This window comes from Haemorhous mexicanus, chromosome 3, assembly GCF_027477595.1.
Source record: "Haemorhous mexicanus isolate bHaeMex1 chromosome 3, bHaeMex1.pri, whole genome shotgun sequence".
Classification (NCBI taxonomy): domain Eukaryota; kingdom Metazoa; phylum Chordata; class Aves; order Passeriformes; family Fringillidae; genus Haemorhous; species Haemorhous mexicanus.
Window position 1 is genome coordinate 99453407 of NC_082343.1, and position 103449 is coordinate 99556855.

The 103449-nt window shown below is 36.9% G+C and overlaps 1 protein-coding gene across 1 annotated transcript; it reads right to left on the reverse strand.

Moving 5' to 3' along the window:
- Positions 1–19133: 19133 nt before the first annotated feature.
- On the reverse strand, positions 19134–102253 carry PXDN (peroxidasin). Its single transcript, XM_059842821.1, has 23 exons — positions 101936–102253; positions 75774–75845; positions 74060–74131; positions 67547–67618; positions 60155–60226; positions 59510–59581; positions 58869–59038; positions 57428–57545; positions 55176–55345; positions 53993–54265; positions 52588–52704; positions 51236–51394; positions 48107–48219; positions 46993–47149; positions 43446–43554; positions 42847–43004; positions 36909–38412; positions 35905–36039; positions 34578–34786; positions 26236–26356; positions 23641–23773; positions 22612–22725; positions 19134–22069 (listed from the first exon to the last, which is right to left on the reverse strand). The coding sequence occupies exons 1-23, from the start codon at positions 102148–102150 to the stop codon at positions 21947–21949; spliced, it is 4458 nt and encodes a 1485-aa protein (XP_059698804.1). The 5' UTR covers positions 102151–102253; the 3' UTR covers positions 19134–21946.
- Between the last annotated feature and the right edge of the window lie 1196 nt (positions 102254–103449).

A 103449-nucleotide genomic window follows, 5' to 3' on the forward strand; every position in this document is an offset into this window, starting at 1 on the left:
AATGGAGAAGAGAAGCAGGAAAGGCTGTGGTAGCTGTGGTATAGCACAACTTTGCAGGACAGGGCTAAAATTCATTAAACTGGAGAAGGCATGGGGAAAACTGGATGTTCAGTGCATTTTAGACAGCCATATGTCTTTTGTAAGTGGCTCTAAGACAACGTTTCTTTCTTAGGGGAAATTTTCTGTAAATAGGAGATTTCTGGCAGGTCTACTGTAGTGTTCTGACCCATGCCCAGAAATGAAGCCTTATTTCTTCTCTCTTGGCCAGATCATCTGATAAGCAGCCTTTAAGGGCCTTCACAGTAGAAGTAAAACAGGGTCAGCTTTAAAAAGAAAGCCCAGGGAAGGTCAGCTTTTGAGAATGTTTGAGGCATAGTTATTCACATAAGAGAAAGGGGCAAATTTGAACTGGAATTTTCCAGAGCTTTTTCAATTTCCCTGTATTTTCAAAAAGAGTGAGGATACCATTTCTTACAATGCCAAAGCCCAGCAAATGTAAGAAAAACACTTAGAAAAATATCCCAGTGTTAGGGACAGAGGATTTACTGGTTCAGCCATAGAACAATTTTACAATGAGCTTCCACTTTAAGAGGGCATTGTTTTAAAAACAGGGCAAGGATCTCTAAATTGCTGAGTGGTTTTAGAACCCTGAAATTTTGCAGGCCAAGCAGAGGACAGTTTCAAGTGCCTTGTATCTCAGCTCTAGCACCAAAACATCCAAAATCACTTGACGTGTAAATGATTAGATGCACTGAAAAAGTAAACAGGACAATATTCCACCAGAGCACTTCTTAAAAAATAGTTACTTTTTTCAGTGAAATGAGGCAGAAATAAATGTGAACCATGGGTCAAGTATTTTTAAATTTTTTTTTCATTGAAGTGTTTAATCAGACTTTCACTATTTAATTTAATCACCAAAGCTTGGGCCTAAAGCCCTTTGCTGAGGGAAATCCAAGTTTAGGACATAAATACAACATTCCTGCCTAATGCAGCTTTGATCTAATGAATAATAACATGGAATGATTCTTGTTCTATTACTCCCAGAATACAAATGAAATGGCCTTTGTGTTAACTTTCTCTGGTCTTCACTACATCTGTATGTCATGTATGTCTAAGAGAGTAAGAGAAAAGGAATTATAATTCTGTTGGCTTAAAGGCAATCTCTGCTTTTGGACACAGAGGTTTTAAAAAGGTTGAATTGACTTCCCCCCCTCCCCGCCCCCCCCCATTTTTATTTTAAGCTTCTTTTTTAAAAAGAATGAAGAAATGGAGAAAAAAATGAGCTAATGATATGGCAAGCGCCACTTGTTGCTCCTTGTGAGCTTGTCCAGAGTTCATAATGCACATTTCCTTCTGAGAGGAGATAAAGTTTTACATAAATATAGATAGCATGGTGTTGAGCTACTGGGACTGTGCAGGCTTAAGGCAGCCTCTAAAAATACTGTGTATGAATAGCTGAATGTCTTTCTAGTCCCCATGGTAACCAAAGGAACAATCAGTTTTTCTGAGGACAAGTGGAAAAGAAATGCTATGAGAAAAACAGACCCTTTCTGACTAGAGCAAGGAAAAGGCATGATCTCTGCAGCCTCCTAGAAATCATGTACACTGTCATTAGAACTTGCAGCCTGCAAACAAAGATCCAAGTATCACAAAGGGGATGGAAAATACAGAGTTGGCACAAGGCTCTGTGGTTTTATGATAGGGCTTGAGGTACAGAGGTAATTTTCAGCCTGTAATTATTATTTCTATGCTACTGCCAAGGCTTCCATAGACTAATCTCTCTTCTTTCAGGGTTTCTAATTGTGTATCGTCTGAACAAAGTCCCACAGCTCATTTTGCTTAGCATCAGTCATCTTTAGAGGTGCATCCAAGCCACTGCCAGGTATAAGTAGGATTGCCTCTACTGCAGGGCAAAAGTACTTATTAACACCAGCATAAGATATTTGCAGCATCCCCACCAGAACTCACTAAGCTGAGTTTCTTGTCACAGCATAATCTTATGTGAATTTTCATAGAGAAAAAATTTTCATAATGATGAATGTATGGGAGATCAGCTTGGTATACTGAAGACACATAATCTTGTTTTTGCTGTAGAGATCTCAGAGAGCAGGAAGGAAATGTTCCTGAGGAGCACAAGGGAAAGGAAGAGGATCTGGAGCGTGAATTCACAACAGAGAATTGGAGGAAGTAGCTGGGGAAGATGAACACCTGGCACAGTAATTGAAGTTCATAACATGATTTTGCATGTGAACATCAAACCTGCACCAAACATTTAAAACCAGGTATGTTTAATACACCTTGTAAAAACATTTATCTAAGCACCGAAACATATAAAAATGTCACTAGAATACAACTATATTAATAACTGTAACAGTGAACAGTTCATGGCCATAACTGATTCTAGTCATTGCCTAAATCACTAATTGAGCATCCCACAATGCTCAAACTGGCAAAATAGTGTTTTCTGTCAAATGATTGCTTAAAAGCATTTCCTTACATCTCACTCTAAAGCTTGAAGAGTTCTTTTGGGCTTCACACCAGAAAAATGACTGCTACTGAAAAAGACCCTTTATATTGTGTCTCTGATCTCAGAAACCCTGTCTCTAAGTGCAGATTTAGAAATCCTTCACCTCATCATTCTCAGCAGGCATTGTCTTTTGAACTCTCTCCCATTATTTGAAAAGATGGAAGAAAAATTTCAACACATTAAGTGTACACCATAGAGAAAAATGTATTTTTCATTCCTGCATGTCGCTTCCAGAATTTCAGCAGCAGATGTAACAGAGCTACCAGAGCTTCTGAGACCAGATTCAATATCCCTTCCTTCTTCCCTAGGTAAGGTACACTGTTTTCTTGGCAGTTTTTGAATGCTAGCAGCTCCTAGCTAGAAATACACGTACATGTGCTTTTTTTTGGAACACCATACAGTTAATTTGGAATTCTACCGTATGTGGAACGATCTGAACAGGGTTCCAGGACACATGGGGCCCACTGGATGTGATGCACAGACTGACCTGTCAGAGCTGAAGTGTACACTTGCATCCAAAACACGATCAGTGAACCATAAGCAGAATGCAGTTAATACAGCAGTCTCAATATACATCATGCATTACTGCCTGCCACTGTAGTAATTACCATTAGCAGCTAATAAAAGACAAATCATCCTCACGTGTCCCTGTAATCCCCAAATGCATACATGTCCATCTGGTAAAGAAATTTACTTTATGTTAATAGCATGTTTACCAAGTTACTTTCCAAATTATATTTTATTAAAAATTATATTTTTCATCTCTTATATCTCATAAGGCAGAAACTTTTACCATTATTGTTGTCTGTCTTCTCTTGATGCAGGGAACCTAAACCTCTAGTGCTTTTTTTGCTACATTTATTTACGTTCCATCACCCCTTCTCTCTCACTGGAGGGTACAAGTCTCAGAAAAGTGATGGTCATGGAAGAAGGATGTTACCAGCAGCAGGAAGAGGATGGATGCAAGATTCAGGTTGGACAAACCTTCAAGGCAAGAACATATGCACTCACCCTCTTATCTCCTTTCCCCTTTTCCAAGACACATCTCTCTCTTCAAACACCCCTAACATACAAGGTTAAAAAATCAGTGAAAGTGCCTAAGTCCACAGAGTCCTGGGGAAAAGAATAGTGGCATTTCAACCACATGAGTGCATCATTAATCAAGTAGTAAAAAAGTGCTGGGTTTACAGAGTTGTCCTTTTTCTCCAGTCACACTGGATTTTATCACTTCCAACAAACTGTGGGTAGAGCATGACAAAAGAAAGGAACAAGATCTTTGGATTATCAGAACTCACTGTCAGTCATTGTGAGAACTGCAAATATTAATAACATCCTGGGCTGGGCCTCTAATTCAGATATCCAAGTGCAGAACTGTTTTCTACTCCTGCATGTGCTGAGGGAGAGCCTTAAGGGAGTTGGACAAAGGCAGACTGAAGATCACTGCTCTTCCCTGCCACACATTTCATGGCCAAAAACTGGAGGGGAACTAACAAACGCTATAAATAAGGAAAAATAAATACAAAAAGAATAAAAGAGGTTACAGTAAAGCAGAAATTGGAAACAGACATAAGTCAAAAAACAAGCAACAGTCTATTTAGAGACAGGCTGGCATAAGTTCAAGCTATGGGACTTAAAATAATTTAAGGCAGTCACCTTTAAAAAGAAGTCGTAAAATTGCACTGCTTGTATCAACAATTTAAGCACTTCTACAGAGTAAAATCTCTGTTTTTCTTTCCCCTGTTTACTCTGTTTCATGCATCTTGCATTTCCCTCAGATCTTATTCCTCACAGATAAATTTTCCTCCTGCTCAGAAATGCATTGTTTGGAGTACTTAAGCCCAGGTTTCTTTAAATTATACTGATAAGCAATGGAATTTTTCTGTGTCTTTGACAAGGGGTGACATTTTTTTAAATAATACTAAGTTAATGCAACACAAAATTTTGCACAACTGTTTTTACTGTGTTATGTCTCAAGATAACAGCAAGGCAGTTAAAAGTATAAAAACCTCTGAAGAGATAAAAATGCTTTAACTTTGCCATCTATAAAGATGAACAACTAGGAAAAACTAATGTCAGAAAATGAGGTTACCATAAAACAGCCAGGAATAGTTACGGTGAACATTTTTTGTTAAATGGGGATGAAATATTGCTGAAAAGTATTTAAAAAAACCCCCAACTTTTTAAAATTCCCTGTCACAGAAAACATAAATGGTATTGGCTTTGTCCCAAGTAGAAACAAGCTAAAATATCCATGGGGTCATAAAGATTTCCCAGAAACTCCACAAAACTGTGAAGGGTGTCACAAGGAGGATTTTCCTGATGAAACCATGTATAAATAGCTTAAATAAAGTAAGTGAAGGAGTTAATTCTGGCAGAAGAGATCTGCTTTGAGTTATTGAGAAGTTGCTCACTCCTGATATGTCACTCTCAATTTAAATCAATGGATACTACAGCTCAAACCACCAGAGAAGAGTAAAACCTGAGACTGGTAACTTCTCATCTCATTCCCAGTCATAGACCTTGGGAATGTCCTCTGCCCCTTCTTGGCTCAGTATAGGACACTGTTTAACCCATCTGCCTCCCCCATTGCCTTCCTACCCCTTCTGCACACCAAGGAAAAGGTAGGTGTAGCTAGCTAGTTGAGAAAGATTTGTTCCAAGCTGTAACATTTCTCAAGTGAATGTCAGATGAATTTATAATTGTGAGAACTCTTGAAACATTTCCAGCCTTACACAACATGTTTGTTTTAGGGCTCCGGTAATGTCTGTAATGTGTGGGTCTGCTGAAATTTGGAACAGCTGCATTATTTTCCTCAGCCACCTGGAAGAAAGTAAAATATTGAAAAAAGTTGGTTTATAAGGACTCCCTGGTGTCTACAAGCTGGTCTGGTTAATAAAAGAGAAAATATTTCTGATTTTTTCGGCTGCAAAACAAATAGCAAACGTATCACTGCTGCTTTCTGTCAAGGACATTAAAATGTCAGGAGGTTTGCAGGGCTTAAAGTCAACACACAGTAGCTTACCTAGTGTCCTGATTTGGGGGTACATTAGGGTTTGTGAATGTACTTTTCAGATCTGTCCTGTAAACCTGAAACTGAAGAGAGGTCTCAAACCTGTGTGCAATTTAGTGTAAACCAGGAGGTTTTAGCAGAAGTTAGAAGAAATTCATAAGGTTGTTTTAAGTCCATAAATTATTTTACTGGGAAAAAGACACACTTGAAGTTTACACTTTTGAGAGCAAAAGATCTCTGAAAAAAGAAAACGTGGCCAAAGTCAAATGGCAGCCCAAAAATGGGCTTCTCCAGACTGAGCAATGTTCAGCTTGTTGCAAATGCCTTGGAAATTACCAGCAAACTCTTTCACATACACAAATATCACCAGATGCAACACTCACTGAAGTCCTCTCTTGCTTCCCCTCAATACAATGAAACCTGGCAAAATGCTTCCTAATCCCCATTCCCTCCTTTGAGAGATAGGGGCCTGTCTGTCTTTATGCTGGAAAGAGGAACTTGGTGTGCACAGCCTAGGAGCAGGCCCGGGATGCTGTCTGCCAGCAGTGACATTGTAGCTGGAGCACAGCCTCAGGCAGGGATCAGGAATACGAGAGGAGACCCTGCTGACCTGCAAGGCTCCATCTGCTGCTCTGCTCCTATATGGACTCATGGCCTCAGAGCTGGTGCCATCCACAACAAGACATTCCCAAGCTGGCTCAAGATGGAGCTTCTCTCATGCAGCCATTGGTTCTTAAAGACGGTGAATAAGAAATCTTCCTGTGTGCAGAGGCCATGGACTGTTACAGACCAATCCACAGAATCTGGATATTGACAGGAGAGACAGGCCTTTGAAGCAACTCTGCAGGGGTGCTTTAATATCCAGGATTTCTCAGATGGATTTACTTTTTAAAAAGTGTTTTAAAATGTCTTCACAGGCTGACCAGAGTTTTCCCTCATTCAGATACACAAGGTTTTGCCTGAATTATTTTCACAAATTTTCCTAGAATGTCACCAATGTTAGGTAAATGAGGTGTTTCTTAACTACTGCTGTGTATAGAGAGGACATAGTATATACAGCAAAAAACACTTGTCAGAGACAAGAGGTTTTGTCCCAGGTATACACATTTCAACAGCACATGTAAAGACCAGTTGTTTTACCAGACATCCTTCCCTGCTGGCCTAAGAAAAAGGTTTGGGTAGATAGTATTCTAAAAGAAAGAACTCTTTGGCTGGCTGTGTTTGCAGGCTTTACAGCCCTGAATGTACTTCTCCTTTACATGTTACAACTCAGCTGCAAGACTTATGCACTGGAATGTCCAAACTAGGTTTCAGATCTATAAATTTCATTGAAATTATTTTTTTCATTTCATTGGAGTTCTAAACTTTCAAAGGAAATAATCTGCATCTATTGCCAAGAGAACAAGTTTAACTGAAGCTGTCTTTTGTCTCTGCATTTCAGAGATTGAATGGCAATGATTAAAATATGATTTTGTAGCAAATATTTATGCATCACTAACAAAATTCCTGCATTGTTCTTGTGTGCTGGCCATTGTGTAAGACCAACTCTTTATACCACAGTCAGTTCGTCTCATCTTTGAAACATAAATTATGACATTTACATGGCAAAGTGCTGTGTAAAGGGATCAGTGTGAGAGAAGTTGGCACTTCTTGAAAAAAAAATAAACCAAATAAAATGTTAATTTTTCAAGCTTATCCTCTGCTAAGTGAGCTAGAATATAAGGACATCTACTTATAATACTAAGAAAATGAAATATGGAATACATTCCTCTCCTTTCACCCCCCCAAATCTAAATCTTCATTATCTAACAGTTTACAATGAGCTACATCTGCAAAACTGCATAGCTGCATTTGAAAATCCCAAAGGCCTAGTGCAATTCCTAACAGATGTATCATTGCTTTTATACAAAAGGGAATAATGTGGCCCACTAACCACCAGAAATACATCAAATTATATCTCTGGTGATGACTCTAGCGTCTGGTGATGATATCATGTGCCAGCTAGTTTTTTCAGCATCTTACACGGACCTAGAATTAGGCCTGTCTGTGAAGCTCAGCAGAGAGTTGCACTATAGTTCACTTCTTATTGGCTTTTCAGAAATGCTATGGAACATTTAATTGAAATGATAATGCATTTATGAAGTCTATTATTGAGTAAACCATTTGTTATCCTTACATCATGGATATAATCCAGATATCAGGTTTACAGGCAATGTCTTCTTGTGTTAGGCTCAAAATTGCTCTGCTGGGGTTTGATGACATGCTTGATTTTTCCAATCTGGAGGCAAAGTGGGGGTGACATGAGCGAACCTGGAGGAAAATCTAATGGGAGTAGAAGGATTAAGATCAATAGTTTAGGATACCAGGGGAGGGAAAAGAGCAAGCAACCGAGGTGACAATGCAGAAGAGAAGGCAAACTGAAAGGCACATCAGAGAAGTGACAGCAGGGCTGGACCCAAACAGGGCTTATCAGCTAAAGCAGAAATTACATGGACCTGTAGTCTTCAAGCCGCTCACATAATTGCCAGTTATCCCAGGCATTATCTAGTCCATTGGTTTTTAGAGATCTAAAAATTGCCACTCTTTGAAACTTATTGGCCTGTTTGCGCTAACTTTTTGGAAAATGTTAGTTGGAATGAGATGGAAATGTGTAGGTTCTTTCTAACTCATTTACAGGTATGAATCCAGGCATTGTTCCATTTACTGTCATACAGAACTTCACCAGCCCTTGGAGTCAGCTGCATGTCTGCACCACTGCCCTGGCCTGCAATCAGCTGTTCTTGCATGCAGCACAGCCTAGCCTTCAGATAAAGTTGTTCTCAAGTCTGTGAATTTTCTCGGTCTTCATTTCATGAACATTTAATATTAGGCACCACGCAGTTCTCAGCCTCTCAAGCATAATGAGCTACATCAGCAAAACTGCATTGCTCCTCTGATGCTTTATAAGCCATCAAATTAATGTCAAAGCACTAAAAAAATAAAAGTCTCAGTAAACTTTTACATAAAGTATTATCAAGTAGCTGAAAATTAGCACTAGCATGCCTTTTCCCATTTACATAAAGGAAAATGTCCCTTTGGGTTAGTGTAGGTTGCTCACTGTTAAGCATATTTTCTTTTATCATATAGCCCATTTTTAGTTTCTTAACTGCCATTGTGCATTATATTAAGTTTAATATCCAACATCACGTTTTTATCTGACCATAATTTAGTGGTATTTATCATAAAATAGCTATCTTCAGAGAGATTTCTACTCACTGGAGAAATACTGTATTGATTGAGTGTCTACCATTGTACACAGAAATTTCTGTCAACAGCATCTAGATAAGCTCAAAAAGTTCTTCCTGCTAGGAGTATATATGAATACAAATTTACTTTTTATGTTATGACATCAAGCAGTTAATGGTCATTCAGAAAATTTGCCACAGGGTAACAAGATCACTGGTGATTATCATATAAATCTTTTAGTAAAAACATCCATGCAAACTAGACAAGGAATGCAAAGAGTAATAGAGAGTAAGGATATATCTAAGAAATACTTTGCTTAATTCTACCTAAGCACAACTTTTTTAAAGGAAATCTCTAACTGAACTTCTTAGAATTAAAGCTGCTAATTCCTTTTGGAGGAAGGGAATGAAAATATAATTCATGCTATAAAGATATGCCTATCTTCAGTCAGAAGAATTTGAATTCAGCTGTGAAATTAGCCGATCTCTCATCCTTCATCAGGTACATTTATGAAAGGGACATCTTTACATCTTTATCAAGAATTCTTGATGAACAACTTGAAAGAAACAAACTTGTTATTAGGATGATTGAACATTGCATGGCTGCAGCAACTCTAGTGTTTTGAGAAAGCAGAAGCATGTCTTGTTTGATTTCCATGGGAAAATTTAAGGAAGGTAAATATGCCAACAGAATGTGAAGACAATGTTTTCCAGATGAATTGAGAATAAAGATTGTCTGAAAACATCAGACATTCTGATGAAAGATGGAATTTAGGACTCATCAAACATCTCAGAAAATTAAACTGATAAAAACTTAATTCTCTCTGCTAGCAGAGACAATATTTTTGTCAATGCATTGTTTGATGATGATTTCAAGTTCACTGGGGTTCAGTGAAGTTCTGGGATGTTCTATGATTGTTTTCAAATGATATTACCTGGCATTTTTCCTTCAGTTTAGTTTCACATGATCAATCTGATGTTCAAGTGATTTGAGGATTTATTTTTAAGGGCACAGGCTATCTGACAGGAATTAGATATGCACAAGTATGGTCTCGCTAATTCTTCACATGCCTAACTCCATCTTCATGAGAGGAGCAAAGGAAAAAGAGGGAACTCTAAATCTCCACTACAGAGCAACTGGTAGGAAGTGACAGGTACTACAAGGCCATTATCAGCCACTCCCAGACCTGGAAAACTTCTGTCATAACAAGATCATCTAAGACTCAGCTTCCCCCTCTGGTTAAAAGTTCAGTGGAGGTGTTGTACATGGTACATTTGTCTTCCTTTGATCGATCAAACTTCTATTCAAAATAAAGGTAAAGATCACTAAAATGAAAAATAAACAAAGAAAGGAAATAACACAAAAGAAGGAACAACAGTAAGATTTCTCCGAGACACAACAGGCCACCAGTGAGCTTCAGAGATTTTTAAAGACTTTAAGAGGCCTGCACTATTATGTCTTTCTTACAGATGGGAGCCTTAAATATTGAGAGCTTTAATTTATTGCCAGAGCATGCCAAATGCTGACCCAAGAACTAAACCATCCTGTTTCTTATCTTCAAGGCCATCCTGCCTTAAATTAATTGTTCCAAATATAGTCAAACAAGGTTAAGAAACGTTTTTTCCCTCTGTTTGCCTTGATCCAGAAGATATTTTATGATCAAGATGTGAAATAGCATCAATGTAGAATCCAATAAGTCTGGAGACAGGAAGGTGAGCAGGTCCATTAGCCAAGTGTCGTCTCCAATGTGTTTAAGAGCAAAACTTCCTCCTGAATTGTATTTAAATACTTAGTCTAACTCACAGCTTGACTGATAGAGTTGAAAACCATTTTCTTGGTTTTTTATTCTAGTTATTCTCCCAGTTACTGAAAAACAACTAATATATGGGTAACTAATATATAGATAAATATGTAAAAAATATTAATCTCAGATACAAGGAACAAGACTCCTAACCACTGGTTTTGGCTGGAGTAGAATTAATTTTCTTCTCAGTGGCTGGTATGGGGCTGTGTTCTGGATTTGTGTTGAACACAGGGTTGATAACACGGAGATGTTTTTGTTATTGCAGGGCTTGCACAGAGCCAAGGCCTTTTCTGCTTTCTGGGTTGCCATGCTGGTGAGGAGGCTGGAGAAGCATGGGAGGCTGGTAGGAGACACAGATGGGAGAGGTGACCCAGAGGACCACAGAGATATTCCAGACCATACAACATCACGCTTAGCACACAAAGTGGGGGGAGGAAGGAAGAAGAGGGAAGGTTTGTTTTCCCAAGTGATTGTTGTGTGTCATGGGGCCTTGGTCTCCTGAAGATGACTGAGCTTGGGAAGCACTGAATTAATTCCTTGTTTTGCTTTCCTTTCTCTGTTAAACTGTTTTAATCTTAACCTGTAAGTTTTCTAGCTTTTTTCCCTAGCTTTAACCCTTCTGACCCTCTCCACAAACTCATTGGTGGGAGGATAAGAGGCTGCTTGGGGTCATTTTGGTGAAACCATGACATCCTGTCATCTTAAAATCATTATCAAAGGAGCATACAATTAACACAGTAATTGCAACTCACCACTTAAAACCCCCACATTTTAAATAGTGCAGATAGTTCTTACATTGTGGTATTTCTTTCGCAAGGAATAGAACTTTCTAGATCATGATGAGTAAATCAGCATATAAGTAAAAGCACATATGATGCATTTAGATAATCTGCAAACCTTGAAAATTAACAATTTAATATATATTTATTTTTGTACATCCTGCACTCACTTTTGTGCAAATTTCACCATGGAGTGAACAAATTAATTCCCTCAGTTTACTTCAGGGATTATTCCACACTTTGAGGGATTGAATAGGGTAGCTCAATGCTCAATGGCCATTTTTCTCCTCCCAAAATTGCATTCTATTTAAACCACCTCAAAAAAACCCTTCCTTCCATTTTTCCAAACATTTCCTTCAAAATAATTGTGACTTGTTGCCATATTCAGACACTTCATGATGGTTGCTTGGCAAAAGGTCTGTTAACTCCCTTAGGAAACCAGTCCCCATTAGACCATAAATACTGGTTTTCTCTTACATCCATTCCCTTTGAAAGAACACTTTGGTGAGGACTTTGGGTCATTTGTTTAGGTACAGGGTCACCAGTGCCATGCAATAGAGAGTCATGAGGACTACAGAGGTAACTAGATAGGCATAAGAAATATATGCATCTTAGAAATAAATACATGTAATCACTATAGTCACAAAAACATTAACTCATATAAATATCAAATATTTCATAATTAAAAGAAAGTACGTGTAATAAAGGAATACCATTTTCAGTGGAGGTTTCCTTCCTGCCTCCAGCTGAAATTCATATATTCTATAGAGATATTTAACTAATTGGCTCTCAAGTTTACAAGACAAAAGGGAAGTATGGATTTTCTGCCTGACTGCCAGAGGTTTTATTCAGGGCCCAAGAGAGAAATGTGTTCATGCAAGTCATGATCCTGAACATGCTTCTTTGGTGTGCTGTGCCAAGACTGATGTAACAAGCCTTGGGAATCTTCACTGAAGACCCTAATGTGCTAACTGAGATCTGAGATAGCAGCCATCATCCTGACAGGCTGGCAGGCTGTCTAGAAGAATTCTCTAAATCTGCTGGAAGAGTCAAAGATATTCTCTAAAGAGTGAGGGTTTCCTGATATCTTGCCCAAACCACAAAAGCTAGTTTTTATGTGGATTCCAATTTCATTTGTAGCTTGCACTCACACGGATGGACCTGTGTAATAAAATCTACCTAGGAAAAAAAAATTAAATATTTTCTAGGATAACATCACCAAGGTTTTTATTGGTATCCTGTAAAAGGAATACATTTAGTGAAATCCTGTCCTTAAATTGTAGTCACATATTATCCCTGACAGTCTTATTAGGGAAGATTTCTAAGAAAATTGGTCATGAGTGTTCCTTGGGATACTTCTGTTTTCAGGAGCTGCAACTAATTCTCTGTTTATTCAGTTTATTTGCACTGGGAACTTGTGTTAACAAACAAAAATTAGTACAGAAGCCTGGGACATTACAGAGAATAGGATTTCTTCCTAATGAAAATATACTGTTCAGTGTTGTCATACTGAACTGTAGTAAGATGACATTACTGAAACTGATCTCCTGATCTTGTATCTTAGACACCAAATTCCTTCTCCTTCTTAACGCACAGAATCCAGAACTACAGGAGTATTATTTGATTTTCTGGGTGGAAATCTCGGCCCATGAAGTGTCAATGACATCACCACACTGACTTCGCAGAGAGAAGATTCCAGCCTGTCTTATCTCTTGTTAATTTTTATGAGATTTTACCATCAATGTTTTAATGTTAATTTAAAGATTTTTATGGGCTTTCAGAATGAAAAAAAGGCCACCTGTTTGGTTGAAGATAGAAAGACAAAACAGAAAAATAATGGTCCACTTAGGGAAGCAGTTTCTACAACACTTTTCCAAGATCATGCCTTATTAAGAGCTTTAATTTTAAGTACTTAAATTTTCTATAATCCTATAGGAAAATGAAGATTATTATTTTAAAACAGCTGAAATGAGCTCACAGTCACTGCCACCAGCTTTCTTCAGACCAGACTTAGTACTAGTATCTTGGTTGCTTTGCAAGAACCTGTGAAAGTAAAGCTATAACCTTTTCTGTGAAAGTCTGGGATTAACTTTCTTTTTCTTTCTAAGTTTATACTTAGTAATAAGCAGTCAACTACTTAAGATTTGGTTTACAAAATAAAGGTGTAATTGTTGTGGCATTTCCATTTTCTTCTATCCCTTTTATACTTATTATTAAAAGTAGTAATTAATTTAAAAATACCATGTAAGTAACTTTTCTATGCATAAATATTCTTATAGTCCAAATAATAAATATTTTTAAGGCAGCCATAGTTAAATACTGCTAGTGCAAATGCTTCTGCAAGACAGGTAAGATGTTTTGCAGAGTTTCTAGTGGAGAAGCAAAATCGTAACCAGTAGTTCAGTGCAGAACAGAGACACAATTCTCCTTTCTAACCACCTGAGAACAAGTGATGCCACAAAGCCCACCAGGCTTGTTCTTGCAGTGTTAGTCTCAACAGAGGCACTGAGGCTTGAATGAACTCAGGTCTTCATCTGTGTCTGGGTAATTTTCCACAGCTGAGGTGGTGTTGAGGCGCTAGGAAGTTCTCACATCTGCCAACCTTGCAAGCCAAGGCATTTTATTTTCCAGTGGTGCAAATCCAACACTGAAATATGCAAAATTCCTGACCACAGCTACAGCTTCATGTAGCCCAAACTCTTTAAACTTCTAATATAAACAGTTTCCCCAGCCATATTTTTCTGCTCTTTCATAAGTGTGGGCCATCCTTGTTTTAATCTAATTTAAATTAGAGACAGAACTAAGGGCTACAACACAGGAAACTGAAAGGGAGAGACAAGATTACCACTAGGAAAACACAATCTACACTGTATGTTAATACCTAGTGTAAATCCTGACTTTCTATCAAAGCCTCCCTCTAAGCTCTTGTACCTTTAAATAGTGCATCAAGAGTGAAGCAAACAGCAGCAGATGGGGGGGGGGGAAGCCAGAGACTATCACCAGCTTTTTTTATTTGTGAACATCTTCTCACCTGAGAAGGGAAGTAGCAGCTCAGCCTTCATTTGTTTTTCCTTCGCTTTCTTATTCTCTCAAGTGTGGTCAGTCACACTTGGCTAATTATTGCTACAAAGAATCTCCAAGCTGGATTCACTGTAACTGCATCAGAACATCTATACTCGATTACATAACTTGAAACCTTAAGTAAACAACTTTCCATAAAGAAAATTTTTAAAATTACTGATAAATCTGTCTGACTTTCTAGACTGTTTATCTGATAGTAAAATGCAAAATCAATCTTGGGGGAATAAAGAATGTGACTCCTACTAAAAAAATTCAGGCCTACAAAATAGCTAAAAGCAGCTCTAAGATCTGGTTTAACATGAATTCTTGGTGTCATGCAGTAAAGAAGAGTCATCTTACGCTGCAAATGGCACCCATCTAAGCCTTGTAGGTTTGAAATTGAAACAAAAAGAAGGCTGATCTAATTTAAAAGTGAAACTATGGGTTAGGATGAGCAGTTCAGTAGTAGAATACAAAACTATTGCAGACTGAATTTTTTTGGGAGAGCAATCCCTACTACACTTTAAATTATGGTCATGTGGAAGTAACATTTTAAAATTTTCTGCCAAGACTGGAAGCCTTTTAAAAACACTATTCAAATACAAGAGATAGTGTTTTAATGTGAAAAACTCTAGACAAATTGAGTTTACTAGAGAAAGCTACAATGACTTCTCAGGGCTTTAAAAAGTCTGTTGGTCTGTGGCAATAGGTAGGAGCTATGCCCCTTTTTATCACTCCCAATGTGAAAATCCTTGAACTCAAAAAACTAAGATGACGTTTTCTGATATATATCTGCAGATCAAATAAAAAATACTAGCTGCTTGTGAAATAGGATTTGGGGTAACAATAGCATTCCACCAAAAAAAAAAAAAAAAAAAAGAAGATAGGATGAAGGTTTTAAAATCTACATTAATGTTTGCCTGTAGCAGAAACAAGCTGTCCTTTTCTGACTGCAAGGCACCTACTGTTTGTTATTGCCTGAATTGATTGCTGATAAAAAAGAAATCCCAAATAATCCCCCAGAAGTATTTAAATACTCTCAGTATAAGAGAACAGCCCGGCAACATCCAAGGCTGAATGCAATCATGCCAAGGCATTTCAGATGGAAGAAAACATTTATTCCACTTCTACAATGTCTCCAGTCTGCTGCATTCCATTCAAGAAAGCTACTTCCACAAAGCCTAATTTAAAAAAAAAAAAATCCTTTTCTCTGACAGCATTTGAGTTTTTAAATAAAAATGTAGGTTGCAAAATAACTGATTCTTACCTAGAGATAATCATTGGTTAAAACAGCTGGAGGAATAGGAATAGCTTCAGCAACTGGAATAGCTTTCTATATATGAAATTTGTTACACTTACCTCTCAGGTGTAGCAAGAAGATGGCTTTCTACAAAAAGAGTGACCTAGGAAAGAGCAAGCCCTCAGCTTGATGTCTCCTAGCAGAGTTCCATGGAATTGTGAAATCTGTGTTATTGAAATCCACAACTAACAGTGCCAAATCTGTCACCCAAGCCCAGGAAAAGAACAGGAACAGCCTGATGTCCCTCTGGGAAATGTTTTTAACTGAATTACTCTGAATCTTTCTCTGAAGCATCTCATTCAGGCCTCTCTTGTCTTTGTTCACCAGCCAGGACTTGCCATTCTGGGTCAGGCTGATGCTATGCCCTAATAAACACCTTGACCTTCACTCCTGAGTTAACATTTAAGTTCTCAAGCTGTGAAAGCAGATAGCACAGAAAAAAAATAAATCTTCACTGCAAGAGAGGCAATGCACAAAGTCTAGGTAGGGGACTGAAATCCTGCCTTACTACCACTAGTAGCTGGTTCAATAAATGGTGAAATTGCTTCCCAGTGCCTCTGGACTCTCTATTGCAGCCTAGTTGCTTTGGTAAAATTAACCTGTGTGCTCCTATATTCCTAATGAATTTTTGCATTTGCCTGAAAAATTTCAGAGGCCTTGAACAGTTCTTATTTCCTTTTCTCTGGACAATTCCTGACTACTTCCACCCCCCCTCTCACCCCGGACACCTTTTTCATGGCTATCTCTATGAAAAGAGACATGAAGCATTTGACATTTCAGTCCTTGGAATGCCTGCACACGAGATTAACCACTTACAGCATCTCATAATGATATAAGGAAATAAGGAGATTTGTTTTGGCAACTCAGCAACAGTACATGACTTGTGGGAATGCAAAGTTGTATCACTGAGGGAGGCATCAAAAAACCATGAACATCTTTACCAAATGCAACAATGAAGTTAGTTCCCCTATTGCAGGAATTGCTGTTCTGTCTGTTCCATTTCTGAATCTAAACAGATATTCAATTCATAGCTTTTCAGCCAAACACAGCTAGCCAGATCTTCTTGTAACTTAGACATATCTGATCTGCACTCTGCTCCATCTGTTAGCAGGCTGTAATGCTTAAGCCCCATGAAAGGACCATTCATAACACTGCCAGCTGGACAGCAAATTCATTGGGCCCAAAAGAAAAGGAGAAGTTATGCTGGAGGTGGAGAGGTTTCCTTGCCATGTCATAGCAGGCTAAGTGAGAAAGAAAAGGAAAGTAATGGAACGATGTCATAAAGGCAGGACTCAAGGAAATGGCCTGAAGCTGTTAGTCTCAGCGAGGTTTAGGCTGGGTGTCAGGAAAAGGTTCTTCACCCAGGGGGTGTTTGGGCACTGGAGCAGGCTCCCCAGGGAAGTGATCACAGCACCAGAGCTCAAGAAGCATTTGGACAGTGCTCTCGGGCACATGGTGTGAATGTTGGAAATGCAGGGCCAGGAGCTGGACTCAGAGATCCTTGTGGGTGCCTTCCAACTCAGCTGATTCTGTGGTTCTCTGAACTAGGCAGCCAGAACAATTGCAAAACAAGAGTCTGGCATTCTTAATATGTCTGCTTTAAAATGTGCTGTTAAATGACAACACTGCCTTTTCATGACTCAGAACAATCTCCTGACATCATAATCCAAAGCTGGTCAGGACCGTATTAGTAATGAACAATTTATTAAGCATTTAGCATTTTGTTGGTTCACATTAGTTTTAAGGATAATGCTTCATTCTGCTGGGAGTCTGACCAACTTCCAGCATGAATGAGATATGTGCAAATGCTCATATTAGTGGGTTTTTTTATACAGTTTATTCACATATTGGATCCCATTTTTTCTTATACAAAAATTAGTCTCATGAATTCTGAAATATATTTTACTGAAACCCACGTTGTAGATGGGAGACCATTAGAGGACATTATGCAGTCTTTTCTTCTACTGGTAATTTTATAATTTTATTACATTGTGTGTGCATAACTTAAACTATTTTAACAATACAACAACAGAATCATGCAGATGTTTTGAGAAAATTAGTCAAATATATAAGCTTTTAGACTTTAATCTAGTTTTCAAACTAAAACCATGGAACAGTCCAACTTGTCTAATGATCTCTCTGCAAAGATTATTGATTTGGTACATACTATAGGCAAAAAGCATGAAGCTAGTTGAGGATTTGAAAGAAAATATGAGGAGAAATACTTTAGATCATATAATGATATAGGCTATGGCAGCAAAATCTTATTTTACAAAACAAAGTTAATGACAATGGGAGGTCACCCCCTCTAAAGACAACTTTAATCATACTGCAGCCAAATGATTCTTAGCTGTAATCAACTATAAAAAAAAACAAAGTAAAAAAAAATTACTTGATTTATTTCAAATGTAACAGAGTCTTCCTCAAAATAGATCAGTATCAGTTCAAGGGTCTTATTCTAAATGTCTACACTTTGTGGTTTGTTAGCAAACTTCTAGGCAATTAACAATGAGTGTGGGTGAGCAGCAGTATATTTCAGCAGCCTGCTGGAAAACACACAAATGAACTATTGCAGTTTTGCTTGTCTAGATTTGCCTTATGAAAAACTATAAACCAGATAAATTCTAGTGAAGTGCAATTAATTGCAACCTGAACACCATTCTAAACCCTGTCTCTTGGAGTCCTCCTTTAACTTCTCCCAGCCAACGTAAGGTAACTTACAATTATATTAATTTCAGTGATATTGTATCACAAAATTCTTCAAAGGAATTCCAAGTAAATCTGGCAAAAGAACTGACCTAGTGTCCTGGAGATCATAACACCTCACCAAAGGATGAGAGTAACTCATCATGTGTCCAGCAGTAATTCACGTCCCGGGATAAAAAGAATAAGTGAGGTAAAGAAGATCTCTTGCACAGAAGACTCATTTTGAGCTGAGATTGCATGAACCTGAATATCCATTGGTGAAATGATGTGAAAAAAGAATGAATGTAGAACCAAGTGCTAGGGAAGGCCAGTCATGACTGGGTCTACTTGGAGACACGAGGAACTGTAAGAAAAGGCTTAAATTTGCAGATGTTTGTATTTAACTGTTATGACATTCCCATTAAAAAAAAGTTCAGCACTAAGGTCTAAAAAATGCATTTTGCTAAGAAATAAGTGTATTTTTAAATATTCTTCCTAAGCCTGTGGTATCTTTTTCCAATCATCTAGAAGAAAACAGTGAAGAGACATTTTAATTCTATGTGTGGTAATATTAAATAAACTACTGAATCTACATGACTCATTAGTCCATTGCTTACTTCTCAGAGACAGTCTTGATTATGACAATCCTGCTCAAGATAAGTAATTTGAATCTTATCAAAGGCTACACATTGGAACTTCAGCAAATAATCTAAACAATACATATACAAGAAGAAATCTTGAAATTTACTTGGAAATGTGGCCCATTTTATTTTAACTGTAAAGCATTCATTATACAGTGCAAACAGTTCTTTGGTAAATTTACTGATTAAAATAACAACAACAACAACTTTGTTTCAGGTAACATTAAAAAAAGAAAATAAATATGTCAAATTTGCATCATATTACAGCAATATTCTCACAGTGGATACTGAGCAAATGGTCAGCTAGCCATTGGCCACTGTTTCAGAAATGTTAAAGTCAAGGCTGATTCTAAAGACACTGCAATAAAACTGAACTAGTACAATCCATGGCTGATTACATTTTACAATGTGGATAAAGACCTGTTTTTTCCTGGTTTATAAACAGACAGATGGTGGAAAATAACTCAAAATTAGACTTGTTACATTTGTTTAAGCATATCCAGACTCCTAAGCCCATTTTATATACCATATGAATAAACAGTGAACAACGAAGAAAACCTCCCACTTTGGAGGCTGGAGAAAAGGAACAGTCAGATATAAGGTACTATTTTATAAAGTATAAAATGGAAACTCTCTTCTCCTATAAGCAGAAATCTTGAGAGAATTTATTTTATATAAAATTGAAAAGAAAGAATGCAAGTAGTAACCAGCTGGATGTATTACTGCCCTATTTAACTGTTTGGACAGTTAAACTGGATTTGGTTTAGCAACCCTTCCTCTTTGAGGAATTTCTGCTATAGTCAATGAGAGCTCCATCTGAGCTGGAATTACAGGACGAGACATGTGGTTTGGACTCTCAAGAAAAGTCAACAAAACACAGAGTATCAAAGGAATACAGGAATGACAATCTTTAGGAACCATGTGATACTCAAACATGCTCGCCACACAATTTCTAGAAGTATTAACAAAGAATATTACATAAATCAAAACATTGCATATAAAATCAATTAAAATATTCTTAAAAATATAAATTGCAATTCCATGTGTACCACACACCTTTAACACAGCACTCACATGTACATATTGATTCTACCATAGTATGAAACAAAGTTTTTGTAGTAAGTTTAAAGTTACACCAAAGTTTGAATGTGTGTCATGGTAATATTTTATCAAATTAGAAATTATTAATGTTAGTAATCAGAGAAATTATGTGCCAAAATATGATAGTGGATTTCATATTGCTGTGTTAGGTTAGTTATTAGACAGGTATTTGTTCTACCATGCAATAATTAAGTACTCAGTCTGTTTGCATAATCTGAAATACTTAACATATGAAGGTTTAATTTTTGTGCAGATTTCCTTGATACCCCAATCACTGTCCCTTGAATTTCAACACTTAAACTCAGAAGTCAGTGAACCATGTAACCAGTTCTGGTTCTAGCGAGTCTTGGCTTTGGACTAAAGGACAGGGCAATAACCTCTAACAAATTAAGTATTCAGGGAAATAATCAATTCTGAATAAACAGAATAAAAACTGTAAAATGAGGTATGATAGTTGTCCTTCACTCAATCTAATTCCTGGTCAAAACCACAAAGTTTGCATCCTATAAATTACACAACTTTGAAATGCATAGACATTTACTTTATAATGTTAAACATTGAAATGGGAGATGAAGTCCACCGACGGACCATTTTTAACAGGAATGAGAAAAATATTGAGGTAAATATATATATTCATTAGATGAAACTGGGAAAAAAAATCAAACACCTTGTCAGAAAAAGTAGTCAATCCACAATTAATCATGTTGCTTGATTTTGATTTTTCCTTTTTTCAACAGTGCCACAATATAATCAGGAACATATGTCTATTGACAACAAGCACAATGAATCAGTAGGAATCATTGTATACAAATGGCATCTGACATCTTTTCACATTTTCAAAACAGGGCCATACAATTACATGAGCTGATCTGAGACAAAGAGAAGCATGCTTTCAAACTGACCTGGATGGTTATGTTACAAAATTTAAAATAAATGAAACAAAAAACCATAAAATGTCATCAAGCAATTATAAATGTTTTGACAAAAAGGATTCTGCTAATTTTTAAGATCAAATGCTACTCTGTCATGCAGGTTTCCCTAGAATGAGGAACACTGTCAATTATATCTATAATAGACATTCAGTTGCTTTTGCTTTCTTCCAATTACAGTTATTTAGATTTCCTTAATAATTCTAGCTTTTATTGCTCTGAAAATTTGGTTATTTTTGCTCCTTAAATCAAGGAAAGGATGCTGAAAGGTGTCAAGTAGCTTTCTCTGTTTCCTCGCTGGTCCAGGCCCAGCAGTGATAGTGTGATTTAACAGAATTTCCATGCATTGATGTTTGCAGAAACTGGCCTGGATATGGCATTGCTCAGGCACAGTGACCTCGTGTTTTCCTTTTCCTGGCATTTTACTAAATAACAGCAAAAAGTTAAGTATCAAGACAGACTGGTACTAGAAAGGGACACTAAACTTTTAATGTTGCTAAGTAAAGATAGGAAACTTAGATTAGAGTTTCTTAGATAGAAACTTAAATTTAGAGTAAATCCTAAACCCAGTCATTTTGGGTACCTAAAACTACCCGACAGTGTTCTTTTAAAGTAGCACCAGTTTGAGTTTGTCTAACCTGAGAAGTAAAACACACAATTAACTTTGACCTGTTTGCTATTTTCCCTTTTGTTAATTTTTGCATTGTGATTTACCTTCATGGGCAGAAAATAAAATGATACAATATGTTATACTGTTACAGCACCATTAGAATATTGTAAATCTTGATTTCTTGCTGTTGTTAGGACTGCAGTTACCTGTTTTTGCCATCAGCAGGCACTGATATGATTTGAGGAGTATGCACCCTAAATTTTTAAAAAGCAGACTTATGGCTTCTTTTCATTGCTATTTTGTAGTGAGCAGACTGGACAGCAATCTCCTTCACCCTTCACAGGTGCTGGGCAGTCAGCAGGCGGGCACGATTCCACAAAACAGGTAATCTGACCACCCTGTGCCAGGAGAAAAATGACAGAGCAAAAACATACTTAGCTACATGCTCCAAGCAAGAAATAAATTGTTCATGTTATTGCAGAAAATATTCTCATTCATTCTCTGTAAGAACCCGACTAATATGGTAACTCCACAGAGTCCGTTTCAGTATAAACTTTGACGGGGTACCAAGTACTAACACATTTTTCTACTATCTTTTCAAAAATTTCTCTCTGATAGAAGAAAATTACAAGCCAGCAATAAGTCAGATGAGCTTTCATTGATTTTTATGCATCTGGCTGGATTTTTTCCCTTTGCAGTTAAATTTACCCATATAACTATACATATATGAAAATAGAAGTATAATAGATAACATTTGGATTGAAAAACAATGTCCAGGGCAGGGATATCTGAATAACATAATTTTCTGCAAAAAAACAACCTGGGAACCATAAAAATAATTTGCAAGTATTACCCAGAAATTAGCAGGCATGAAACCAGAACTGCTGTTTTAGAATAAAAATTGTCATTTCTATCACTAAATTAATTTCCACATACTTACTTTGCATTCACACACAGTACAAGGGTCCCTTTTCCAGGTTTCATTGCTGGAATATAATTTACCCCCTTCATCAGTGCAATCAGAATTACTGAGGCGTGACTCAAGTTTTTTTATCTGAAAACATTTTAAAAAGTTAGCAACTGAATCAAAAAAGGTTTTTATTTGTGCAAAGTATTCTGTTTTTTCTCTTATAATACATGCTATATAATCTTGTTATTCTTGGGTTTTTCTTCTCACTACTTAGTTTTTATAATGCTAATAGACTAGAAACAGTTAAAACATATGAAGATAGTCTTTCAAAAGAAAGCTAACAGAAAATACATCTTTCATACCATTGAAATACTCAGCTAGAGCATGCAAAGAGAAAAAAAACTTTATGTTTCATCTACAGAAAGACAAATTTTAACTGTCAAATATGTTTTGGAAATGAAAGTGAATTTTTAATTTTTTTTTAAAGCACCTTAATTAAAAATGTTTACTTGAATTTTTAACTAACTTCTGTATGGTGTACATTTTAAAAATGGGATTCCTCTATGACTGAATAGAGCTTACTTGCAAGCATTGTAAAGCCTTCTCTAAGTGATCTAGATCTTAACTCTGTTTACAGTTGTAGTCTGGCAATTACTTCTTATGATTACTTCTTATGAAGTCTGCATTTTAATCATTGCTTTACACAAATTGTACACATTTCAAATGGTAAAAAAGATTTTACTAACACTAAAACCAAATTTTTAGAAGAAGATTAATTCTGTGTTCCTGTGTTTAGTATACAATGGTTACAAAAGGCTGCAGGTTCGAAAGTCAAGAGGGTCCAGCTGTAGAATATTTCAGTATGATTTCAAAAGAACACAGAAATAAAGAATACCACACCATCTTCTGTGTGGCTTTTGTTTGAGATACTATGTGTTGGTACTGTCTGCAGGGGATGTCTAAATATTAAAAAATGTAAGACAGATGTTAGGAAAACATTATTAATTAAATCTACAATCAGACATGACAGACTACAATAAGTTCATTATAGCATCTTACCTGATTTCTGAGGCTTGAAATAGTTTTTTGCATTTCCAAAACAAATTCTTTGAAGTCATTCACTGCAGGTACATTTCTATTTTCATTAGATGTGGATGTTGCATTACGAAAATATTTACTCTGTTTCACAGCACTGCAACAAATAAATGTAAAGTCAGGATATTCATCTAAATCCTTTTTATTTGGCTAGATATTTTAGGACACTTAACAAAAATGTAAAAGAGCAAGCAACAAATGTAGGAATATGAAACACAACAGCTGGTGCTGAAAACAGACTCAGGACAGGTGAGCTCCAGATTACTGTCAATATCACTACCAACAGGCAATTTCTTATACTTAGAAAAATTATGTATTTCATGCAGGGGTACACACAAAGTTGTCACCAGTGACACTATACAGCATCACCTTAAATTCACCCCTGAGCCTCCAATACGAAAGCAGGCTAAAGTAAAAGAGTCTTAAAAATTGTTCCCTCCAATATGAAATTCACATTTCACATCCTGAACCATAGATTCTTCCTCTACAGGCTTGTTGGCAAAACATGCATTTTAAGAAATATGACTTTAAAAAGGAGAAAGTTGCATTTCATAAATAAATGAGAAGTACTTCTTGGTATGAACATATTTTTAACTAACATTTGACATCAATACTGCTTATAGTACACAAAATCTAAAGTCTTTTGTCTGTGGTATTTTTCAGCTGATATAACAGATATATAACACTAGATTGTGTTAATCAATTCAATCTGTTTATGAGAAAGAGTAAGAAAAAGAACTGTCTGTAACTAACAATATATTATCTGGTACCACTTGAAGAAACAGGCATTCAAAAGTATGGAAAACACTATTTTTAAGTCACTTATTACATTAAGATCCTTGAATCCATTTACTTTTTTAAGAATTCTTGAATCCATTAATAATTACAGGCATTACTATTTGGTTAACATGTCATCTCCAGTGCTAAGGGATACCCAAAGAATGAACTGGCAAAGAAATTCTCATCTATCAGGGCTCAGGATTTATAATCTTTCTGCATAAATTAAAACAGCACTTCCTGGCAGGGGTTCAAGCTACTTAGTTTCCCATACTTTTTAATCTAAATTAGAGAAAAAGAACTCTAAACAGCATAACATGCCAAAGTTCAAGTAAACCAGCTGCTATTGTATAACAAAATATTTAATCTTCCCCACCTGTTCAAGTTATTGAAAATGAGAAGCTAAAAAAAGAAGGAAAAAACCCTTCTCACCACAAATGAAATTTAAATACCACACTGAGTATGAGAACTCATGGGAATGTTCAGTGACTGAGGTTGCTTTAGTTTTATTTATGCTACAAATGAAGTATTGTAAATCTACTATTTTGTAGTCCTAATTAGTAGTTGGAGTGAAACACAGTCAAACAAGCTGGTACTTAGATGTAAGGTTTATTTTTTCTTACTTTCATTTTGACTTAATTTAACCCCTAATACAACTTTAAAATTATGGGACTAGACATCCTTAAAAAGTGAATTGCTGTTTTGTAAATCTTTCTAGCAGTTCGCTTGCAAAGATGGACAAAACATCCTTCTTCAAGGATTATTTCAAAGGAACCTACCTTTTCATATTATCTATAGACCAGCTTATCCATAGCTGCTGTCTTCTCTTGTCTAAAATCCTAAACACCTAAAGGATCTTTTATTTTGGGACAGATTCCTCTCAATTAAGTGGAACATAATCATGGTGTTCCTTCAAGTACTATTACACCTCCAGAGTATTTGAAATTGCTGAAATTAATTTACCTCTTTATGTATCTGTCTAGATGCTTTCCTTGCCAGAGTGGGTAGACTCTGCTCGATCATCATCATCATCATCATCATCATCACTCCAATAGGAAGTTTTATTTGTTAAAAGAATGCTGAATAGAAAGAACTGTAATTCAGGTGTCCCAGATTTGTTCATCACGAAGGATCTTCACAAGAAATGGTCTGAGCAGAACTCATTTCATGTCACTAATTCCCATGAAAGGGCAGGGAACCTGTGCAGCTGATAATTTGTGACTGAAACTGTGATTTACTTCCTTGCTATATCTTGAGGATTAGGGAGTTATAAACAATATTATTAGCACTGCTGTTCTCCATTCCTGCTTGAAGTTTTTGGTACTAGAAGCAATCCTTATCATTATCACAAATTTTTATGCAACTGAAATCAACACTTGGTATCCTCCTATTTCTACAGGTATTTCTTAGTATCCTCCTATTCCTAGAAGCTCCCAATAGGAAATGAAATAATTTAGATTAATTTAGTTACTGCAGGCACTGTAGGAATGTGGCATTTCAAATCTCCAAATTACGCTTCATTAGTGATTTTTTTCCATGAAAACTGCAGGAAGAACAAAAGGACTATACTTATACTATTCACAAAGAGTTTTAGACAAATTTGAGCTTGAAAAAAAAATGGTTTATTGTTAGTAGATATGCAGAAGTGTCAGAATAAAATACATCAATCATAAACTTGAGAAAGCAGGAACTGGAAAAAAGTGGCTCCCAAAGAAATTGTTCCATTTCATTCCATTTTGAAAACAAATGGTTTTTTAAAATTATTTTAAAAAAAAGTCTCACCTTACTGATTTGGACATCTTCATTTTCTTCAGGGGCTTGTCCTCCTGAAAGCTGTAGTCAAGAGAACGTCTTCCCCGAAAGTGATACGAAAAGGCATTAAACTGTCCTCTGGTTCTACAGTCTGGAAACAGACCAGAAATTACACATAAACTACAGCATATTTCAGCAATTAATGTATGAATATGGTTTGGCAGTGTCTTCTGAATTGGTAAAGGCAAGTCATACATTCAGTCTGATCCCTCTGGAACTGGTAGATGGCAGATGAATAAATCTCAGTGATAGAATAATTTAAGCTAGTTAGATGCAGAGAATGTGAACCTTGATTACCCACAGACCGGCTTTTTAGTGTGAAAAAAAGGAGTAATATAATTATAACAAACCCATATATTGGGTTTAACTATTAACTATTTAACTATTTACACTTTATTAACACTATTATTTATTTATTAACACTTTAACTATTCTTCTCACTTCTGAAATTTTCACTCTCTTGGCTTTTAATTATTTTCTGGGCAAATAGGGCAGCTACATAGGAAGAAAAACAATGACAGAAAAACCACTCTGTGGGTACCTCATCTATCCCAGCAATTATTATTTGTTATTTTTGCCATCTGAAAGAGTATTTTCAATTTAATTCCAAATTTGCAGACAAGCTTTATAGGTTGATGAATCATATTTCCAAATCTGGGGAATCTGAATGTATCACCCTACCCTAAAACTCCTTCCACCACAGAGCAAAAATCTCAAGCCTGAAAATGAGCTATGACAGAAATCTTCTCCTAAGATCCAAAGAGAAGTCTTGGCAGGATGAAGAATGTCTTTCTTCCAGTTCTCTTTATTTAGCCTTTCAAACACAGTGAGTATTTGGAAAGATCCCATTGAAGAAAGAAAAGGAAAACAAAATAAAACTGCAACTGTGCTTGATAGAGGAGACAGTGAGAAAAAAGAAGTTTTCTCATTTCTGTTCACAGAAGCTTTAAAGCTAAAAGTAATAATGGGCCAAGCTGAGGCAGGAACAAACTACATGATCAACTGCTAGAAGCAGAATCTGCTAAAACCGAAGGGAAAGCCTAAATACAGGATGCCATAGGCATTTCTCAGCTAAGTCTGGTATCAGCAGAATTAGCCATGAAAGAAACTGAACATGGGAAGGAGCAATCTTCTGTAATGTTTCTCTTAATTTGCACCAAAACAAATTAAATCAGAAACTCAATGATATTTATAAAGTATTTTTCTGGGATTTAGACTGAATACCTGAAGTATTAACACAAGTTACTGCAGAAGTTTCAAGTCTATAAACAGTGCTGAAATGAGCAAGTCGAGAAACAAATGGAAGGTTGATCTGATTACAAAAAAATAGGTATCTTGGATTACTTTTAATTGTGTTGAACTTTTATGCATATTAAAATATTATCATTTCTCTGTTAGGAAAAACTTAAGTTTTTCTTAATGGCTTAATACCATTTAACACACAAAAAAAGATGATTACTGACTGAAATATAAAAAAAAAAAAATTAGATCAAAACCAATATCTACAAATTATTTTTGAACACAAGTTATCCACAATTCCCCTTCCCTGTGCTTTCCTTGCAGTTTGTCCCATTCTTTAATAAATGCATTACTTTCCTCCTGTAATAGCAGCACCACCAAAGAACCACACGCTATTTGCTGCCAACATATTGTTCATTTCTTCTTGTGTGTTCTGCTGTTTCCCACATAACCTCCTTGCTGTCCACTCAGAAAGTAAACTCGTTCAGATGGGAACAGACCCATGTGTCTGTAAGAGGCTCGGCATGAAGGCATTTTTGAACACCCTTAGACACTTCTATTTTTAGTATGGTGAGAAAAAGGATCGTACTGAAGGGTTCCTGAAGAAAGAACTAATTCTGGTCAGAGGAATTCTTTTGACAAAGCAACGTGCTGCTTAAAGTTTCCCTGAGTATCACAAAGTCTCTGGTTTCTCTTGGAAGCAATATGTAAAAGGTTTCTGCTATCCTCCTTTGTTTAGTAACTGCTACAGTCATCTTGCATAATACAGATTTTTGGGGGTTTTTTGTACAATAACACAATGGACCATTGTTTTTTTCCATTCTTAGGTTGCTTCTTAGAAACAAAGGTCTGAAATCTTGGGAAGGTTTTATCACCTTAGACTGGTAAATATGAGAACCATATGTTCTGTGACAGCTTTAAGCACACAGATCTGACTTTCTGAGTTTTTTAGAACTCAAATATGTCAACTTGCCAAATTACCAGCTCATGTTTTTGGTTTCTCTTTCAGGTACAATAGGGAGGAATGCCACGGCTGAGAGGTGCAGGACAAAATGCATCAGCTTTCAGACACCCTACATCAAGAAATTTCTTCTCTCTTCTTTTTTTTTTAACTTTTATTCTTAATGAAGACTATCTTAGAAGTAGCAGTAAATAAGAAAAAAATAAGCCTGAAATTCTGTTGTGTTTTTTTTTTTTTCCCTTGCTTAACTAATATGTCCCCAGATTAGCTATACCCATTCTATTTAATTTTCTGCAGAAAAAGTGAATGTTTAAAAGTGACCTAAGAATTCTTTTTCTCTGTGGACAGTTTTTTCTTCCAGATGGTAGCTAATGTTGCATTACAAGTGTCAAGCTGATCCATTTACAGAATCACACATAATCACAGAATAATTTATGTTGGAAAAGACCCCTGATACCTTCAGATCCAACCTTTGACCAAACACCCCCTTGTCAACTAGACCATGGCACTAAATACCATATCCAGTCATTTCTTGAATATTTCCAGGGTGGATGACCCTCCCACCACCTCCCTGGGCAGCCTGTTCTAATGTATAACAACCCTTTCCATAAAGAAATTGGCATTTCTATTTGTATGTGGAAGTCATGTCCACATCTTTAGAAAATCCTGTTTCCCACAAGGTTTTAAAAATGCAACTATTACGTAAATTGGATAATAAAAAAACTGATAGAGAATTATAGTGCAGTCTTAATCCTCTGTGAATCACTCCTCAAAATCTAGGCCATGGACAATTAACCTAACAGTAGATTAAAACAAAACAACTTGAAAGACTGAGGAAATGTGAAGGAAAGCACATATATCTATTTGATACTAGTTTGATTCTCCAAGATTTATTGTAGTTAATTAGGTTGCTTTTACTGTAAGCATTTGTATTAAGAACTTGTAGACATGCCAGTGGGACCAGTAAAAGGGTGGAGAAAGACTAAAAGTATCTGATATAAAATGATTTTTTTTTAAGTAGATGTTTTCACAAAGCAGCTACTTAAAAATTGCACAACATAGGAAAGCAACCTTTCACACAAAATGAAGCCCTAACTCAAAATAGCTGGTTCTGTTTTTGCCAAAATGGGCCACAACCCTTCACATTGCACACTATATCTTCATTTCTTCTGTTGAATAAGACTGTCTTACAGAAGATAAATTTAACACCACCAAAAATGTAATGTGGTGGTCTGAAATCCAATACTAATGTGCTCAGATCAGAACAGATCTATTTTGCAAAAAGATTAGTTAAACATCTGAAAAGGAAAATGTATAGAAGGTAGAAGATGAAGTAACAACTCAGATTGCCATCTGCCACCTGGCTAATATACTGGGAATTTTAAGAATAAAGATGTTTCCTGTCATTTATCTCAAAGCTCACAGACTGAGCTTCAAGGTCAGTCTACTACCAGAACTAGAAGGTTCAGATGTTGTTGGGAAAGCAAATGTCCAGTTTGGTAATATATAGCTAATGATAAGACTAAGGATATTTAAAAACCTATCATGCTTTCATGATTTAAATAGGTCTTGGATGGTCTTCAGATAGATAAAGGAGAAACATTAGGTTCTTGACACCAAACCAAAGGAAATCCAACCTCTCCAGTGGAAAAATTAAGTAGGACTAGTTAGGGGACTTTGAAGATCAAAACATGCAGCTTTTGGAATACAAATCAGTAAGAAAAAGTAATTTCAGACAGACTGAAAATCCATGGAAATTTTTAAAATAAAGACCCTAAGAACTGTCCTCCCCACTAGACTGTAAAGTCAACAGTGTCTCAGAAAGGCAGCAACAGTCCACAGAAAAGAAGGAAATCCTCCAGCTGCCTAGATTTGTAGAAATCACTGAGACACTCAATTAGGATGCTTTCCTACCCATGTTGATCTTAGAGTCAATGAACACTGACATAAGGCAAGATTGCAGCCTGACTGTCCTCCAGAGACATCTGTTTATTGCCAGCAGTGGAACTTTGACAGATCTGGCAACTCAGTCAGGAGTTTGAATTTAAACACAATGATTGAAGCCTATTGCTACCCTGTTGCTCTTCACAAGGGATGGCAACTACTGGCATGAAACTCCTGGTAGCAAAGACAAAGCAATGTCATAACTTAAATCTCCTTATCTTATGTTTATGAATGTAGAATTGTATTTAATGGATCACAGATACCTGAGAAAGATAAAATATTTTTGGTTTGGATGAAATACAAATAAAAATACTGATTCTCTGAGTAAAATTTGTAACCATACAAAAACACTGGGCAATATTAAAGACTTCCACTTAAAGATAAAAAGGATGATGTCCTTATAATTACAAACCCTGGAACTAAATTTTAGTAGCCTGGCATAGACTGAATTGTTACTAAGCTAACAGACACTGTCTTTAAATGTAAATTTAAATGTAAAAAGATAATTTGAACGTAGAAAGCAAAAATATATGACCTGACCAAAGCATATAAGTTTTGGGTAAAAACAAAACCTTTTCAGGCATAAATCATATCATTTTGGTATTTTGAGAGTTCTTAGTGAACAATATCCTCAGTCAAAAAAGAACTTCCAGTCTCACACAGAGATTTCTGTTAAAGTTTTAAAGTGTTATTTCCACTATAAAGCACAGAATTTAGTGCTTTGCCCAGTGCTGTTTAGTATTCTCATTGAAGATTAAAGGACATAAGGAGAAGTGCATAGTAAGATATTAATGTTGTCAGTAGAGAAGCAATAGACAGCATAATTGTTCCTCTGCTCTTAAAATACAAGAGTTCATAAATATAGGTCTCATCTACTGAAAGCATTCAGATTAAGAATGTGTCTAAACTCTTCTAATGAAATTCAGTAGGATTTAAACATTTGGTTATAATTTGTTTAAGGCTGCATTCCTGAATTAAAAAAAACAAAGAAAAAGAACAATATCTGACAGAGGAGATAGGCTGTTCACTAACTGAGAAATAGTTAAGAAAAATCTTTCCAAATCAGTTTACACTTATAAGGATGACTTGCATCTTATCTGAATCACTTCCTCCAGGGTCATTGTCCATTGTCCTCCTGGGTCCATGTGAAACCTCAAGGGTTTTGACATAAAACAAAAGGTTAAATAATTTTTTTACTTTGACTTACAAAAAAAAAAAAACACACAAACACAAAACAAAACCATAAAGTGTGAAACTTTTAAAGATTCACATTTGAGTAATCATGAAAGCATACACTGATTACTTTAAAAAAAAGAAAACAAATTCAAAATACACTTCTTGCACTAGAGAGCCTGAAATAAAGCACCAAAAGTTTCTTGTTCGGAAAATTTAAGGCTCGAGCGCTCTTTGCACAAATAAAGAGCAGCAGCAAATCCAGCAATTACTCATCATCTCTGACAAGACAAAGAAAGGTAGAAAGTGAAGGAAAACAGAAGAAATCTTGTGCACTTCAGTGGAACTCCGACTTTTGCCATAATAAACTACCAATTCTGTTGTATGATTTGTCAACTCAAATCTAAAGGTAATCTGTTCTTTTTGTTATTATAAAGAGGAATAATTCTTTGCTTTGTAAGAAGGAAATACTAGCTTGACTCAAAAAATCTACAAGGCAGATTGTTACAACTAAGACATTTTTCTATTCTTCATATGGAAAAGTATTTTGACTTTTAACAAAACAGGAAGGACAACAAAACCAGATGTGTTTTTAACCAGGCTGAAACAGCTGAACACATGGGTCACTTATGAAACATACATAAAGGGCAATGAGCAATATTCTGTCCTTGAAATTTAAACTTAGGATAATTTTAATTTTAAAATCATTAGAAGCATTTAATTCTGAGGAAGGGTTTAATTTTTTTTCCTTTAAATAATGAACAATAATAAATTTAAATAAACAAATCCCTTTAATACATTCAACTCAAAGTAAATGCTGTTCCTGAGTGGATGCCCCACCTCAGAGGAAGAGTGACTACAGAAGGAAAGAAATTTTTATATCAGTTACTTAAACTGAACCCCACAGAAAACGTCACCTGCAAGAAAACAGCCACACATACTTCACTTGCTCTTCATTAACCCCTGCAAGGCTTAAGGAGTTCAGAAAAAGGGGATACAAATGGAAATTTTTTATAAAACAGTACTTATTTACCCTTTCTTTGGCTTGACAGCTGTCTAACTGTGCTGCATCCAGTGGTATTCTCTGGTAGCAACTTTCTTGAATGAAAATGCAAACTGGGTTGCTGAACATGAGAATACTCTAAAGACTTTCCAAAGATAACATCTGTTCTAAAGGGCTCAGTGATAACATAACATTTAGAGAATCAACACATAATTTCTCAGAACAGCTTCATCTTTTTTACAAATCAATATAAAAAATGTATTTGTGAAACTCTCTGTCAAGCTTCGTGAACCATGGCAAAGTAAACTTATCCTGAATTGGAAGAATGTGCTTTATTTATGGTAAAGCATTTAAAGAATGAGAATTGATTTTCTCACAATGTTTCTGGCATATGTCAGGGAATTTTTGAAGAGATTCTGGAAGACTTTGTATTAAAATTACAATGTGTCAATAATGTCTAGCTTTTTAGAAACTATTAACATTAATTTGGGAATGGTAAACCTGGTAAACATTGTTTAAAAAAACCCAAGTAACCTACCAATAAAAAAAAAAAGCTGTAAAAATTAGGAGTAAGGCCTGAAAGGTATTGTATATGGGGAATACTGTACGAGATCTTATTGAAATATAAAGTATTTATTTCTGTTAGTTTCACACTGATAACTGACATTTTGAACAGTCTTCAAGGAAGAATTTTCTTAGAGAGTGCTTTTTTTTTTAAAACTTGTTTACTGGATAAGACAATACAGTAATCCATTTAAAAGCTAAGTTATGCAGTAACTTTGAATAGTAAATCTCTATCTACCTTTTTAATTATTAATGATATCTGAGTTTGTTCTCATGGTGCAGCCACATGACTATAAATCCTTCCTCAGTATTTATTGTATCTGTAGCAGACTGAAGAGACATCCTCTATCAGTTTAACTTTTACCTTCTGCATTAAATTCTGAGCTGTATCACAAAAGAACTATTTCATTGAGGACAATTATATCTTACCAAAAGAGTTAAATAGACACTAGTGGAAGATTGTGACTTCTTTCAAAAATTAAATCCACCAGTTCTTTATACGTGCATTTCTTTTAACAGAATATTGAATATTCTACTCAGCAGTAGTAAACTCAAGAGAATGAGCAGTAGAAAAGACGAAGAACACAGACCTGGGTACCTTCCATCAGCAAAACTACAAGGTATTAGTATTGAAATATATTAGGGAAATGATCAGATTCTAATCATATCAACCAATACTACCCTTATCCTCTGAAATAAGAGCAAGGCTTTTCATACTAGGAATTTGTTTGACAGCAATTTCTCAATAATAAGAGTTCCAGAGAAAAGTTCCCAAAATTCCTGGATATACTTTCGCAGCCTGGGCATGCCATTTGAATTTTGTCCAAAGAAAATGATAACATTGTCAAGGAGATCTCAAGAAAGAGAGGTCATTGTCCTCTGAAGCATTTTGTTGTTGATGCTACTGAAAATCACTCTGCATGATCCAGAAGATTCTCCTGGGAATGGATTCTAACTATGCAACAGTTGCAGAGAATTCTGATGTGATGATGGCTGAAGAGAGGCCACGCAGAAAATCTGTGAGATAGAAGCCAACATACAGGCCACCAAGCAGTGTCCTGTGCTCCATGCAGCTAAACAAGTCCTATTTTGGGAGAAAAAAAGCTTATTTTTCAGGAAAAAAAAATTACCCCACGCTCCTAACTTTTGAAGGAGGTGGCAATGAACAAGAATATTTATCCGCAAAAGAAAGAAAACAAGTAGCCAATTATCTACACCTTGAAAAGCTCAAATCGATGCTATTTTTATGAGGTGTTTATTTAATACAGAATATGGAATGATTTCCCACTTAACAGGGGCTAGGCTTCAGATTAGAATCTGTAATATCTTAAAAAAACCCCAAAAATAGTAAAATACCTTCTTACAATAAAGCAGACATTTAACAAACTGCACACACCTCACTGCCCCCAAATACACCTCTATACAGACCTTCACAGCAATCTTGCCACATCCTGAGGTCCAGTTTAGGAATATCTTCACAGCTACTATATCCATGTGGGAATTCAGCCACCTTAAAGACATCATGTTGTACCCTGGTTATGTTGTCACCATTGTCACACAAAACTCTGGCAAGAGATATCTGCTTGATCTGAGTGAGCTGAGCAGGCGTGAACACACCCGGGTTTTCATACCATAACCTGTAATCTCACAGAAAAGACAAGTCTGCTCGTGAAAAGAAACAAGTGGCAGTTTTTCAAAGATATTAAAATACTGTGCTCAGAATGAAATGCATTTTCTCATAAATCCTGTTCTCAACTTAACATTCTATCAAGGGACGGATTCAAATGCAAAAATCTTAGTTCCTGGTGTCACTTCAGCACTACCTGGTGTCATGCTCACACTCTGAAAGGGATGAAATCTTCAGAAAATTATTTGATTTCTCTTCTGTTCTCATTTTGATGTCTTGAGTATCTCTGGACACCTAAAATGGCACCAGACTCTGAAGTTAAGGGTTCTTTTAAGTAAGAAACTTAAATGACCGTAATTTCTTTCTTCAGGCAGCTTTCTTATGATCATGAAAAACTTTTGATGGAATTGCTGAGATTAGAAAATAGTTAATCTATTTCTAATTTACTATCAAGATAAGTGAGATGATTTAATTCACTAATGATTTTTTTTCTTTTAAACTATTTTAATTACTATATTGATTGAGGGACTTTCTCATGTTCAGTTAATTCATTATATTCAAGTAAACACTATGGTTTCAAATAGTTTGTTTTTCATACAAAAAGAGCTAAAAGCCTGTTATCAATAGCAAATATAAATAATACATTACTATAAAATGCAAGCTTTACATGGAAAAGAAAATTTCTTAAGTTACTGATTCTAACTGCCTACTGTTCAGATTGCTTGTAGTGTAGTATTCATAGGGGTTATATATAGAGAGTGATACTGTTCCAACCTATGCTTAACTAACAGCCACAATTTCTTTGCCAATAAAGTAACTCAATAAGAGAAGCATCATGCACTTTTTCAAAAAGGCAAGTGACTTGAAAACCTGGCAAAAGGAAACTCAATCTGTGCTGGCTGTCATGTTTTTGGGGGTCAGTATGACATTCACCACAAAAAGTAACAAAATTAATAAAGAACCATGGCTTCTAACAATGTTTTAAACATATATTCTTCATCTTTTCAGTTATATTTAAAATCATAAATGAACATAAAATGGAGATTGCTTTGGAAACATGATGTTGCAACTGTTACTAAGTATCCTTAAGTTAAAATTCATTTTGGTTTCCATGGTATTTTAATGTACCTGTCTCCATCCCGAATACGCCTGAACTGTGTGCTTAACAGACACATCAGAGTTGGCCCCAGTCGACTCCCTGGAACTAAGTCTTCCACCATTAGAGCAGGAAATAGGTCTATGTTCAGTGGAGAGCCATACAACCTATAAAACGAAAAAATACAAATACTGAATAACAAATATTTTATATTTACAAAATAATCAGTACTAAATCAGTAATAAAAGGTAATGGTGAATCTAGGAGATAGAAATAACTCACAGGAAAAAATGTAGCGATAGCACTACATCTTTTGTGAACAAGCTGAGAGTGTATACACAAGAAATCCTGCAATGCAGGTTGTATACATCAGGTGGGTCTGCATGTCTAGCCTGCAATTTTTTTTTTTTTTTCTCCTAGCAGCTTTCTTCTGATTTCTTAGAATTGTATCTTTTTAATAGTTTATCTTTCCTGTGCCCCTGTATACTTTTTTTATATTACTATAGCTGAGACTAATTCTCTGTCTTTAATTTTGAGCAAATAAGCTAGGGGTGGCAGGTAGATGTAGACCTAATTTCAAACACTGAATCTCTAGAGAAGAACTGATTACTGGTAGTGAAGGATGTTCACATGACAGTACAGTGGACAATACTGACATTTGTTTCACTGTACAGAATTAATGGAATTGAACATCTAAATACTTGCATGAAGTTGGCATTTAATATGACCTTACACTGAAATAGCATTCATTTTTAACAGCATTTACAAAACTAGGCATTTCAAATTAATAATTTCATGAGCACATGCAGTATACATTACTGCATATATACTGTATATATTCTCACTGTTCATAGAGATGCAGAAGTAGAAAAATTATCCAAATGTGGAAATTTTTAACATCTATTTTCTGGTACTGATGGAAGTTTCTTAAAAATCCCATTAAGTCTTAGCAAGTATCTTTTTCTAGATAAGACATTCAGATACGGTTTTTGCATGCACATTTAGATAATTGACTTTTTCTTCACCTCAGGCTCACCTGCTAAGTTTCTCCCTGATTTCAGGATTCTTAATTTCATTTTTCAGATCTTCAAAAGTCTGAGCTGAAGAAAGATTACAGTAAACTCTAAAATCATGGTAGGGAGGAATTCCATGATCTCTGCCTCTCTGAATATTCATAGCTGCCAGATCTAAAGCCACAGTACGTGCCATGGAGAAGAGTCTTTCAGTTAATTCTGTATTGAGTAATTGTGAGGGGACACGCATCTTACCAGCAACACCAAAAAATCCCCTTAGAAGTGGATCAATGCCTCCTTCATTTACAATCCGAAATGGAGAGAAGAATGCCTTGTGAAGAGGTAGATGGCCTTGTGGAATAGGTTCAAAGTTTTCATCCAGTCGATACAGAAAAGGATTAATGAGTGTGTGACCAAACCTAAAAGCGGCAGTTGCAAACTCATTAGTTATGCCAGAATTAACACTGGGATCATAACCCTTATATTCGCCAAGCATCTTCATGCCTACCTCTCCAAAGATCTTAGGGAGCCAGTGGCTAAATGTTATGTGTTGCATTTCTGCACCAACAATTTTGCGTGTTTCATGATATATTGTGTCACCATCCCAGTGAGGATTGAGTTTCAGTAGCTCTGTGGCAATTCTGTTGTGCTCTCTAAACCACAATGTGTGGATGCTGGTAAGACCCAACTGTTCGTTAGAGCGCTGATCGCCAGCTAAAAAGCAGGGTATTGGGCTCTCATTCTCATCTCTCATACATTCTGTTGGTGGGCCAGTGGCAAATGGAAGAAGGGGCTTGCCAGATCTCTGTACAATGCCCTGCCTCAGAAGACCCCTTTGACTCGCCAAGTCTCTGATTTCTAGTGCTTCGTGGTCTGAACTGCCGTACACATTGGATGCATCAATGTATGAAGTCAGCTGGTTGATCTGTTCTCGTGGGTACACAGAATTCATCAGGAGAGATGTCATGCCGCTTCCACAAACTGGGCTGGAGCGTACGAAAAACATGCAGCGTGCGCCATTTCTAACTCTGGGATCGTTTGGTGGTATCATGATAGAAAAGCATGGAGGATCATTGGTACAAACAGAACTGCAGTGCTGACCATCTGAAAACCTGGCCTCACTTAGCGCAGCCACGGTGAGGTCAAGGTCATGGTCAAGAAACTGACCCCACTGCATGAGCATGTGAGTGTACTGGTCGTCAGGAGTTACGGTTTCCGTGCCGATCAGAGTAGTTGAAACCAAGCGAGGCATTGGGAGAGCGTAGCCATTAGAGAGTCGTCTGGGCTCAATTCCCCGAGGCAAATTAAATCCATTTTCATAGACTGACTTTAACAGACGTTCAAAAGCTGTCAGAGAAGCGCCCCACATGGGATGCTGAAGGTTGTTGCATGTTCCATCGTGTGTCCTGTACTTCTGGTGGAAGCACATATCGGAGCAGTTGTTCACTCGCCGATGGGCTGTACAGCCTGAGAGATTGGCTATCAGATTCAAGTACTGTGGGGATACAAGGTCATTATAGTGATAACCTGAAAGAGAAAACAAAGAAAGAAAACTATCAGAGAATTCATAGACTCATGGTCCCCTCCAGATCAAGAATATATTTGAAATGCTATTTTATTTTTTATTTTATTTTACATTTCCCACCAGATTAAACATCCCTATTTTTAGATAAGGACAGCAATAATCATATATGTATATTTGAGCACAGGTCATTTGAACAACTTCACAACTACTATGTCAGGAGGAAAATCTCTAAAATGCCAATTCAAGTGCAACTTTTACAAAATGATCACAAGAGGAGCTCACTACTTATTTGGTAACTTAGGAAGGCAAAGATGTTTTCAGAAAGAAAAGCCTCATATTGAGACAAATAGAACATTTTTCTCATGTTACTAAAAGCATTTTAAAAAATGTCAGTTAACACTTAAATGGACTTCAAGACTTTAGCTTTTGAGGCTTGCTCATTCCCTGAACAATAATTTTTTTGTTTTGCTTTATTACAATTAAAGTTGCCAATTTTAGGAAAAAAAAGTCAATGAAAAAATAAAATACCACCAGCAATAGAGCCAAACGTGGAATGATTTCTAGGACAAACATTGTGGAGTAACTCATATCCACATTTCCCTGGATGAATTTCTATATGAAAGCAGTGTTTGTGTAGCATTTGGCAAAGATTCCCTCTGCAATCCACAGCATTCACCTCTGGGATTAAAACATACTTATCATTTTCCTGTATTTTTTTTCAGTTCATAGAAGAATAATACCTACAAAATATATACTGTAATTCCTTAGAGTTATGTTTTTAGAACCTCAAACTAAGCTTACGTACTGCATGATCTCTGTTGTGATATGATGGTGTGTGGAAGGACTGAAGACCATGAGGCCTCCCAGTACAGTGTTGGCTGACTGCAAATAATAGAAGAGTCAGCCTATGCCTTGTCCTTGCTGCCTATTAGGAATCATTGTAAAAGTGATTTTTACTTAGTTTGAACATTTGAATTTAATTTCAGGAGGAAAAATTCTGGCTACATCTAAATTATCGACTCGTGTGAACCAACAGAAATGCCTCAGTAAAGTGAAATTTTTGCTGCTGAGTAAAACATACCTACTGTATCCAGGAGTAGGTTTCCTTCAGAAGATCTTTACTTTGTGCCCCTAGACTGCATGTGGGCCTGGACCCGATTTTTCATTTAAGTTGAAAAGAATTCACATTGTTCAAGACCCTATCACAAATCATACCAAGGCACAGGAAGGGGGGACAACTTCAAAAAGGAGCCCCTGGTCCAAAGCAAAAGGCACACCACGAGTGACTAATGGATATAGAGCGTGCATGAACAAGGTTCCAGGATCCAGGAAAAAGTCCAGAAGGTGGAGTATTTGGCAGTGTAGATGTACATTTAGCTAAGTAGAAACCATCACACACCACCATGGATCTTGATTTGGAAAGCTGGCAGTCAGGAATAAAACCAAACAAACAGTATAAAGGCAAAAGGAAAAAAGGAAACGCTTGAGTGTAGAGGGGTACTGTGCTCCCACAGGCTTCAGGAGTTCCCAGCATGATGGCAAGAACTCAAAAATATGAACTGAATGCAGTTTTGCAAGGGGTTGGTATCGGTTAATTGCACACAGTTGGGAAATGTCACTTTTAGTCCTGAGCTCAGTCCCAGTGCGCCTGCAAAGACAATAGTCTTCATCTAAATTCAACACATAAACCAGTGATAGGCACAACTGGCTCTCTGCCAACTCCCACAATGCAGGGCAATTGCAAACAAACTACCTAAAGCCCAGCCTTGTCTTTGCCCTGAAAGGGACTGGGCTGCTGAAAGCTGCCCGGCGGGGACAGGACCTGTGCTCGGCCAGGGAAGCTGTTTTCTCAGCCTCAGGCTATGAGTACTCCACATGGTTCACAAGTCAAAGCAAAGATCTCAGAGATTTAGGGCTTGCTAACATGCTCATGTAGACATACAGAAACTATTTATGGAATATTCCATACCAGGAAAAAGAAAAACAAACCACAGAGCAAAATTTGTAAGTACCACTGGGTAATGCAGCAAAATAAACACTTAGAGGATATAATTCATAGCATATTAAAATATCCTGGCTACCAGGGCAGTTTAATTCTAGAACTACACCCAGAAAACTTATCTTCTTTATAATAACACTCCAGTTTAAATGATCATCATTCATTATGGAGTTCTTTGCTTATGATAATTATTCATTCAAATAAACATTTGTGGTTATCCTGATTGCCACCCCCACTTCTGAAATCAAGTTGTGAGCAAAACTCAACTGTGAACCTTTTGGATGGAATGACCTTCAGTACTAATTTAAAAAAAAAGGCTTAGGTTCTCTCTTTAGAAGTTCAAGTGGGATGTAATGTCTTCTGATGGAATAGATTTTGGCTTTCTGACACCAGTCACTAATCCTTAGTTACCTCTCACATTGTAGGCACTAACTTTGCCTCTGCTCTCTAAATGGTTGGGTGCTGGGCATTTCCAGTGCTCAGAAGCTGGCTAGCTCAATTCACATACAAACTTCTTTTTTTTTTTTTTTTGAAGCAAGAAAGATGTTTCATATAGTCACAGAAATATTGATTATATGGGACTTCTTATCCAGACCAAGCTCCTGCTAGAAGTAGAGCTGTTTCCAGCACTAAATACCTGGTCCAGCAGGCTTGAAAACCTGCAAAGTCTGAGACTCCTCCACCTTTCTGGATTAGTTGTTTCAGTGCTGCACTGGTCTTCTGGTGAGAAACTGTTTCCTAACATCTAACCTGAACCTCCATTAATGGTCATTCTCCTTGTTATACAGTCTGGCACTGTGAAGGAGAATTTTGCTGCATAGTCTTTCCTTGGGATATTGAAAGGTTTTGCAAAAAAAAAAAAAAAAAAAAAAAAAAAAAATCTCTGACTGGGAAACTGTGATGTTTCTCAACTTTTCTCAGTGCTAAAGCGCTAAGTAACACCTTTCATTTGGCTCTGTATTTCAAAATAAAACGAAATAAGGACAAAAATTACTATTAAAAATTGGAGTATTGGGCAATTTAAATGAAAACAGATTTATTTTATTATTCAAGCTTCCCTAAAAGCCAGGTTTCTTTGGATTCTGTAGGTCTGAAAAGCAAGATCTGGTTGCAAAGAGCATTTCTAATATCACAGAAAGTTGCCCAATTTTGTTTTAATTAACTAGTATCCATAGGCTTTAACACCACTTTTTGGTAAACCTTAGGTGTTTCACTATTATGAATCCTAGTCAACCAGTTCTCACACATCACATTTTATATATTGCTAGTACTGTATATTTAAAGCATGTATATTCAATATTCTTGCATATGCATCTAATCAGAGAACTAAACCAAACAGGGTGGCTCTTATAATACATCAGCCTTCAAAGAATTTTGAGTAAGTTTTTGTGGTAAACAATTCATCAAAAATTATCTACTCAGCTCTAATAAGAAGTAACGAGCTGCTTTCACTAGCAAATGTGACAGTACACCACATAGCTTGTTGTCTTTGGTCTTATAAATACTTAATAATTCATGGCCAGTGTTAAAATTTTCAGAAGTTACAATAAATACTCAATTATAAACATCAAAAAGAATATAATGAGTAAAAGTATTTCCTCTAGATTGTCAGTGTAGTTTTTGGCTATGTCTCAAGTCTCAAAAGCTCTCCTAAAACTCTATCATTATTTCCAAATGCTTCAATCCTATGTTTCAAGCCTATCCACACATATATCTACACACATTAGCTGTACTCCAGCTGGACTTCATGAGTGTGACTGCAATCCAATACCTAAGGGGCAGAACTTAAACCTCACACTTTTTTTTCCTAGTTATAAAAAGCAACAAGAACTGTGTTTCTCGTTACATCACGTCAGTGTTAAACAAAGCAATTAGTTTAGTATGACACTCATTTATAAAGTAGCAAACAATTCTTTGAATTCTATTGTGGTACATGCAGAAACCTTGGTTTGTAAGGTATACAAATCCTTCTTGTTATGTCATATTTTCTCCATGCCAAGGCACGCTGATATTAAATGGTTTTTCTTAAAGAAACAGGAACAAAACACTGCTTATTTTTACCACACAACAGAAAACTCTGTTCTGCTACGAGACAATGATCCTAATAAATAAACACACAGAGAATTAACAAACAGGATACATTATGCACTTCCATTATACTAAGTTTGACCAGCAGAAGAATCAGAATCTGAACTTTTTCCTAATATGTCAGTGTGAGAAAACACACTCCACTTGGAGAGCTCAGAGTTATATAGCAAACAATGTGCAAACCAAGGATGGAATTTGGTAAAGCTTTGCAAAGTCAAATACTTCACTGATTTCAATGTAATGGTTCTGCAGTTGGGACCAAACCTCAGAAAATTAATGTCTCCTGAAGTATAATGACTTAAAAAGACAAATACACATCAAAACAGAAAAAAAAGGAAAGAATACTGACTTGTTCCATTCAGGTCAACCATTAGACCATCTTGTACATGATCTTGAATAAGCTGTAAGGTCCTTTCAAATATTTCCCCAGCTCTTGCTTGCTCAACAGTGTATGGGTCCCTTGGGTATCGAAATAAGGCTAGCAAATCATTTGGAGAACGAGGACGACTGATAGATAATTTGGAAAGAAACAGTAAGTGTACACAGGAGTTACAAAATAACAACACTAAATCAATCATATAAATGTGCAACAACATGATTAGTACATACCTTGGTTACTCATCTCAAAATGGAAGGCAAACCAAGAAGAAAAAAATTCAATAAAATAATAAAAATTTAAATATTTTGTGGTAATTAAATACTTAGTAACATTTTAATATACATTATCTCAGCAGAAGAACTGCTGCAGCGAACAGAGACCCCAGCAGGAGTGTATGAACAATAGGAATCCTTACATGTTAAACTGTTAGTATCCTCAGAAACAACCAGACACTAACAATGCCTTTTAAGTAACAAAATGGTTTATTGTTTAATAAATCTCCCATTATTTCTAGCATACACAAAATTAATTCTGACTTCTCAATTAAAAAAAAAAAAAAAAAGAGATACCTGTCAAACAGATGTGTACGTGTTGAATTTATTGCTCTGTCAACAGTTGCAATTGCTTCCACAATTGACGTTTGTACAAAAGGATCTCCATTTCGGCTGACATTAGGAACTAGAGAAAAAGGAATTCACGTGTTATTGCAAAAATGGCCACACAAAAAAAGATACTTCCATAAAACAGAGTCTAGACACGACATCATTTTGGTTCTACAAAGTAAACCCTTGTTCTTTAAATGTTAGTTCATCCAAATATAAAACTCTTAACCATTTTGGAATTCTATCAAGGCATATTAAAGTAGAAAAAAATTAATTTAAAACAGAAGTTAACCTAAGCTTAAAAGTCATCTAACTTATAACTCAAAACCAAGATAAAGATAAATGCATACAGTGTTTAGCTGTCCTTTAATTAGACCTACAATTTCAAATGCAGATGACTGAATTAAAAATTAATTATTAACTTTTTTTCTGGTTTTTTATCAGATTTCAGGTGTTGGTATCAAAAGCCTGATCTAACCACTAAAATCAATGCAGATTTCTCCTTTGATTTCAGCTTGTTCTGAATTAGTATTGAATTCAGTGTTGAATTCAATTAGTATTGAATTCAAGAACTTAAAGGGCTTACAGGAATGTGCTGCAAGTGGTACATAATGAACATAATTTACATAATTGAATGAACATAAATTACTATTGTTCTTCTCCTGGTCTCAGTATAATAAGTAACACAGATTAGATCACTACTTTGTTTCCTACTTTACAATTATCCTTCTAATACTAGATTAAAACACACATGCTTAAATGCTATTTAACAACCGTATGCAACACTGGAAACTCAACAATGCATAGGCCTTTTTACACAGTGCTTTGTTGCAGCTGGATGTTTGTACAAACTATGCAGGACTAATAACCTTCCTTTCAGTCTAAACTAAGAACTACCAGATCCAGGGGCAACAGCCAACAATTTCCAGTGTTTAGATTGGAGAAGTCACACAGGATGAAGGGTAAAGTAGGGAAAAAGTCCAAAGCAAATATACTGGTATAAAATCAGCAGATGTACAAAATCATCTGACATAAAAACTGTTGTTTATAAGCTTTTCATTACTTCTTTTTTTTTCCCTAGGCAACTTTTCATTATTCCTTCCTAAGTGGCAGCTTAAATTGTCTATACATGAGTTTCATAGTCTAGACCCACTTAATCAAACTTAACCATCTATACCATCAAATAAAACAGTCCCTGGAACTCTATAGCTATAGATGAAGCCCCTTTCTGTGCCCTGAAGCCAGTCTCAGGCTTTTGGCAATATATTCCCAGCATCCAAAATCAGCTGACCCTTTCCACACTGCCTGAGGGCAGTAGTCTCTGATCCATCCTAATTAGCAACTGTACTTGTTTGATAGCTTCATTTTCAATAGCAACCATACAGAATCACTATCAGACAAGCTACTTATTTTAGGAAGAAATGTCATTTACAGGTTTATATTTTTAAATTTTAGTTGTTTCAGCATGATTGTGTGCCTTGAATGACATGAACAGTGCAAAATTGCAGTCTGTAGAAATCCAGCGGCTGGTTACCCTCCTTAGAGCTGTCTACATTAGATGTAAACTTGCAGGTCTATCTTTCTGATTAATGGTATATGTGGGCTGAATTATAAACCGTGGTCAGATGTTAAGTATTCTGTACTTGATTTTTGTTTAGATTATTTATTGCTAGCAGGGTTTTTTTTAGACTGATAAATGTTAGAAGTTAAAGCTCCTTGTAGGAGTCTCCCACAACACTTCTTTTTTTTTAATTTGGGCAGGGAGGGGGAATGACTCTTACAAAACAATGGAAAAGGACAGAATAAAATGGCCAAAGCAAAGCATCTTTAAAATATTATCCAACACAGTCAGCAAAACCTGTTCCCAGCTTCTATACACTTGCCTTTATTTGGTCTCAATCTTAGCAAAGTGTTTTGGTTTAGAAACATGTATAAAACATTGCCCTGTTTAAGAGAAATGATGCCATGCAAGTTTTTAGGCATTTCTGGCTATGCCATTATAAATACTATTTACACAGCAATTAACCAATACTTAGAATCTGTCCACTTGTTCTCCTTGATCCTCTGACAGCATCAGTTTTTAAAGCAGCCACAGTGAAACAGCATCTCATATCCCACTAGTTTGAAGGAGAAATTTCATTTATGGTTTCAGATGGAATGCAGATTATTAATTGTAGTTTCACTAATTTTAGGTTTATTTATGCTACATTTTAGAAGAAATTACCCACATTACAATTATTTACTGAAAATCAGCTAATAAGTAATTTTGCAGTTTGCTGATTTGAGCAGATGAGAATGATCAATTTACACCTGTACTAAGTGAATACCACTCATTTCCACTAGGGTTTTATTTCAACTCATGGTTTCATTCTTCAGCACTCTTAGTGACATAAGAACTAGCAAATCTTTCCTAAACAAAAATGATTTTTTTTGTGTCTCTAGAGTAGCCAGATTAACTGATTTTCATAGATTGACTTTCTTTACTAGATGGAAACTTATTACTGTATGATTCCTAGCCCTATATTTTTTCCCTCCTGAATAATCTTTACAGATTAAAGAAATATTTTTCATAAAAGAAAGTACAGATTAAAAGTCTACTAAAAGCAACCTAAGACAGGCAACATCATAGTTTTATTGATACCATTGCAAACAATGGTATCAATAAACATTAGAAAAATCACTGATACATGTTTATTCATTTAGTAAACAAAACACAGAACATCCCAAATAACACTGGGAAGCAATATTGAAGATATCTTCACACTAATCTTCAAAATGCCAAAAAAAATCACTGTTCTATACTAATTTTTTGAAGATAAAAAAAATATTGACTTATATTCCCTACTGAGAAACAGAAATCATACCGTTTTCTTTTATTTTCCAACAAAATTAAACTGAAAAATCAGTTTTAGTCAATGAGTCAGAAAAGCACTGTGGTCAATCTTTGTAGCAAATTTATTTCCTTTGCTTCTTTTGCTGCTACTTTGCCATTAATTACATAGTAATAATTGATAACTATTATTTGCCATTATTACTTCCAAATAATTAGAACAAGATCAAATATTCTCCTTTTCTTTCTGTTTTCTCTTTTAGCTTCTTGAGGTCTGTATGACTTTCCTGAACTGTTTTGCAATAATTGCAGCCTAATTTTCAATGAAGTGCTCTAAGTGTCCCTTTGAAGACGCCAGAAGACATTTGTCAAGTTATTTCTAAAAATTAAAGTGGGTATTTGACTAGCAAATTCTAAAAGCTCTAAATGATATCTCAGGAAGAAAGTTGAAAGATTAACTTGAGCCCAAAGCGTAGTTCGTTCTGGAGCTTAACACCTAGAGATATTCCTGTTATGACATCACCATCTTACCAAAATACGGGAAAAAAGAGAAGAATCATGGGAGGAAAATAGACACATGAACAAAATAACTAATTTAGTATTGTGACAACTTTTTTTCATCTTACACGTTAGACAATTGGGACAAAACTAATAATCTAAGTCGTACTCAGCCATGTCTCTTACCATTTACACTCAGCACCATACTAACAGAGGAGTACCCTATGGTGTTGCGGGCAACGCACTCATAGCGACCTTCGTCGGCTGTGCCAACATCGCGAATGGTGAGAAACCCCTCCGGACTAACATGAAATTTTCCACTCTCAGTAACCTGGACTCCATCCTGCAGGAAAGCCCAAAGTTTACTCATTCAAAACACACTCGTTTTCATACATGATTTTTTTGTCATCTTTTTCTTTTCTGCTTTTATGTTTTATTTTATATTTCTATTTTGTATGCCAAATTCACAGTCAGATAGTTTTAAATAAGCTTAACTAGAAAAATCACATGTACTTCTAAAATTACTCATTATTACAAATCAAAGTATTTTAATGGGCTTTCACCATATAAGATCTATGACCCAAAAATAAGATAACACCACTTAGGAACATACATATTTTATTTTTCTCAAAATTAACCAACTGATATAGATCTCAGGACTTTACGTATATCAGTTCTTCATGCGCTACACATTTAGAAGATATTTAAGGTTCATTAGAGTAAATGTCTAATATTCACTAATTGAAGAGAAAAATATAATCAGAAAAATTGAATATCAATATTAGCAACTCATTAATTCACTGGTAACTCTGCTAATACTGTATAGTTTGATATAGCAATTATTACATCAATAGCCACAAAGACATTACCAGAAAATCAAAGCCACAAAGACATTACCAGAAAATTACCAAAGTCTGTCCTGGCTGGTCTCAACCTAGCAGTAGCAATTGGCTCCAATGCACCATTTCTTATTGTTTTATATCAATAATATAATTGAAAGTGTGAATATTAGTAGGCTATTCACACAGAACTGTGACTAAATACAGACCTTTTAAAGCATACGTTATGAATTTAAGCTGGTCTGCATAATAATTTGCATAAGTACATATGTATATTTACCTATATAAAATTCAGGTTTAGTATCTATATACATGCTCTGTATTACATACTTACTGATTTGACTTCAGGTAATGTTTTCAGACACAAAGGAAGAAATAATTTGGCAATGTGCACTTTCAATAATTAATTATGAAGAGATGGAAAGGCCACTGCCTCTCTGGAATAACTGAAAATGTAGTACCTTATTCCATGTAATGACTGGCTCTGGCTCTCCTTGAGCACTGCATGGAATCTGCACGTTTGTGCCAACCTCCACTGTCATGTCACTGGGAACACTGGCAAATACAGGAGTCACTAAAAAAAAAAGCCAAATGATACACTGATAAATTATGAAATACAACTTGTGCAAAAGAAAATCAAAAAATAGGTTAGCACTCTGTTTTTATCAGTTACTGAATATTTCTTAATCTATTACATGATTCTATCTGCAGGCTTTTAGTTGCTTATAACTTCATTTTAGGGATTAAATTCTCCTTGAAGAAACTAGCTACCCATGGTGTGGATGTATATTCTTTGCTGGATAAAAAACTGGCTGGTTGGTCAGGCCCAGAGACAGTAGTAAATGGAGTTACATCCAGTTGGTGGCCAGTAATAAGTGATATTCCCCAGGGCTCAGTACTGGGGCCAGCCCTGTTTAATATTTTCATCAATAACCTGGCTGAGGGGGTCAAGTGCACCCCAAGCAAGGTCATAGACAACATCAAGTTGGGTGGGAGTGTTAGAGAGTAGAAAGACTCTGCAGAGGGAGCTGGACAGGCTGAATAAATGGGCTGAGGCCAATTTTATGAGGCACAACAAGGCCAAGAGCCAGGTGCTGCCCTTGGATCACACCACGCCCTGCAGTGCTGCAGGCTGGGGACAGGGTGGCTGGAAAGCTGCCCCTTGTTAAAGAACCTGATGGTGCTGGTTGACAGCAGCTGAACATGAGCCAGAAGTGTGCCCAGGTGGCCAAGAAGGCCAATGGCATCCTGGCCTGTGTCAGCAATAGCGTGGCCAGCAGGACCAGGGCAGTGACTGTCCCCCAGTACTCAGCACTGGTGATGCCCCACCTCGAGTCCTGTGTCCAGCTGAGGGCCCCTCACTACATAAAAGACATTGCAGTGCTGGAGCATGTCCAGAGAAGGGCTGGTAACAAGTGACAGGACAAGATGAAATGCCCCTAAGTTGCACCAGAGGAGGTTTAGATTAGATACAGGGAAAACTTTTTGCATAGAAAGGGTTGTCAAGCACTGGAACAGACTGTCCAGGGAAATTGTAGAGCCACCATCCCTGGAAGTGTTCAAAAAATGCGTGGATATGGCACTTAAGGACATGGTTTAATGGTGAACATGGTGGAAGTGCTACACTGACAGTTGGACTTGATGAAAGGTCTTTCCCAACCTTAATGATTCTATGACCTTATTTCTGATGTCTGTTTCAGGATGATTTTAAAGTACTCTTAACTTTTAACATAATAGGCCAGCAGTTGTCAAAACCACTTAAGTCCCATGAATTTAGAGCTCTGAAAAATATTTCTGTTAATAGCTATACTTGTACAAAGTCATCAGAATGAATATTGCATTAACTTGTCATCTTTACTTTTTTGTTGTTTTAATTTAAGTAGCGACAACTGCAATTTCTCAGAAAACAAAAGCAAAACCTTCCACAACTCATTCAAGTGAGTCTCAGCCTGACTTGCTGAGGCACTGAGTCTTGACAGAGCTCCTACCTCCATGACACCTATGAGCCTCAGTCCTTAAAAGATCAAAAAACCACCTTCAGTTCTAAGGACAGAGTACACTGCTATCTAAATCCACTGTGAATAAAATTAATGTGTTTATAAACTAATTTTCTTCAAATCCAAACTGATGCCTGGCACTCAGATATCCTCATAAGAAACACATACAAGATTATGAAGACATTAAGAATTCTATCTCTGCTGTAACATACACTGCAATGTTACTGATGTCATGATACTGATATTTAGAGGGGAGTGGGAGAGGGTGGAGGGCTGTGCTTTTACAGAGAAGTAAGTATGTGGCTCCACTGCACTCCTTTATACTACCAAAAAAATCTGGCCCTACTGATAAACTGTACACAACTGTGTAAAGGACCAGCCAGAAACCAGTTCAAATAAGGCATGCAGAGGCAGGTGCCCAGCACTGTGATGTAAGAGAGTCTGGCCCTGTGGGTGTGAGCTGAGTCATGCCAGCAAACAGACCTGGACAATTAATCTGTACTTTTTAACATCGGTTTAACCACAGTGACCAAGGACTAAACATTCCTCAGATGAACAGCCCTTTTGTTAGAAGCTCAAAAGAAGAACATTTCTCTTCTTGCACAATTGAAAACAGCATTGCAAATAATCTGTGGAGAGCTCCAATTTCATGCTACGTATTCAGCCTTTCATCTTGCATTTGCTATCTTTAACCTTGTATTTACTACCTGACTGAATTTTGCAACCCAAGTTGCACAAAAATTGTTTTATTAAACTTTACTCAAGTCCAGTGAAATTTAACACAGCTGGAAAGCTATAAAACTTTTTAAAACCGATACTTTTTTCTATAATTTTAATCAACATTTTATATAGGTTAGAAAAAAAAAATCTCAATTTTGACGAATCCATTGCCTAATACTACTCTTAACTAGGAAAAATCAATAGAATTTTTTTTTTTTCTGACAAACTTCTAAGCTCATTTGAGCCCGTTTTACTAATATACAGTTTTTAAGTTAGGTCTATAAAAAGAAATGCTTTGAGTTGCATGTTTTATCTCCTTGAATTCAGTTAAACATCAAAGTACATAAATAAATTATGAATGGTAATATGATTATAATTTATCCTAGAAGTAACTTACTTAGGGTTTAATTGAAAAAAAAGCATAAAAATGGAGTTTGGGGTTGGTGTTTTAGGACTCTCTTTTGTGTCAGTTTATTTTCGGTAGAAAGAATGACTTTTCTTTGTGAAGTTCATTTTGCCTCTGTAAAATGAAGCGTTCTGTTTCTGGACATGAAACATTATGTTAATAACACCACTTAACTAACATCACAGAGCCTTATTGGAAACTAGACTTTACACAAAATTTAAAAAAAAAAAAAAAAAGTAACTCAGATAAACCTCTTTCCCAGAAGACAGACTGTTCTAAAGGAATGATACCCTGCACAAAGACTGGTAAATGTCCAGACACGTTATTTGTTGGAAAACAGCTGGGATCTACAAGGAGATATCCTCAGAAACAATCAATCACACATGGTACTGTGTATTTTAGTGTAAGCTTAAATATTTCTCTTTTTTCCTTTTTTTTTCTTTTTAGCAGCAGTACATGGGCTGTACCTCTAGGCTGTACAGTCAGGTACACAACGATCCGCTGGGATCCGATGATGTTGACAGCCTGGCATTCATACTGTCCCTGGTCATGCAGGGCAACCCTGGAAATCCTCAGCGTTCCAGAGGACAGAACTAGGTGTCTTCTGTCAACAGACAACTGGCCTCCTGAAACACACAACAACAGCATTTGCTCTCTATAGCAACAATGTCCTTTCATGTCAGAAAAAGGGAAACCCAGGTTTTAAATTTGATAAAACACTGGAAAATATTAAAGTTTATTAAAAAAAAACCCAAAACAAAACAGACAAGAAAAAAAGTTTGAAATCTTTACTTCTTAGAAGATAAACATGAAAAGCAAACACATTATACATATGCACACAATCATAATTCTTATTTCTTCTCTGTTTGTGATAGAAATAAATATTTTCCTTCAAAGGAGCATGCTAAAGCATCCAAATGAGAAGGTATAAAAACACCAACATGTGTTACTGCTCATGTCATATTATTGCCATGTGTGTAAGGCCAATTTATCTCATTGGCCTAGGCCTATAATCTACAGAAAAATAGACATGGCCCTGAAAAAAATGTAATATAAGAAAAATGGATTTACAACAATGTCTGTACCCTATCCTTTCTTTCTGAACATTTCATTTGATTGGAGCAGTCTAAGCAGAGAGAGAAACAGGGAAATTATCAGCATCAAAATGATGAACAATTTGTTAAGAATCTGCTTTATGTACCATAATTTAGAATTTCCTAAGAGCTATTTAGCCTGCTAGAGTTTTTTCACTTGAATCAAACGGAATTCTTGCTTACTGATAAAACATCCACTACAATATTTCTTCCTGCTGGATTTGGCTTAACGCCTTTAAAGCCATAATTTGATGACATAGTCAGAGCAGAGTGCACCCTGTTGTTTCTGTCAATGTGCATTAAGTGACAGAGACGCTGGTACAGTTACAGGCTGGACTGTTCTGGTTTCTGAAGAGAGCACATCCCACCTAATTTCAGACCTCCAGTTAATGACAGCCATCTCCGTTTTTTCTGCAGTACAACAGCAGTGATACATACCGCTACATGTAATGTGCCTCATATTTCTCAAACTTTTATTATCAGGAATCTATTATGGACACATATTTTACTGACTCTTTTTTACTTAATAACGAAAAATGCTTGGGCAGCTATCTCCTGTGGGACACCTTGCCTTTCCCAGCTAAAGGGGAAAGAAATGAACTCTGTTTCCTTCAGAGACTGAAACATCTGAACAAATACACGCAGTTCCTTTCAGTAAAGAAGTGATTCCAATATGGCTGCTAAACTATCCTGGTAGTTTAAAAGTAAGATTGGAACACACTTACCTCCTTTAGTCCAGGCAATAACAGGCTGGGGATAACCTTGTGCTTCACAAGGGAAGTCAACAGTTTGTCCCTCGATCACTGTTTTGTCTTGTGGAGTGACAGTAAACTGAGGTAGAGCTACAGAAGAGGAAACAAAGCCATTTCAAAAAGACTACTGAAAAATGCATGACTAAATTACATACTATTTCCTGTGTAAGTTGAAATAGTTCATATTGGTAGGAAGACAGATGCTAATGGGATTCTTTATATTGTGACCCCTAGAGAGAAGAGAGTTAGGGCAGCCACTTGTGCAAAAGGAACATCTCTCTCACAGCCTGGTCCTGCTGTCAGTGAAGGCATGTGGGATCTACTGTGACAGGTACAAAATAAGAGGTGCAGTACAACTTGTAGGATCAAACATAAAGTCCTCCTTGGATTAAAAATATTGTCTTCTCTTTCTCTCAAAACTTCCCAGGTAAATTGTAAAGAAAAAATAATGTAATCAAAGCCTTCTTGAGCTGCTTCTTTTCTTCCATGAAAGCAGTGAGTGGAGCGTGGGGCAGATTCAGCAGTAACACTGTGCACTAACTGCTCACTACGTGAGAAGTATTTATTCAGCTCTCAAAACACAATTATTCACTGGTAATAAAAGAACAAACCACACAGAGAAGTTGTTTTGTATAGCTTTAGAACTCATTAAAGAGGTATTTGCAATCTTAACTGTTTGCCAACTAAAGACTTTAACATGAAAACAGAAGCAAACAAATTTAAAGGTTACTTTAAATATTTTGGAAATAAAAGTTCCAGCACAGAAGTGTTTGCAAAAAAATATTATCTTTATACACAGGAGACTTATGATAGTTGATCTCAAATATTTATAATCACACTATTGACATACAATATCAAAATTAGTGCAATCAGAAGTTAGAGTACTTTGACTTTTACTTTGCAGAAAAGCTGTGCTAATGCCTCAGCTGGCAGAATGATAGCTTCTACCAAACTCAGCAGAAAATGCTTCCACATTCACTGAAATGTCTACAAAAGAAAAGTGGCACAGATCTGTAATCAAAACTCCATTTCTAGTTCTCCAGGCACAAATTTTAATCTCTTGCATTTCTGCCTGTTACAGTAAATATTTAATCATTCAAAAAATTTGACACTGCCTGTTTGCTCCTCCATGCAAACAAAAGAATTTAACTTTTGAAAACATTAAACTTCTGATAATAACCACTGAAACATAATTTTCAGGGAAATAGTATATAATATCTTACTCTCTGTGTAATGTATAGCAAGTTCCCTATGGATCACAATAGTGCAATTAGAGGCAAAAACTCTTATGTTTTTAGTTTGGCTCTGTCAACCCAGAAGAAAAGACAAATCCACACAATTTCAAGCAGTATGTGTCTCCCAGGTTAACACGATTTACCTTGGACTATGATGTATGCAGTGGCGTGGATGTTATCTATGGTGTTAGTTGCAAAACAGGTGTACTCGCCACTGTCCTCCTGCTTTACATTTTGTATGTAAAGTCCTCCTGACGAAGTTATGGTGACACGAGGGTCATTTGGCAGAGGGGTTCTGTCGCCTTTGGTCCAGGTAATTCGTGGCTGAGGGTGCCCGGTTGCACTGCACTCCAAGGTCACGCTCTCTCCAACCAGCACTTCGGTGTTTTGGGGGTGAATCACGAAACTTGGCCTGGCTGTGAGAAAACAGCAATGCCTAAATGCAGCTTTTAGCTTGCACAGCTCTAATTTAGACAGATATAGTCTGTAACTGGGGACACCTGGGGGCTTTAATAGCTCTAGGATACCTCTAATCTTGGAGCAAACTCTGCCTTGCTTTAAGTCTAATCTAACTGCAGACACCAATAAATAAAAACACAAGCTCATAATTGCTCTGAAGTTTTTTTCTCAACTCCCAGTAAAATAATTTTCAAACATTTTGCTCTCCTATGCTGATCTTTTTATAAAGGTCTCTTCATAGGCATGGACATTGAGACCCAAAACACAAACAGTCTAAAAATTGCTGTGGGTACACAAAAGCCAAAACTGATTAAGCTACATTTTAAGTAACTTTTCTCAAGTACATGAGTAATTTGCAGTGACATTTTAAGTTTACCTGGTGCTGTGTGTCAAAACAAAATGTTCTAACAGCAAAGACCATGTTTTAAAAACATTACAGTCCTGGACAGGAATTTAGTCCTTGCAAACATGAGGCCTTGGCTAGACAGAGCTAAAAGGTTCTTGAGCAAGGATGGCTGCACAGGGTGTGCCCAAGCTTCCACGAGTGGCCTGTTCAGCAGCTTGTGGTTTTCAGTATCCAGAGAGAACGTTACTGCATTGAGAAATGTTGCAATGCACAGCCTCTTCTCCTAACCCTTCTACAGCCTATGAGACTATTATAAAAATTGCATGCTACAATAAACATATTAATTAACCAGCTGAGTTGTACTTTTGTTCTAGGGATATTATATCTTCATGATCTAGGTCTTAAGAAGCCCAAGCCCAACAAATCCACATATCAAGCACCAAAACATTTTATTTCTCAGCAATCTTATTATCTAAACAACTCTCCATCTGAAGGCAAAATTCAGACTTAATGTTCTTTACCTGGTGACTCAAAGTATCTAAGAGTAACTTCCTGAGTTTTCACTTCTCCAGCCACATTTTTTGCCATACATTGGTAAATGCCTTGGTCTGTTTCTTGAGTATTCTGAATCATCAATGTGCCATCATCTAGCAAATTCAGACGGGAATCTTCTTTCATACTGAGCTCATTACTGAGAAGAAAAGGATCTGCTAGAGTTAAACCTTTAAATCACAAGTGCAGAAAGCTCCCTAATAATAAAATCCAGGAGATAAATTACCCCAAATAACTTGTGGGAGGGAAACAACCTTTTACTTTGTTAAAAATAATGCAACTTTACATTTCCTCCTAAAGAGAAGAAGAGGAAAAACAAATCATCATATTTTGCTTTTGCAAGTAATTATTCTTCAAAATGAAAAGTTAAAATACATTTATGAGGAAAAGCTTACAGGAAAAAAAAAAACAGTGAACAATACTCATACCTGGTCTTTAACAGGCTGTTCTAGTTGGCAAAAAATTAGAACTGTTTCCACTGGAAGTATGTCATGCAAGTTCAAAATTCAAGATACTTTCTGCTAGGAGAGAGGTTAGTTGCTATAAAACCATCTTTGTGCCAACCTCTGCCTGGATTGTTCAGGAAGCACTAATGAACCTGATTATATTTTTTACTGGTTTAAAATATAACTTAAAGTCAGGTCTTCAGGTTAGGTCATGGATGAAAAGTTTCTGTGATGTAACCTAAGAAGTCTTAAGGGGTTTTATTAAAGGAACTGTTTCTCAGTCCACCCCTTACTACATGATGAAGAAAGCACAGAGGCAGGATGAGATCACACCTCATGTACAAACCCCAGCCTACTGATCTATTCAACATATTGCTCAACAGGCTGATGGCTTTTGACTGAAATCTTGCCATATTCAACTACCTTGCAAACAGCTCTGCTCTCATTCATGCAGCCAGGAAACAAGCCAGAGTCAATAATCTCTCACCCCAAGCTCAAGTTTCTCCTTAAAACTCATATGTATATTCTGAATACGTTTTCTTTGTGTATTATAAATACTTGAGCCAGAGAAAATTTTAAAGAAATAATTATACCATTCAAGTTTAAGGTTCTGTTCTTGACATATTCCATAAATGCTGTGCTTTTGCTGCACAAGGGGTTCTCACTGACATCAGCAGAAAGATATAGAACCAGGACTCTAAATCATGCCATTTCATCAGCAACTGACTAAAATGCTTTATAGAAACTGTAAGGGAATTTATGTTCCAGGTCAGGTTTGTATAAGAGCATTTTTAAACCAAAGTCTGATGTGCCGATGGTAAACTCACAGTTCATGTGTCCATTGCAAGTTCACAGCAGTTTAAGGGGGTGATTTGCTGGCACAAGGCTGGGCTGTGCTGAGCTGTGCCCAGTGCAGCTGGAGGGAGCCAGGCTCTGGGCACAGCCTGAGCAGCCACCCTGCAGCAGGCTAGCCCTTGGGCTCTTTAAAGATAGCCATCCTTTACAGAACCTTACCCCGTCTTCTGAGTGGTAAAGGAAAGAGACGCAGTAGGTTGCCCAGACAATCTGTGCTATCTCCACCCTTAGAGGCTTTTAAGACCCATCTGGATAAAGCAACCTGGTATAATCCTGCTTTGAGCAGAAGGCTGCACTAGAGACCTGATCCAACCTTGGAAACCTCCTCCAACCTGAATTACACTACAATCTTATGATGTAAAGACTTGCCTGCCCTCCATGTACTGGTTTGAGGAGGCTGGAAACAGATGTCTCACTCTTCTCCTGGGACAGAGGTCAACCTTGGAGGGAAGATACCTCTGAGGAGCTAGGGCTCCAGAAAGAGTTCTCTGAAACTTTAATTGTATCCAGCTGGAGTCCTCAAAAAAAAGTATCTTTTGCTCCACCCCAAAACATATGCAAATGCTAAGTAATCTACAGTCTGTACATACAACATGTCCACATGTCCTAGTACTTACATATAAACGATTTTAGTATTACAGGTGTGAGCAGCTTTGCAGGTATACTACAGCTGAAGATCTTACAAATAGTACTAGAGTAAAAATACTTTCTAATTACCAGCTCTTAAATGTTTAAAAATATTAATAAAAAGCTATGGACCATCATTACTTCATATGCTTATTTTAATTATAGCACATTTTTGCTGTAACTATTTCATATATTACCAAATTTATCACATGGACATGCACACAGAAATGTACACACACACACAGAGGCAAATGTAATTACAAGAAGTTTCTCTCTTCCTCTTTCAAACTTACTTGTTTCGAAGCCAGATAATTTCTGGTTTAGGATTGCCTTCAGCCCTGCAAGTGAAGTACACTGTATTCCCTGAGGTAACGTCCACATCCTGAGGTTCTGATGTAATTCTTGGCCTCTCTATATCAACAATAAAACATACAAAGAACTCTTACTTATTTTAAAACTACTAAAAACTGGTAAATAAAAGTATTTCCACACATCTTGTAAAAAATATTTTTCACCAATGTTTTGACTTAAAATACATAAATGCTTAGTCAGGATTAAATGCACTCTTCCCTGTGCTAAAGTGACTGTGGGATTTCTGACCTCCTTCATTGTTCCTTAGGACCTTTCAGCAGACTGGAAATAGATTGTGCAAATTTGTATCAGGTTCTAAAGCAGCTGTTTTATTTATTTGAACAGAGATTCAAATTGCCTATGAAGGAAAAACTTTAAAGCAGCAAGCAAAAGTGCCATTTAAAATAACTTCCTCTAGATAAGTATCAGTGCCTAACATGCCTCACAGAATAATTTGTACAGCTTGCTTCCTGCAGTCTCCATACTCAGGCTCCTTAGATGTGCAAAGAGCTGCTAGGATGCCATGTGTATTATTCTTGCATCAAATTCCCTTTGTACTATCTTTTTCAAGAACCTTGTAGATGCTTATGGTCATAGTTCTCTTGATCAGAATTATACCAAACACATAACCAAAAGGACAATTTAATTATTTTATACCTTGGTTTCATTATGTGAGTGGGCAGGCAGATGCCCATAGCTTGAGGAGAAATCTGCATTTTGATTTCAGAACACAAGAGGTACTGGGCCAAGTCACAGGGTGCCCGTGGGGCCAAGTTTTTACACCCCTAGGGTGAAGGAATATACACAAATAAAAGCATTACAAAGGTGCTTTTCCATTAATCCTCAGTGGCAGATGATTCCAGTGCCTGCGTGGGGTACTCCTATTAATTATAGCTATGTAAAAAAATAATTCAGTGACCCAACCCCAATTCCTTCATCAACAAAAATTTTAAAGGCCAGAACTGTGTCATCAGGGGCAATTCAGTAAAGCTTCTTTCTTTCCTTTCCCTCATATAGAAGGGAATAAATGACATCAAATAATACTATAACATTATAGACCCTAGCTGGCAATCCTGCTATGACAAGAAGTGAAATATAAAAGGGAAAATTAAACTCCTTCAGGACAATCACCTTTTGTTCTTCAAGGGGAAATTTCAAACATGGTTATATTTGTTTCATTAAAGATAGGCTGAAGGGTGAAAGCAATCAATCCTGTCAGAAGCACACAAAATCAGAAAAGGAACACAGAGAGTTTTCTAGAAATAACCAATATTATCCAGAGGTGGTCGGTGTTAATAAACAGAACAACAAATTCCAACTCCCCCAAAAAATACAGTTTAGGTACATGCAGTGCATTAAAATAAGCCATCAGGACAAACCCACCACAGTTCAATTCCTCCGGTGTTATGGTGGCCACCGATCTCCCCTGGATCCTGCGCGGGTACTCGCAGGTCGCAGCTGCCTGAGCGTTACCCGACTCCGCGTACGTCTTCAGCAGCTCCGCCAGCCACAGGATCTCGCAGTCGCAGTGGAGAGCGTTGGAGTCCAAGCGCCTGCACAAAACAAGGAGCAGCCACAGCTCCGTTAGCAAGCCTCAGCCATCTTTTTCTAGGACCAACGTGTTCTGTAAATGGAGCAATGCCTTTATCTGGGGACACAGACAACAGCCAACATGCAATACAAGTGAGGGTTGCTTGCTTATAGGCATTCTGGTAGTTTTTATTATAAGAATGTGTATTATTTTTACTACTCGAAGAACAATTTATGCATATTATTTAGTCTATAAAACAATGATTACAAATAACCCCAATATAGGAAATAAACTTCAGTCAGTAACTAAAGAAAATAGATATAAAACAATTTAAGCACATAAACAACTGGAGCACAGTTAAGGAAAAAAATATTTACTATTTAAAACAATTACACCATAAAAGGCATTTGCAAGGAAGAAAAATATTGCAAGAGAAGATACAGTCTAATTGGGTTATTATTTCATTAGCTCAATAATAATTCAATCTACTTACAGTCTCTTCATAGATTCTAAGTGACTAAATGTTCCAGGAATCAAATGAGCTATTCTGTTGTTATGCAAAAACCTGTTAAAAACACAGAAATATGCCTGTAATAATTCAGATTTTGTGATGCATGCATTTCATTTACATACTTCTGGAAGGTTTTCAAGATACATTAATCTAAGAAAATTTAAGAAAAAAAAATTGAACCTGTTCAGTAACTCATTGTCTGGTATTTTTTAAGTGTCCTCCAAGGTGTACTTGGGTATGTCCATGTGGGGAAAAAAAAGCCATAAGTAACTACAAGGAAGGGAGTTCATAAGCATTCAAATTAGAAATTAGAAAGTTCCTAAATAAATAGTCTAGTTCTTCATTCATAACATTTATTTTAGACCAAACATTGATAACAGATCTTTGGGAAGCAGTTTTGCAAAAGAAAAATAAACCACAGGCAATGCTCACTTCTGCACGCCTCTAAGGTCAGCCTCACCAAAGTACTCTTGGAAAGACTATGTAGTAGTTACAGTAAAAAAAATTGGATTCAAAACCCTCAATGGCGATGATAAAAATATTATTTTTTAGTTTAAAATGCTTGATTTAATTCAAACAAGGAAACAAGCTGTCTTCTGAATCTTACCCCAAGAAAAACAAACTTACAGCCTTTCAAGTTTTGGAAGATGAGTAAAGGATTCAGGTTCCAACGTTTCTATTTGATTAAAGTGCAGATACCTGAAAATATGTTAAACAAAAAGAAAAATGCTGAAACAATTTTCTTGGTGAAATATTTTAAAGAACTTATTGTTTCCATAATGTTTACAGATCTACAAGGCCATAGTGACATAGCAGCTTTTTTCTGTTACCATCTGAATCGCATACTTGAATCTGAGAAATAGAAGACATGACAAAGATGTGTTTGCAGATCACTATATTGAGTGTGTGTGTGTGTGTGTGTGCACATACATAAGCAAAAAAGCCCAAACATTGCTTTGAAGATTTTGGAGATAATACTTTGAACACTATTTTGTCAACTCTGATGCCCATTGTATGCATGCTTGAATAAAATTATCAAAAAAAGAAAGTTACTATTTTTTAATAGGAAAAATGTTAGAGATTATTTAGAAAACATTTACAGTTTCCAGCACAATAATATTTTTCATGGCCAAATGTTTTCATTTCCATGAGGGAAAATTTCAAAAGATGCTGAGAAATCATCTTCTCTAGTCCACAAACACTGGCATTTAAAGCTGTGAATGTTCTCAAAACCAAATTTGTAATATAAACCCAAGTTTGACTAATTTGACTTTAGACTACTGGCTTCCTAGCAACTGGTGCTGTTTGATGCTCTCTTGATGCTTATGCAAGCAATGAACATTACACAACAGTAAATCTACACAGCTGTATGCTGTAAAATTGACAAAGTTATCATAAGAAGACAATTAGCCAGACTATTAACCTGTAACTATTGTGAAAATGGACTGCAAAGGCAGGATCATTCCAGCATCTAATATTTTGTGGAGCTACCTCTGAACCTTGCAGATGAGAATACAAGATGTATGGATAAGACTGGCGCAAGAAACTGTGACAATGATTTATAAACTTTGGATCTTGATTATATCCAAATGTATTCAAAACCCTTTAAGTTTTGTATTCGACCTCTGACAAACTCAGGAACCTCTGGAGAATGTGTATATACAGAAATCACTGCGGTCTGAAGAACTAAAAAGCCTGTCAGCTAAAAACAGTGAGAACAACTCCGAGCTCAGTACCTCCTGAAACACCAATCCCTCAGCCTGACAAGGCCAAGGGCACGGGGACTCGCCCATGCTGAGCCAGAGGGTGGCTGTGCAGAGCGGAAAGCGGGAGCAGCGGTGGTTCCGGCCAAGCCCTTGCAGGGAGCCCTGGAAGGCGCGTGCAGGGGGAAGCCAGGCTCGTGCCTGGCAGCCTCCCAGGACAAGCGCGAGCCAGCGAGCGATGCCAGGCAGCACTGAATGGGGACCACAGAAAAAGCCAATAAATCAGCACGGGTGTGACCAAGCACATCAGGGTGTCACGCCTGCCTACTGCCAGTGCAACGCCACAGAGCGTCTTGAGCACAGAGCATGGTCTTGTCAGCATGAAGAACCAAGAACCGCATCACCTTGCTGGGACTGCCAGTTTTCATCTCCCCTTTAAAAATACAGGGCAATTTCTTCTAAATTAGAAAGACAGGTCTAAAAGGCAGGTATTTCCTGCAAGATTCATTCGATTTGCCAGCAGAGAGAGGAGAGACCTCAGTGAGGAAGGACTGGCAGGACAAGGACTGGGCATGGCCCAGCCATGAGGTGGGCAGGCACCGCTTGCCAGGGGCCAGGGCTCTGCTCATCCACCTTCCAGGATCAGCAGCATTTGGGAGGGGGCAAGGCAAGTTGGGGATCGCTGCAATGAAAGAGTACAAAGGGAAAAATCAGGCACAGCTATAGGGTTTGTTTTGGAAAAAAATTATAAACACTACTTCTTTTGCAGGCAGCAGTGATTTTTTTTCCTTTTTAACTTTTTTAATAATTCTTGCATTTTTATGCCTCATGAGCACCTTGCAAACACATCTCTTTATATTCCAAATAAATTAATCTCCTGTACTTCTTTGGCATTGACAAGGCAAGATTTGTAGGCACCTCTTATTTGAACAAAAATAACATTGGTAAAAGCAGATACAATGAGTCACACAACCCCTTCTTCAGGGCCACAAATCAGGGTGAAATTAGAGAGAAAAAGAAAGAATACCTCTCTCTAGTTTATACATTGCAAAACTCAAAGCTGCAGCCCATAATGGCTGTTTAGTACTCACTGTTAGAATTACAGATGTAGTCAATATGTGCCTGAAAAGTCACCTTGCTTTTCCAAAAAACTTTAAAAAAAAATTTGTTATAAACCTTGCCTTGTTTACAAGCTCACACCACTGCAGATACAATAATTCAGGTGCTGAAGAACATTTTAATAGCTAACTTTACCTATCAGATATCATGCTGTCTAAAGTAGCTCAAAAAAATCAAATCATGAAATCCAGCTGGAAAATACTCTTAACTGCTTCATAGCAGTTGGGTTACCCAAGTTAGTTGGGTATTGCAGGTCTTTAAATTATGACCTAAAATAGTCCTGAGCAACTTATCAGGCAATTTATTAATAGAACAAGGTGTTAAATATCTGGCCAAAATAATTTGTAATTCAAAATAAATAGATACAGAAACAGGATTGCATTTTAAGTCTACAGTAAAGAGAATAAAGAAATCGTTGGCATTATGACCTACACTTTAATCCTGTTTTATCACTTCTATTATTTTCTTCTATGTACCACATTAAAATTTTGTAAAGGTATAATTTATTATTTTAATTAATATGGTAATTTCTTGGATTTAAAATTCACTCTAAAGGTAACCATATTCAGGAAATAATCTCACACTGGCATATCTTTATAGGCATCTTTTATGTTCAGAGTACAAAGCACTAAAAATAGTAGTATCATGTAATAAATTAGATATTAAAAAGACTTTCAGAATGGAAATTGAAAGCAAAAGCATGCAAGAGTGCTTTTTAAATACCTACATATCTTTCCTTTTAAATTCTAAACTCTCTATCAAGAATGAAACAGGAAAGGAAATACCTATAGGGGAAAAAAAGTCCAAATGAAACGCCTCAAGAGGAAGATTAAGATTTTATCAAACAAGCACGGCATAGATTGTCTTTCTTATTATTAATCTCATAGGACAAAAATTTACCATAAAATTCAGTGCCAGTGGCATTGTTCACAGTACTAAATTTAGGATTATACCTTATGTATCTTTGTAGTTTTTGTAGGTGACGACTTTTATTAAATATGCTAATTGTTCTTTTTCTAATAGCACCATCACATCTTTGGGGAAATACTTACCCATTAGCTGAGTATAATCCATGTTCTGAATATTTAAACAGCACATTTGCCCTTTTGGTTATTTGAATAAGAATGAACAAACATATACGTTCCATATTTATCAAAGAGCTTTCCCTGCTCAGGGACAACAAGTAGCAGCCTTGAACCACAAGGAAAAATATTTAAATGTATGTTGTGATAATTATATCAAATATTGGAACAGGATACTTATGGAGATTATGGAATCCTCACTGAAGACTTTTAAAATAAGACTAGACAAGTATCTGTTTCCAGTTTGTTGTCCCTAGTTGATCTTAGAATAATAAGGATTAATTTCTCAAGGACCCTGTCATACCTCTTAATTAATTTTCTGACATAGAGTCATGCAAAAATCAGGAACTTGTAGTATAAAACAAGAAAATAAATAGCATCACTTCAAAAATACTGAAATCTGAAAACTGAATTGACATAATTAGACTTAGTATAACAAACTGTATCACTATATGTTAGTTAAGGTTTTTGTCTATTAATTCCCCAAAAATATGTATATGTGTACATAAACTACAATATAACTAATAACAGCTTATAAAGAACAAAATTAGTATGTTAATATGAAAGTTAAAAGAAAATGCATAACTAGGATTAGGTGAAGAGATTTAAATAATTCCATTAATATTTGAGGATGCCACTAGGTAAATACTGGAGAGTTCACATTTTGTCCCTGATACCTACAATTCATAAGCTGAGATCTCAAAAATACGCCAGATATTTGGAAGGAAAGCAATGTATACACATCTGGAAATGGACACACCATTTAGAGCTAGATCTTGGGATCCAAACTCATGACCTCCCCAGCAGGGTATTTGTGACATTTCAGGTGGGATTCAGTTGACAAGCCCAGGCACAGAGGCACAGAGCAGCTGCCTAAGCCCAGGCACACAGAGGGAGCCCTCCTTGCCTTTCGGGAGCTCTGTCTGCCTTCCGGCTGCTGCTCTGAAAAAATGCAAGTTTCCTGCTGCTTTCTGCTGTCTGTGCCAGACCCAAACATATGTCTTGCAGATTTAACAGTGCCTAAACTGGTACTAAGCAGCTACTTTTCATCAACTCTCTCCCTTCATGCCCAGCCACAGGTGAAAAGTTAGGTGACGAAGCACGTATGGCTCAATGTGTTCACGTACCTAAAACTGGCAATTTTTCTTCAGAATTTATCCTAGCACAAACAGGTTTCAAGATCTGATTCAAAGATCTTATTTTCTTGGCAGAAATTTCCAAAGGAAAAGCTATTTTGACTACATCAGCAGCTAAGAATTCTGCTTCAGAGGTTTAAGGAGGAGCCTGCCAGCTGCAGTAAATACTTGGTGGGTTTTGTCCCTTAAACATGCAACAGTACATCTAGGTTTTAGTTAGTGTCATTTAGATTTAACAACACTTAATTCTGGTAACAACAACAATCACCAAAAATGTGTTTGCTTTGCTGATCAGGTATTTTTTAAAAAGAAACGATCAGTTGAATTCTGCTTCACTGGAGTAGAAGAAATTGCTGTGAAACAAGTCATTCCCTGAAATGTGGTCCACAGTGTCTACTTCTGAGAACTCTGCTGAGCATTGAGAACAGCATTTGGCTGAGTTAACACAACCAGTAGCAAAATGTGTTCGATAACTTGTGGCCACAGAGACCTCAAATGCAGAAACATTGATTTAGCACTGTCAATACAGTTCAAAACTGAAATTAGGATACTTAGAAACTTGTTTGCCAAGGGTAACTCTCGTCTTGTCAGCAGTTTTTCTCCAAAGCTAATGTGATAAAACAGACCCTGTAGAGTCAGAACATATTTTTATGCAAAAGATGTATAAATGCCAAATCTCTCCTAAACTAAAAATCTCAAAGCTTACTCTCCAAAAAATTTATTTCTGTGCCTGCCACTGGCTTCATGTGCTCTCATTTTCCCTCCTGGCAAGCTCTGTGTTTAGGAGGGAAGCAGAAGATCTCTAAAAGGCAGTGAGCTCTGATGCAGGCAGTGGGGTAGCACCTGCCCCCCATCCCCCAGCAGCTGCAGGTGCTGACATGACACATGGGCAGGCAATGAGCAGTCACTCTGCCAGGCTCCATATCCAATCTTCCCAGCCAGAGATGAGACTCAAGCCCTAAGTTTGAATCTCAGTTTCATACTGAATAATGTGGATGCCTCAAAAGTTTGAGCTTAAGCTGATACAGTGTGATATCACTGTAGACAGAGAGGCTTAATTGCCACATGGTGGAGAAGTGCATTCAGAAGGTGTTAATATTCCAAACTGATTTATGTTTTTCAGTAAGAACATAGACCAACAGGACAAAAGAACAAAAGAAAAAAGGACAAATATTGCCACTTGCAGCACATGAGGCTTGTGGCATGGGGAAGAACATTCTTTTGGAAATATTAGTAATTCAATAAATGGGCCTCAGTATTCCAAATTCTACACAGAAATTATGTATTGCTATTAGCATGCAAGTAAGCCCTACCAGTTGCTGTCAAAACTGGTAGGGCTTATTTGCAAATAATTTCTAGAGTAAAAGGAGAAGGAAGAGAAAGGCATTAAGGGAAAAAAAAATACATGTTTATATACTTTTTATAATTAACAATTTTGTTTTACATAAAAGCTCCTCCTCCAAAAGGCATCTATTGCACTCTAAAAGGAGCATGTATGATTTTATATCCATATGAAGTGTCATTTTATTTCATATATACTCTGTGTTTACTAATATCCATTTGAGGTTTACAGTAACAGGGAAACTGGTACATATGGAACACTTACAATACACTGATACCTTTCAGGAGTTTAAAAGTTTATATTTAGCTCCCAATTTATACACTACAAAACTCACTGTTTTGCTGCTGTTATTTGGCAGTCAAACTGAGAAACAACTACACATTTACAGTATTTTTCTTTTTCTAAACATTATCCCAATGAATGTAGAGCAATGCTTTCTGATCACAGAGTAACAGAATTGTTAAGGCTAGAAAAGACATTTAGGATTTTCAAGTCTAACCACCAGTGTATCACCACTATCATGTTCATCACTAAACCATGATCTCAAAGTGCCATATCCAGTCATTTCTTGAACACTTCCAGGAAGTGTGACTCCACTGCTTCCCGAGGCAGCCTGTTTCAATGCTTTACCACCCTCTCTATGAAAACATTTTTTCTAATACCAATCTAAACCTCTCCTGCAACTTGAGACCATTTCCTCTTGTCCTGTCACTTGTTACCTGGGAGAAGAGACACTCCCCAACTCACTATAACCTCACTTCAAGTAGTGGTAGTGAGAAATGAGGTCTCCACTGAGCCTCCTTTTCCCCAGACTAAACAAGCCCAGCTCCCTCAGCTGCTCCTCACAGGATTTGTGCTCTAGCCCCTTCACTTGCTTCACTGCCCTTCTCTGGACTCACGCCAGCAATTCAATGTCTCTCCTAGAGTGACTATAAAACAAAACATAGTTGAACTTAATGGAATCAATATAACTGGGTTTTGTCATGCTTAGGACTGTATTCTTCATTCTTTTTCAGTAGAAATTGTTAGTCATTATACAGGAAAAGAAGTATGATTTTAATAGATCTTTCTGGAGGACATTACTGAAACATCTACATTGTAAATGATGAACTTCCTTACTTTTTAAACACCTGTATCTGTATGTATTGACTAACAGATATAAATTATAGAAAGGTTTTTATTTAGAAAACTATTCTTGTTTCAAAGTATAACAAAACAGGGTCAAACTTGCAGAGGCTAATTCAGCTTTAGTTATGCTGCACAAAACAAAGTAACTGCTGCAGTGAAAGGAATTGAGATATTATAAAACCTGCAGAAATGAAAGCAGAATCTATCTCTAAGCAATACACATCAGTTTTCAACATTTTCCACAATAATTCTCCTTTGTCAAAGCTATGTAACAATGTATAGTGACATCAGGAATGCAAATCACAAAAAAAAGACAAACATAGAAATGAGGAATTTGACACAGAGATCAACTGTGGTTTTTTCACATGCAAATGATTATGGGGCTCTCTGCCCAACCCAGGGAGTGCAGACGTGCAGAGCATGCAGGTAGGATGTACGGATCAAGGCGTGCACTTTTCCTCTGCAGGGGAACCATGGAGATGACAGCACAGAAGAGAAAAGGCACTTACAGTTGTTCTAGAGAGGCAAGTCCTTTAAATGCTTGCCTGTCAATTGACTGGATTTCATTCTTGTACAAATAGCTGAAACAAGAAACAATCAGTAATATTAGTACACAAACAAGAGCTACATGAAGGTGGAAAAGAAGAATTAAGTTGACACGTGAAGACAGTTTTTCAACTACATATTAGAAAAAAAAATACAAATCAAAAACTAAAACATAAAAATATTCTGTCCTTGAGATTTCATCCCAAATGACTACTCGGAAAGACATAAGTCTGGGGCCTTGAAGGCCCTGAGGCTAACACCTGGGTGGACTTGGGCTTCCCAGTGCTCATGGCACTACTTATTGGATTTTTGTCCCTTGTTCTCTTGATTGGTTTGCCGAAAGTCAAAATAAGTTCAACTTAATGGGACAAAATTGCATTAGAAGTGCCTTTACCAGACACACCAGGGATGGCCTCTTGATTTCTTTAAAATACTCATCTGAATACTGGTGCAAATATTCAAATTAGGATAGAGTGGGTCTTTTACTGGACTTGGAGAAAAAACAGTGAGAAATTTCCGTAATTCCGTCTGTGTCACCTTTGGAATATTCACAAAAAAATACAAGTTACAATATTGGTATCACATCCATAAAGCAGCACTGTATATTTGTTTTATCACTGTGCAGAAGTTGGACATTAGGTCCCCACTGATACTTTATAATATAAACAGAATACACATGCAGAGTATCAGTATGATCACACGTGTTGTCTACACCTTTTTTATGGAATTAAAACAAATCAGGAAGGGTCAGTGTATGTGCTCATGTTCATCATGCTCTTAGCAGCAAGGATGGTTTAGTGAGGGGGTATTGGAGGAAAAATCACACAGTTTAGCTGATGACTACAGTTTCTGCATGGAGGCAGCAAATGAAAATACTCTGGGGGTTCAGCGTCAGTCACTCTTTTTGTGTTAGGATAGGCACAGGTTTGTGGTTAAGAACTTTTTCACAATTATTTGACAAATGATTTGAAACTCAGTTAATCAGGCATGGGTTTCTATGGAAAGGGGATGAAGAGACTTTGTACCACAAATGACTTTATTAGCAGGCATCTTATTAGTAGTGGTTTTGGGTTTTCTATTATTACAGTTTTCAGTAACTTACTGGAAATATTGCAAACTCCTTTTGGTGCAACAGAAAAAATACTGGCTCTGCTGGAGGTGGTGGCAGTTTTTACACTGATGTGACAATGGGCAACATTTCACAATAGACCCTAACAAGGAAAGAAGTTGTAGGTATTTGATATGCAACTAATGACAACTTTGGGGAACAATAAGGAGTAGTATCCTTCCTTTGAATCTAAATTAACTTTTCCAATGCACTGCTTGCTGACAATCCAACACATTCATATACAGAGATTCCTGTGTGCTTTTTTAACATAGATATGCATCTGAATAAAAAAGCAGAGCTCTTCGGAGAACAGGTAACATGGAAGTAAAAATTTCTGAGGTTTTTAAAATATTCAAAACCAGAAAAAAATTACTGTCATATGAAATTACTGTAAAGACTTTAAAAATAATTTGAAAACAGTGATTTTATATGTGGAACTGGTTTGTATTCTATTTAAAAAAAAATATTTCATGAGTATTAAAATATTTGTTTTGGCTCAGACTTAACAATTCATTTGAGGATCACAGTCATTACAATTTTCTCTCCTTAATTTTCCTCTCTGATATTCAATTCCTATCTTATTTTCCTGTGAGAAGTTTAAACACGCCTTTTCACTCCTTAGAAAATTTCGAGGACTGATCAGCTGAAGTGTTATTTATCTTTCTAAATACACTTAATTCCACTTGGCAGTGTGAAACCCCTCTTATTTCTGAGTACTAAACTTCTGGTCAGAGCAGAGAATCAATATGGGTTTAGATTGTTTTGAAAACCACCCTCAGTTAATCATCTCTTTCTGGCATTTCAACAATTTTATTCAAAAAATCTGAATTAATCAGATTATTTAAAAAAAGTTTTACCACAACCATTCATATAACTTTTATTTACTCTCTGCAGACAGAAGAAGGCAGAGAGTGAAAACCAGAGTTGAATTAGACTGGGATAATGATTGTAGTACTGCAGACATTTGCCACCATACTGCAGGGAAGGGAGCAGCCTTTAGGAGTTCTTACCAAGGCACTGCAGTGAGCCTTTATTTGGTGTTTTCAGCTTTAAACCAGAGCTTTTTCCATTCTGACCAGAAAACCCTCAGCTGCAGGAAACTCAACCAACCTCAGTCAACCATATCCTCCCTTCACAGAGAAACCCCAGCAACCTCAGGGCGACACATCCTATGACAAATGTGTTAACCTTAATGTGCTAAGACTTCCATTTAATTGTGTAGCTATTTCACTGAGGACAACAGAAAGAAAAACATATAATTATTTGCCTAATGGACAGAGACATGTCAGAATATAAAGTACAAATAAGTATCATTCAAAAAAAAAATTCATCCCTCTAAAATGGCAGCATGCACATACAGTGTTATAGAAGTAAAACTTTGTAAACATTGTTAAATTTTAACAAACATTCTCAAAATTTAACTCAGTTACATTATCAGAAAACAAAGGTAGTACAATTAGGGAAAAAATGATTTCTCATTTAATTTACCTAAAAGCTCTCGTACAGAACTGAATATTAGAATTTTACAACAAATTTTTAGAACAAACAGTGGATTAGGATGAAAAAGGGATATCTTCTATTATGACATTAAATTATTTCTGGACAATTAATAATATCTATTTTTAGAAATGTTTAAAAAAAAAAAATGGCATTTTTTTTTCCAGAAATGCAAGCAAGGCTGCTAGAGATCAGAGGAACTGGTCATACACTTGGGAAATGAACAAATAGGTAACCAGTTACCAGAAAATTTGGAAGAAAAAGTACCTTTAATTAACAAGCCTGCTAGATTGTCTATGAGGATATTATTGGGGGTTCTTTTTTTCTTTTTTTAATGGGCCATATTAAAAATCATGTGATTCAAGGAAAGTAAGATTCAAATATATTTGTTCGGAACTGGAGGGAAAAAAAGGCAAAAAGTAACAGGTATTGCAGCGTTAAATCTCACAAGTAAATAAACAGTCAAAGACAGATTTACATGGGGACATGAAGGACAGTGGAACCAGCAACATGAATTGCAAAGAAAAGAGCTCTGGAACCACTGGAGGTGCCCAGAGGACCAAATAACATGACCAGGACACCAAGAGTGGCAGAAAGCACGGAAGGAAATGAGACCTAATCTCAAACACATCATTCACCACTATTACATCAATGCCCAGATACAAAACAAAGCTTGCATGCTCCCTGTTGGCATTTCTGGAACTGATACCCTTCACACAGTCTCAATTACCATTTACCATGTGCCCATGGTAACACTTTCATCTCTGTTTCCTCATCTATGCATTTCGTACCAGGCAATGGTATGAACATACAATGTTGTTGACAAAGTTAATTGCATTTCTCAGTTTTATTTCTTTCACTTCCTTCATATTATCTTCTAGCTCACTGCTCTGTAAATGCCTAATACATTTAGAGATCTTCTCCTTATCTGAAAAGGTTTTTAATAGCTAACCTATATTACATATTTTTCCATAACTCCTCCTGACTTCTTCCTTTTTTAACTCACCTTCATTTTTTCCACTTCTGATGCCAAATCTTCTAGTATTCTACATGTTGAAATGGTAATAATGTGCCTACCTTCAATTCACAACTATCTTCTCTCTCAGAGAATAAACTGTTGACTTTTAGGCTTAGGAAGAATTATCCTATCAAGTTTCTACAAATTTACCTGCATCTATATTATAACGTTGGGAAGTTTACTAAAGAGCTTTATTGCCAACACTGAGGTATATGGAGTAAACAAAGATGGACAGAAAAGCAGAGAAGCAGGAAAAAAAAAAAGAAAAAAAGTACCCTCTTAGTTTCACAACAAAACAATAATTACATTTCTTTCTTTCCAACCTTTAGTATATTAATATAAAACCAAATTATTACCACAAACAGCACAGCAAAATCACACAAAACTGCTTTTATAATTGCCAGAAATTCAATTACATAAAGAACAAGATAATAAAAAATTCTTAAAAAATGTCAAAAAATTATGTGCAGTTTTCTTTTGATGATGTAAAGACCAACTTTTACAGTGATGAATACTTTCAATGCAGAGAAAATTGAAAAAATATTACTCTTCATCAAAATGTGTTCCACATACAGATTTTTCTGGTAACATACACTCCTCATAAAACTCTAAGCTCAACTTCAGAAAGGGATAGCACCAAGAAGCATTTGAAAATTCTGATTTAGATCCTGTTGAAAAAATTTTTGTTTGAAAGTGCAAAAGCTGATCTTTAGCATACGGCAGTCACAGAAATGGATCTTAACATCTATCTTTCAGAGACTGGCTTTTAAAAAAAATAAATATGCTGTGGTATACTTTATATATTTTATATTAAAATATACAATTGTGAATATTTTTAGATTTATATATGCATGTTTACTAATTGTTATAGATTTTATTATCATATATACTCGCATTTTGATAAATCAGGGACACTGAGAAATGACAGATTTTTTTAAATTAATAAGGGAATTATATATTTTATGAACCCCATGCAATCCAGTACAAGTTGTCATAGGAACAGAAGTAACATCATGGATCAATGATCTAGTTTTATGAAACATGACAGTACTAGTTAGGTTTTCAAATACCCACAGGACCAGATGATACTAAACCTCAATTCTTCCAGGTGATTTGACTTTATAACAGCACATTCTGAGCAGCATTTCTAACTTTTGCACAATCACTCCCCCCTATTTCTACTTCAGTGAATCCTAGTGGAAAGAATTGTTTTGATTTGTTCCCTTCATTTCACAGAATAGTTAGCATTCAGTTCCTCAGCTTAAACTTTCACTGCTGAACAGTATTGATTTGTTACCTTTAAATCTTCTGTATTGATAACCTGACCAGTACCAGAAATTTTGTAATTTTAAGGCTGTTCAATTTAAACATTTGTCACAGCCATTGAAACAGGCAAAAAACCCATTTGTTTATTTTTTCAAAACAAAGGATAGCTTTAAAGAGCTCTCTGCAGTTGAATAAATTACCCCATTGAACTTTATACATAAATTTTCCAGGGAACAACAGGAAAATAAAAAGATCTTCCTCATAATAATACAGATACTGACAGCCATTACTACATGTATATGAAAACAAATCAGAGTTCAGTTATCTTTTTTTGCTTTTTCATTGAACACACTGCATTGTTTAGCTTTATTTCTGGTTTACTACAGCTAGGAAAAGGCCAGCATGTGAAAACAAAAAAGTAATAAGAGTCAAGAAAAATCTTTCTAGAGTTCCTATGGAAAGAAGTTTAGCAAACCTCACATAGTAAAACCTTATATACTACACTACCAGAACCATCACGCAGACATTTCTTGTAACAAATACAATCATCATGGACTTTAAGCATTCATTGGCAACAGTGTTCAATATTCTTTTCCCTCCTATTGTGTAGAGGTTAAACAATTTCATTACTGAAAGACAATACACATAAAAAGGAAAGCAGGAAACGTAATCAAGCACAACTTGGAAAACCAGGCAAATGTGTCTGCACAAATTTATGTGAATTTCTCCCTGCTCCCACCTCCTTAGAGGACTTCTGGCTGTATTCTTGGAAACTGCATGCAAATTTCAGCTTCTGAATTGTTTCCGAAGCAATGAAATCTCAATGTGACCTTTTTCTTCTGTTTGTCATTCAAGTAACCATCAATCAACACTCCAAGACAATGGGGTGAAACTTTTCTAAACAACCCTCCATAAGGTTGTCTCCAGAAACTAGAACTGAGAATCCATGACAACTAACTCTGCAGCTTTAGTCTATTATCCAGACAAAAATAACATTTTGATGCCTTTTGTTTATTCATATAATTAATAACCTTGGTATATTTGTTAGAAAAGAGAGAAGTTAGGCTTAAAATATCCAGGCTGACTGAAGACCTAGAACTAACAGCAAATCATATACATACTCTGGTATTTTGGGTTTGACTGAATTTTTCACTTATGAATTCAGTGAAAAATTTAGGGATAGTTAACAAGCTTAAGTAAGTTACAAACTTCTGCAGACACAAACTTTGGACTAGCTACTTTCAAATCACTTTTCAAATGACAAAAAGTACCTGTGTGAAGATTTCAGTGAACCATTGAAGAGGTGGTTTCCTTCATCTTCAAATGTATCCCTTTTTAAATTTTAAGTTGCATATATTAAATAGCAACTACTAAGTCCTTTAAAATGTATTGCCTACAGATAGCAGTCTTTTATTAGCAAAAACTTAGATAAAAACAGTTGCTCCCACCCCATAAATTCATTTCACAGACTTTCAGTGCAGTTTATCTCCTGATATAGTGGGTCAGATAGAAATCACCATCTCAGATTAGAACACTTGCTCACTGAAGAAGCTGTTACACAATGAAGTGACATTTCATTTAACTTACAGATATTTCAGATTTTCAAGATCTTCAAATGCCCCACTAGGAATTCTTTTGATTTGATTGTTGTTTAGAAGCCTACAAAAGGAAATATAAAACCAGTTATTTTAACATAAAGAAGCACTAGGGGAAAAAACTGTAAACGCAGGGGCAATACAATATTAAACAGAAAATGCTTTTTCCCCTAAGAGTAACTGTTAGAGAAAAAAGGTTATGTGCTTACAGCTGCTCAACCACTGTCTTGCAAGTGAAAACCTGATAAAATTAGACAGTTGTAAAAAAATACATAAAAAATACCCCAAACCTACAAAAACAGCAACAAAGATAACCAAACAGAACCCCGAACCCAAACAAAAAACAAAAAGACCCACGCAGAAATGGAATAATGTAGTTTCTTTCAATTATCTGTGATGTAGATGAAGGGGAGGAAAAAACCTGTTGCATCAAGTTTTACCAGTTTGAAACTGATAAAACCAAAGATTTGTCACTAGCAGGTGCATTAAAGTGGCTTTTCCCAGATGTTTCTGAGTAATATCTTGTGTACTGGCCCTTTACATTGTATAGGAGCACAACTGTCTGTATGCACAGATTTGCACCCATCCTTCATACACTGGTTTTACAAAGAGAAAGGAATTCAAACTTAATGTATCCTGTCTTTATTTGGGACTTGTGAATATCAGATCAGTGATTTGGACAGTTAAACTTGAGCTGGATATCTGGCAGAAATTGTAATTCAAAACTGGGGATCAGCTGCAAACAGAGGTATGATCAAATGAGACTGGAAATAGGGACAGTTAGTAAGAATATCTTGGCAGCACAGATTTGGACAATATATATTTTGGGGAAAGTCCTATCCTTTCTTCTGGTGTGAATATAGAGTACAAGATGTGTCAGTATATTTGTCATGATTGCCTGCAGATAAATAGTCACCCAAAGCTCACTGACATCACTACTGTACTTCAGCTCATACACTACTTGTGTTCTGGGACACAGTCACATCTGCAATCCTAAGTTATGTACATTTAAAATAATTGTCTGTCTTAATTCCTCCTCGTGCCTGCTAATGTATTAAAGAAGAGAAACATGCATGCATTTGTTTTAAAAATGATGCCTGAAAGAATGATAGAAGAGATACAAATTTAAAATTATAATACTCATACTAATTGTATTATTGGCTGTAAAAAGTCTTTTAGAAAGACTTTTCTTCACAATTGTAAATGATAAAAAAGACCTTCTTAAAAGGCAGCTCAGTAGGAACAAAACCACCTGACTCCTGCCAGTCCTGGTAAGCACATTAGAATCGGAAACTTCAGAATATTAGAATTTGTCAAATATTTTGTAACTGTAACACATTTCCACATCTCAGTCTTTGAACAGCTTTCTTGTAACCCCATGGTTTATTATGTGATATTACAGCAAAACAATTTAGCACCATGACAAAAAAATTTACAATAATGGTCAATTTTTCATGAAATTCAATCAAAGTATATTAGTAAAATACTAGTATGCAAATTTTTTTTTTTTTTTTTTTGATAAACATACAGGTGTTTTTGCCTTCGAATATTTTGGTCCTAACCCCCACTTCTCCTAACTGTGTAAATGCTACAGCTCAAATTTATGAGACTACTTACCTGTGAAAAGTGAGCAAATATGACACATAGACCAAATTGATCATATTAAGTCAAAAGGGAAAGGGTCTTAGGGTTGAAAAAGGACTTACAGTGTGTTCAGGTTTTTAAGCCGTCTAAACTCTCCAGGCTGGATTTCTTTAATCCTATTAAATCTTAAGTCTCTGTAGAATGAAAAAAAAAAAAAAAAAGTTATTAAAAAAGCAATGTATTTTTTCATACGAAAAAATGAACAAGCACAAGTCTTTTGTGATAACTGACCAGCCTCTGTCCACAAAACACAACTTTTGACCAAAGCAAAACAAATCCAAAGGCTGTTTGACAATTTTCAAAGAGGATTCACCAAATCCAGCCTCAGTGGTCAGCTGAAGGCTGTATCTAAATTAAACCTGTGGTCATGAAGTATGTTCTCTTCCCCAGCGAAGCAACTTGTGATGGCTTGTTTGGTTTTTCCCTAAATTGAATTGTCTCTGTACTTTAAAAGTTGTTTGTAAACAATTCCGTAGGACAAAAATGCTTATTTATAAATATACAGATATAGAAACATTTGCATCAGGAAAAAAAAAATCAGGAAAAAGAAGAGACAGGTTAAGACTTTTAAGCTACTCAATTCTTTAGTTTGCGTAAGGAGGTTTAAGTGACATATGTGGTCTTGCTTTTAAAACATGTAAACTCAGCGGCCTGAAGCTAGACATTTCCTTATTTAATTTTACTTTCTCTTATTTTTTTATATGTTTCTACCACCTTCCATTTCCTGTTAGCTCTATAGCTTAGTGAGAAGTTCTCCAAGAAGAAGGAAATCTGTTTCTCAAGCAAAGTTCTGCAGAGAAAGCAGGAACAGGGAGCAAGGTGGAAGTGGAGCAGGGATGTGGGGAAACACCTTGCCAGTGCCAATCTCACCCCTCTCTTCTGCTGAGAGCAGGCAACAGGGCTTCCCACCTCTGCCACCTCCTGTTCTCTCCATGTCTGGCTACTGTATTCCAGCAGCTCAAAACTGGTTTAACCAACTGGTCAGAACTAGCAACCCATGCAAAAGGACCTCAAAACAATCAGGAAATAGTTTTCTGCCTGATAAGCAAAATGGACAGGCTTCTTGGGAGAGCACTCAGGTGAGAGGAGGACTACAGGACCAGAGGAAATGAAGCAGGTTGATAAGTCTGTCCTCTTCCCTAGCAGCAGACCAAGGACACCAGGACCTTATAGTGTCTGGCAAGCAAACAGAAGGGAAGCAAATGGAAAGTAAGTAAAAACTAAGACTGTGATCACATATCTTAGAACACACGCTTACAAATTGCTTTCAAAAAGTAGGATATAAACGTGCCACAACTGTAATCTTTGCACCATGCCTGGTCTCAATTAAAACAAATATGCTCTGCATTTTAACAGGTATTAAGCTAACAACAGTCTCTCTGCAATTTGGTCAAAGGAAATACATAAGAGCAGACAAAACGTCAGCTGCATCCTAATCCCTGACAACCCCACTGGATGAGGTTGCATTAATGGCAAGTATGATTGTCTGAAGTCTTTTATGAAGAACTTACTTGAGCATCATTCCCCATGAATCCACCCATCAGGACTTGTTCAGCTCTGGAATAATGGCCTCAGAAGGACTTTTTCTACGTAAGTGGTTTAGGATGTGGCCTACTGTTCATTGCAAGGAAAGATTAGACATGTGGTTCTGTTTGTATTACACTCCACCAAAATACCTGATCAGTGACTGGAAAAAATGAGGGATGCAAACTTCTACCTCTCATTTAGATGTGTGGTTAAACTGCCTGTAGATGTGCTGGACATCCCCTTTACATAACACTCAGTGAATTGAGGATTTCCATATTAAGAAGCACAAATTTTCACAGCTCAAAATTGTTCTTCACAAAAGCACTTTTTCAGTTCTGCTTTAACAGCATTTTGCTCATCACTGAGATGTTTTATGTGTCATACATATATGTTCCTGATGAGAAGGAGGTGCCTCTGAACCTCAGGTGCCAAGATATTCTAAACAACCATGAATGTCATGTCCTGCACTGAGAGAAGATACAGCAGATCCCTCTGTAAGAATCATTGGACATGACATACCACTTTACTTTTCTTGATTTTTCTAGATTATCTGAAAGTTTATTGTGTTCCAAAAGAGAACTTCAGTTTTGATTAAAATATTCAAAAGTGCAAAAATTCAATATTCTTGAATGGAATATTGGAAACTGAGTATTTTTCAAAAGCCTCAAACTACCATTACAACTAGCAATATTTATCTCCTAAAAACCTCTTTTTTTAGATATGAAATAATGTACATTCATCCATGTAACAAGCAGGCCTAGTCCCTACAACAGTGCAAAGACAATAAGCAAAAAATTAACTTTCATGCATGCAAACAAGGAGCCAGGGCACTGGGTCAGCAGCAAAATGACCCTTTTGATGTATCCAATCTACTCTGCAGTAACTCATGAGGATATCTGGGGATTTGGAACACCAAGCAAAGCAATTACATGCATTATTGGTACAGCATGTTACATCATATATAGTGGTATTTCTCTCAACTCCTAACACTATTGCCCTCCTCATATGAAGTTGTTAAAGCTAAAGAACACATCAAGTTTGAAATTCTACCCATTCATTTTCATTCTACATAAAGATATGAGAAAAAGGAGTTGCAAACAAACACAGCACATAAATTTTCTCTAGAGCACAGTATATTTTGTATCTGTAAGTAAAATTATAAAGAATATATTTGTTTTGTTCAAAGTCAGTACTACAATTACATTAAAATTGGAGGGAAAACACAATGTTAACCTTACTAAAATGTAAGATTATAATTTTGGTCCATTCTTTCAAAGAATATTTCCTTCTTCAAAGGAAGTAACATTTATCAGTGTTCACTCAAAGTATTTTCATTAATTTTCAGCACAAAATCCCCCAAAATAAAGAGTTAAACAGCTCTCAAATTAAGAAGATAAAACTTAAATCATAACCACTGAAGATTTCTAAAGAAGAAATCTTTAAAACTGTGATAATTTCTCTATACAACAAGAAAACAAACAAGTGGATAAAGGAAATAGAATTTTCATTGTATGCATTAGTTTAGGGGGTGTGGTATATGCCATTCACATAAACAATAGAGGAAATCTCTGTAAACCAAGTGCTCAAGTGCCAGGGGAAAAGATATGCAAGACTAGTTATTGAAGCAAAAGATTGCATCCAACAGAATTGGCAGAAATCAGATTCAGTACAAGAAAAAAAATGGCAAAAAACTTTAGTTATCACTGTCATACCATCATAGGAAAAAAAACAAAACCAAACCCATTCCATACTAAACAGAAGCCCCATTTCTCAGGCTTGAAATGCCATGCCCCCACAGCACAGACACCATATCCAGCTTATGATAACAGAATGATTTCAGGGAACAGAAGAGCTCAGAGCAAAAGCCCAACAGCAATCGGAAATGTCCCTTTGGAGAGTGAATGGCAGGAAAGAGGACTGTGTTAAAACTGAAAAATTAGTATGGGTAGCACAAATAGGCCCTTATGGAGGAGATCTTCAAAGGCATTTTGTGTTGCTGAAATAATGTGTGGTCAATCAGCATGATGAGGTTTCTTGACCCTTTTTTTCTGACTAGTTCCAGCCCAACTGTGCCACATGACTTTCACTCACAAAAGCCTGTTCCCTGCCCATTCAATTCCCTTTCACCTTTTTAGCTGCTCCCCATTTCACTCTTACAAACTGGCATATCCTGGCTGGATGCTGTGCTTTGGACCAGAGCAAGCTTGACTCCCACTGACCAGCCAGTGCACCACCAGGTTAAAACAGCAGACTGAGGGAAGCCACTCAATTGCTGACTGTCATTTTTCCCCCTCCTAATCTCTAAACAGTAAATGAAATGACCAAATAAAGAAATGCAAACACCTGTGATGCTGGCATTGAATTTTAGGGTGTTTAACAACTTTTGCATAACAATTCAAAGCTAAATGCCATGCATTTGTTTTTTAAAAGAAAAATTTATTACACCTAATTCAGATTGTCTCTTTTATTATGTGTTTTTATTATGTGTATGTAAATGACAACGTAATTCAAGTTGAAAAATCCCCTTCAGCAGCACAGGCTTCCTTAGAAGTTAAGCCCATCATTTTGAAGCATGCCTTGCCTGAATAACACAAACAAAACACATCCACGATAGCCAGCAAACTGAGTACTCTCAAGGGTTATTTTATTCCTGGCTGCACTGAGGAGCTCAGTTCTGTGCTAATCCATGGAGCATGACCAGGAAATGTTCGGCAGAGCGCGAGGCTGCGTGGGCCAAGAACGTGCCAGGGAGCGGGCGGTCAATTTAGCAATTGGATGCCCCTGAGATTCACATTCCAGCGCCTGGGAATGGCCGTGGTCCCACAGCCCTGCAAGCAGCCACGGCCAGGACCTGTGCCAGGCAGGGTGAGCACTCACTGGCTTCGCTGGCTTCCTGCGTTCTGTTACCTGAACAGGGCTCTGGGAAGATCCCTAAGGCCCAGATGGATGGCATGGAAGTAAATACAATATTTGTATATGTTTCCTTTTCTGTCACAAAGCAAATTAGAAATGTACTGCAGACTCTTTTTGTCTGGATGAAAATGAATCCTGCTCTTAATAAATTCTTTATTTGAGCTAGCAGCATCCATTTGTCTCCCCTCTTTACATTGCCCATTTTTAACTATTTCCAATTTAGCATTGAAAATTAACTTTGAACAATATTTTTATTTAATTAAACACAGTGAAAACGTCTAAGTATATAAAAATTAAAAACCACTGCTGTCCCATGAGATCCAATGCTTCCGTGGCACATCCTGGCACTGCAGGACATTCTTTAAAGCTTGCACTGGCAATATGCAGTACTGAAAGATAGGGTTTCTCTCTTAAAACCTCTCCTGATGAGGTATGGCAACATTGGGCCATATGAATTCGTTGAAAGTTTACAAAATAACACTTTATAAACACTAAAGACCCTAATAAATATTTGGATATATGACAGTCAGACAGGGTACACAGCAAACAGGACAAAACTGACCTTAAACATCAGGCAACTTACAAGAAAAACGTTCTGTTTGAAATCTCTATGAGAGAAGGGATTGTTTTCACTTAGATCAAACCATGCACTGAACATAAAAGTGCAACTTTTTATATAAAAGGTCTAAAGTGCAGTTTTCCTTTATACTTTTTTTTTTTCTAGTTATTGCTAAGCAACATACAGGGTTAGAATTATAAAGGGTTAGAATTCACATATTTCAATAATATTAGATCAGGTCCCTTTTTGCATATGCTTGAATTTTAAAGACTCTGTTGCTTCATCAAATTCAGAAAAATCTTCAACTGTTCTAAGTGAAATGGATTTAAAGTTGTGAAGAACATATTGTGTGCCCTCATCATGCAGCCCAAAGGCCTTTGGATCACCTTTGGATCAGATTGTGCATACTCAACACCAAAACTGGTCACTCCCAGTCATCACTCCACCAATGATAAACCACTGATCTCAAATAATAAGCACTCATTCGTCAGCAGTTATTACAAAAAGTGTCATCCTAAGCAGAACAAATGTGAAAATTCCTTATAAAGAGCTGCTGGAGCAGCAGTGGGAAAGACACCAGGACTTCTCCTCTGCTTGACCCATCCCAGCCATGTACTGCTTCTCATCTCACCCTGAGCACTGGGCATCCTGTGACTTATTAGGGCTTGGAGGATGTCCCAAGGATCCCCCCATTGCTAGAGATTATTCTAAAAATGGCTTTCATTTTTTCTTTTTAATCTATGTCAGAAAAAAAAAAAATGGTCATGACCCAATACTAAGATCTTTAATTAAAAAATTAAACGCCAAATTTAACATGTTATGCTACTGCTTCTTCTACAGTCATCTTTCTCTATATATACACATATAATTAGCCAATTGTAACATGGATAGATTAAGAGATGATGTAATTAAAAACCTTTATCCTGGGAGATATTGTATGTATGCAAAGCATAACATCAGAACATTCACAAAAAACTCACACTGCAGGCCACAGAAATGAGACAATTAATGAGATTTCAAATCTAGCATCAGAACCACAAGTATTCTTGGTTACTCCTAGCTACAGGATAGAAATGAAAGCAAAAATAGAAATAATTTTATTTAAGGCTCATTTGCTTGGGTGTAACAGTAAGATTTACAAAATGTAGTATAAGGAAAGAGTTTCTAACTTTAGCTGCTAGAATTACCAACACAGCCCCAAAATCTTAGACTAAAGTAAGGGAGATAACTTAGTTTGCTTTGGACACTTTTATTCCTATTACTAAAAAAATGCTTGAGAGGAGAACTCTATATGCAAAAGGAGGATATTAAGCACAAGGTGTAATTTGATCTTCTGTTTACACCTCTCCCGATACTGTAAAAGATAAATGCAAAAATTGACTTTTGATCCTATTTCCTTCTCACATTAAGGAATAAATTTGTTACTGTTTTCACTGTTAAGGCAGAGGAGGACAAACAGCTGGTCAAGCCAAGCACTCATTAATTGTACTGAGGACAACCAATGGTGCAACATGAAGCTGTGTCTTACTTCATATGACCTGGACTTGACTTCCCAACTTCAGGAGATCCCTTTAATAATTTGTTAATCTCCGAGGATCTGTTATAAGCTTTTCTAGTCCAAAATTGAAAATATCCTCTTACTTTGCTTAATAACACTAAATGCAAACAACAGAACAACCTAAACACCAAATTGCACTTACACTTGTTATATTTGTTCTAGGGACTATTGTATATGTTCAGCATACTGCTCCCAGGTATCACAGAGTAAAGGTCATATTCACACATTCATACTAAGGAACACTACATAAAAAGGAGAGTAAGTAAAACCAAACCATTTTTAAAAAGTACTAAATCCTTGTCTCTCCAGAACCAGTATCTGTAAATACAGAATAAAGCAAATTTACCACCGGCAAACTAGAACAAAGTATTTAAACTGAAGTTTTGAAGAGCTGCATTTATTTTAGCCTTTCATATTGAAAGCATCTGATTTCATACTTTAAATTGAAAATAGTTGTGTATCTGTTAGCTCTGGACAAGACAAAGGCAATTTGGATGAAGCCAACTTAGTCATAAATACACTGTTTCAAATGCCATGCTGACCCATTAATGACTTTTATTACCAGTCCTCATCTGAAAGAAAAATACTAAAGCATTTAGCAATGAAACCAAATCCTGATTTTAATTAGCAATGAAGGTAAGTATCTCATTACCTTGTTTCAAGGGTTAACCAGTACTATAGCATTGATTTAAGACATGAATGAACTTTAAATTTAGAGTTATTTCCTCAGCTAAGCAAAATCATCACAGCAGCAAAATGGAAAAATCTGAAAGAACACTACTGTCTGAAGATTTTTAAAAATGGACAGGTTCTCAAATGTCCAACCTCTGCTGCAAAGGTAGATGCTTTTAAAAGGTCTAGTGAAAACTACTTAAAACTAATCCACTTCCTCTTCAAGCGAATGTAAAGTGTATGGTAATATAATCTTCATTACTTTAATCTGACAAATTGAAAGGAGGTAGTGGCAGAAATAATGCAAGCTTTAAAATTATGGATTTATCATTGTCACAACCTTCTGATATTGAGAGATATAAAATGTCTGAGAAAGATGCTAATGTGAAACACAGTGCACTCATTCATCTGCAAGGCTAGCTATGAAATGCTGATTGGCGACTAGAAGTGACAAAATGGAAAAAAATTCCTTCAGCTGTGTGATATATACTGAATCTGGAAAAAAAGTGAAAACTAGCTAATCTCATTTTCCTTAAAAAAAAAAGGGAGACATTTAATAGATAAACATTAGATTTGTGGATCTATTAGATTTAAAAGGTAAATCAATAATTTAAGTGTACATAATTGCCATCATTCATTTAGCACTTTTATGAAGTGTTCATAAGGTAGGAATTGTCATAACCAGATAATTTTACCATTGCTAAATCCAAAAGAACAAAATAAGATATTTTTGTTCCCTAACCATTGCAGATTAATTACTACCCAGCAGAAATAACCTATACCTTGAACACCAAACTGCCATGTTTCTCAATACAGAACAAAAGATCTGCAAATGCCAGCAAGACTGCATTGCTTATGTCTACTTTATTCTTATTCTTTTTTTATTCAAGGTCATCCCAGCAGGAAATGAAAAACAGCCATCAGCATAGTAAAAACATTCAAACAGAGCAGAGCATGAAAATTGCACAAAAGAGGTTATATAATCAAGTCAGTGGAGTAACTGGATGATGTCAATGGCACTTTAATGCTGCTTTAACTACAGCCCTGTAAAAAATGTGTCACTTTGTTGAACAAACAAAGACACAGCCACCACTTAAAAAAAATAAAACCAAACCCTACTTGCAGCTATAGCACTACTTACAGTAATCATCTCTGTTAGCAGTGTAACAATTGCTAGAATACTAGAGGAACCAAGTTTTTGTGGGGTTTTTTTTGCCTCCTTTTCAGATTTAGCCCTAGAGCTTCTTTTACAAACAAAATTATATCATTCTTCTTTTTACTGGCAATTCATTTTCTGGATTAATCTTCCCCAGTCTAATTACTACATACAATATGTAATTTTCTCTAATTTATATTGAGGTATTTTTATTATCTGTACATTAGCATGCAGCACATAAAAAAGCCACTGTATTTTGAGATGGGAAATTAAAACATTATTCTTACATGGTGAGGGGGTATCATAGTCAATAGTATTTAGCATATTGTAATTTCAGTATCAAAAGTAAATGGTAGGACCACAAAAATATTGAAATTTGTTGAACAGAATGCAGAACATTTGTCAGTATGCCTTGATCATAAACCCATGCTTCAGAAAACATAAATAATGAAGTCTAGATGATATATCAATTATCTAATTAAAATAATATCTGACTTGCAAAAATATGTACAATTTGTTAACAGGAACTTTGAGTTCACACATCTTAAGAACTATTTTATCAGCTACTGCTTTGGTGAATGCAGAGCTTATTATATATCCTTCTCCAAGAGCTAAGGATTTGTTTTAACTAACAATTATTTTGCCATTACAGTTGAAAGGAAAACATTTGAATGTTAATTCAATGAAATGAACTACAGTATTGTCTTACTAAGTCTTTAGATCCCTTTGCTGCCCTTGTTGCCAATATTTCTAACCAGCCATTAAAAGTGCCATTAAAAGGACTCAAGTGGGATTTGCTGGCCCAAAGTTTTAGGTCTGCAGGCTTGCCAAAAATTATATATGGAAATTTTACCGTGGTGTGATTCTGGCTACTTGTCTCATCCACTTTCAGAGTCCTTCAATATTCATCCACGACAGAAATTATTTTCAAATTAGAAATTTTATTTTATAATGGTTTTTAATTCTCATGCTATCTTAAAAAAAAAAAAATAAAAAACCACCAAAACAAAACCAAACTAACACAACTAAACTCCCCTCCTTTTATCAGCATGGAGAGAATTCTGAGATGCAATTGCTGTTCCTTCAGTCAGAGAAATTACGAGAAAAGGCAAAATCTGACTTTATTTCTCTCAGGGGGATCTATTGCTAAAACCAAACAATGAAAAGGCTGTTGACAGCACAGCCATATGTTTCATTACTGATTATTTTTCAGAGAAATAACCTTGGGAAGGGGCTGATGTTTTGTCCTGTGTTTGTGCTGTGCCCAGTAAAACAGAGCACAACAGTTGTTATATCTGCATGCTGTACAAACACAAATCTGAGGTAGAAAAGGTCTTGGATCAAACTAATGGTGTAAAGAGCTATGATACACTGAAATATTTTAGAGGACTAGTGGCAGTTGGAGATGCAACCTTTTCTTGGTTTCCTTTTTAATATTAAAGAAAATTCAGTTTCAACTGGACTTTTGAATAAAAAGTTACATTTCTCCACTAAAGGCTAAAGAAGACACCAAAATATGAAACTGACTAGTTTATGGCTCAGCATGAACCACTGAAACAAATGCACTAGTTTTGTTTGCTTTTAAAGTTAGCAGTCCTCTGAATTACTACTGTGAAAAGCCCACAGAAATTCTGCTGTTATGCTACAGCCATAAATTAGCCTTCTTTTCCTCCCATGCACCATTTTGTAAAATAAATATTGTTTCTCCACTTCTCTGCCTCACAGGGATGCCTAAATCTAAACTCTATATCCATTAAATACTGATACTCTCAGAGGAAAAAACTGAAAGCCAGAAAGAAACACTGTCATTCCTGAACCTCTCACACAAGATAAGTCACACAACAACAGAGAAATTCCTGTCTTAAGGAAATTGCTGTCAGAGCTGAGCCATCTCTTCGAGAAATATACAAAATTATGATTCAAGACCAATAATCAAGATAAATCACAATGACTTGCTAGTCATTCTAGTAGTAAACTATATTCACTGTTAGAAATGAGATAGTCATCCTGCTTCCAAACTTCAGCTTGAGCATGTTTGTTTCCAGTTCCTGCTCAGCAGAAACAAACACCTTTAAGTGAGGAATAGCACTGACCATTTTTCTTTAAAAAATCCAAACACTGAAGTTCATGCATATTTTTTTTGCAGCAGCAGCTCTTGAAAGATTTATAAAGAAATAAACCCTAAAACTTCAAATAGTTATGGGTAGGAAAAAACTACTCACAACTCTGATTTTGTTCTGCAGCAGATTAGTTCTCTCAGGAAAATGGATGCAAATAATGTGCATATTCATAATTGAAAACCAACACAGAATAATCACCTGTGTTTTACCAGAGTGCCTTAAGCTTCCTTCTGACTCTGCCACATCAGCACCCCTCCCACAGGAGCTGGGTACCCGCTGTGCTGGGCAAGGATCAGTGCAGGGTTGAGCTCTCAGCAACAAAGACCCCACATCTGAAAACAGGGTGAGAGAGAGGGCTCTGAATGAATGAACAAGCTGGACAGGTGAACTAACAAGCCAGTATAAAAGTGTGGTTTCCCCATCACTGCAGTTTTAGGGACTTCTTTCCTCATTGATGCAGTGCATGAGAGCTTGTATGATATTTATTATGCCAATAAATAACATCCGGCATCTAAAACGCCAATGACCTTACTAAAGAATGCCCATTTTGTTTCCTTCAATTCAAAATGAAGTTCTGCAATTCAGGACCAACATCAAGCCAAAGGATGTGGAAAATTGAAGGAATTACTGCATCTAAAAATAACATCTAAATTTGACTCAAAAGCTTTTATTCATTGTAAATCTATGCGTCACTCTTCCCCCTACACTAGGCAGATTTTGTTAGAATATATTTCCAACTGGTGTGTACTTCCCTCTTGTTTCCAATAGTGATAGGCATATTAGGTTCCAATAGACTTGGAGGTGCTAGAATTTACATGGATAATTGTTCTTGTAGAATGCTAAGGACATTTTACTATTAAAATGGAAACACTGTTGGCTTGCACAAAGAGTTACAACAAAAATTCAGGTACTCTGTCACTTGGCTGCAGAACTGGATTCCTGGTTTCTGACAAAGCAACAGCTCTTCCTTCCACTTCATGGAAAATCCCAGGTCACCTCAATAAGAAAGCTGCAACTCTTGGAATGGAATTTTCTGCTTCCTGAGGTTAACAACAGGCTGCAAGAGCAGATAAGTTAGCTACTTTCTGACTCTGCTTCCAGCTCCTCCTGCTCCTGGCAAAGAAAACTCAGAGGACCAGGGGCCTTAGGACTCCTCTGATATTTATCTCCCCATTCCTCAGGAGTGCAGACAGCCCCAAGACAAGCAACTGGGCGTTCCTGTCTCTTGGGAGAAGTTGTTTTCTCCCTGTGAAGAGTAATGCAAGTGGCTACTAGAAGGCATTCAACCTTAAAGTACCCAACCTAGTGACATGCAGAGAAGGGAACGTCTGGGAACTGATTTTTGTTTCCCTTTCTTCTTGCATCATGTCCGTCCTCACACAGGTCAAAATTATAAACAAAAAGCAGTTTTGAGCTACTACTCATTAGGGAACATGTTACCTTACAGAATGCATCAAGAGAATAACAGAAGATTAATAATAAACATTAGGCTTTCTACATTTTTATTATATTCCATAGCTTGACTCAACCAATACCCATCATCTCTTACATCACATTGCAAAAGTAGAACTAAGTAATACTAGCCTACAACTTCTTCCCCTCGACATTTCTTCTCTTCTTGCTCTACATAAATTGAATTGATTGGCCATCTTAAAAAACACCTTGAAAAACTGGACTGCTGAAAATTATGGATGTATTTGAAATTTCCAAGTAAATCTTACTAGTCTTGACATTATTTTTAATTCCAGGGGCCTCAGGAGATCATATCTATTTTGAATTCTCATGCACCCTCTTCCTAGCAGTTCTAATACTGGCAGCATTAAGCCAACAATCAATTAGAAAGCACTCTTCCAAATTTCTCTGTAATTATTCTCTTCTATTGACATGATACTGAAGATACCAGAAAAAAACTATGAAACATCTGTAGACAGCATAATGTTTTTACACACGTACATGTTGTTCATATTACAAAAAAAAGGAATTTCTGAATAAAATCAAAAACAAGTTTATCCTTCTTCAGTCTTCACAGTGTAATGCCATTTTTAAAGTTATAATTCAGTCTGATTTTTCTATTTTGAACATGTTTCAACTTACATTCTTGCTTTAATTACCCCATACAAACTAGCTATACCTAGGCCATATAAATACCATTTGGGCCACATGGAGAGTAGCCATGGTGCCCCAGTAACACATAACAGCAAACAGGGATTCTCAAGGGGTCTTTCCCCAGCTCAAACATAAAGAACAATACTTTTGACTCAGTGTGTTTGTAAAAAAAAGAGCAAAATTTTGATTACTCTTGCCAAAGTAGCATGAAAATACCAGAACTATCTGCCTGGTAGAACCTGATAGAACCTGCCTTTAAAGAGTATCAGAGGGTTTAAAATATCCACATAATAAATACCTAGCATAACAACTCAATAGAGGGGACATTAATTAAAAACTAATCAGTGGCAGTTCACACTGCAGACGTTTCTGAGGTAGAATGTTTGCTCTGGCAGGTGGGTGCAGTAGCCCAGGGAAGCCCAGAGCAGGGCTGGGGGCACTCGCATCCCTGGAAGGAAGGAAAGTGCAAGGGGGCTTTTTCTCAAGAAAGGGCACGTACAGGTCTCTGTCTGCCCAAACCTGCCCCTTTGAGCTGCATCACAGATTCAGTTTATTTGATGGTTTTCTCTGAGGGCAGGTTTGATGAGGCTCCAGAGGCAGGTCAGCAGGTTTGCTCAGGAGGCAGCTCCTCCCCTCTCTCAGACATCCACCACCAGGCCACCACACCAGGGAAAGGATTCAGACAAACCAAATGTTCCTCCCTTGCTTATTTTCCAGCTAACTCTGAGAACTGATGAAGACCATGGGCAGGAGTGAGCAACTACTCCTGGCCAAAAGCAAGCCAAGGACCTTTCACAGGGTGTTTCTGAGTTGTTGGTTTTGAAGTGGTGTTTTTTACTGCAAAAGGGTACAATATCTCAGTTTTGTAAATTAAAAGAGAAAGTTGGGGAAAACAAGTAGCTATATACTAGCATTAATATACTTAATAGACCAGCAACTTAAATCCATTAGACTTACTATTTTCTCTTAATATGCAATCTAAATAATTAAAAAAATCTATTATCTGCAGCCATATTTTTTTTAAATATTAATTTCAATAAGCAGATATATGTACTAATCAATTTCCAGCTCTGAATAAAAGATTCTTACAATATTTCTACTACTGAAAAACACATCCACATGACTTGAAAATGAATGAACTAGTAATATTCCACTTGACTAAGACCACTGCTATGTCATATATTTGGCTTAGAATTTTTTCACAGGCTTTTTTCCCAGAAATATTAATCAACAAATTTTAAGTTTAACTGCAGAAGAATCCTCTGGACCCACAGTGAAACGATCACTGCTCTAAGAGTGGTCAGAAGTACAAACATACCCTCTGATCCAAAGGCATACAAACACCAATTTGTGGCTGGGATTTCCACAAACACTTAAGGCACTTCAAGAACTGAAGAGGCTGAAAACTGCAAGTCACAAACCCAGAACTCAGCACTTAAGTGACAAATTTTCTGCTGGTAAAGTTTCCTCAGGCATCAGATAGTGTGCTGCTGCAGCAGTCCTGTGGCTGAAATCTCTCCTGGGAGATTACACAGGGCTCTGCAGGGACAACTCCTTCCCATGTCCAAACCATGTGGCTAAAGATAAGCCTGAACTGAATGAACATTTTATTTCCTGCCCACTGAAGCTTCATCACTATGCAGTTAAAACCAACAGATTTACATAATAAAAGAGACACCAATCAAGAAAAAAACAAAACAAAATAAACCCCAAATTTTAAATCCCCAAAGGCATTAAAAAAGATTTACAAATCCTGATGCTATCAGAAATTTCTCACATGTGGGTCTGGATGCTAAAAGCAATTTATTTTTTGGGTCTACCATCATGTTGAACTATCTCCAAATTCCAAAGTTAAAAAAATAAAATAAACTAATTCCACTCAAATCATAACTTTCTTTTAAAAACAATTTTTGTTTACACTGTCCAGAAGATTGATTCCTGAAATAAAATATTCTTTCAGATAAATACAGGTATTTTAAAAGTGAAGTCAGCCTGCAAAAGCCAGTAAGTCTACAAAAGTTATTTAATTAACCAGCCAGGATACAAATTCTGTCACAGACAATGTCTGACATGTGAGACAGACACTTGCTCTATTCTAGCACTATTAAGAAACAATTCCTTGTGGATATTTAGAGTTAAAAAAAGGCAAATGAAAGGTAATGAAAAACTCTCATCTAAGGAATCTGGGTTGCACAGATATTGCTGTGTTCTATGTACAGTGGAAATTCAAAATTTTACCAATATTGAAAAGACAAATTTAGCTTGAATTCAACTTGATAAATGGTGAGTGCAAAACCACAGCTAGTTCTTATTTCTTTCTCTGATGAAAAAGGGATTAGAAACACATGCCATGGAGTTATAAAACTGGCCTACATAATACACCTGAGTGTGGGGGCTATACACAAGTCACTTGCCTACCTGTCCTATCTGTTTCAAGTGCTGTTCACATTGCAACTTCATCAAAACCAGGAAATTTTCCCTGTATTATCTGAGGTGTTTGGCAATCCCACAGATTTCTTCAACAGACAAGTCTATCTTACACCTATTGATGGATATATATCTTTTATACAGATATGACCACTATAAAGATTGACACTGAAGGCTGGTTTGTTTTGTTGGTTTTTTTAAAATAAACCTTGCTTTTAGCCAATTAATTACTGTTCATTAGAAAACTCTAATGAATACCGGGTCCCAGACTTTTTTTACATATTTTTTTTCCTCTTTCTAAATCTTATATTCAATTATTCCCATGCAAGATGTATCTAAAAATTTTTAAGTAAAATAGAGGATATCAAAAAGGAAACATCTACTCCAGAAAGCACACAAAGCTGACATAGTATAAAACATCCAGGAAAACACTCATATCACAATGGAGGATTAGAGGATTTTCAAAACTGTTGTTTACTGAATCAAGAAAAATGTTTCAACATGTAACAACATTTTAGAAATTTCAAGTGGTTTAGATTATTGATAGAGAACTCAGGAAAAAAATATAATATCTAGAGTTTTTTTAATTGGTTTAAATAAATTATAAATGTTACCATACTAAGAAAGGTATTTACAGACCTTTAATAATTGTCTGGTAGCCATTATTTACACACCAGACAACTAAGTCTCCAACCTACAAGTTAACATGCTTTAAATGTACATAAACGTCTAACTAGGAAACATTTTAATTGATTTTACCCCCTACATAGGTGCTTTTGCATTTACTTAAGCTTTTCTCAGGGCAATAAAATTAAATCAGGAAGGTAATGTCTTGAATCTGGCCAGAGCAAGCCACCAACTCACAAAATCAAATTGCTCTCCCTGCTCTTAAAGCTCCATCGTAGCTCTGCAGTTCTGTTTGACTGATAGAAGTCTCTCCTTCTACTGGCACTTCAATTCAATTCCCTAGGCCCTTTTCACTGGAGCCTGAGAACCTTACCAAAGTCAAAGATCTGAATTTTCTCATTCAATTTATATGTGTAAGAAAAAATACTACCACCTCTCCAATTTCTTGAAGAGTTTATCAAAATGCCATCAAACCAAAACTTCTTTCTTGAACCCAAATTAGCTATTATCCCAAAGAGTGACAAAATATCCCTTAAAAGGTTTCCTGCTTTGATAGGCCATGTGCTTTTTAATCTACATATGTCACACCATCATACTGCTGCTCTAGCTTTTTACTTTATCTTAGCAGACAATGTAATGTGACATTTATTTGGTTTTGAGTTTGAATGGTCTGCTAGGGTTATCTGTGTACCAGAATACACATTGCCCCTCATATTTTTCAAAATATTTTGGAAAAAATGGGAAGAAAAATTCTCTCTTCTCACCATTAAAACATGACAAGACATTAATTTAAAGATTTGAAAATTGGTGACTGATTTAATCTGATTATGATTATAATCCATCACTAAATAGAAGCCACCACGAGACACCAAATAGTGAAATTTTATATTAAAGTGGACAACCAAGATCTTGTAAAAGTGAAATATTTGTTTCTGTAGAGCATGATGGACCTTGGACAGAGGCTAAAAGCCTCTGAATTTACCAGTTTTGAGAAGTCTGCACTGAATTTCATGCTGCCCCAGTCACAATGCTCACACTGCCTAGAGATAAGTCAAGCATGCAAGGATTCATTTATTCTTTATTTTTTTCTGCAACAAAGGAAAGCAGCAGCAAAATGGCTAATAAAGGGCTATTAAATCCAGTCTGGCTAACACAGTGCAAAGAACTTGACATTTAGCAGTCATCATCCTCCTTACCAAAAACAGTCATTAGTTAAGGTAACACTGTGTACCAAGTAATATTTTTCCTTTTTCAGACCAGCCAGGCAATGAGCAATCTGTTGTAATAAGTGATTTAAGGGGAAAGAATGCTGAAAGAAAATGTTTCCGAAAGATACAGGGAGTGGCAACTGGAAAGAGAATAAAAAATCTGAAAGTTACAACAACAGATCACAACAAAAAAGAGAGCAATGTCACAGGCAGTAAAACTAATTTGGAGTTAAATACATTTGCTCACTGTTTTCCTAAGTGAAACTAAGAAAACAACTCAGAAAAGAAAACTAAAAGAGAACACTAGGTCGCACAAAACTTCACACTTTTTATTCTACAAACTTTCACATAGTTTCAAGAAACCCTACCAGCCACTGCACAAACTCTTCAATGTCCTAATCTTTGCTTATCTTTGTAAACACAGATTAAACAAAAAGACATGAAGATGAGAGACTGCATTAATCTCTCCTCTGTGCATCTTTCTCAAGATTTTTAGACTCTATTATTTGCAGTAAACATACAATTTTCTGTTTAAAAGAATCACTTGACTCCTATTAGCAGCAGTAATAATGCCATAGCAAAAAGAAATCAGATTTGGCAGCGTGATAAGCAAAGGAAGGAAAAGGAAACATTTGAGTCATTCTGTTCCAGCTCAGTCAGCTCTGGTTGCACCATCTTTATGGATTGTCTTGAAACCCTGCCCACACTTGCAATAAGAAAGCCTTTAAAGTTACTTCTGTTTTGTTTTGGGATTTTTTTTATTGTATCCAAATGGAAAAAGTGGTAGACAATTTAGCTCAGTTGTCTTCCTATATCTATCTATCCATCTGTATACACACACATTATATACAGCATGTGTACATATAAATATACAGAAACACACATACACATAAGTATTTAAAATACTAACTTCTTTTTATACATAACTTCACCAGAAAGACAAGCAACTATAAATGTTTAGATTGTGTGATACAGATTTTAAATGTCACCTTTATAAATGGATTTTTCCTGTAAGTGAAGTCTTATCCTATAAGGATGTAAACACTTTGGCTTGCTGGAAAGAGAATCAGCAAATGTCCATGTCCCGGAAAAATCAGAAGCCTGGGGATTAGTCATGTGTACAAAGCTACCCCTGAGTTCTGCAAGATGAGATCTAGAATGTACAAAATATTTGATCATAAAATACTGTAAACAAACTACAATAAGCTTTGAAAGTCTCAGAAATTTGAATCCGAAAATTAATAATAGAAAAAATACCATATTAAAACATGAATCGAGATGGGTTAAAATTTGGTTGGTTTTTCAGTTGTTCAAAAAAGAATTGGAGTCTCAAACATTAATTGAGCATTTTCATTTTACCCATTACACACAGTAAAATATTCCTCTATAGGCCATTTTGTAACTTTAAAAAATAAAATAAAATGCAATTTTAAACATAATGCACTACTTCTCTTCTTCTTCTGTTATTTCCTGAATAGCTGTCTGCTATTTTTTCATGTCATAATAGCAATATCAGTTTCTTCTAGTAGATTATGTTGGTTTCTTTCTGCAGTTTCCTTCTATCTTCGTGCCAAGCTCTGTTCTTTACTGGCTGTATTTCCTAATTTTCTTTTCTGCTAGACTTGCAACCTTTCAATTTAAACTTTGCTTACTTGCAGGGCAATCCATAAGCACATGCAACAGGCCTAACATTTATTTAACACCTAAATGACAAAGTTTTCTGCAGGCTAATGACATCCCCATGTCATCTCTTAATGAGCACTGACCTCACCTGGGAGAAAAATCAGTAGGGGCAGCTCAGAAAATGGAGGAGGTGAGAATATTTATTAATCATGTTTTTCTCTTAGGCATGTGTTTACCACCATTTTAGGTGAGACACTCCTCTGCCTGTGTTTCAGATCCAGATCCTCCAGATGATGCAAGGATAGGCATCTCCCTGTTATTTTTCCACCAGCTGCCTTTGGGAATTAAGAGAGAAAGAATATATTTACTCATGCCCAAGCATCCATTTCCTACTCTTTCCAATACGTAATCCCATGTTTGTCCCTGCAACACAAAAATTTCTTATTCACTGTCCCTCATGCCCCCAAATTCCCCAAAGTAATGCTGAAAATTCATTTAACTCATCATTTTTTAATTATGTTGTTTGGGAAAATTGAGTAACAGCAGAGACACTGAAGCTCTCTGTTAAACAGAATCAGAAAGACAGAAAAATGTTTAAAACAGATTTTGAATAGGGGATGTAGAAAACAACACCAACAATCCACTGATCTGTATAATCCTTATAGCTTTCTAAAACATTTCAGTAGAACAAACAAAAAACCTCGTGCTGACAACAGTCCAAACTCCCAAAGCTTTGGGAATTAGAAGACAATCTTTTGAAACAGCTATAAAGCAAATACTCCACAGTCCAGATGAGCATATGAAGAGATGTTTGCAGTAAATGGAGAATTTTTGTAGTTGGGAAAGGTCACCAGTAGAGTTTCACAGACAGCTGTGCTGAGTTGTGCATTGTTCACTTCATTCCTAAATGGAAGAGTGATGAACCACAGAAAGAACAAAGTTTTGCTTTTGTTATTCATCTATTTTAACAAAGTCCACCTAGGAAGAACAGCAAAAAAAAAAAAAAAAAAAAAAACAACCTATCAACAGTCCATGAATGGCTATTAAAATGCAGACCAAATGCACGTATTACTATAACGTATATGGAGAAAATCAAACTTCACAAATAAAATGACAGGCCTAGAAGAGATCATTACTACCTACAGACAAGACCTTAAGCTTCCCTTGATTAGTCCATGAGACCTCATACCAGATTTGTCCATACAAATACTGGGCAAAGTTACAATTCCCTCACCTCCAAACACAGAAGAATGGGGAGGCAACCCCAGATGACTGGAGATTAATACCAGCCTTTCACTGAGAAGACTCCAACTTTAAAAAGAAAGGAATGGAGAAGCTAAGGATCAAAGATCACAAAATCATGGCTGCATTGGAATGACAGAGAGGGATCAAGTACTCACTCTCTCTTCCAATAGAAGAAATGGGGAACACTAAGTGAAACTAACAACTTTCAGGCTTCAAACAGAAGACAGCGATTTCCATCATATAGTTTGTGTAGTACTCCTTGTCACTGAAAGTTATAATGCAACTTAACAGCTAAATTAGTTGAAAAAAAGAGGTTAAACAATTTGTGGAGGAGAGATCCATCAAGTTCGACATAAAATATGGAAGTATCTTTAGCCTCAGAAATCCACTTCTGCAAATTATTATAGGTATAAACAACTATATGCTGCTCTATACTGACTACTTGTTCATAAGCTGTGCTTTCCATCACCCTCAAAAAACAGACATCAGGTCAAATGGGTCTTTGGGTTTACTTATTAAAGGTATCCTTCTGTAAATAAACCCATATTCATCATTTTAACATTCATATGTTAAGTATTTACTGCTTAAAAACACATCTTAGTAAAACAAGATGAAAACCAGAAATTGTATTTATCCACTCTAATATGTGACAATGTATTCCTCTGATGACAGTGTGTTAAGGGTACAGTAAGCTACTTGCAGTAAATGATGGATATGATTTTGTTCCATATGTTTTCCCATTCTTCAGCAAAGGATTTGATGAGGGCTAACACAGTGCTGAGATGACAAAAAAGTCTTCCCACCAGTGAATCCAGTGACTCGGAGCCAAGACTCATTTGGGCCTTCTGTTGCAGCCCTCAGCAGCTTTGCCTCTGCCTCCCAGTAAATGTCAAACACTATCAGTGCTGTGCCCTTCTGCCCCCTGCTAATGACCAAACACATTCTGCAAGCTCTGCAAATGTCTCCTTAACACACTCCTGCCTTGGTCCTGGCTCGTTCCATCAGCAGTACAACCAGCCTGCCTGGGAATGGCTTCAGCAGGCTTCACCTCCCACACACCCTGCACAGCTGCTTTGCTGGGGAGGATTGGTATCTTTTGCAGTACCCACTTGATTTGTTGGGACTCAGGATGGGGCTTAATAGAGAGAAAACCATAATTTGTACCAACAATTTGTGCACTTTGAAAGCTAATTTTTTCAATTGCTTATGACTCCTTTGCCTACTTTTTGCAAGTAGTTTCTTTCTGTTGAAAATTCTATGAAAACATTCTCATCTGAAAAATACTTTGAACTTTCGTTTAGACAAATAAATATCAACATCAACATACAGACATTTCATCTCCTTTTATTGTCAAGAGAAGACTAGTCAACACACTTGGTCTGGAAAAGGCACAAATAAATGAATAATCTGCCCAAACAACAGCTAATTGATTCAGTTGTCTGACCAGTGGTGGCCACTATTGATTTAGATGTCCTGGGCTGAGAGCAAGCAGCTGTGACATAGGCCCAATAGGAACTTAGTCTGAGGTTAGAAATTATTATTTCCAATAAAGGTGTCCCCTTTTGAGTGAGCTGAGTTCTGCTCCAGGCACTATGAACTGTACTGGCTGAGTTGCTACTTATTAGAAGGGAAATTCACAAACCAAACACAGATGTAAACTCCTGTATATAGAGACCTAAATGTAGGTGTTTCAATCCCAAATGAAATTCTTTACTTATTCATAAAATTTCTATGAAGGAAGATGTAAGATAATTTTTATTGAAATAATCTTGTGCTTTACCCCCCCTGTTCTGTGTCATTCAAGAAAATCATCACTGGCACCCACTGCAGTTCGCTGCCCAGCCAGGAGTGCCAATAGCTGTGTCAGTATTAAGTTATTTTCAAACCCTTCAAGTAAATCTTCAGTATCTGTACTTTTTTTTTTAACCTTAAGTATGTACAAATCCCTGCATCTTGAATAAAATCTTCTGGTGTGTTATCTCGTGACCAACTCCTACATGCAAATTGATGTTTACCCATAAAGTGATCAAGTGTACCCACAGTCCACATTGAGATTGCAATTCTTCATCCTTCACAGTGATGAGGTGTGTTTATTTTACTTTGTCTTAATTTTAATCTACTGGAATTTTTCCAAAAGGGTTTCAAAGATCTAACAGAACACAAGGATCTTGTATTTTCAGATGAAAATGGGATGGTTGTTTGCAGGCTGAAAATGCACCACTTCAAATAGCAGATCTGCAAACAGCATGCAGATTTCTGCTGTGATAGCCCAGAGACTCCTGCACTGACAGTCTCCATACATATCATCCATTTCATTTTCCTAAACATCTCTGCTAAGAGGTATAATGTTAGCACAAATCAACAATGAAATGCAAAATGTCATTACATTTCCATTACCCCTACCTCTTTAGTGATTCACATTTTCTTCAGATAGATGTGATTTGTGTCATTTAGTGTTGTGGGGGTTTTATTTGTGTTAAGACAGATACTCTTGGCAAGCCTCAATAATGATTTTCACTGGCAATTTGAACATACATTAAATTCCACCAAAAGCTCTTATGGAGAGATGAAAAAAATGTAAGTACTTCCTACTCAGCTGTCCAGAAACTCACCACAGAATTAAATTACTAAAACTTCCCCCTTTCCCTTTGACATCTACAGTACAATCCAGAAATTAAAATACATTGATAAGTGAGTAAATAAAAAAGTTAGAATCATGTAACAAAAGCAGTAATATGCAACACAAACTGTTGCCCTCAATCTCATTTCAGAGCCTACCTTCAAAACCTATTCAGCTGGAATGGCTGCAACTTAAGAAATTCTATTAAGGTTTGATCACTTAAAATTATACTCGCATGTTGAACAGGTGTTTCATTCGTAGCAGACATGCAGGTGCAATAATAATTACGCCCAAATTAATAATCACACAACAAATACAGAATTACTTATTTCAAAATTAAATCTTCTCCTCAATAATTTGCATGTCATTCTCAGTGCAAATCAAGTCCACTTTCTTTGGTGACAACTATTTTTGTCAATTTTTACCTTTTCTGCTATTAACAGAATATTAGTTTCTTTTCTTGTTCAGTCTGTTAGACTCAAGTGCAGTGAATACAATTTTGTTTGTACAGCTAGCAAGAAACAAGAGAGCAATGAGGTGCTGCCAAGAAAAACTGTGAACAAATTTCAGTATTGGTCTGAGTATGTGTAGCTAGTCCTGTAGACAGGTTTGGATTTCGATTGTGTTTAGATACAAATAGTAACACATTGCATCAATATTCAAATGTCTTCTGTCAGAATTATCAACACCACATACCAGAAATTGCTCTAGAACACAGAAATTCCCTAAAAAGTGTAAGACAGGATACAATTATGGGAGGGGGAGACAGCAAGAGGAAATATCCAGAATTTTACATTCCTCCATAGCTTAAATGGTTTAATATAAATATGTTTCACCAATTTCTGTGAAAATAAGCACTCTGTATTTAGTCAGAGATGAAATGAAATTTCCATGATTGTATTTATGGCATTAAGCAGCTTTTCAAACCATTTTGTACACGGGTCTCCATTTTTAAGGGAAGTCAGTACAGGACTGGGATGTTGGCCCTAGTCCAAAAAAGTCCAAAATTGTCCCAGGTAAAAATGAAACCACATGCTTATGCACGGCTCCCTGAGCTCGTCCAAAACTGGCAGAATCCACCCTGCAGAAGCAAATAAACCATGGTTCCGAGGGAAGGGGAAGTGCCAGAAAGGGGGAGGAGCAGGAGAGAGTGAGAAAATGTACAGCCAGAAGTAGCACTGGCATGGTCAGCAACTAGTAATGTTATGAACAGCTTTCAAAGGAGAGCCTGAGATTAGGAGTAGACATTTTTGATATGTGGGAGAAAACACTTGGCTGCACCATTGGTCTGGGCCCCATGCTGTTTTAATCCATGTAACAAATGATATGTGAAGTAGAGCAAAGTCAACTCAGCTTCCAAAACATTTTTCAGAACCAGTACTCCACAAAATACTTATAAGCCAGGAAAAACTTAGGGCGATATTTTTTTACAAAATTACTTTGCACAGTCAATCTATGTTGTAAGTAAGAAATAAAACAGATGAGAATGTGGAATTTATCAATGCCAGTAAAAATGGACTTAACCCATCAGCAATACACTCTGCAGGATTTCCTAAATTTTTGTTTGAAAGGGGAAGGTGATTGATTTAATTTAATTTATTATTTTTAATTATCTAACTATCAACACTACTACTAAAGAAAATACATTTAATATACAGGCACCACTTGAAAGACAAGCATTGAGAGTCAAACCAGAGATTAAATAACTACTTACTTTCATGCTTAAAAAAGAAACTGTCCTTGACTATAGAAAGCCCTCTATGGGTGATGGTCTACGTCTGTGAAGTGCAGTGAAGAACTACAGTTCAACATCACAGGTAAGTAAAAAAAAATTAGTGGTAATTCAGTGAGTACCTCAGACATGTAATAGTTATTCTGAAAGTACCTCTTACAGCTAAAACTAAGCAATTCATATAAAACAGGTAAGCTATTCATGTATGATTGGTACCTTTAAACTACTGATTATTAAATAAATTGTACCATTGTTCTTTGTCCCAAAGACTCGTATTGCCTAACTCTCTTCTGACCCAGCTCTTTCCATCCACAGCCGTTCAGCAGAACTGCAGCAGAAGGAGTAACTGAGTATTTACAGATGAAATACTGCCTATTTTATTTATAATAGTTCTCTGGTCAGCTGTCCAGAAAGGATAATACCCATTACTAGATGACAAGTAAGGTCACCACTAGGTTTTGAAGAATGCTGGTCATCTGGAGGCATATTTTGAAAACAACCATTCTTTGTCAAGCTGAAAACATTTTTAACTTCTTCTGCATTACTTCTGCAGCATGGTAGCTTGCATTCTACCAGAATGATAATTCACATTTGGGGCACTAGACAACTTGATATATTAGTGGAGTTAGACGAGTATAATGCTTGCATTGTTCACACGTTCTCCTCTGACTCACTGCAAGATTATAAATACCCACCGTAAGGGGAGCTCCACCCCGGCGAGGTTGAATCTAATATTTTCAGCTGTTGCAGACCCTTCTACCTTTAAGACGAAACCAAGCCATTAGGACTTGACTCCACACTAAGCCTTTTTTTTTTTTTTTTTTTTTTTTTTACATTTAAGATGATTCACAAAGATTCACAAAACTAGCTTTACACGGCTTCCTGTAATCTCAAGGCAAAAGGTGTTCTGTAAATGTACTTTGTTTCAAATGTAAGAAACATTAACCACCCACTTCCTGTACTGTTCCCTAAAAGGTTTACAAGTACTGCAGGACTAATCCAATTCTGCCAAAAGCCTGCACTTCTTGCCAAAGAGGGACTCAGTTAATGCTAAATGACTGTACTCTTCACATTAAATAATATTTGGAAGCTGAAACACAGCAAGGCTTTATAGACCCCTTTTGAAAATATCTGACAAAGTCACAAGTTAATTTATGACAGGAGGCCCCGCAGAAAATTCCCAGGGCCAAGCTCTGTTCAGCTTCCACGGCTGAGTGTGTGTAAGGAAAGGGCAGGGCTGGTGCCAAGAGCTTTCTGAGCCCAAGTAACATATAAGCAGGTCAGTGGAACAAATCTGCTCCTCTCAGTAAGCCACGAAACAAAATAGTGTGTGATGTTCATTTGGAACTTTGCCTTTATTGCAGGGAAATATGTCTGGAAAGGTAACTGTTTCAGAAAAATCAATGTGAATTAAATGTCAATCATTGTCAATACTGAAATTTATACCAATGCAATCCCACCCAAAACAGTGACCAGAGGAACGGCCGGGCACTTCAACTGACACATTTGTGCTTGAACTAAAAAAATGGTTGTTAACTAATGTTGGCAAATCCCTGCAGGAATCTGAGCCGAGTTCGTTTTCAGCAAGCCCAGGGCTTGGGTCCCGGTTTGCTCGTACATCCCCAACATGTCTAAGAATTGAGCAGAAAGTGTCACCTATGTCCCTGTCGATCCCTCTGCCGCCTGAATTTGCTTTTAAACAGGATACTAAGGAAGTACTGAAATTCTTCTAGGGACGCACGCTAACCAGACCCGCACGCTAACCAGAACATCCACCTCTAAGAGCCCCGAAGAACCGGGAGCACCGCTCCGACCCCCTCCATCCCGCGCCGCCGGTGCCGGGCAGGAGCACGGCCGGACCGCGGGGCCGAGCGGGGCCGGGGGCGGCGAGCGCAGCCCCGGAGCAGCGCAGCGACGCCCGAGCCCCTCGGGCAGAGCCACCGCCGCGGGTCCGGCCCCCTCCCCCGACCGCAGACAAAGAGCCGAGGCTCCGCCACCACCCACCCCAGCGCCTCTCGCCCCAGGTATCCATCCCCTCCTCCGCCTTCGCCGCTGCCCTCCCTCCCTTCCTGCCTCCCTCCGCCCCCCTGCCTGCCCCGGGCCGCCGCGGCAGCCCCCGCCGGGTACTCACAGGATGGTGGTCTGGGGGGACACGGCGGGGACGCTCTCCAGCATCAGATGCATGCAGCGCACCGTGGTGCGGAAGCAGAGGCAGCGGCTGGGGCACCACACGCTCCCGCGCTGCGGCGGCGGCTGCGCGGCGGCGGGGGGGAAGAGCCCCCCACTGCGGAGCAGCAGCAGCAGCAGGCAGAGCCCGGGGGCGGCCGCCGCTTCGCACCGGGCCATGCTGCCGGGCGGAGGGCGAGGAGGAGGAGGAAGAGGAGAGGGGCTTCTGCAGATCCGCGTCGCGCCCGCTCCGCTCCCGGCTGCCGCTCGGGTCGGCGGCGGGGCGATCCCGGCCCCCGCGCGGGCTGGAGGAGGGGACGGCGGAGGGCCCGCCCCGGCCGGCGGAGCGATGGATGGGCGGCCGCCCCGCGCGGGGCTCCGCGCTGTCCTGCGCACGCACCGCGGGCAGAGCCGCGCCGGGCACGGCCGGGGCCGGGGTCCGCCCGCCACCCCTTGTGCTGCTCCTCCGTGCGCGGAAGGGACAGCGTGAGGGCACCCTCTGAGCGGGACGGCAGCTTGCGCTTCGGGAGACGGGAGAGGAAGGCAAAATGAGGGGACTGGAGAAGGGGAAAGAAAGGGTAAGGAGAGGAAAGGAGAACAGAAAGCAAAGAGAAAAGATGAGGACAAACAGATCAGGGAAAGAGAAACCTTTATGGGAAGAACCAAGTCCAGCAAGCCAATTTCCATTTCTGCCCTGGTTTGAAAACTCACATACACAACCCTTGGAGTGTCCTCTGTGACTTTGACTTTGACTGCTGAGCCAGGACAATCTGTTGGATTTGCCCTGAATTACTTTCTGGTGGTGGTTTTGGCTAGGTGGGTGCACAGGCAAGGAGGTATAAGAGGACCTGCTCGAGTGTCACCTAGGAGAATAATGGTTGCAGCCACAGCTCACATGATCTTAACACTTTCTTAAAACAAATCTTGCCTGAAAACAAACAAACAGAAAAAAAAAAACCACAAAAAACCAAAAACTAGATTGACTTTGAGATTTTTAACATTGCCCTAAATACGTTGTCATTCTTACGTGATGTCAGTCAGTTCTTAGCAGATCAATACCTTATCACCAACCCTTTGCCTATCCCAGTTGAGCCTGGCACATCGTTTCTATGATGACAGTAACAGTGATCACAACTAACCTATTATGTCTAAACAACAACGCATTCTCCTACAAATTATGGATGTCAACACCCCCAGAAATAAGCCATGGCACTTCTGCAGCATTGCCTGAATCTCTTTTTCTTCAAGAAACAATGTAGAGCCAACCTTGCCTAGAACTTAACTTTAGTAATTAATGGAACAAATTGCTCAGAGAAGTTGTAGAATCTCCCTCACTGGAGATAACTGGATGCAATCCTGTTCCATGTGCTCTAGAACAACCCTGCCTGAGCTGGGAAGTTGGACCAGATTACTCATTGTGGTACCTTCTAACCTCATCCACTCTGTGATTCTGTTATTCTGAATCTCTCTGTGAAAACC

Excerpts from the sequence above, each read along its gene's own strand:
- PXDN (XM_059842821.1), bottom strand. The coding sequence starts at position 102,150 with ATGGCCCGGTGCGAAGCGGCGGCCGCCCCCGGGCTCTGCCTGCTGCTG. Across the intron at positions 67,619-74,059 it reads CTTGAAAATCTGAAATATCT|CTATTTGTACAAGAATGAAA; the intron begins GTAAGTTAAATG and ends TTCTTGTTTCAG. Across the intron at positions 34,787-35,904 it reads CGTATTCGGGATGGAGACAG|GTTATGGTATGAAAACCCGG; the intron begins GTACATTAAAAT and ends GTGAGATTACAG.